The 107,732-nt window shown below is 34.2% G+C and overlaps 2 protein-coding genes across 2 annotated transcripts; one reads left to right on the top strand and one right to left on the bottom strand.

Annotated features, from left to right (window-relative positions):
- Window positions 1-1,709: 1,709 nt before the first annotated feature.
- Window positions 1,710-28,342, top strand: LOC118193185 (potassium channel, subfamily K, member 16-like). Its single transcript, XM_085812030.1, has 6 exons — window positions 1,710-1,847; window positions 1,951-2,091; window positions 6,504-6,671; window positions 20,699-21,034; window positions 27,356-27,603; window positions 27,685-28,342. The coding sequence occupies exons 1-6, from the start codon at window positions 1,826-1,828 to the stop codon at window positions 27,892-27,894; spliced, it is 1,125 nt and encodes a 374-aa protein (XP_085668156.1). The 5' UTR covers window positions 1,710-1,825; the 3' UTR covers window positions 27,895-28,342.
- A 4,232-nt stretch (window positions 28,343-32,574) lies between these two features.
- On the bottom strand, window positions 32,575-99,304 carry LOC118194050 (nitric oxide synthase, inducible-like). Its single transcript, XM_035365237.2, has 20 exons — window positions 98,977-99,304; window positions 92,396-92,532; window positions 87,014-87,268; window positions 80,059-80,200; window positions 75,853-76,167; window positions 74,421-74,522; window positions 71,935-72,206; window positions 67,237-67,381; window positions 65,732-65,836; window positions 64,821-64,879; window positions 63,376-63,550; window positions 63,036-63,168; window positions 62,248-62,326; window positions 58,936-59,114; window positions 45,918-46,081; window positions 43,570-43,780; window positions 42,076-42,160; window positions 40,832-41,123; window positions 36,946-37,113; window positions 32,575-32,850 (listed from the first exon to the last, which is right to left on the bottom strand). The coding sequence occupies exons 1-20, from the start codon at window positions 99,133-99,135 to the stop codon at window positions 32,800-32,802; spliced, it is 3,228 nt and encodes a 1,075-aa protein (XP_035221128.1). The 5' UTR covers window positions 99,136-99,304; the 3' UTR covers window positions 32,575-32,799.
- Between the last annotated feature and the right edge of the window lie 8,428 nt (window positions 99,305-107,732).

Here is a 107,732-nt window from a genome sequence, read left to right as displayed (position 1 = left end):
TAAAGTCTGTGTCATTTAATTTAAGATCTAATGTCATTTAATAAACTACATCAAAATCAATAGCCATTAAACGCATATGAATTAACCCGAGATTCCTTTAATTAGTTCTAAAGGGAGGAGACTTGAAAATAAGAATGGGACTGGAGTAGTCCAATATTCTGCCACATTCGGGATTATATAGGTTTGTTGATATGTTTTGTATTTTCACAATTATATCTTTCGCATTTTTGCTGCTCTAATGCTTTTTCTGCCACCGTGCTCACCCCTTTTGAAGGGGGGAAATATGTAAGATACAACAAAATATGATAGCTGTTTCAAAAAAATAATTGGCAACCTCAAAATTCACATTCTAAATTTGATATTCTGCCCCTAAATTCATCTCTTCTCACAGGTTCCAGATTTTTCTATCTTACGTAACGTTTTAATGCAGATGCCTCTTTTTCCAATCTAATTAATTGTAAACCAAAACTCTGAACTGAAACTTTCCAAATCCCACCCTTCTTCCTCTGAAGTTCTATGATACTCTGCTCTTTTCCGCATAGCTCTGCTGCTACAAGACACTTTTAAACCATGCTGCTACTTACTTACTTAAGGGGACTCATACACCTTAAACCCCTCATGATCTTCGAATGTGTGACTGTTGCAAGAATTGGGATATTTTATTTATTTTAAAAGCAATCACTTCCAACTTTTTACAGCTGACTACAAAATATAGCTGCTTTGGAAACTAGTAGTACAGTGTACAGTATTTTTGCTTGCAGGAAAAGTTTGTGTTGCCACAAATATTTTTGTAATTTAATCCTCTTTGTGGTAAAATATTTCGCCATGTTTCCACCTTGCGCGCATGATATTTTGCTAATGGTACATACTTGAAATTAGATGGAATTCTTTATATGGGCACTATTTTCTAACTGAACCATCAATCTGATGAATATTTTAATATTGGAAAATTTTATGGACGAAAACATTACAAATTTTTTAAATAAAATGCATTTTATAAACTCAACTCAAAATAAAATAAAAATTTAACATGGAATTTTTAGAATTTTAGGTTCACAGTAGTTTCCAAATGTTATAAAAGCTATATATTAAATATGGAATTAAATTATGAAACAGAATGTTTTAAACTGTGCGCGCAAGTTGGAAACAGGACGAAAAATGTTGTCACAAAGCGGATTAAATTATAAAAATATTTGTGGCAACACAAACTTTCTGATTACTATTTCAGAAAGCTGCTATATTATGTTGTCAGCTATGTAAAAAGTTGGTAGTAATTGCTTTTAAAATAAATAAGTTATCCCAATTCTTGCAACAGTCACCTATTTGAACATCTTATGGGTTTTAAGGTGTATGAGTCCCCTTAAAATGACGTTCTACTTGAAAATGCAACTTACTCTATTCAAATATAATTAGGAAACATCTTGTCTGAAAAAGGATGATTTGATATGCGTGGAAAAAATAAAGAAAACGCTATTTGAATGGGCGCTTTTTATTTACATAACAAAAAGTCAATGAAATCGAGCGTATGATATTTTGCATTTATGATTCCATAAGAACTTTAAGCAATAACATTTAATAAATTCACGTGCAATAATGTTTATAATAAAAAGACAATCAGAGTTTTAAAAGTGAAATATTATACACTACCATAAACTGTGCATGATGAATCTGGCAATTATTTTATTGCTCTAAAATTACGGAAATTAAAATACACATACTGAATTTACTGAATTTGATATTAATTTGCCCTTAAAAATCATTTTCCGTTTTTCTGAATTCAGCATTCTTAATTTTTTCTAAAATAACTATAGAAGATTATGTTAAGATGTTTAAGCTATTTCTAATCGGTACGAAATATTTTCCTGAAATAATAAAAAAAAAAAAAAAAAAAATTGTTGTATTATGCTCTGAATTTGTTAAGTTTTGAAAAAAATTCATCTTGTTTTACAGGCTGGAGAAGAGAAGTCTATGCGATGTTTTCAATATATCTAATCTATTTACTTGCTGGTGCTGCATTATTTGTGCTTCTTGAGAAGGGAAATGAGATTTTAGTCAGAAAACATATCATAGAAGATTTAGAGTCAGCTAAAAGTAAGTCATTTAAACTTCGGTTAATTCCATGTTAATAACTTTCGGTCTGATCCTAGTATACGGTACATGGGATTTGACAACTTTTGGCGACTGGTGATATATCGGATGGGTCATACGCTTCATTTTTGTGTGGACGATAATTTTAAAACTCGCGCCAAACCCGTACCGAACACTAGGATTTTACCAAACAATCTTAAAGGTTAAGCGCATACATGCAGCATAGCATTTGATTGTTTGTAATTCTGGCAATTAACTTAAAAAATTAAAGGGTACAATTCGGTTTCGGAGACCGTAAAAAATTGCAGCGAAAATGCATGTGCAAAAGCGCTAAATCTAGCAAACTCGCCCATTAAACAGCACGCCAAATCTTGCGAACGCGCTGATTTCAAATTGCGGAAGTTTTAGATAATTCTATATTTGTAAGTCGCCATTGAAATACTAGTTTAATTTTTTAATTCTCTTTTTGATGAAGCTATGGATTTTACAATTTGGGAATTGCCGAATGAAGAAAAGTCTGCAATAGAATTTTTTCAAAAAAAAAAAAAGGCATCATTCATGATAGAAAATTATGTTTGAACAATCATGATATAAAATTATGCTTTATCGATAACTCGGTAGCAAAATGGCGGTGCAGGAAAGAAAACTGTAATGAGAAGAAAGGATTGAGAATTCAAAATTGGTTTGAAGGATCGAAAATTCCCTTCCTTACAGCCGTTAGGTTCATCTATTTTTGGTGTCAGGAAATGACATCTGTTGAATTTTGTGAACTTCAGCTCAAGATGAACCACAGTACAGTTGTAGACTGGAACAGTTACATGCGTGAGGTGTTCTTCCGCCACAATTGGTTTTTGGCGGATTATGCAGAGAATCAAATGAATGTTTCTTAGTCGCTGTTCCAGATCGATCGGCGAAAACCTTATTGAGCATCATAAAGAATAATATCGCAGAAGGAAGCGTTATTTATACTGACTGCTGGAAATCATACAAGTCAGATGAACTGCAAGATGCCGGTTTTGAACACTTTACTGTCAACCACAACTACAATTTTGTGGACCCGGAAAGTGGGTGTCATACACAAACAGTAGAACGGCTGTGGGGCAATGCTAAATGGCGTAATAAACGCCATCGGGGCACTTCTCGCAGTGGCGTAGCTAGGGTGGGGCAAGGGGGGACACTTGTTCCCGGGCGCAGCATCCAGGGGGGCGCCAAATTGATGCTACGAAATTTTTTAATGAAATGTTTTCCATTCTTGGCACACAGAAAGGGTCGCAAATTCTTCAGTTGTCCCCGGGCGCTGGAATCCTAGCTACGTCACTGACTGCTCGACAGCATTTTGATTCTTACTTGTCCGAGTTTATGTGCAGACGTTTGCACAAAAAAACTGAAATTTTTTCTGCTATGTTGGAAGACATAAAAAATTTTATGCCACCCGTTTAATTGCAAGTATATTTAGCCTTTTTTTCATAAAGTAATACAAAATTGTATTATATGAAATTAACGTCTCATCTAAATTAAAATAAAAATCTGAAATAGGTATTTACTATTATGTTTCTATTCAGTTATTTTAGCCTTTTTTATATAAATAAAAATAATAAAAAATTGTATGATGTGAAATTAACCTTTTATCTAAATTAAAATAATAATCTGAAACAGTTATTTACTTTTATGCTTCCATGCAGTCATGTTTAGCTTTTTGATATAAATTATAATAATAAAAATGTACTATATGAAAGTAAGTTTTCATCTAAATTAAAACATAAATCTTAAATAGTTATTTACTATTACACTTCCTTTCTTGCGTTAGGGTTGCCGCAATTATTTTTGGCAGCACTGGCATCAACAATAGTTTGGCGATTTTTTACGGTCCTCAAAACCGAATAGTACCAATTAAAGTAATTACCAGAGTGTCCCAATAACCATTAATTTGTGATGAAAGTTTTCGCGGTGCATCGGTCGAGAAGCTCAACGTGGCATTCAAGAAGACAAAATAGTTTTAACTATTGGTAACTCAGTTGAAGAATCACAAAATTCTTCAACTGAGTCATGTTTTCTTTTCTTACCATTTCTACTATCAACAGATATAAATCTAATTTTACTTTAACAAGGCCATGAATAGCTCCTTCATCTACTGATTTCATCAACAGGAGGAAAATTATTATGAAATAATTTAAGAAATTTCAGTACTTTACAAATTCACCGGTTGAAAAGATACATCCAGCCATTTATGGACGTCTTTTACATATGGAATGTCAGGACAAGAAATAAATCCACTTTAAAGTCCTTCTGCATTGAGTTCTATAGCTACATCCGGGAATGAGTAAATAGTCTAGTAACGCTGAAACCTGAAATATGCAAATCAGCATACTTTAAAATTATTTAAAAAGCTAATTTATAATGTTATGATAACTTAAGTAACTTATTATAAAAAACTTGGTAGAAAACGGCAAGTAATGATTAATATATGAAGAACTATCGTATTCTCCCATGCGTGCATTCGTGATGTAAGTGATTAGCACCTGCAGCTGACAAACCGAAAGCTCCATTTTCGTATCTGAGGACCGAGTTGATTTCTTCACCCTTTTTGATTCAAAAATTCGAAGTATTTATTTGGTGTTGCTCCAAATAAAATGTGGTAAACGGTACTTTATTGCCACCTATTTGGTCACGTGGGCATCTTTTCTCTTTTTAGTCGCCCTTTAAGTGAAGGGAAATATACGACAGTGTCCCATTTCTGCGTATGTGCTTTCGTAGGTAAGTGGTAGCACATCCTGCTAAACGTGGGCGGCGTATTTTTGTATTTCGTGTTCTGAAGACAGGTAATGTCTCTACAGTGACGGAACGAAAGGAGTATGGGACATAATTTAATATAAACTTAAACTTGCTAATTAAAATAAACCTCACAAAGGATCCATGATTTATTTTTTGAGCCAAGTTTTCGAAATGAAAATAGTCATACGAAAATCAGGATTTCCTAATTTAACAGAATTAATTAAATCTCCGTTACGTCTCCCTCATTCAACAGCTGCAACTGAAGGCATATTTCATAAAAGTTGATGAATGAAAATGAAATAGTAGATGTTCTACAAATTCCTTGGTGAACGGATTTTTGTTATCGAAAGAAAAACCAAAACAAACATCAGCTACTGATTTTACTGCATTAGGAATTAATTTGACAAAAATCTACTAAAAATTAAAAGTTATGAAAAGAGCGTTTCCCTTAAAAGTAAGCATTTATGCGAACAACATATTAAATAACTGATAATATAACGTTATATTAGACCAGTCCGTAAGTTCGTGCGCATTAAGTGTATGCGTGGAATTGACTATGACGCATTTACTAAAACAATACAATTTGAACGTGTTGAAACTTGTCATCTTTTGACTAACATATTATTCAATTCATCACCAACTTTCGTAAATATCGAACGCATTTGAGTACCCATAGAAAATGAATGTAGATCATCAGTACAAACGTGCTGTGCTACATTTTTTATTTTCGTGTAGTGAATCTGACAGGTTTGCAGCGATAAAAATTAATAGTGTACATGGTGAATACACTATTAGTGTAAGGACTGCCCAGAAATGGTTTAAAAAATTTTAAATTGGAAAAATCAGCATGGATGATGAACACCGTTCAGGACGTTTTGAACTGTTAGAACCAAATCAAACGATTCATTTAGAAGTTTATAGTGAAAACTTTGCCGTCTAAACTCAGAATTGATCAAAAAACTCCAACGATGGGTGAAAATCAAGAAAATGTTGTCTCATCATGATAACGCCAGACCGCATACGGCTCCAACAACGCTGCAAAAAATTAGTCAATTTATTAGGGAGCTTTTGCCACATCCTGCTTACTCCCCAGATATTGCCCCGAGTGATTTTCACTTATTTCGTGCCTTACAAAATTTTTTACTGGGAAAAAATTCTAAACAGGATATACACAATGAACTCTCAAGTTTTTTTGCATGAAAACCAGAGTCTTTCTACAGCAATGGCATAAAAAGCTGCATGTAAGATGGTGAGACATTGTAGATAATGGAGGAAAATATATAATCGATTAAAATGCTAAATTGTGTATTTTTATATTATTTAAAAATTTACCAAAAAATGCGCATGAATTTATGGACTGACCAAATATTTTAAACAGCAAAATAAGGTTACATGATAAATTAGCATACATATTAAGTCCCAGGAATTTTCTTTATGATGGTTAATTGCAACACTTGGCTTCAGAGATCATTAGAGACAGGTAAGTTTTCGAATTGTTTCTGCCACTTTTGTCTAATTTATTAATTTAAATTGTATTTTCGCGCTTAAATTATTTGCAGTGTATTATTTACTTTTTCGCTTATTTTTTAAATTAAGATGGGCGCTTATTCATACTATATTTAGTTTATTTCTCAAAATGATAGATATGATTGATGGTCTGCGTGAGAAGAATATCAGTGATGCCGAAATTTTCGAATCGTTCCATCAGGAACACGTGGTGAGAAAACGGGAAAACATTGAACAGGATATCACTTGGAAACAATTTTATGGGGAGCAGGTTTTCTTCTCTTTGATCCTCATCACAACTGTAGGTAAGCATGTAATTTGCATTCGTGTTACATTATATAGTCAGATATACATGTTCACAAATGTCTTCTTGAGATAGTCTGAAGATGTTGCTTACAGGATCATCTCATACCTTTACAAGGTATTTTCTTCCTCCTTTTCGCATGCCTTCGGGGTGTAACTGGAAGCATACTCAACGAATAATTAAGGTAAAATAACACGCCGAACAAATATTAATTTAGAAGTTCAACAACAAAAATCAGCGTTATATTTGCATATTTGCAAATATATCGCTGATTTTTGTTATTTGACTTCTAAATTAATAACCAACGACTATTCGAGAGGTCCAGTGTTTGAGTTCCGGCGAGGGCCTTGCATATTTTTACGTCTCCTGGTTTAAAAAAAATATATATATAATTACTCTGCATATTTAAAGTATTCTGGAATATCTCCTTAACCTTCTCGATACAACCTCTCAAGTGTCTAATATCACATCCCACTATTTACACATGACATTCAAGCTAGGTACCCTCAACATTGTTCGGAATACCATCAGGATAGTTAATACAACCTGGGGATATCCCGAAATATCTCTTCAACACATCCTCCGGCATGTTTAATATCACATCTCGTATACCTCCAGGATCTCCTCGAAAGACTTCGGATCTAAATCGCTCGAGTTTGACGATGGAAGACCTCCGGAAAATGCAATCGTGTTGGCAAAAGAATATCTTGATCTCTTTTGCCTAAGGAAAAGATTTCTGGAGTCGCGTTTGACGATGGAAGATCTTCGGAAAATGCAATACGAATATTTCCAGAATTTTAAACAACGAAGATCTCAAGGTATTTTAAAATCAGCATCTTCGCGGCATCTTCACATATACCAGGACGCATCATAACCATGCTATCCTTGGTTTTTAAATCACAAAGTCCTCAGAACACTTGAAAACCAAGATTTTCGGGATACCCTCAATATGTTCTGGCATGTTGCCACTTAAAGATAGCATCCTGAGGATATTCTGTGCTATCTTCACACATGATGCGCCTTCACATCAAAATTTTTACTATACATACGGCGTATATTTATTTATTTCATTTGCAGTCGTGTATGCGTTTAATGTCTCTTAAAACGACAAAATTGGCATGAAAACTGAAATCTATGATTTTTGGATGGCATTATAAGAGATGAGAAATGACTCAAAAATTCCAAAGCTAATTTTCTAAATCATACTGAATTTTATAATGATGCCACCAGTATGAATTCAGTTCTAATAGTTAGTGTTATGATCTAATTCGTTAAAAGCTGTATAGTGGATGATAAAAACTAGAATATAATTAATAATCTAAACTGTTCAAAAACTTTATTGAATATATTTTAATGAATAAGTGACACCTTTTTTTTTTTAAATCCTTTTTTGATAGAAGAATAAATTAAAAATTTTCTTTTCTAACTGCAGCAGTTATGTTTGCAGTAAATAAAATATGATATTCACGGAAGGGGAAATGAAGGATATTCGGGAGACTTTGGACTTCTTCCAAATGTTTTATATTTGTTGTTAATAGTGAAGAAACCATCCTGGTGTTCGCGTGGTTGACAGCTATGATTAAAGCCATGAAATATGATCGTTTAAGCGATGAGATTTCTAGAAAAAATACACGTGTGTTTGAATAGAGAAGACTAACCGTTTATTTTCGAAAAAGCCAGGCTATCTCCATTGCATCGCAACGTATTTTCCTTGTTTAACTAAAGATGAAATACTCTGGATACTTCTACCGATGAAATACTGCTACCGTTGTATATTATGTTTTTACAAATCCTTGCTTTCAATATGAAAACAACAATAGCAACTGTATAAAAAATCAAATTATAATCTGTAACTCTACAGAAATATTAAAAAACACACACAAAAAAGGCGAATACAAAACCAATAATTTTTAGAAGTATGAAGCATTAATAGTGCTGTTATTGTGAGCACCTTACAGATGACAGCACGACTTTGTTCAGTACCGCCCCCAATTTTGATAGAGAGCACCCTGGGGAGGGGCGGGCACGAGGGTCTTCCACCCTTCTTTTCTTACCATCAACCCCTCGACAGGACTTTTGGTTCGCCGTATATTTGGAGTGCCCCCCATGCCGCGCAGACATTAATCATTTCCATACATCCATGCCTACTCTGGGATTCGAACCCGGGCCCTTCGGTACGACAGTCAGATTCATTAACAACTATCCCGGTTGGGCGGCGTGAAATACTGTTTATTAATCTTCTTCTTCTTAGTAACGCGATTCTTTAATGCGTATGTTTATAAGGTATTTTCTCCTTTCTTTCCATATGCCTTCATGGTATAATTATAAGCATACCGTATTCGAGCGATTCATGGTTCGAGTTTCGGCGAAGGCATTGCACATTTTTCACGTCCTCTGCATCAAAAATCCTAATGACTCTACAAGTGACGCTCGAGCTAAAAGGTGGTGGACAATAATTCGGATTTGGTGATTGGGTCTCCCCATTCCCCAGTCGCCTTTTATAAGGTGGTTTCTCTCTCCTTCCAGCATGCCTTCGTGGTGTAACGGTAGTCGCTCGGTGCATATTCTAGACGTTCAGGTTCGAGTCCCGGCGAGAGCATAGCACAGTTTTCGTGTCTCCTGCTTCAAAATAACCTAATCAGTCTGGAACAGTAATTATTTTCAAATTGCTTTTTTTGTAAGATTTTAGTATTAACGTTATCTGAAGAAATTAGATATAATTTTTTAATTTGGAATATAGAAGATTGTTATCGTGTGCATTTTATTCTTATCAGAAACATTACGGCAAAATAAAGATTGGAAAACTAGTGGATGTTTTACTTGGTTGAGTTTATGTTTTCTGTTATAAAGGTTCGGTGGAAGATCCAGTCATTTATCTGCGACCAAACAGCATCACCAAATTCTGCAAAAACCTGCGCAAATTTACTAAACATTTATTTTTTAAAGTGGACAGTTTTTCAAATTTGCTGCTTTATTCTTATTTGTTACAATTATTAATTTTCCTCTTAATTAGGTTTCTTTATTAAGGAAAGGTTTCCGAATTTTGCACGCAAGAAAGAAAGAACCATTGCACCAACTGCAAGCTTTATTCCTGAAAATTTGTTCTATTGACCTATTAGACAACCTAAGAAGTAAATCATGGCTGGTTTCAAGAATACGCCTGTCGTTGGTGGAACACTCGGAGTCTGTGATAACAGAATGACTTTGGCTAGTTCCACGGTAATTTTTATCCCTGAGGATAGGAAACCTAAGGTTTTCTATTTCCCTTTCCTTTCTAAGAAGTTATCTGTAGCGAAACATCTACCGCCAGTCCGCTGATATATAATGCAATACGCATTAATTATGTCTCATAAATACCGCTGCCCATGTCGTTGTTGCACCATATAGTGCTATTCTTCCTACGAAAGTGTTATAGATCAGCTTTTGTATCTTGGGGGTACATGCCCCATCCGATGCCTTGCATTCTTTTCAGGTTGTTAGCTATACTGGAGGTTTTTCCTCTTAATTTGCTATACGTACTCAACGAAGTTATGTTTATTATAATCCTCAGATATCTTAGGGATTTGATTATTTTGATTTTGCTATTGTCAAGGTGGAAATTTAGTGATATAGTTATTTTTTAAGAGGGCTTATGAATATAATAGCCTGGGTTTTCCCTGGAATATTGTTACTTTCGTTGAATGTTTCCAGATTGCTATTAATGTTGACCTCCGATACTTCTCTAGAACGCTCTCTGATTACATAGGCTGCATCATCAACAATTACAATGCACTTATTTGTGTGATCCAGCCATCGAAATGAGCGCTGAGGCAAGAAAGCCCTATTTCTTCATTTCTTTCCATTGTTGACTATTATTATGCTCTTTTTGTTGGAAAAGCAGCTCTAGAATTCTATTTTAAATAGGTTTTTCGGGCAGCCAAGGGCCCGAATTCTTTCAATAATCATTCTTTCAATACTCATTATTCTTTCAATACCTCAGGCCACCAGAGTGAGTCGAAGGCACCAGAGTGAGTCGAAGTCTGAAGTCTAGGCACAGTAGAGCAGAATGTAGGTTCTGATCTTTGTTGTTAAATATTTGGACTATTGCTTCGTTGATTGCATTTATTGTACTTCTGTTTGGTGTAATTTAAATTGCAAGTTTCTGATACTATTTTCTTTTTCATGTGGTGCTTGAAGCGATCACAAAGGCTCTTTCAAGAACTTTTCCCAGCCCTCGGTGGAGGCTTATTGACTCATATCAGCTCGGATTAGACTGATCTTGACCTTTCTTGTTTAACAGAACTATCAATCCTATCGTGAAGCAAGAAGAGAAAATACCATATTGTGGGCATTTGTTCATTAGTACCTGGATGAGCGAAGAGAAGTACTTGATTATTATATTACGTTGTTTACATCTGGAAAAATAGCTTTTTTTATTGGGTGATTTTTAGTACCTTAATTTAGAATTATGTAAAGGAAAAGTCGTCTTATGTGCAACGTGGCCGAATATTTTCTCTTCTCATATTTTGGATTGTTGTATGATCTTCTGCACGATCTTTTGGAAATAGGGCGTCCATAATTTTTTCTTTGCTGTGGCGTCCTCTGACCTTGGGGGACTATTCTCTGTAAAGGTTTCAAAACTTCGTTTACATAAATAGGACTACAGGGATCTTTGCTGTTTGATACATATTTTTTTCAGTTTATTTTTGCTGAACTAAATATCTTTTTTTATAAAGTTCTGTCTATTTGGCGTAAACAATGTATGCTGCTGCTATATCTGCTTTTGTTTTTGCTTGCTTTTGCTGAGAGCGCTAGGTTTATTGCGTTCACATCGAAGTGAAGTTGTTCACCAATTTACTTTCTTGATATCATTGGGACTTTTAATTTTAAAAGGTTCGTCACACTGGGGTTGAATTGTTTTGGTTAGTTTCGTTGTTAAGTCGTCTATTTATACTTTGTGGAATCATTGAGCTCATTTGTTATCAAGGATACGTCCTTTGATATTAAATTTACAAATATTTTGATCCTCTTATTTGTAGTTCTAAATGTTTTAGTTTTGTAGTAGTTAAAGTCTGGAAATCAAATTTAATACGTTATTGATTTGTGATCTGAAATAACTTCATCTCGTTCAGTTCATTATTCGGTGGTCCAGAGCAATATTTGCAAGCTTTAGGTCCTTGCCACTGTTTTCCAGAAATTGTTTCGCATGTCGTTGTAATTATTGATGAAATCTTCCACTTTTATTACTCTTCGATCAGTGTGAGAGCGTCTAAATATTTGAATATAAGCTTAAAAATTGTCTCCAATGATATGGAACAAATTGGGGAATCTGTTGATGACGCTATCTAGTTGATTAAGGCCTGTAGATATTTCTCCTGGAGAGCCATAGATGGAAGTGATGTGCTGTCCTTTCTTTGGGGTGGGTTCAAGGCTATTGTTACTATAGCTTTAGAGGTAAATGTAGTTGATGGGAGCCAGTTCCTCTTGTAGCATATGATAGCTGTTCTTATGTGATTATCATTTTCGTTTTGGTTTTGGATTAAATTCCAACCTGACGGGATAACGCCGAAATTACCTCTTACGCAATATGGCTCCAGTACGAGTATATCGTAGTGATGTTTTGCCAATAAGAGTTCGAGTTTTGCAGATGACGCTTGGGCTATTTGCAAAAATTTGGAGAATCTTTATTTTAGGTGCACTGTTTCGTTTCATTAATGTCACTGAAAAGGGAGAGATCATTGTCTTTTGCTGACTCTTTACTTTGCTTTCTCAGATGGGTGTACCGTAGTCCGTTCTTTCCTTGATCTTTTGTATTTCGAGGTGGTACACTGCGAAAAAAAAAAAAAAAAAAAAAAATGGGACAGTTCTATATCTCCCGTTCTACCGGGCCGATTGACAAAATTCAAATTGCGTTTTTCGTGTCTCGAAAGCGCGACTTAGGATATATATTAGATTTATATATAGCATTGTTCTAACATCTGTATTGTGACACAAAATAGGACTTTTTCTGAAACAGAATAGCAATTTTTTCCACATTTCGATTCTACGACTCGAACTTTGCTTAGATATTAAATTTTGTAAAATTTGGTGCGAAATTTACAGAGAAATTCAAAAATTTATCTTGGCCCAATTTTTTTTCACTTTGCCCCAAGAATAATTCACTTGGCGAACTTCTTAATATATGGCAACCAATTTTCCTTTCCCTTCCATTATGCCGGAGCGAAAAGAAAGGCACCTCGTTCCTACCTTTTTACATTGTGCATGAGTGGAAAAAAAGTGACATCATTGCTATTTCAAAGCAACGTATTCTAAACCACATTTGATGTTTAATCGCTTTCAACATATATGCCAAATTTCAAAACGCGCCCATATATAAATTCACGTATAGCTTTGGAAATTTTGAATAAAAAATTGTAATTTTTTATAGGTATGTTTAGGAATGAATATGTATACTTTAAGATGACGGTAAAAATTTTATAGATTATAATTCAAAATTTTTTTGAGAAATTAATAAAAATTATTTAAAAATACAAATTTTAAAAATAAATCATAAAAAACTGAATTAATTTTATTTGGAATGAATCTGAATTTCTAAATATGAAAGGAAGAATCAAATAAGTTTAATAGAAAAGAGAGATTAATAAATATATACCAAACTAAATTAACATTCAGAAGCTAAAATTTTGAGAGCTAATTTTTCAAAAACTACTCTTTACAAAGCTTGGTAGTTTGGCGTAATTTGAGTCGTAGAATTGAAATATGGTGTTCATGCGATGCGTGCGTTGTTATACAACAATTTCAAATTAACTAGAAGTGGACTGTACTAAATATTTTATTCGACAACTTTAATCAAATGCGTGCCATCTTTCAAGCGATGACTTACTACTAATAACAACAGCAATAAAAAATAAAACTGAGTAAGCGTTTACAGGGTTGCTGTAATGAACATCTGCGCCATGCAAGGCGCCAAGAAGAGAAAAAATGACGTAATCTTAAAGTTAAATAGTCTTAATGACTTAACATACCCCCCGGCATTGAAGGGTTACTTCAATAATTTCGTGAGATAATACTCATAATAACCTACAAAATTGTACAATTACTACCTTATACAATAAAGCAATACGAATAACATCTCTTAATTCAATATAATAATATTCAATTTTCAATACAAAATTTATACACAATACAACTTACAATACAAGTATTATAATAATAAGCTAACACTTAACTAACTTAGGAAGCTTCTTCTTGGGGTAAAATTGCAATTTTTGTAATTCCACGCTTAATGATGCCCTTTGCTGTCTGTATTTCTACTACTCTAACCTTACCGTCAACTTCAGGAAAAATTCTTGTAATGCGCCCTAACACCCATCTACAAACAGGAAGCTCATCCTCCTTAACTAGTACTAGCATACCTATTTTAATATTCGTTTGTTCTACCTTCCATTTTGAACGCTGTTGTAGTGTGTTTAAATAGTCCCTATGCCAACGATTCCATATCAACTGGACAAATCTGGTAGTTCGTTTCCATCTTGAGAGTCTGTTTTCAGGTATATCAATTAATTCGGGTTCTACTATAGCATTCAAGGGTCTTCCAATGAGAAAATGACCTGGTGTTAATGCCTCTAAATCATTTACATCGGAAGATAAGGGAGTAATAGGGCGAGAATTTAAAACAGACTCTATCTGAGTTACTACAGTTAATAACTCCTCGAAAGTCAACCTTGCATTACCTACAATCCGCTTTAAGTGATATTTCACGGATTTTATTCCAGATTCCCATAGTCCACCAAAATTAGGTGTCCGTGGGGGAATAAACTTCCATACTATTCCTTCTTCACCTAAATAATCTGCTAATTTTTTGTCAGGATTTCTAATTAAATTGTTAATTCTTTGCAATTCGGCATTTGCGCCAACGAAGTTTTTTTCGTTGTCTGAGAAAATGATTGAGCATTTTCCGCGCCTAGCAATAAATCTCTTTAAGGTGGCAATAAATGCGTCAGCGGTGAGATCACTCACTAGTTCGAGATGCACTGCCTTTGTTATAAGGCAAATGAAAAGAACTAAATATACCTTATGAAGAGTTCCTTTCCTCTGTCCCTTGTACCTAATAAAAAATGGACCGCAAAAATCTGTGCCGACATGATTAAAGGGTGAGCTTGGATTTACGCGCTCTGAAGGTAATGACCCCATAATTTGTTCGATAGTGACTGGTTTATTTTTACTACAAATTATACATTCATGGGTAATCTTTCTAGTTAAATTCCTACCTTGTAATGGCCAAAATTTCTGTCTCATAAAACACAATAATGCTTGCGAACCTACGTGTAAATATTTCTGATGATAATGCTCAGCAATCAGCTTAGTTAGTTTGCATTTAACAGGCAAAATTATTTGATGTTTTTGTGAAAACATTACATTGGCCCCTTGTAATCGGCCTCCTACTCTCATTACATTATTTGCATCCAAAAAAGGGTTCAAAGAAAGTAAATTACTTTTATTATTAATGGGTTTACCTTGTGCGAGGGAGTTGTAATCTGAATAAAAACTACATTTTTGAACCTCTCTTACTAAAAAGGATTCTGCCTCATTTAACTCCCTTGAACTTACTCCTCCTGTTTTTCTCTGTGCTCCTTTCTGTTTTGAACACCTAGAGTTCCAAATGATCCTGAAAATATAACTAACAATACGTAATAATTTTAAATAATTGTTAGTGATATCTAGGACATTATCAATAAATTTTGATGGCAAAGTGCATAAACAAGCAATGTCAGTTCTTTTTCTCAGTTCATTAGAAAATGTCTCTGTTTTTTTTTTAATTGTTCAAAGTCAATGTTCTTGTTAGGTATGATACCCTCACTCAAGAATGGAGGACCTTTCCACCACAGATCAGCATCATGCAGCTTGTCAAAATTCAGTCCTCGGGAAATAAGGTCTACCGGGTTCTCCTCTGAACGCACATAATTCCACTGGCGTGTATGTGTTAGCTCTTGGATCTGCAACACTCGATTAGCAACAAAAGTTTTTAGTACATGCGGGGGATTCTGAAGCCATGCTAACATTATGGTTGAGTCACACCACAGACATATTTTACTGATGTCCAATTTCAATAAAGGCACCACCTTTGCAACAAGCTGTGCTAGCAGTACAGCTGCGCAGAGTTCCAGTCGAGGTACTGTCAGCGGTTTTAGTGGAGCTACTCTGGACTTGCTGCAAAGCAAATGTGAAGATAAATTATTGTCACTTCTACAGCGTAAATAGATGGCTACTCCGTATGCGTGTTCTGATGCATCTGAAAATCCATGAATTTGTATATCAGAAAAACTATCCTGTAAAACATATCTACTGACTTTCAAATTGTTGATAGATTGCATTGAATCAATAAAAAGTTGCCAATCCTTAATTATCCTTTCGGGTAGCGGATCGTTCCAATCAAGCTTCAATAACCAAAGTCTTTGGATGAAGATTTTTGCTTTTGTTATCCCTGGACCAAGCAGTCCTAATGGATCATAAATGCGAGCAATATCAGACAACACTGTTCTCTTTGTGTAAGTAGTTGGTTTCTTGATGGTTGATTTGTACGAAAAACAATCTATCTTTGGATTCCATAATAATCCTAAAGTTTTGATGCTCTGATCGTCATCGAAATTGCTGAAAGAATATTCCTCTTGTCCATCCGGAAACTGCAAAAGATCAGGATGATTAGCACACCATCTGTGCAGACGCATTCCTCCACGTGATAATAGGTTAATCAATTGCGACTGTAATTCTTTAGCCTCTATTAGAGTATGGGCTCCTGTGAGTACGTCATCGACATAAAAATCCCTTTGTACTATTGGCGCTGCTAACGAAAAATTATTTTTCTCGTCTTCTGCTAATTGATTAAGTGTGCGTGTTGCTAGATATGGTGCGTTGGAAGTACCGTAAGTTATAGTCTTCAGTCTATAGACCTTAACTGGTTCTTCTTCACTACTCTTCCATAAGATGCGTAATAAATCTCTTTGATGTTCTTTAATCAAAATCTGACGATACATTTTTACAATGTCTGCTGTGAAGGCAATTTTATGCGTTCGAAATCTGCAAATAATATCAAATAGTTCGTCTTGAACTAACCCTCCTTTCAGCAGAATATCGTTTAACGAAATTCCAGTAGTCGTAGGAGCAGTGGCATCGAACACTACCCTAAGTTTAGTGCTAGGTTTCTCGGGCCTGAAAACCCCATGGTGAGGAAGATAATATGAGAAACTAGAGCTATCCCCTTCATCAATTTCTTCGGAATGGCCTAATTTATTGTATTCCTTAATGAAATCTTCGTATAAGTGTTTCATTGCGGGATTGCGAGTGAAGCGTTTAAGTAGATAATTCAGTCTTTTGCTAGCGTTTTCTCTCGATTCCCCTAAAAGGCTAAGTCCTTCCTCCTTAATTGGCATTTCCACTACATATCTGCCATCACCTTGCCTCGCGTGTGTACGAAGAAAGTGCTGTTCACAAAATTCCTCTTCCTGACTTTTCACTTTTTTTTGCTTCATTAATACCTTCAATCTCCCAAAACCTTCTCATGTTGTCAGATAAATTATCCCCATTTTCCACAAACCCACAAAAATTATCAACACTGCCTTGCTGCGGCATGCGCACTGACCCGCTAACGATGTATCCAAAAACTGACTGATGGAGAATCAGGTCTTGCATATTTATTCTATTTGTTCCCAGTAAATCAAAAAATATTTCGTTAGATAATAAAACATGTATTTGATCAGGTTTATAAAACTCTGGATCAGCTAAACCAATAAGTTGCAACTGCTTAACATCAGGAATGTTTATATATCTAGCAGGCGTTACGCGAGTTATTTTTGGAACAACAAAAAATTGTAAGGTACGAATAAAATCTCTAGTAGCGTTAGCGATGGTTGCTATAGCTTTTTCCTTAACACTAACTGTACCATTGATACCTGAAATAGAAGCGTTTATTTTTCTTTTCTTCAAATTCAATAACTCAGCACCTTCTTTAGTAATGAAATTATTTTGAGAACCGGAATCCAGCAAGGCTCTCAGCGAGATAAATTTTCCATCATTACCCTTAACGAAAATAATTGCAGTTGAAAGTAGAACTTGTTTATTAAAAGAACTGGAAATATTCAGCGTAGTACCGTTAATGGACTTTGCTTGGTTGGTTTCATTAGTGTCACTAACCTTTTGGCTGCTTGCCATTGGAGTAAATGTATCAGCATTTGAAGAAAGATTACTGCTTAATTTATTAGTCTTGTTTGTGATTTAATTCGATGTGCCGTTTGCTCTATCGAAATTTTCTTCATTTCGATCAAAATGTAAGAGCGAATTGTGAAATTTCTGACATTTTCTGCATGTATTAGAACTTTTACAGTCCTTGATTGTGTGGACCGAAGATAAACAATTGAAACATAGTTTTTTTGTCTTTACAAATTCCAATCGTTTCTTGACTGTTAGATTTAAGAATTGCGCACATTTCAACAATAAATGATTAGCTTTACAATAAGGACAACTTTTTGAATTTTCCGAAAGTGATGTAAGAGCTTTGGTATTAAATGAACGTTTCGATTCCCCATGCGGAGGTTTGTAATGTGATAGGGTGCGAGCGTGTTCCTTCAAAAAACATGTCAGTTGTTTAACCGTTCCTATCTCGTCTTTTTTAAGTGACCTTTCCCACCAACACCGAGTATTTCTATCCAACTTTTCAACTAATAAATAAACAATTAACGTGTCTGAAAATTCTTCCACCTTTTGCTCCAATGCTTCCAAGGATCGTAAACATTCATGCACCTTATCGATAAATTTTAAAAGTGACGAAGTAGAATATCTCGTTTGAGGTATAGAAATTAATTTCTTTATGATAGAATTGATCAAATCTTTTTTGTTGCAATAGCGATCAACCAACAGATTCCATGCTATGTCATAATTCGAATCTGAAATTGGAATGGACTGAATAATATTTAAAGCGTCTGCCTTACACGAACTCTTTAAATATTGCAATTTTTGCGCATTAGTTAATTTGCTATTTTTATGCACAGCTGCGGAAAATAAATCCTCAAATTCAATCCATTCTTCGATTTTCCCACTAAATATTGGAAGAGACAATTTAGGCAATTTTATATCCGAAACAATTATGTCTTTACTCGAACTGTTTTCATTTGAGCAGCTATTCCTTTGAGAACGGATCTCAGAAATTTTTCTTTTAATTTTCAAATGAATTTCATCGAGATTATCTACTACATTTTCCTTTTCCTTAATGAATTCGTCAGTGTCCTTTTTTCACAATGTGAAAATAAAGAATCGAAAATGTTACTTAATTCCTTTTTAAATTCTAATATTTTTGATTCGTATAACTCCAATAAGGAAATATCTGCTTCATCCACTATAGAATTTACCTTATTTTCAAACTTTCTAATACTGCATTTTAAACTCTTTTTGTTAGCTTTAATTGCTTTCAATTCACTCATCATGAACAAATAAATAATTTATCACTTACCGTGATTGCAGATTTCTCGACAGCAACACCGGAAATGAACGATGACACAGTATTCAATCTTAATTGCGTAATCCACACGAAAACGAAAGCATTCCAAACACTCTATATGAAGCTATGCGTAATACAACCAAACGAAAGTATTCCAAATGTTCTAAAAAGTTAATTTTAGCAACGATATCTTTTACCTCCGGCTCGACGGACCATAAAGTGTTCATGCGATGCGTGCGTTGTTATACAACAATTTCAAATTAACTAGAAGTGGACTGTACTAAATATTTTATTCGACAACTTTAATCAAATGCGTGCCATCTTTCAAGCGATGACTTACTACTAATAACAACAGCAATAAAAAATAAAACTGAGTAAGCGTTTACAGGGTTGCTGTAATGAACATCTGCGCCATGCAAGGCGCCAAGAAGAGAAAAAATGACGTAATCTTACAGTTAAATAGTCTTAATGACTTAACATATGGAAAAAAAGGTGGTATGTTATTTCAGAAAAAGTCCGATTTTGTGTCAAAATACCTATATTAGAACAATGCTATATATAAATCGAATACATAGCTTAAGTCGCACTTTCGGGACGTGAAAAAGGTAATTTGAATTTCGTCAATAGGCCCTGTAGAACGGGAGATATAGAACTGTCCCTTTTTTTCGCAGTATACATCAGGCAGTTTGACGCATATGCAGCTTGATTTGTATTGAGATCATTGTCAATGTCATTGAAAAGTTTGCTGTTGATACAAGATAGGATCTAAGGTTTGCATTTCTTAATATCATGCTGTTCACTTCAAACGGCACAATAGTGTCTGTGTGGACAATCTCGTGCAAAGTTGTGTAAATCTTCACATGTAAAGCACCTTCTGGCCCCAAAATATTCAGTGATTCGGTGCTCCCTCCAATCACTGAAGATGTGTGAGGAGTTAATTAAACTCAACTAAGGCAACTCAACTAACTATATTCGATTATAAGGCAGGGTAAGGTTAATGAAATTAAACTAAAGCTATATTTTTATTCATGTGAAATAATATAATTATAAATCTAATGTACACTATTAATCTTTTTAATATCTCTAATTACTAACTATATTGCTGTTGATGTATTTGATAGTGGCAAGGCGCTCGAAGGCTATCTGCCTAAGGGGAGGGATGTCTTCTTGGAGGACTTTCTAGGGGAAACTGGCTGGTATACACGTTAAACATGGGAAAAATCCACGAAAACATCCAAGCAGCCAGCCCGTTCGCAGGATTCGAATCTCGGACCGAACTACCAGTGTTAAGCGACTTACTACCGCTGGTGGGCTCAGTAACTAAATTAATTTCATAGCTTCTTAAGCGCACGTACATTTTAGTGCATCATCATTTAAGAATATTTAGTCAACGAAAAATTTAAAAGCATGTAAATTAATAAATGAAAATTTTAATTTTACTTGCCCTCTACATAAGAACTAAGGGTTCGAGTAGCTGGAGTCATGAAATAAAGATAACTGAAGCACTTTTGCATTTCACGTTTCCCTAATAATAGTTCTTTTGGTGTTATTTACTCCAGGTTATGGAAATGTAGCTCCCAAGTCCATGTGGGGCAAAGTTTTCTGCATCATCTACACATTTTTTGGACTGCCTCTCAACCTGGTCATGATGCGACTTCTCAGCCTGAAACTCAGACGCGGATTGAGGAGAACTCTTAAATTCGTCCAGCAACGTTATCCCCTGAAAATTTGGCTTTTGTGGCTGTCCGGGATGCTCTTCTATTTAGTCTTCATCATAGTATTCTTCCTCGTGCCAGCGGGTATATTTACTTATGCAGAAATGTGGACTTATGCTCAAGGAATTTATTTTAGCTTCGTTTCTCTAGCAACAATTGGCCTCGGCGATTATGTGGCAGGTAAAGACACATTTTAATTCATTAATTATATCACCATGCAGGTTATTTAATAATATTATGTTTTCTGGTAAAGAAACATAGTGGAACCTTGAGATACCGCACCTGTATATACGAGGAAAGTATGAGCGAAAAATTCGTCTCTAAATACGAGCATTCACTCGAGTAACGAGCAACGAGCCAGGCTGTTGGTATGCGCGGCGCGTGTCCCGATCCGGCTCTACTCGGGGAATAGCCTCATCAGATCACTCAGTGTTCTTTGATCTACATGTGTATGCGCTTGTTAATTGTTATTTTACATTTAACGCGAAAATAATTATTCCACGATGCTTTTCAAGAAGATTGTTGCCTCAGATAGTACTGAAAAGAAAACGAAGGAAGCCATAATCCGTTGAAATTAAGAAAGAAATCATAGATAAACATGAGCGTGGTTGTAAGAGTGCTGGAATTGGCAAAGACTTACGACCGTTCGACATCGACGATCTGCACTATTCTCAAGAAGAAGGACGAAATTAAGAAACTTGATGTGGCCAAAGGAGTTACCGTTATTTCCAAGCACAGTCCAAAATTCCTAGAAGATGTTGAGAAGGCGTTGTTGGTGTGGATTAACGAGAAGCAGTTAAAAGGCGATTCGGTAACAGAAGTTATCATTCGCGCTAAGAATTTTCACGTACTTCGACCTTCTACCCAAAACATCAGGAACGTCAACTGAAGATGAGATGGCAATGAGATCTTTGGGGGTGAGGAACGGATTGACTGGATTTCCATTATTTTCAATGGGGAAGTTTGTTTTAGATACGAGAAATTCGCTATACGAGCTCAGTGCTGGAACGAATTAAACTCTTATCTCGAGGTTCCACTGTATACTATGTTGCCAATAATGACTAGATACCAGTAAGAAAATGTTTATCTGAAGCTTAAATGGGGGAATAGTAATGTAGGCCCACCATTCGCAGCTATCACAGCCTTTCCCTTTTGAGAAACTTTTGAATATGTTTCAATATCAATACAGCAAACCCGACTGCAGCATTCAGCAGAACTGCCAGATTTTGGGCGCAATTTGAATGTATATGTGACAATAGGCAACTCCTACGTACGACTGCCATAAACTTGATTGAACCTGAATTTATACACTTTAGCTCCAGTTTTCTTCTTATTGCGTTTATTTTATCTCAAATTGTAAACAAATTAATACTTTGGTTTTGTAATTCGAAATTAAATTCATTGAACTTTTCAAAAGTATCAGCTAAATACGCTAAATGCTCCAACCATAATTCATTAGATAAACATTTTTGCAATTCAAATTTTGAATCACAGAGATAAATTTGAATTTCTGAATTTAAATTTTCTTTATTTGAGAAATAATACCGGAATATTTTTCTGTTGAGCCCCGTCACTGCATACAACAGTGCACTTATTTCAAGGAATGTCATTATGAATCTAACATGAAGAGGTTCACAAAATAAATACTCTTTGGTAATTCGCTTGTCTTCGTCGAAACGTATGTAAACTAATAATTGAACAAAGTTCGTTATATCAATACTTTCATCTAATTGTTATTCGAAATAATCACGGTGTTTTATTTTTTGAATGAATGTATCTTTTATTGAATTTGCCATTTCATAATTTCGTCGACTTACTGTATCATTTGATAACGAAATATTATTAAGTTCATTATGAAGTAACAAAAACTTTCGTTACTTGTTTACTGTTTTTGAACTCCAATAATTTCCTCTTAAACTATTCTTCAGATTTATCCTTTAAATTTGCATGTGCTTAGATTCAAGATGTCTTTTTAAGAAACGGTGCGTTCATATTTTGATTGGATAATAGTCCCTCAGAGACAATACATTGAGGTTGAGGGTCCATTGCATCTCCATTACAAATAAACCCAAATGATAAAATAACTTTCATTACTTTTCTATAAACAATTTTCATTTCTTTTCGATATTCTTAGTGCTAATAGATCGTCCTGGACCATCCTTTTTACGCTTAAGCATTCCTAGCCAATTTTACATTTCGAAAAATCTAGGTTTTTTTTTTATTATTTTTTTACATATATTTAAATGCACAGTATGTTAGGAGTTCTTCCAAAGCAAATGACGATATTCTCAAATCGTGTAGAAAAGGGAGGAATACAAAGCAACAAGAAGACAAATTACCTGCTCTTAGAAACAGCAAATCGAAGTAAGAAAATGGTTCTAATTGAAAATAAAGCAACATCAGCCCATAAATGGTGACGAATAAAGTGCAAACATAGTAATTAATCGTTAAAATCTGAAAGAATTAATGAGATACCATTAATCTTATTTTTATTTCCTATTAAATACAGCATGCATGTCTATTACTTCTATTAAAAACATCAATTACGTCAAAAGTTTGACCTACTGTTCACTACTTTGCCGATTAAAACAAGTAATATAATAAAAAAAAATTTAAAGTCAATTCTTAGGTCAACAAAGAAAAATGTTATTTTAGATACGTTTTATTAACATTATTAACAATTTTTCGTTTCTAATTTATGAAGCTGATGGTGGTCTATAATTTCTCATTCTATCCATCCCTTGTAATGCTTCATTATTGCAAGGAACCTTTCCAGTGAGTTTCGAGCAGTTCAGTTCTTCAATTAATATTCCATCTCATGATTTCACACGACTCAAGGCGACATATGCTTGACCTGCTACGAAGAGTTTTTGTCCTAGATATATTACTATTGAATGTTCGCTACATAATGGGACATTACATCCGCTTCATCCAACTTTATAAAACTACAATTCTTTAACTCCATACACTTTAAAAATCTTTAGAACTCTGCTTTACTGTTGCCATTTATTTTTATTAAATATGACAATCCCATTGATCACAGTCATGTACTATTATTTATAAGTTATTATAAAATTAATTTTTTCAGCACGTAAGAATTCCTAATAAACGGTCGTTATTTGTAAATCTTATAATATATTTAATAAAAACAGCCTATCTTTAGTTTCGATAAACAGGAATGAATAATTAGGAATTGACTTTAAATATGTCAAAACACTGTATAAATATCAAGTGTCATCCACTACAAGTTTAAAAAAATGTATTTGAACTTGAGTGGTTGAATAAAAAGTATTTTATTAACAATTGAAAGTTTGAACAAGATATAGGGAGAGTGTGAGCTAATAGTAGGAATTTAATAAAGTCTGTTGGCAATTCCAGTTCTGTGAAGATTGAAAACTGAGATTAGATTCCGTTTTGATAAGCGTATGTTTGAAGGCGAAGCTTATAAGTCTGTTGTGAAGATATATTTAAATTGTTGAATTTATACCAGTGTGAAAGAAAGCTTTGAGCTTTCGAACGGGTTGACTGCATGGGAATTATTCAGTGTCACGTGAATACAAGCCAGTTTCCTTTAAGAAGGCATCCTTATTTCATCATTATTTCCGAAATTCACATAATTTAGAATCTAAATTAATCATCGTTAAACTTAAGTGTTTTGTTAATACTCTCATTTAAAAACGAAATAAATGAACTGAAAGGGAAGAGGAAAAAAATAAGTAAATGAATTCATTAGGTTCTTTACACGATCTTTCTGCTAGCATAGAATATTAAGTAGTAGCAACCTGAAGAGAAATATATCACTTTGAAATTTATATTTAGGCAGCTTTTTCTAACGTAGATTGAGGTAGGCTTTGTAAAGATCTGTATGGATTTCAAGGACAACTGACGCGAGGCTCTCTTCTTTAAGGACCAAAAATATTAAGCTAATCTCTTATTATATTTGGTAAAACTATTTGTTTGTTCAGGGAAAGAAAAAAGAAAAAAAAGTTTAGGATTAACCGTAAACGGTTACACTATTTTAAAATACGTTTGCTTTTTGAAAAAGAAAAGGTTTTGCTTTCCTTTTGCTACAATCATCCTCGAAATGCATAGAACATTTTTTTAAGCAAAATTATCCCGAATTTAATATGTTGTTGTTCTTTCAAATGGCTGTACATTTGCAAATTAATTCATTCATCGAGAATGGACAGTATTAATTCTTCATTTAGCCATCTCATCATCGAGAAAGCTACCCAGGAAGCACCACAGGGGATACCGAATTACACCTGTGGGAAAGGTAAGTTCTGTCCAATTTTAATGGCGAAAACCGTCCTAGAGGAACGGATCTCAAGATCTCTTACTCCTTATCACCGAGCCTGTCGAAGCACTTCCGGCTGGCCAGTATTTTAATTGCCCCCATGCCACATCCGTGCTATACACTTCCAACACCCAAGCCTTTTCCGGGATCCTACAGTCAACATAACAACCACTATAACCATCAGGGAGTTCACCAATTTTTTTAAATGCAGGATTTTTCTTAAGTGTAAACATTAAAGTACTTTTAAAAACATTTTTACAAGGCTTGAGCTTCCTTTAATAATTCAATGAACGTTAATTAGCTGATGCTACTACTAAATGACCTTGAACTTCAATAGGCAGGCTAAATGGAACAATTTAAATTTTGTTTTAAGAGCAATAATTTTAAATGCACGGCAACCGAATCTTGCAAAATCGCAAACTGCCTTATAGGAAGGGCGGAGGAAAAATTTTTGATCAGTGAGTTAAGAAACTTGTCATCTCGATTTAAAAAAATTATTTTCATTGGCTTCATGCAAATGCGGATTTTAATGAAAACTAATGGTCTTGGTATATTGCATGCAAAATAAAGGTATGTGGAATCTTTCATCAGTAGGTGTTTTGGGTAAAACCTGTCATGCTGGGAGAGATAGATTTCCTTGTATATTATGGTTCGAAAAAATTCCTGATGAGAATCGTATCCAAAGCTGTATAGAGATTCAGAGGTATGGTGCTGCCATCTATTGTCAACTTTGCTATCTGAACGCAGAAACCCAAAAAGCATTTCAATAATCTTTTTATTATTATAGTACTGCCATCTGCTGACAAAAAAAGAAATATTACTATTATTCATTTTATTTGTCCAAGCTTCTCCTGAAAAATAAGAATGAGAAGCTTCTTTATATCACACAAAATATATTAAAAAGTAAATTAAAATCAGCCGCTTTCTAGTGTACTAAAGTTAATGTTTCTCAATATAATCAATCGTATTTGAAAGGCAGAATTTTTTAAAAATTTTCTTTTATTAAAAGGTTATGTGTTCAATGGCACTTCATTCGTATAAGTAATTAAATTAATAAATTATGAATCTTTTATGATGGTTTGAAATTGACATTCCAGTAATTTATTGTCTTCTAATACCTTAATAACAGATAGTCTTATTCCACAGGTGAAAATTAAAATTTCCTTAACTAAATAATCCTCTTAAGCATTTTTGAAAAATTTTCCTTAAATTCAGTTCAACAGCAATATCGCAAAATAATACATTATAAGCATTATTTTCTTCACATTTACGTCATATGCTATATTACGGCAAAATTACAAAAATTTTAAAAGCAGCTTACCAGTATACTTTTAGAATTCCCGACGCAGTGCTGCGAGCAAGTGTTTGCATACATCTTTTTGCTGTTTCAGTCTTTTCTCAATTCGTCGTCTATATCAATGTTCCGTTTCCTTACTTAGATGGCTTTACAAAATTTTCTTTTGTCATTTTATTATTAACGTTTTTTATGTTAAAAAGTATTTTCTCCCTCCTTCGTGGTGTAACAGTAGCACACTTGGCGCGTATTTGATAAGTCTCGGTTCGAGTTGCGACGAGGGCATTTTTTTTTTATTAAATATCTCCTTCTTGGTTCTTAAGCCACATAAAATTTGATTCAACAGCAAAATCACAAAATATTTAAAAGCAGCATCTCTTTAGAGTTTCCGATCGACATTTCGGGCGCTGGAAATAAAAATGTTTTTATCTGTACAGTATTGCCACTGCTGGCTTTGAAATCGCTGAGTTTATTAGTAAAAAATTCGGTAAAGATTTCCGGAATATGAAATAGATAATAAAAGAAATTCAAAATTCGGGCTTCCAGGTTCCCATTTCGGGTGGAGGACTATGTTATTCAAAATTTGGTAGCTATAGGTACCGAAGGTTTCAGCATTTCCACAATGAGAGAATGCATTCATTCACAATGCATACATTCATGTTGATTCTTCATTATTTAATTTCTTTAAATATAATACAGGGCGACAATATTTGGTAGCAACGTTTTGAAAAGTGATACGTTTTTTACAGTGATTCAATGGAAAATGCCATCTCGAGACTAATATCCCATAGGGTACTAATGCCGCTTATTGGCTAAAAAGGTGGGCTAAAACATTAAGTGCAAATTTTTTTTTTTTTTTTTTTTTTTTTTTTTTAGAAATCGTGGTCTTATGCTATAAATCTACTTGCAGATGTGTCTTCAAGTCGTTCAGAACAAACTTTTTATCCAATTTATGTGGTCCTCATGTTGATCTGGCTGGTATTTGGCATCGCATTCCTTTCAATGACCGTGAATTTGCTTTCTTATATACTTGGAAGCAATCTTCTGGATAAGCTGGATTGCAAGTGCAGGGTCAGATACTCAGCGAAGAGTACATTGAGACCTGTCATTTCCAACGTCGCTGAACTAAACTGGCAGTTAGCCAAGTATACACCCTTGGTGAGGATTCAATATTATAATATTGTTTTTATTTAATTCATTTCGAATTTGACAAATATAACGTATGATTTCTTTTCCCAGGGATTTAGAAATTCCAGAAATGTTCAAGAATTCGAAGAACTTTGCATTTCGAATCCGCAAAATGTCACACCACACAATTTGAAAAGCATGTTAAATTTAATTTATGACTTGAGGGAAGTATGCTATGATCAGCTTGAAATCTTGGACTTAGACGAATCTGATGCTATTGAAAGTCAAATTGAAATCGTCACTGACACTGAAGATGACTAATTAAGGGCAGCAAAGGGCGACTAACGGCAGCAAAGTTGTAAAGCTAAACAATCAAGGAATATTTACAGATTTGCATAAAAACCGCTAAAGTAAAAGTCGTAGAAAAGTATGTTCATCCTATAGTGCAGAACATAGTATACAGGGCGATTCACTACCAGATCGACAAACTTGCAGGATGTGTAGAGGGTACAAAGACGACTCGGAATCACGTAGGAATGCAGGGTCGCAAATGCCGTAGTTTCGAGCTATGGTGCAAAAAAGCAGAAAAAAAGATCAAAAGCAGCAACACATTAATGGGACAGAAAATATTTTATTGAAAGTTTGTACTCCAACAGGTGTTCGAAAGTACTACCAGAAGTCGTCTGGCAGACCTGACAACGGCGCTGCATGGAATTCCTTACGTTCTGGAAGATTCCTGGCATGTTACGTATCCTCTCGGCAGCAACAGATATTCGAGCGACTAGGTTTTTAAACTTAAGGAACGGGCATCTCGTACACCAAACTCCTCATGTGATTCCAGAAGAAGTCCATACATGATAGGTCCAGCGATCTAGCAGGCCATTGAACCTGACCACAACGACCTATCCACCGCTGTCCAAAGGTTATGTCGAGGTGTCGGCGGACGTTAATCGTGTAATGTGGAGGAGCCCCGTCATTCTGGTACCACATGAACCTGCAGCAGACCTATCATCTGGGACTTCTTCATCCAGAACTTCTTCATCTGGAGAAGGACTGCATGGATTTCTTCATCTGGGGTCACATGAAGAGCTTGGTGTACGAGACGCCCGTTCCTTCAGTTGAAGACCTCGTCTCTAGAATATCTGTAGTTGCCGGGAGGATGCGTGACATGCCAGGAATATTCCAGAACATAAGGAATTCCATGCAGCGTCGCTTTCAGGCCTACCAGACGACTTCTGGTCGCAATTTCGAGCACCAGTTGTGGTACAACTATTCAATAAAATGTTTTCTGTCCCATTAATATGTTGCTTCTTCTGTTCTTTTTCTCTGCTTCTGTGCACCATAGTTCGCAACTACGGCATTTGCGACTTTGCATTCCTATATGATTCCCAATCGTCTGTGTACCCCCTACACACCCTGCAATGTCGGTCTGGTAGCGAATTACCCTCTATATAACATTCGAAAATAAATGATAATGGTAATAATAATAATTTCTCAATTCTTGATAAACTATTACTATGAAAAGGAAAAAATAATCCCTATTTTACAATCAGATTAAATTTTAAAAATATTCAAAATATTGTACAATATTAGAAAAAATTATCATTTGTCCCTGAATGGCTATCCACATAGATTTAAGAGTGGTGGGAAAAACCCTGAGAAGTGTATATATAGAGAGACAGAATAAGTTTCTAGATGAAAGATAAAACTATTAAGGAAAAGAAGATAAACTATTAAGTATCAGTGAAATCCTTTAAAATGTTCATCACTGTTTTGAAATAATTGCTAAAATATTTTGCTGCAGGAAACACAATGATTCCAGCACGCAAAGCAGTATTTTAAGATCATGTAATTTTCGCAGAAATTCTATAAAACTGTCTTAAATTATTTGTCTAGAAAAGACCTTGTCTAGAAAGAACTCATTGTGACTAACATTAAATCTGAGTTTATAGTAATGTGTGTTGAAAGAGTTGATGTAGAACTAAATAAATCATTAACATACAAATGGTCTAGTTTCATTCTTTTGTATCACGTTTCTGAAAAATGTCTAATTCTGCTATGTTGCTATAGATGCACTTCATTTTGTGTAAACGTTTAAAAGAAATAGCCTTAGGTATATTTTGACCGTCTTAAACGCAACCTTCGCTGGCATTCTGCCAAAACACGTAGACTCTTTCAAAAGGGGAGGTTATTACTTGCTGCGGCGTGGAAGGTCACGTGAAAGTCGTCTCTTCTCCGGAAAGAGAGAATTTATACTCCTCGATTTGAAAAAATACCCACCCTTTTATCCTATTTTGTGAATAATTCGGTCCGAAGGCGCATGTGTGTTTGCGCTCATGGTCACGGATGAGGTAGTCGAACTATGTTAAGAAATACGCACCTTTTTATTGAAAAAGATATGTACTTACGTCAATACAGTCTGATAACATCACACACACCATTAAAAAAATCTGAAAGGTTTCAGATTTTAAATTACATCCAAAGGGGCGTTTTTTTAACGTTTTGTGTGGTACCTTTATTTATTAAATATCATGTTCTTTGCACTTAAACCATAAATTCAGTTCAACAGCAACGTCGCAAAATAATTTAAAAATGAGCCTATCTTTAGAATTTCCGATACACAGTTCCGCGCGCTGGAGATGAAAAAGTTTTTTTGCCCCGTAGAGTGTTGCTATTGCTCGCTTTTAAATCGTTGAGTTCGTTAAAGTTTTAAAAAATATGAAATCGATAATAAAACAAATTCCAAATTCCAAATTTGGTCTTCCACATGCCCATATTCGCAGGGGATTACGTCTTTCAAAATTCGATGGCTCTATGTACCGTTGTTTTATCACAATGCGAGAAATATACATACATTTATGCAGATTTTTCATTATTTAATTTCTTTAAATATAACTCGATAATATCGATAATACTTTGTGGCAACAGTCTGAAAAGTGATTCGCTATTTATAGTGAATCGCTACAAAATCGCAAAACCTGGATCTTCAAAGCTCTGATTATTTATTGCTAGTGTAAAATGTTTTTCACCATTTGCCACTTCGCTCAAATACCGCCGTCCCAATATGTACTACATAGTGTATAGTTACAGTAACTCATGGGCCTCAGTGTTGTACAAGAACTTTAGTGTTTAATTTCTCAGACCAAGACTTCACTGAATTGTGATATCTACTATTTCAAGATGCATTGGGCTGTGGACAGTTCACGGGAGGGTGACTCCCACGTGACTACCACTGTCCAATCTGTGTTTTACAGAAAGGATGAATTTGAATATTTTGTTTAGCTAATCTGTTGCACTTAGTTGTGCCATTTGTCTTCATTTAGATCGCGATATTAGTTTAATTATTCCAATCTAGATAACCTGTTTCTAAACTTGATAATTATTAATATTTCCAATATTTCTCATTGTACGCGTAAGCTGGTGACCACCCACGTGACAGGCTCCTGCCAATCATCTCCCTTACTCCACCTACATTTCACAAAATTTGACAAGTTTCGCCTAGTTGGCGCGGCGTAAATCGCCTTAATTAAAAACTTAAGTACCAACGCCTTAGGGCAATTTACCAACAGAGACGGTTAAAGTAGCGGTTGGCTACTAATTTCCGCCTAGCCATTGACTCGATTTCGATTTCGAAATCGCAAAACGGAAACAATAGTCCTTCAGGGACAAAATCCCTTTGAACTAAAAAAAAAAAAAAAAAAAAAAAAAAAAAATAATAAAAAAAAAAACACGAAAGCCAAATTGTCACACAATGATAGCAAGCTACGAGATTTGAGATTATGTGCGAGTTTGTATGAACCGAAAGCAAATACCTTTTTAACTAAAACTTTAAATATATCTGAAATTAAAGTTTAACAGACGTTACAGTACAGTGCAACGTCGCAATCTGTAGCTGTGCACCGTTACATTTCCGAAAAGTGAATATGCAGAGTTGAATCGTCGCGTATTAATTGCGAACACCTTTGGGTATACAGGCGGCAATTTATCTTATACGTGTGAACGAAATGTCATTTCGTACTAATTAATTGATGCCTTAAAACTTTCTAATTGGAAAATTTGTTATATGTCTTTTCGTTTTCGATTTGCAATATCTATCTTCCAAACTTTGCCACTAGGGGCGCTGCTGTCGTTCGCATTAGTCGGGCGTAGTCGCCTTACTATACCGTTTCCTCACATGCATAACTGTAGCTCTCTCCGTTTGGTTTAGGTACTTAAGTATTAACACAAATACCTTAGTAGAAATCGCCAAATTTTCAGAATGTGCCAAACTCTAGCAACCATGCGCATAACCGTTCATCCGGCAACCATACTCATAACAATTCTTCAATCAAGCAAACACCGCCATTTTCGTTTGCGTTCTTTTTTGTTTGTTTTCCCAAGTTCGAATACTTTTTATGAACAATTGGGGATATTTTTTGCCTTAAGTTTTAAAATATGCCTTTGTTGAATTTGCCAGCCTTGGAAGAAACTGTGGTAAAAAATTTCCAGAAATACAGCATTTTGCTGAAAACTTTTTAAAGGGTAGAACGCCACTGTTACCCGAGGATTGCACGAAGACGAGTCTCTGCAAATCTGTGATTTTTTTAAAGCGAAAACAGACCGTTGTGTACTTCAGGAGAAGAATCCCACGAAATAATTGAGAAAGATATGAAGAAGCTTGTAAGTATTTTATTTTTTAAATGTATCTCATAGTTGCAAGTGTTTTATTTTCAAATGTATTACATATTTGTAATTGTTTTATTTTTTTAATGTATCACATCCTTATTTAATAATTCAAATTTATATTTTAAATTGCTAAAGTATGTTTTCTTTTCATATGCTGATAATGGTTACCGAATTACGATACATACCGATATCTAAAAAAAGGGCGAGGAAACTGCCAGCTTCCACCCGAGAAGTAATTTTGACCTTTTCATCTGTAAAAAATCGCCAAAATGCGCCAAGAGAATTGCGTTAATGCTTTAAGTACCCAGATTTATACCTAATTAAACAAAACTCTCGTACAAAATTAAAAATTTATTCAAAAATACAGATGTATTTGCTATGCATCGCATTCTACATGATGCGTATCACACATATAAAAATCCACATTATATTTAAAACGGGAAATACCTAGAAACGTGAAATATAACCTAAGTCTAAAATTCATCACAGTTTGTGCTGCACGTTTAAAAAACAAGTAATATCACAACAGATGTGATCTAAATTATATTTTTATATCTTTGCTTATTTTCTGTGCAGAATTCCAAAGACATCTTCATGATAACGTCCGTTTTCCTGAAAAAATGAAATTTTCAGTCAGGTTTTGAAGTACATTTGAAGTATATTACATTAACTGAAAAAATCGAAAATCTTGGAATTAACAATTAAAAGAAATGTTATGATAAAAAAAATCAAAACCAATTATTTAAATACAAGCTATGCTAATTTGGATACCAAAGATTTAACAAAAACTGAAAAAAAAAAAAAAAAAAAAAAAAAAAAAAAAAAAAATCTGAAAGCTTTCATATTTTACATTACGCCCAAAGTTGCGTTTTTTTAACGTTTTGTGTGTTACTTAACTATAAAATTCAATTCAACAGCAATATCTGAAAATAATTTTAAAATTAGCGTATCTTTAGAATTTCCGATTCACAGTCTCGCGTGCTGGAGATAAAATGTTTTTGTTTTTCTGTACAGTGTTGCCATTGATCGCTTTAAAATCGTTGAGTTTGTTAATCAAAAATTCGTTAAAGTGTTACAAAACATGGAGTAGATAATAAAAAAATTTCAAATTCAAAATTAGGGTGTCCAGGTGTCCATATACGGTGGAGGATTACGTTATTCGAAATTGGATGATTCTAGGTATCGTTGTTTAATCACAATGTGAGAAATATATATACATTATGCAGATTCTTCATTATTTAATTTCTTTAAATATAATACAGTGTGATAATATTTGATGGCAACAATTTGAAAAGTGATTCGCCGTGATTCGTTTTCAACGCAAAATGCCAAAACGAAATGAAAAGTCCTTCTGAGCCAATTGCCCCTTTAGACTGAAAATAAGACGAAAAAAAACTTTCATTACTAGTAAGCGTGACGTAAACGCTATTGCTTATGAATTTTTTTTCGTTGATAAATAGTACCATTTAACTACGATTTGATAAATTTTATTCATTCTTTATTTGAGGAATAATATTCTTAAATATTTGAACAAATACCAGACATCAATGAAAGGCAAAACATAAGTTTTCCTCACAAGAGAAAATAAATTAGACGATGCTTTTAACTTTGTAACCTTGACAGAGAAGTGCTATGAAGAAGTAAACACATTTTCTTCAGCAAATGTAACAAGATTTCTTACGCAACAAGACAGAATTTAATTACAGAGTTGTTTATCATTGCGACAAACGTTATATAGAAGCAATATATAAAAGAAAATAATGCCTGCTTGGAAGTTGTAAGGAGGGAAAATTTAGGCTTAGAGTTCTTCTAGTGGTTTTGTTTGGTTTGGTTTATTCGATTACGGCAAAGCACTCGAGGGCCTAAGTGGAGGAATGCTTCGTGGAGAATTTTCTATGAGAAACTGGCTCGTCTAGGTGTTATACATGGGGAAAGCCTACAGCCGATTGGCGTCGTTGACTGCCGTGCCGAAGGGCCCGGATCCGAATCTCGGAGGAAGCATGGATGTTTGTAAATGTATAGTGTCCGTGCGAGATGGGGCGTTCTAAATATGCGGCGAGCCGAAAGTCCTCTCGAGAGATTGGTGGTAGGGAACGAGGGGTGGAAGACCCTCGGAAACGTCCCCCCGGGGTGCTCTCCATCAAAAATGGCGGACGGAACTGAGCTAAATCGCACTGTAACCTGTAAGATGCTCAAAGCTGTTGCCAACGACAGACGTATCTGCTTGGCTGATTATAGGTTAGACAAGCGAGCATTAGTCGACAACAACACGGAGAAACCCCCGAAAACGCTCATGCAGCCAGCTCGTTAGCGGAATTCTAACTTCCGACCGACCGAACTACCATTGTTAAGCGAATCTACCGTTCTGCCATTGGTGGGATAGATTTTCTTCTATTAAAAAAGCTTCAGTCTAAGATTCAGTTTCGTCTAAATTTTACAAAGGTCTGAATTTGACCACAATAATTTATTATAAACTTGTGACGAATTATGGCATTTCCTGTACGTGTTCTCGAGTCGTAAGTGGTTAGTACGCCCGGGAGGACTCCTGGTTTGAGTCCCAGGGAGGCACAATTGATTTTTATGTTTCCTGCTTCAAAACGTGTAATTGCTTTTACAATGGCGCTCGATCTATGATGTGGTGAACTATAATTCATCTGTATTTAGTCGACAGAAGCGAATGCACTAATAACTAATCTTGAGTCCACTAATCTTAAGTGCAATAATAACTGTAATGTACTGATTATCTATTACAGTTTTAAGTTAAACCGATTTTCGTCAATAGCATTATTCGATAGATTTCGCACTGTAGATTGATTTTCATTTCTTTCTGTAATCTATATATATATATATATATATATATAAAGAAGAATGTCTGCGTGTTTGTTTGCGTTATTGATTTCTGATTAATTATGATCCATTTTTTTTGCCACATTTAATCGACTAAAATTGAATATAGGTGAAATATTGCTTATAGCTTTTAGACCATCTAATTAGAAAGACAAAAATCACTAACAACTGCGTGCCATTGTTGCTGATGTAATGAGAGAGAACTAGTATATTTTTGTATCGAAATTTTTTATGTGGGTTCCATATCGCATCAGGCTGGAAAATGTATGACTCTGAATCGTATTTTTTCATCGTTTTTAGAGAAGGATTACAGCGGTATCGCTCCCTCTCTGTTGTTGGACACATTACTGTTAGTCTAACTTAACTGGCCTCGGGTACTTCTACTAGTTTTACCTAAATTGAGAACATTACAAAAATTTAGAAAAACGCGTGGATTGAATTTAAAGACTATTCCAGCAAATAATTTTTACTAAGGCATTCTTTCTAATAATATGTTAAAATCTGAACACCGTTAAAAGAATATACTACATATATATTACTTAAACGGACAGAAAGAAACTTAAAATTGAGATAAATACTATGTATGAAATATTTATTGCAAAGCTATTTTATAATTACGTGTAAATATTTCTACGATTTCGATATTTTTTACATGGACCTTTTTAAAACACAGATACAAATGCAACATTCTTAGTTGTATTTAATAATGAAGCAGCCCAAATGTTGATTCATGTAACTGTTGCCAAATATGCCAAATATTATACTCAAATATTCAAAATTATTTGTTTTCAGATTCTATAACATTTATCAATTTACGTTTGAAAAATAATAAATCAGAATTTTCAGCCGCTTAACTGTGATAAATTACGTTAGTGATGTAGTTGATGCATTCAAAGTTGTACTTGGTTTAAGACATAACAATAATAATAATAATAAAAGAAAAAGATGAGAGCATCAAAATCTTTTTAAAAATATGATGTGGACATCACATGACTTCCTTGTACGGTATATTAAATTATACACACATTTTGTTGCACTTCATTTAAAGTTATTTCCACGAGTATTTTTAACTTGAATAACCGATCCGTCAAAGCGAGTCGAAAATGACATTTAAAATTGCAAATGTTGAAATTAAATACTACTATTATTTACGTGTTTCGCCCTAAGGCACTATTCGAAAGGGAGGGATACCTTCTTGGAGGACATTCTAAGGGAAACTGGCTCGTATTAACACGTTACACACGGAGAAAACCACGAATAGGCTCATGCCGTTCGTGGGATTCGAACCTCGGACCGAACTACCAGTGTTAGGGACTTTACCGCTCGGACGCTGGTAAACCGAAATTAAATATCTCTGTCAATTTGTGTCATACGGGAATCAAACTTGAGCTTAGGATATCGTTGTAACAAAACCGGAATTTCAACATAAAACCAAAAAGCCAACAAGTTTGAGAAGTGCTCGTTTGAGTTTGTTATCATGTTAAGTTTTGTAACATCTGTCAAAAGTGTTTTAAGTTCCGTTTAAGTTTTTACATTTAAGTCTAATCTTGTTTTAATAGTTAACCTTACCATAGGCGACTCGATAAGCATTAGATTAACTTCTGTCGAAGCCGTTAGATGGTAAGGGAAAGTTATACCGCATTTACTGGCGTAATAGTCGCACTTTATTTGCCAATTTTTCATCGTGGAAAATCTAGGTGCGACTATTATGTACACTTTGACGATTTTTTCTGCTTCAAAACGGGGATGCGACTATTACGTGAGGGCGACTATTACGCGAGTAAATACGGTACATTATAGTTCACTATAGTAGAAGTTGTAATCTGATCTTACATTTTATAATTTATTTAAAACACAAACCTGGAGTTTATCGATGGTTATAGCATTTCCTGCAAGCAGGATACTTTCAAATGCAGACCGGACATCTGCCGCCATTACGGCGTCACCACATACGTATATATGACCTCCTTCAGATACAGAATCCAAAACCAGCTTAGACTCCTTTTTAAGTCTGTCTTGGACATACACCTGAAATTGAAAAAAATTAATAACTGTCTAAATTTGTAAAATATTTGGAAACTATTGTGTTTTGATTAAGGTTTCTTTCAGATGTCTGACTCATTATTATTTCAGGATATTTCAGGTATCTGAGACGGGAGGTTTACTTAGCTAATTATGGCAAAATATTAAAAGGCTTAAAATTGGCAAAGCAGCAATCTTGTGTTTGGCGTAGATTTAGTTAATAAAACAATCAATTTCGAGGGAAACCAGGTACAGGTTCCTCTTCTTCAGGAGTAAAGAAATCTGTAAGACTCAGTCTTGCAGGTTTCTTTGCTGCTTATGAATAAGGACCTGTGCATGTTTGCCGTCGAAATCGTTTGAGTTCTTGACTAATCTTGATCTACGCCAACTTAATCTACGCTACTAGCTCGTATACACATTACACATGGAGAAGACCACGAAAACGCCCACGCAGCCATCCCGTTCGCGAAATTCTAACTCCGGAAGCAGCTAGGCGAAGAACTAGTGAGCTAAGCGAAGAACATTGGTAGTTGCAGAACAGACAAATGAATGGATATGTATTCAAAATCTAGAAGCGGCAGCAGAGAAAGATAAGTATGATACTAATTTCAAAACGGAATCATTCTATAAAGATAAATTTATTTTACATAAACTATAATATTTGATATATTTAGAGAACATACTTCAAATCCTACTAAATAAATAGCAGAATAAGTTAAAAAAAAACATTGAAGTTTGTGTTAAAAAAAACATTCTGAGGAAAGAAACCGATTTACTTTTGATTTATTGGCTAAATTATTCGATGAAGTTTTTTTCTAAAAAAAAAAAAAAAAAAAAAAAAAAAAATGTGAAGAAATTATTTCTATGAAGTTATTTCCATTCTGTTAGGTACTTTATACTTTTTCGAAAACAAAATCAACTATGATGAAATGTTTACATGTTCGAAAACAAAATCAACTTTGATGAAAGAACTTATTAGTATAATAATAATAATAATAATAATAATAATAAAAATTTTGAAAAGATTCGTTTCGCAACATTTTTTCTCACTCGAACTTGAAACATCTCCGTATAAGAAAAAAATTCGTTATTGGTATATAAATATGGCAGTTCTATATCTCCCGTTTTACTGCTCCGATTGACGAAATTCAAATTGCGTTTTTCATGTCTCGAAAGCGTGATTTAGGATATATATTAGTTTTATATATAGCATTGTTCTAAAATAGGTATTTTGACGCAAAATCGGACTTTTTTTTTTAAATGACGAGCCAAGGTTTTTCCATAATTCGATTCTACGACTCAAATTATGCCTAAATATTAAATTTATTAACATTTGGTGCGAAGTTTACGGAAAAATTCAAGCATTTATCTTGGCGCATTTTTTTCAGTTTGCTCCAAGAATAATTCACTGGGCGAACTTCTTAATTTATAGCAATCTATTTATTTGCCTTTCCTTTTTTTCATTGTACACGAGCAGAAAAATGGCCGTCCTTCATTACTTTCAAATAATTTTAACAAAGTGCGTAAACCACAGTTGGCGCTGCTACCGTTTATAACAAACATGCATAACTTCAAAACGCTCCACTATGTAAATTAAAGTATATCGTAGGAAATTTTAAATAAAAAAAACTCTAAATTTTGCAGATATGCTTAGAAATACATCCGTTTTAAGATCATGGTAAAAATGTTGTAGGCTATGATTCAAAACCTTTTCGAAAACTTTATAAATATATTTCAAAATACAAATTTTAAAAATAAATCATAAAAAATAGGCGAATTTTATTTAGAATGAACCTCAATTTCGAGATGGGAAAGGAAGAATCAAATAAGTTTAATAAAAAAATAGATATTAATAAATATGTACCAAATTCAAGTACCATGGAGGTGCTAAAATTTTGAGAGCTCATGTTTCAAAAACTACTCGTGCGATTTTTACAAAACTTGGCAGTTTGGCATAATGTGAGCCTTAGAATCGAAATATGGAAAGCAATTGGCGTGTGTTTTCAGAAAAAGTCCGATTTTGTATTAAAATACCTATATGAGAACAATGCTGTGTATAAATCTAATACATATCCTAAGTCGCGTTTTCGGGACAAGAAAAACGCAAGTTAAATTTCGCCAATCGACCCAGTAGAACGGGAGATGTAGAACTGTCCCATTTTTATTTTTGCTCAGTGTACATTTTCCTTTTGATAGCAAGCTATTGAATAGTGTTCGCTGTAGTTACGATGGCCTCATTTCTGTGGAGCAACCAGACACCAGCCTGCTTTTATATAAAAGTTCTTATGCTTCAGACAGAACCAAGTTTACCTTTAAATGATGTCCAAGTCGAAAGAAATTTCATGTAGATGCATTTTTAAATAGGAACACAAAGATTCTCATAAGTCAGAGTTATAAAAAGGATGCCCGTCTGTCAGTTTAAGATCTATGATTTGAGGCTAATGAGTGCTAACAAAAGTGTCTGAGAATTTCACAGTTTCAATATCATTGATGGATTTGCGAGCAGTAAGATTATTTTGAATAAACTCTTCAGCTTGAGAACAGTCATTTTCAGCGTGTTCCATTTAAAATGCGTGCATCGTGTTGCACTTTCATACTTTTTAAGAAAACGCTGACGTCATGGTTTAATCTTGCAACCAAATTCTACTTCAAGAAAAGACTTACGCTACATTTTTGATGTTGCTTAATTTTCCACACTGACAGAAGTAATTCTTTCGCAATTTCTCCTTCAGCCACAAGAACTTTATTGTATTGTTGTTGCTAATGCTCGCTTGTGTAATCTATAGTCAGCCCAAGCCCACGAAATTCCTCGTGGCAAGAAACGTAAGTTTACTCCTGCCGTTGGCAACAGCCTTGAGCACCTTATAGGTAACAGTGTGATTTAGCTCAGTTCTGTTCCCAATTTTGCTGAAGAGCACCCCGGGGGAGGGGGGAATGGGTCCGAGGGTCTCCCATCCCTCTTCCCCTAGCACCAAATTTTCGAGAAAACTTTCGATTCGCCGTATATTTAGAGTATCACATGCCGCACGGACACTATACATTTACAAAAATCCATGCCAACTTCCGGATTCGAACCCGTGTCCTTCGGCACGGGTTCAGTCAGCGACGCTAACCACTATACCGGTTGGGAGGCCTATACTGTGGTCATGTGTGTAGGTTAATCAGTTTTGGAATACAAAACTTTCAAACTCTTCAGCTGTTGGCTGTTAATTGTCTTTTCCTTTTTTCTACTTTGGCCCATTTCCTGTGCGATAGTACTATCATAGCATCACACATTTTAAAATATTCTGAAATACTTTTTACATGTGACCATGGAACAAGATGACATTCTGCGTTTCCAAATCCTAAATGGGCCCACCAGCGGCCGAGCGGTAAAGTCGCTGAACACTGGTAGTTCGGTCCGAGGTTCGAATCCCGCGAACGGGCTGGCTGCATGGGCGTTTTCGTGGTTTTCCCCATGTGTAACGTGTATATGAGACAGTTTTCCTTAGAAAGTCCTCCGCGAAGGCATCCCTCCCTTTAGGCAGATAGCTCTCGAGGCTTTGCCATAATCAAATAACGTAACGTAACCAAATCCTAAATAAGAAAACAGTGTAATTGGAGACATATTCATTTCTAATGGTTTTGTAAATAACTGCTTAACACAAGTGGTATATATTGAAATTTACATTTAAGAAACATATCTGTCATCCGCTGTTTGTAAATTCAAATTTTGTCTGCTCACCTTCGGTTGACCAGGTTCTCTAGAAAATACCGTGAAGACACCTGCAATTACTCCTTCCTTGACCAGAGTTGCCAGTTCTTCGTTATAAAGATTGTCAACTGTAGACTGCCGACAACCGAAAAACAAATACATGGCACCAAAGCATTGTTTTGAAGATTTGTTTTCTGACGGTTGTTTCTTTATCATGGCCTCCCTTTCTTGCCAGAAACTTCTGAAAGGAGCGATGCCACTTCCGGCACCCACCATGATAACAGGTGCCATCGGATCCTCTGGAAGTCGAAATCTTGTGGCACTGTAATCAAAAGTTTCAATCTGAGATTAGAATAAAATTGAACTACAATATGAAGCAACATTTTTTTTTTTTAAATTAACATCAGTGAACATATATATTTTATTTTCAAGTATTGAATTAATGAGTAAGCAGAAAACTTTCTGGTATAAAAAATCTGATGGGTAAACCAAATGACTTCCTTGTACGGAATATCACGTTATACGCATTTTTTGCTGCAATTCATTTAAATTTATTTCCTCGAATTTCATTAGAGATATATTTATCATTCAATTAATTCATTTCTCATTTCGCGGCAAGGCGAAAATACATATAACCTCAAAATATCTTTATTGAAAATTGAAATATACAAAAAAATGTTAAACATTAAATGCAGTTGAAAAGATTTTTACAATTAAAATACTCTTTCTACGGAAAACAAGCAATTCGCCCAGCGGGCGAGAAGGCAGATTTTTCGGTGCACAATACTGATAATTCTGTTATTTATTGCGGATTCCTTTACCTTACCGATCCATTCCAGGACCTTAAAATGGCCAACAAGAAAAAAATTGTCTTTGCATTTAGAAACATTTCTCATAATAATGATGCAGAAATAAAAATGGGAATTGAAGTCTATCAGATGATCTGCAAAAGGATCCTCTCAGCGTTACGGCGGGAAAATTCCGTATAGAAGGCTGCCTTCTATATTTATTACAAATAAAAATTTCTGCTAGCTTTTAATGTATTTGATTTCGGTTTGGATGTATATTGGAAGAAAAGGAATCAAGATACAAAATAAGAGATTCATTTTTTAATTAAAATAAAAAAAAATACCACTTATTCATGACATTTTAAGGAACTTTGAAATTTCAGGTCAAAACTCGTAACGCTCGGAGGGTCCGATATATGAAAATGTAGTAGCTACTTGAAGCACTGAATGTTCATTTTTAAAACAATAACGATAACGTTTACTAACCTTCTAATACAGCAAGGTATTTCTTCGGTTGGGAAATTATTCAGGTAAGAAGTGCAAACACCCTGATGTACTGGCCCTTTGTTGTCTAGAAAAAGAGTACACAATAATCATATTCAAATCTTCCAGTGCAGCATCTTTAAGATTTTATGAAATAATAAGTATAATTAGAAGTTGAGTATAGATGCTTTATTTCAGAATTCATGCAACTGCTTTATTACGAAAACTAACACCGCAAATCATGTTATCAAAAAACTTGTAAATAAGAACTTTGACTATTTTGTTTAATCAATAAAATCAATAATATTCTACAAATAAACAAAGTATCCCAAATGAAAGTATACTCACACGCTTTAAGAATGTTCTCTTTAGATTACTACAAAGGATGCGAAGGCTATATGCTTCAGGAAAAAGACGCCTTCACAGAGGGTGTTTGAAAGAAAAGTGGCTAATATTCTCGTTACATATAAGAACAAGTCTCGATTAACTCCCAAGCAAGCCAGCCCGTTCGTTCTCCGGGACTTGATGGCGGGTTGGGTTTAGGAGTTCAGCAGTTTTGCAGCTAGGCCACTGGTGGATCGGAAGTTCAGTAAGAACAATCTCACTAGAAGGTACTGAAATTGACCTTCTGCAGCCTGCAGATACAATTCAGTTCTTTTTAGAATTGTCCAATGCCAGTTTTAGATGAGTTTATTTCACGTGAAATTTTGTTTAAAACTCATCTTGAGAAATGAAAAGTTAGGCTTTGCATACGACTCAATGACCAAATTCTTTACGTCAATGTAAATACCATCTTTATATACTGTATGTCTTCAACACTAATTTGGTGTCATGTTCAGGGGGGAAAGTGTAAATCAGTAACAAGATTTCCTATAGTCTGACTATTATAAAATTATCATTCTTCCTGTTCAGTATAGCTGCAGAGGAGGCATCTTGCAAACGCAATCGGTTCGAGTTCGAATCCCGGAGAAGGCATTGTTGTTTATAAATGTAGATTATCCTTGCTGCATGGGCAGCACTTACCTATTGAGCTGAAAGTCCTTTCGAGAGGATGGTGACATGCAAAGAGGGTAAAAGACCGTTAGACTCTTCCCCTAGGTGTTCAACATCAAAACTGGAACGGAACTGGGCAAATTCACACTATCATCTATAAAATGTGCAACCAGAAGCGAATTTTTTTCTGCCTTGGCTACAGTGAATTAGCGGATCTCATCTAGGCCATTTTCAAACCAGGAAGAGCAGTCACAAGAATAACACGGAGTTATCAAAACACAATTACAATAACAAGATGCCCTTAACACTATGAACGAAAATCAAAATAACACGGTTTTAGTGATTTGATTTGAATATACTTTTATTTGGGTGACAACTGATACTGAAGATTCATTACCATTTATTTTCTTCACTTACAAATGTTAATTTTTGCATATCTTCATTAATTCGTCGGCTAACTTATTTCGTTATGAAAACGGGATAAATTTAAAATGTATGTCATACCTTGCATCCTATAGGATACCAAAGTCACTGTGATATGAACTTCATTCGAATTTGCCAGTTTGGATGAGCTGATACTATAGTACCGTGGCTGAAGCAGAGGTAATTCGGAAACCAAAAGAGTAGGGTCTAAGTGGATGGACGGAAATTCTTCTAATACCTCTGCGAGGTGGGGGTATTTGTAGGCCTTCCACTCCTGATAATCATCAGTAACCTAAAAATAAGAATAAATTATGATTCTTTTATTCAATTGTGTCTTCAGTCAGCTTGTGCAGGTGAACAAAAGAGGGATATTTAAGATTTCTAGATATTAAGCTAACTAGTGGGCGTAATTTCAATTAAAAATCTGCATAAAATTGGTACTTACCTAATTTTTATGGGCCGTGTAAGTTGGCGGAAATTCCTCCAAATTTACGGCAACAATTCTACCGAAAGTGTGAATGAGCAGATCGTTCTTTATTTAGTTAAATAATCACAGATCGTTCTAATTAGGCAACCAGCAGATAAAGTACACTAGGTAGAAGGGAGTCATAGATCTGGGCTATTTGTAACCCTTAACAAGGTTATTTATGCCCCAACTCGTAGAGACGATCCAAGAAAACATAACCACCAGTCAACCCGGGAGGACAAAATTGCACACAGTCAAAGTTTATGGCGCACAAGTCAGTGGTGACCGGCAATAGCAGTCGCATACAAAGAGAGCGAAGTCAGGTCAAAGACTATCCCCCAATGTTTACAAAGATGAGCCAAACCCACAAAGATAACCTTCAATACCAAACAATGCAAGCAACGTACCCCCAAGAGGCAGACAAAATAGTAAGGGGCAGACAAAATAGTAACAGTACAGTCCCTGCCGAGAATGACTTACCACCGAAGAATCAATGGTACCAGTCACTGTGAAGTTTGATTTTGTACCCCAGGAGGCGATTCTGTCAAAGTACAGGTCTTAGCCAGAACACCAGGGTATGCCCTGCAATCGACCCCTGGTAGAAAATCAACAGATACAGATAACTTGCGAATACAGCATCCAAAATTTCTTAAAGGCATTTGAAATAGCAACCACACATCCATCTTCTTTGTGAATACCGAGCCGCATAAAATCGTTCAAATACGAATCTAAATGGTGACCTGTGATAAACAACCGGCTGTTTCGCGGTATCCTACATTGCGATATTTTCCCGAACTTCAGAGTCTATAATTTTTTGAATATGCGCACCAATATAACTAATCACGTAATTTTGTAAACACTCCACTACTTGTTGCTCTGTAGGAAAAAGGTCCAAAATTGTAATTTTTTTCTCGGTCAGATAAAATCAAAGTGACGATTTTATGAATGTGTTGTAAAATCACGTTCATCCATTACTGGTACTAAATCGCCAATTTGACGATAGTATTTTTTTTGTTGAAAATGATCGATAGGAAGATATATAAGTACCATTAAATTTAAGCCTTCCCGCAAATTCACGCATTTGTGTATTAATTGCATTACAGTACAATGCAAATTCGTTCAAACACAAATTTATGAAATATTTATTGACTTAAAGATCACAATATTTATTACACACACACATATATAAGGAGTGTTCAAATAAAAAGGTACGAAACGATGCTGTGGATATATTGAAGTCTATTCACAAGCAACCACCAGAGGCCTGAGCACAACTATCCCACTGTTTCACGAACCGAAGAATTCCCTCGTCCCAGAATTTCTGTAGTTGTGACAGGAGCCAGTTCTCCACTGTGTCCTTCAATTCGTTGTCCGAATTGAAGCGTTTTCGTTTGAGATGCTATTCCTCACCAAGTCGTTTATCTTGTCGATGAGTTCGGATGCGATTACCGTGTTTGCCTGGCCTGGTCTCGGGTCATCACACAAATACTATAGAACTTCACGAAAACTGGCATTCCACTTTCTGACTGACTTGTCAGACACAGTCTCTCTCGTATACGATCACCATCCGGCGATGAATATCGCCGGTTTAAACTCTTCTATAGTCAGAAATCTGATAGCACCTTGCTGCTCCTCCATTGTCGAATTTGGTCATGTGAACGACATGATGTCCTCACACTCACTGCCCCATTAATTGGACGGAACACACAGTTGCCTATTTCTCTCCTGCGCCATGTACGTGCGCCTGCACATGCGCAAAACCACGCTGGACACTACATTCGAGTTTTTAAATAGCTCACTACTTCATGCCAAAGCGGCATATTCAGATTTCAACCGGTTTATTTGTTACGACGTTTCGTACCTTTTCATTTGAACACTCTTTATATTTTTGATAAAGTCTCAGAAAATATGCAGCAAAAAACAAATTTTAGTTAATTCATTAAAAAATCAAACTTTATCTTGCCTCTGATAATCTTTTCAACCTGTATTTATCCCATGGATTACTTGCCATCTCTGCCAAATGGTAAAGTAAACTACTTGTCGGAGGAGTTGTGATGTCTAGATAATTTTTCAAGTATGTTCTTAGACTTGCAGGAGGAAGACGATCAAATAGTTTCCACATACCACCTATAAAAATTTTTGATTATTGATAGATGAGAAAATTTATTTAGGATGAACAGAACTTCCTTCAGACAGTTTTTCCTAATTACCTCTTAAAACGGGACCTTAGTGGTCAAGAATTTTTCTAATTGAGCTGCAAAATTTTTTAATTTAATAAGCAAGAGGAATGTTTAAAAGCTAATGCTAAAAAAGAATCATTTCACACTATAGTTCCTTAGCAGAATTGTAAAATCATGTCGCAATTAGAAGCAATATTAAAGTAATAAAAGCTATCTCGTAAGAACTAAATGTAAAATTTATAAATCGAGATGACTTCAAAATCAAAAATGGGTGATAAAAAATAAAGAAATTTTAACGTACAAAGAATTAAAAAAAAAAAAAAAAACCTCTTGTAAAAATTAAATGCGTTTCAAATACACAGTAAATATGTACACAAAAATATTTGCAATAAATGGTAAATAGCTTAACTCGAGGTTTGAGCCGGATTTATCAAGGGAAAAGCGGCTCAAAACTCGAATCAAATTAATACCTACAACGCGTTTCGTCAAACGATAATAATTGAGCCTCTAAACGTAATTTCACTAACAGAATAATCCAGCTCAATAATCTAAAAAAAAATTAGCAAGTCTCAATTATATCGCTTCTTTTCCCAACGCGCGGTAATATGTCATATATATATTCTCATACATATATATATATGAGAAATGAAAATAAACTAATTTGGAGCTTGAAAATATTTTGGAAAACTTTACTAATTCATTCATTCATTTAATAACTCGCCGGATTTCAGATGATATTTAAGTTCTCAAAACTTAGGTGCAGTTTGCAGTAAAGTTTAGTAATTTTATATTTAAGAGTTAAATTATATCACACAATTAGCTCTCTAAAAATAAGGTAGTCTGGCAGATTACCGTTAGAGCTGCTTGTAGTATGAAATATGAAACGGAGAAAACGTTTTGGCATTTTGTGGCGTTTCATTTAATAACTAACTTTACTAATTCATTCATTCATTTAATAACTCGTCAGATTTCAGATGATATTTAAGTTCACAAAATTTAGGTGCAGTTTGCAGTAAAGTTTAGTAATTTTATATTTAAGAGTTAAATTATATCACACAATTAGCTCTCTAAAAATAAGGTAGTCTGGCAGATAACTGTTAGAGCTGCTTGTAGTATGAAATATGAAACGGAGAAAACGTTTTGGCATTTTGTGGCGTTTCACTATAAACGGCGTTTTACTTTTCAAATTGTTGCCACCAAATATTACAGCCCACATTATATTAAAAAATAACTAATGAAGAATCTGCATGAATGTGCGTATGTTTCTCGCACTGTGAGAAAAAAATGGTACTTAGAGACATAAAATTTTGAGTAAGGCATTATTTCACTCGAACATAGGCATCTGAAGACAAAATTTGAAATTTGGAATTTGTTAAGAAATTCAACGATTTCAAAGCGAGCAATGGCAACACTGTACGAAATAAAAAACATTTTTATCTCCAGCCCGCGAGACTGTGTATCAGAAATTCTAAAGATATGTTCTTTTAAATTATTTTGCGATATTGGAGTTGAATTGAATTTTATGGTTTAAGTGCGAAGAACATGGTATTTAATATATAAAGGTAACACACAAAACATTAAAAAAGCGCCCCTTTGGGCGTAATATTAAATCTGACAAGCTTTCAGATTCTTTTTTTATTTATTTTTTCCTGTTCTATTTTATTTTGCTAGTATTTGCATTCACTGCCATTTGCTAAGTTGTTTTATAAGAATAACATTATGTCTTGATCTGGCCATATATATTTACTACATAAAACTAGTTGTTGGACACATCCATAAGCAACTCTTATTCCTACCTTATCTGCTTTGGCTTTAGCCTGAGATTTTGCATTTGGATGAATCGTCTATTCCTGGGATGTTAGTTGTAATCTCAGACGCTTCCAGTAGAGTAAATGAGTGTTCTTCGTCAAATTTGGGGATGGTGCGGCTATACCTTATGTGCCTCCGGTAATGCACATTGTGCCAGCTTTGCTTCAAAGCTGTATCTATACTTCTGCTTACGGTTACCGAATGAAGGTTTTTCTGTGCTGACGTTTGACCGGTTCCCAAACAACTCCCTATATCGCGTTGTGATCACGTTTCCGACTTTGCATTACTATATAAGGTATATCTCCCGCCTTCTTAGCAAGCCTTCGTGGTGTAGTGGTTTGCACGCGTAATTGAGAGGTCCCCGGTTCGTTTCCCGGCGAAGGCGTTGTTAATTTTTCGCCTTTCCCGCTTCCAAAATACCTAATGTCTCTACAACTATCTGATTCAAATTCGTTCTTTGAGTATCCTACCACTCCCAAGAGTTTGTACACGAGGTAATGAATCACCTTGTATATCCATATGTATTCTTGTGTATTTATATGTATGTATGTGCAGCCGATGGGTTGCTAACACCAGGACAAGGCCTTGAGTCGGTGACATTTTATCATACTGCTACAAATTTATTTCAGTAGTGTCTGAGAGGACAACATCTTTGAATTCCGATGATTTATTTCTGGCAAAAAAGACGATAAAGCAATTTTCCTAACGTGAAAATGACTCAGTTTATGTTCTTCACGAAGACTTATCTTCTTGCACAGTTAGCTCTCATGTGCTTTGCCATGTTCAATTAGCGAAACTACCCAAAAGACATTTAATATTATATTTGAATTCAAAACAAAGAATTTCGGTTTCATTATATTTGAATTAAAGACAAAAAATTTCACTTTCATTATCGATTCGGTATTCCAAAATCATAATATGTCTTCAATTTTATGAAGAAAAGTCAAAGAAAATATGAAAAAAAAAAAAAAAAAAAAAAAAAAAAAACTTTAATTCAACATAACAAATAAAAAATAAACATTCTGTTTCATAGTGCATTCCGATTTAATGGAATACAAAAGCTGAGGAAAATTGTGTAATTCTTTAATCATACATATATACATTGAGCGGACAGAATATTAGAAGGCTCTCTAATTAGCATTAGTTTCGATTGCAAACGATATTCTTTCAGCATAGACTCAACAAGATGCTGATGTGGTTCTTGTAGGCATAATATATTTTCATATATTCTTGAGGACATTGTAGGGTTTATATTTATTTTAACTAACATTTATTTTAAGTTTAAACTATCTTTCCTGTCAAGCCTTACTTTCCCCTGGAACTGCCAATGCCAGAATATGTAAATTTTAGTAGAACGCGCAAGCATTCAAACTATCAGCGGAAGTATTATGATTTAAATAGAGAGGAAACAAGTTCGGTGTGTGTTATTCTTACTTAGCGAGCGCGGAGGTAGTTAGCGAGAATTGAAGAACCCCGCGTTGCGGCCTATGTGCTTGGCGGGAAGTAGTGGTAATCGTTCCAGTGAGCTTCAAGTCTGCTGAATTAGCAGCGGTATTATAAAACGCGGTGAGTTAGTTATTTTAGAGAGCCTCGTAGTTAGAATCTTGTCTTTACTTTCTTTTCAGGTTATTATTTTTATTTGACTGCCAAGTTGGCACAGTCTGTAAGCGTCAAGAGGACGCAATTGTAATTTATTACGTTGAATAAAAAGTGACTTAAACCCTTCACAAGGCTCTATCTTTTATACAAGTTTTCACAGTCACCTCTTGGTTGCGTGCAAGTTGGAGGCGCGCAACGTTATATTGGCGCCCGAACACTTATCGAACTGAAATGGCCGAAAACTGGATGGAAGCCGCTGGACAACACCAAGAAATGACAACTCAGTTAGAAGGATTTGGATTCCTGGTCCAGACTTTGAGAGCATCAATCAAGCCAAACGTCCATTTCGACGGAAAAATTTCGGTGGCGGTATTTCTCGAAGGTCTAGAAAACCACTTTCAGCTCTACCCTGTGCCTGAAAGACAAAAAGTGGCCATCGCCACATCAGCACTAAGAGGACAGGCCGCGCTATGGTGGAAAAACATAGGAAAATTTCTACTAGGTGAATTTGGAAGCCCGACATATACATTTGAAAATTTCAAAAAATCGTTAGTAAAGGCCTTCCCCATAGTGAAAGATCGCGCACGGCTGGAAGCCGAGCTATATAGTTTCTATCAACGGGATACAGCAGAATTGACGGACTTTATTTTACGAAAAATCAAGCTAACGGATATGCTGTACGGAAAAAAACCCGATGCGGAGATAATTGAAATAATATTACCAAGATTGTTACCCGCTGTCCAAGACTACTTTGAAATTAGAAACCCAAGCACATTGCAGGAACTTTTCGAATTGGCGGTGAAGTTTCAAAATCGCAGAATAGCGGAAAAAGCGAGAGGGGAAACATATTCTCAACATACCCGAAGGAAGGAGGAAACCAGAAATGGAAATCGCTCATATGGGGGAAAGAACTATCAAGCTAACGCATCGAAACTCGAAGGTCAAGGCCCAAAAAGAAAATTTGAAAATAAACATCCGCCTACCCAGAAGACACAGATTGAAAGGAAAGCTTTAAACGACTAGAGGGGCCTGTGAAAGGGAGGGTCCAGACCCCGGAAGTTTAAAAAAAACCCTCAAATAGACATTTAAACACGGTCATCGTAAAAAACTCACAGCTACCAATTATACAAGTCCTGGTTGGCGATGTACCAGTAGAAGCCCTCCAGGAGCAGAAGGAAATTTTATGAGTGAAAAGTTCTTCAAAAAAATTTTTTATAGGATACGACTATTTAAAACCAGAAATATGGAAATTATAGCGGCGCAAGGAAAAACATGTCACTGCATCGGGAAATTATCATTAAACTTACAGGTAAAAGAGGAAAATCTCAAAGTATTAATTTTTGTGGTGAAACACCTGCAACACTCTCTTATTTTAGGTATGGACTTTCTAAGGGCCGCGAGGGCCAAATTAAATTTTCAAGATAGTTCCGTGGTGTTGGAGATGGACCAGAGGGTGGTGGAACCTGTGGAGACACCTGAATTGGACCTTAGCCATCTGAATGACCAGGAAAGTAAAGCAATACAGCAAGTGGTGAGTAATTTTTCTCATTTGTTTTCAGAAAAACCAGGAAACTGCCAGATCGTGACTCACAAGATTCAATTAAATGCCGAAAAACCTTGTAGGACTATCGTTATGATAAACAAAAAGACCTAATCATCGAAGAACATATTCAGGAGATGTTAAAGAATAAAATAATAACGCCCATAAATAATGAGTACGCGAGTCCAGTCGTACTATGTAGGAAAAAGAACGAGTTTCCTCCTTCGGATAAAAAGGGCTTGGAGGTTTGCTATCGATTACAGAAAATTAAATAGCATTACTAAATTTCCAGTTTACCCTTTGCCGGTTATAGACGAGATCATTAGACAGATCAAATCGACAAGATATATGTCTACTTTGGACTTAACGTCTGGCTACTATCAAATAGCTATGAGACCCGAAGATATACACAAAACCGCGTTTATAACAAAATCGGGCACTTATGCATTTTTACGCATGCCCTTTGGGTTGTGTGGGGCCCCATCAACATTCCAGAGAGCTATGGACATTGTTCTAAAGCCTGTCCTAGGAAAATCAACTTTAATTTATCTAGATGATATAATTATAACGAGTAGTACGTTGGAACAACACATTAATGACCTCGAACAAGTTTTTAAATTATTAAAAGAGGCCGGTCTTACAATTAACGCCTCAAAATGCAAGTTCGCAACTAAAGAACTTAAATATCTCGGTTATAAAATTTCGCAAAAGGGTATAGAAACGCAAGATTCAAAAATAAAAGCTATTAAGAATTTCCCACCGCCCAACACCGCCAAGAAACTTTCATCTTTCCTTGGATTATGTTCTTACTATCGATCTTTCATAAAAGATTTCGCTAATATTGTTGAACCACTCTTAGTAATCAAAAGAAAAAAGAGTAAATTTACGTGGACAGCGGAAGCTAACACAGCTTTTGAAAGATTAAAAGAAGCGCTTATTAATGCCCCTGTTTTAAAATTCCCTGAGGGGGACGAAAACCTGGAAATTGCAGCAGATGCGTCAGACTATGCGGTGGGTGCGGTTCTTATGCAAAATAACCATCCGCTGGCATTTTTTAGTAAAACGTTGAATCAGACACAAAGGAATTATACAGCTACAGAAAGAGAAACATTAGCCGTATTAATGGCTGTACACAAATTTCGAGTTTATTTCGGCAAATCGCCAGTAACAGTCTTTTCGGATCATGCGGCTGTTGGTCGACTTTACTCGGGAAAAAACCTAACGCCCAGGTTAATAAGATGGGCTTTAAAACTCCAAGAATATAATATCACAATAAAATATAAACCGGGTAAGGAAAACAATGCAGCTGACGCACTTTCTCGTATAAAACTGGACGACGAAGGAAATGAACTTAAATGCGCTGTGTTGACTTCAAAAATTTTAGATTCTAGAGATACGGTTATTACTGAACTGAAAGCTGATCCTGAATTTGGAAATATCTATGCTTATTTGAAAGACCCCGAAAGCTTTGAGCATACAGATATCGATGCGATAAGAAATAGAGCAAAAAACTATGAAATAATAGATAATTTATTATTCTATACGAAAACAACAAACGAAAATCTTGAGTATAAGCCAGTCATCCCAGCCTCGCTTCGATTAAGCATTTTGAAGGAGTTGCACGAAAAAAAAAAAAAAAAACAGCGGGCCACCTAGGGGTCAGAAAGACTTTAAAAAGGGTACGCGAGGCGGTATATTTCCCGCAATTATACAAAATAGTAACGGCGTATGTCAGGTCCTGCAATCAATGTCAGTTAATAAATGATATTAATTACAGCCCGGCCGGGTACTTAAATAGCATTCGCGCTACATTTCCGAATGAAATTTTAGGCATAGATCTCCTTGGTCCCTTCCCCCAGAGCGAGTTAAATAAAAATCGTTTTCTTTTAGTAATAGTAGATCATTTTTCAAAATGGATAGAAATTGTTCCACTTAAACGCGCGTCAGCCAAAACAGTCGCAGATGCATTCTTACACAGATACATTTTAAAATACGGTGCACCGATAAAAGTCATTAGCGATAACGGAAAACAATTCATTAGTCAAATATTCGAAAACATATGCAATGGACTTGGCATACGCCATATCAAAATGGTTCCGTATAGACCACAGGCTAACATAGCAGAAAGAGTTAATAAAAACATAGTAAAAATAATTCGCAGTTACGTGAGCACACATCACAAGCGCTGGGATAACATAAATGAATTAGCTTATGCTACATAAATGAATTAGCTTATGCTTTAAGAACGGCACATCATGATACTACGGGAAAAACTCCAGCATAATTATTTTTAGGCAGAAAGTTAATTACGCCTTTAGATCTTTAGATAAATTATTCTTTGTGCAACAAAGAGAGCAGGAGTTTAAACAACAAGATGTGCAAAAGTTGATTGATCAGGCGCTTAAAACCTCGGATACGGCAAGAAATAGGCAGAAACTTTATTATGATAGAAAACGCCGGGAAGCAGATTTTAAAGTTGGGGATAAAGTATTGAAGCGGAAATTTTCTTTATCAAGTGCCCCAGACAATTTTATGGCAAAGCTAGCTCCAAAGTTTGAAGGCCCCTATGTAATTCAGGAAATCAAAGGGGTAGTATTATATCTTAAGAACGACAGAGGGGAAATCTATAAAGCAAGTCCCGACCTGGTGAAAAAATACTATAATCCAAATGATTTTGAAATCCTTAAAAGTTTCTTGCAGGACTCAAGTCTAAACGAAATAGAAGGGCCAGAGACTACAACAACTATTCCACCACCCAAGAAACAGAGAACTGAAGAGAGACCTAGCACTTATACAACCCGGACGTCGGTATCAAAAAGAAAAAATGATTTTCAAACTCCGGCGTTTAAGAAAAACAAAAATACAGATGAACCGGGTAAAGAAACCGTGGTAAAGAGAAAAACACCACCTACAAAGGATGGCAGGAGAAATTACACATCAAGGAGAACGCGCACACGGCCACAGAGTCAGGTGCCAGCAAGGCCGCCGTTCCGGAAACTGAAACGCCAACAGGAGGCACAAAAATACGAGGAACAGAAGAAATTCAAGAAGGACTCCAGACCGGAGGACGTCAAGACCAGCCGTCCCAGGCAGAAACGGAAAGGCCAACAACCAGACGATTACTCCGTCAAGAGGCCAGCATGTAGAGGACGCAAAAGAAAGAGCAACGTGGACGACACTCGGAGATCAATAAGGAGAAGATTGACATCCATGAAACTTGGGATCAATTTTGCCAAAAACGGATGACGGAGTTTCAAGCATCGAAAACTCAAAGATAAGTTAAAACCTTCTATAAATATTTTTTCTCTTTTGTTCCGAAATGTTATGCATAAGTACGAAGTTCTATGTTTTGACGAAAGTCAATATGTCTCGGTTGAGACTTAGTTTTGTTTTACTTTATTTAGCTAAGGCAAAAGTATTATTTTCTTTAAGTGTAAAAGCTAAAAACAAGCATTTTCTGTTGGTCGAAAGACTAATTCTGTTATGTTAAAGCCAAAATTTGGCCGAAGAAGATAAAAATAACTTCGTATTCTCGTATTAATAAGAATTTTACTTTCAGTGCCGCCAGCTTGGCGAAGAATGAGTAAAGTAAAAATTTATTTTCTCTTATTCATTTTATGGTAAATTGTAAAAAGCATATGTATTAAACTTTTGTAAATGTATGTAAATACTTGAATGGTATGTAAAAGTAGAATTTAGTCTAGAAGCATAAAATTGTAGATGCTAAAAGTGAATGCTTAAAAGCAATGAAGTCAAAATTTAAGTAGTAAATTGTAGATAAAGTCATGCTTTAGAGCGAAAGCCTGCATGTTTAAAGATGAATGAAGGGGAAGTTAGAATGAATGTGTTTTGTAGGGTTCTCCACCTACATTTGAATTTTTAAGACTATTAAAGTAGCTCATTGAGTTGTAGAATGTCGAGTAAGGTGTGTCTATTTGGTCGTTGAATTCTAACAAATCATGGTGGTTAGGGGAAGTGTTGTAAGACTAAAACACGAATATTCCCGTTTGACACCACACACGGTGGAGAGCCAGGGTAAAGTTAAATTAATGCTTGAAAAATTGAATGAATGTGAAGTAAGCAATAACTAAGAAAAACGAATCGTTTAAAAACAAAAATTTATTGCGTCAAGAAAGTGTAAATTATAATGTATGTAGAAAGATACTGATACTTATTCCTTCCAGATGCTGGAAGGAAAGACCAAGATTGATTGATGAAGTCCAGGAAAGGTTGCTGTAAGAAGACAGCTTTGTAACGATCAACAGAATTTTAGGATACAAATGGTTACATAAGATATTTTTTTTTTGTGTAAACGAGGTTCTCGCCAATTAGTTCAGAATTAGATAAACTTACAACAGGTCGTTTGTAGGACCTGCTTCCAAGTTTTCCAAATTCTGGCAGCGGCAAATGTAGGGTTTATATTTATTTTAACTAACATTTATTTTAAGTTTAAACTATCTTTCCTGTCAAGCCTTACTTTCCCCTGGAACTGCCAATGCCAGAATATGTAAATTTTAGTAGAACGCGCAAGCATTCAAATTATCAGCGGAAGTATTATGATTTAAATAGAGAGGAAACAAGTTCGGTGTGTGTTATTCTTACTTAGCGAGCGCGGAGGTAGTTAGCGAGAATTGAAGAACCCCGCGTTGCGGCCTATGTGCTTGGCGGGAAGTAGCGGTAATCGTTCCAGTGAGCTTCAAGTCTGCTGAATTAGCAGCGGTATTATAAAACGCGGTGAGTTAGTTATTTTAGAGAGCCTCGTAGTTAGAATCTTGTCTTTACTTTCTTTTCAGGTTATTATTTTTATTTGACTGCCAAGTTGGCACAGTCTGTAAGCGTCAAGAGGACGCAATTGTAATTTATTACGTTGAATAAAAAGGGACTTAAACCCTTCACAAGGCTCTATCTTTTATACAAGTTTTCACAGTCACCTCTTGGTTGCGTGCAAGTTGGAGGCGCGCAACGTTATAACATGATGACAGTTCTAATTTTGTTCAGCTTGGATAGTGGCATTTCCAATCTTTAAAGCGATCTTTTTCTGTATAGTTTCTCGAATTTTGAATAGGACTCAAGTTAGAGGATTGAGCTGACCAAGGAAATGATTTGTACGGAGAATCATGCTTCCCAAACAAACCTGAATCTTTCAGTAGAACAAAGCATGCCTTGTTCTACTGAAAATCAGCATTTGTATCAGGGAACATCCCAACCATAAATTAGTGGACGTGATTGACAACAATATTGGCTTAATCTATGGTTCTAAATGTTGTCTTCCAACACATCAAGGGAGGCATTGTATTCCAGGAAAATATTTCCTTAAATCCAAAGATACCAACCTGAAGAATTGTCATTAGGCAAGAGGTGTTGTAAGAATTATGTTAATTTTATTAATTTACCCCTTCCGGCCAGACCGTAGTTTTAGAATCACAGCTGAATACATAATGAGGAAGAGCGGTATTTAACCGGAAGTTCTTCGGTCTTAGTGAGAGAGATACCAAGTATTCTGGTATCTCTCTCACTAAGACCGAAGGCTGCAAGCGTCCGCCGTTTTAGACTACTCTCGTAAGTAGTAAGCTATTATTACGCTCGGCCGTAATTTAGGCCCTTGATAGCTTCATAGTTTATTAACGTTAAGGGACCAACTCTGTTAGAATCTTGATAGCTTCGGCTGTATCTCTTTAGTTAAGGTTAGTTTTGTTTAATTCTTAGTCTCTTAAGTTCAAGCCCAAGTGTCGCTTTATTGTACACTCCAAGACGGAGTTTTGTTAAACTTTAGTTGGAATAATAAAGGGTTAGTTTACTCTTCCATCTTGTTGTTTCCTGTCACACGAACTCAGGCGATTATTTGCTTATCAGTGCTTAAGATTCTTCACTTCCAACAGTGACTTAGAATTACAAAGTGAGGAACTCTACAGTGTCTATAAATCTATATCTATATGTCTATTCGTTCTATGTGCACCGTACTCTGATACTGCCAATAGCATAATGGAGTCCTGAGATTCATCGGAGCAAGCAATTTTTTTAATCATCAGGGGTGCAATTTCGGTGCTTCTGGAGCGCACAGTAATCGTGATTTCTGCTTATCAATGACGACACAGGCATACTTGGCGATCTCTCGTTATTGAAACCTTTTCTTTGCAAAGTCCATTGTGTTGTGCGTTCGGATATGTTTTGTGATAAACCTGAATTGCATTGAACTGCAATAGGACGTGTTTTTGGTCTTCTATTGCCGCGAATTGTTCCTGCCAGGCATTCATCAGCATTTATTAGTATTGTCTTTACTGCCTGAAATGTTTTTGTTCTACTTCCACAACCAAGATACTGTTGCACAAGAAAAGCCTAGAGGATTAGCCCTTTCAAAGATGTTGAAAGCGAGTATTCTTGCATCCACAGTCATGCCTCGTTCGAGACCATTTAAATCTCTCGATTTGACCGTTTTCACGCTAAATATAGTAATAACGTTTTCTTTTCAAAAATACCATGACTTGACTATTATATCACCGTATATCAATAGCAGGCTGGTATACTGTAAATGCTTTATTTTATTCTAACCGGTTATTTTTAGTTTGACTTTCCTTTCCCTCCTGATTTCAGTTTCTTACCGAAATGTAAATTTTGTATGCAAAATCTAAGTATGTTCAGAAGCAGTATTTAAGCTGCGGTTTCAAAACTTCGTTAGGAGTAGAAGCGGAGTTAGTTCTGAGTCTATGCTGTGAATTTGAAATAGCTCTCGGGTTAGTATTAGTCACCCTCTTCAGATTATATTGAGATTCTAGACTCCGCTTTGCTCTGTGCAGTCGATTTAGGCGTAATGGCAAACAGCACATTGAGTTGATCAATGTTAACGAATTTCGCTTAGTGCGCATGCTCAGTGGTGTACCGTTGCCGTGAGAGGAAATACTGGCGACTAAGGGAGGAAACCCTACACAAGCCTGTTAGTCATGCTGGTTTTACTGTTTTACAATTGCAGTACTACGGAAATATGTGTGTGCTTATTGCATGTGCTGCTGTTTCATTTCGCTCTGTTTTAATTCGTTCATAAACATTTAATTTAACATCAGTTATTTGACTTTAATTCAGTAATTTAAACTGGATTTATTCCTTAATTTTTGACAGTATATATGAAAGGAACGTATAGTAAATGCTCAGTTGCTTTTATTCCTCAGAAGTATAATCAATAAGCATTCAGCTAATATATCTTGTAATGTTTCCTGTTTTGAAATCCTTCTTAAACGAAAATGTGCATAGTTTGCAGTCGATAATTATAATCAAAGTAACTACGCAACTTACAATCTAACAAATTTTAAACCCCCGAACTGTTTACGCGTAGATAAGACAATATCAACCATATATCGTGTTTACCGTCTTTTAAAATTGCGCTAAAGTTGTAATTGCGCCAAATTCTATTCTGGGCATGCGCAGTTAGCGAAATTCTTTTAACATTTATCAACTCAATGTGCGGTTTGCCATTTCGTGTCGATTTAGCGGTTGAGATAAATAAGGAGCCAGTCGTTTAAGTTATCTCAATTCATTGTGATTTTACATTTTTATTTTCTGTGCAAATTATTTATTCACAAGTGGTGGTGAATTGTGAGCCCCGAGTGAGTTCATCTTGTTACGTTAGTTCAATTAAAAAGGTTATTTAAACTTTCTTCTGTAGTATCTGTTCTTCAAATACAGAGCGAGTATTCGCTACTTCGTCTTCAGTATAGAGTCTATAATTTATGCTCTCAAAAGGACATAGATTCTATAATACTATGTTAAAAAAGTGGGTGTCTAATATTTTGGCCACTCAGTGTATGTTTCATAATCTCATCAGAGAAATACAAGGTTGTAGAGAAAGTATCTGGTCTCACCTTGGAAAGATTCAAGCTGTATTACATCATCACAGTTTATTTCGGATTTTTTAATCCTTCTCAGAACAGCATTTACTACAGCCGATGGGTTGGTTGGAAATATCGCTATGTGATCTCCGGGTTCATAATTTAGCATCGTAGGATCGCTAGCTTCAAGACGGATTAGCAACGTCTGCCGGCTGAAATAGCAACAATAATAATAATAAAAACAGTGTTATTTGCTTTTATTGAATGAATGCTAAATATTGCTCTACAAATTCCAATAATTAACGGAAGAATGTATGAATAATTATTGAAATTTGCTTATACGATTCTACTTTAAGAAAGAAATACTTAATAATTTACTAGCCCAAAGGGACAATTTTCCCAGAAGGGTTACTAATTTCGTTTTAACATTTTGTTTTGGTTCACTATAAACGGCTTTTCACTTTTCAGATTGTTGCCGCCAAATATTAGAACTTATATTTAAAGAAACATTATATTTAAATAAATTAAATAATGAAGAAGCTGCATGAATGTATGTATGTTTTGTGCATTGTGAAAAAACAACGGTATCTAGAAACATAAAATTTTGAATAACGTAGTCCTACACCGAATATGGGCATCTGGAAGCCCGAATTTGGAATTTGTTTTATTATCTATTTCATATTTTGTAAAACTGTAACGAATTCTTGATTAGGAAACTCAACGATTTTCAAAACAAGCAATGGCAACACTGTACAGGAAAAAAAAAAAAAAAAAAAAAAAAAAAAAAGATTTGCAGCGTGCGAGACTGTGTATCGGAAATTCTAAAGATATGCTCAATTTATAATTATTTTGCGGTATTGCTGTTGAACTGAATTTTATGGTTTAAGTGCGAAGAACATGATATTTAATAAATAAAGGTAACAAACAAAACGTTAAAAAACGCCCCTTTGAGAGTACTGTAAAATCTGAAAGATTTCAGATTTTTTTTTAAATTTTAGAGGCAATCGTACTTATTTACTTCAAGTTAAGTAGATAAAAATTACTAAGTTTTATACTGTACAATAAACGAACAACGTACCAAAATTCCAGTGAACGAATGAAAATTTTCCTGTCGTTTACAGTGTTGCCACACATATAAAAACAAAAGTAGAGAAATTATGAAGTACAATTTTTGAACTAAATATTATGTCTTTGCGGAAAGTGCATTTACGCCTCCACCACTTTCAAAGAAATTACATTTGCAATTTCATTGCTTATGTAAATCTGTATTGACAAAATAATGAAAATTCTGAAGGATTTTTTGGGGAGCTATTTATAGACAAAAAGCTCATAGCAGACTGCATTAATTATTATCCTTAACTAAAATTTCTCAAAAATTAACTTCTCCATTTAAAAAAAGCTTATATCTAGGTATATGATGTCAAAAATCACAAATGTTCGCATTCTCATACAATGATTATTTACACGACGAATGATTGTTTGATGAAAAACTGATGTCAACAACAACACACCAAAGCCTTAGAGTAAGAACTGAAAATTTGTTCGATAGATGTTATTTGCTTTTTTATTGATTAGAGCTCATGTGAAAATAAATTCCGAAAAAAAAAAAAAAAAAAAAAAAAAAAAAAAAAAAAAAAAAAACAGTCTAAGTCTTACAATCGCATTTAAAATCTAAAGGAAATTTTAAATGCGATCTTCGCGGCAAGGCAAAAATGCATAAAATCCTTCAAATATCTTCATTAAAAATTGAAAAATATAGTAAAACGTAAAACACCAAAATGCAGTCAATACAGTTAAAAAACACTTTTTACATTTAAAATGAGAGTTTTTATGCATAAGGAAGCAATTCGGCCAGCGGGCAAGAGGCAGATTTTTTGGCGCAAAATACTGAAAGTTTACTTTTGGTCCCACTTGGCATAAAGACATTGAAGGTGCAGAAATTGACTTAATTCACTTTCCTGCTAAGTTTCAAATGTAAACAAATATGGGTGTTAGGGTAAAAAAAATTAGGCTTAGCCGCACTTAAAGAACATTTAAATTGTTGATAATTTGATAATTTTACAACTATTGTATGCATATTAAATAAGGCGTAAAATCCTTAACCGGAAGATAAGAAAAACACAATTCAATCATTTTGAAAGCAAAAAATGCACAATTTACCAACATAATATAAGAATGGAGAAAAAAAAAAAAAAAAAAAAAAAAAAACCCAGCTCACGGAGCTGAGTAACAGAGTGGGTACAAATATATATATATATATATATATATATATATATATATTTGCATACCTTTGGGTGGCCATTTGCTACCAAAAACGGAGGTGCATTAACTACATGTTATAGCAGTCCTATGTGCAAAATTTCGTTCTGAGGTTTTAATTATGCGAAATACATACATATGTACGTACAGACGTCACAAAAACTCTCTTCTGAATCCATTTTAAATCAATTTCAGAATCCGTTTGAAAAATGAGTCCTTTATCCTGTCTTTACGTACAGATGTCACGCAAAAATATCGTTAAATTGCATTCGATAGCGGTCAAAATGGATATTTTCGCTAAAATATGATACCCGGAATTTTTTGTGATTACAATACATTCTTTACTTCGCACAAGAACGTAAAAATCGTCTTAAACTTTTGAAAAATATACTTTGGAAAACATTGACATTTGAATTTCGTTACATACTTACAGAAATTTATTTAATGATTTTATTTACCTTTCACAGTTATTTATTTTTTAGTATTGTCAATTCAATATCACAGCTATTAATGCACAATCATCTTTAATTTTATATAATATAAATATTAAAATAAATTCGATGATTTTATTTAATTGTTGACTATTTAAGGAATAATACTGTACAAAAAACTAAATTTATAATTAGTGTGCATGTGAAACACATTTTAAAGCATCTCCACATTTTTCGATTTATAATCAATTAATTGAATCATTATTAAGTAATTCAATTGATTAAATATCAAAATCATGATGTTCTATAATGCTTTAAACATTTTTAAGGGCAGATTGAGTCGTGTGTTTATTCTTAACAGTTTATATATTTAATTAAAATATTATATTCTAATTCCAAGAAGAAGACGCGCGCTTGAAATTGTGGCATTTTATCAAAACAAGTTAACGGAAGATTTACTACAAACAAGAATTAAGTTGAAATTCATTACCTGCATTTATTACATTTTAGCATTATAAGAATAAACTTTCGAAATCTCTCGAATTTAGAATTTGCTGAAGGCTTTAGATATCTAGTATAAGATTTTGTAATTAATATTATTAAACTTTTATTCTATGAGGCGTAAAACATACAAAATATTATTAAAAACACTTACTCAGAATAGGATGCTTGAAGTTTCGTTTTTGACAAGATTTTCATCGGAAACACTTTCTTATTATGCAGTTTGGCCAGTTCTGCAGAGAAAAATGTAATACTAAGTTCAAAATTATAGCTCGAAAGTAAATTTAATGTTTTTTTACTCAGAAAATGGAAGATAGTTTTAATTATATAACAATTTCAATAATGAAAGTTTTCAAATGAATTCAGTATTGAAATTCTTGAATAACCTAAAAAGAAAAGATAAATACCGAATAAATAATTAAATACAAAAATCAGTTTCAGTAATTTAAAATAATTCGGCATTTCAAGTGGTAACTTATTTAGAATATACTGGATTTAACAAAATTTATGTTTTTAAGGGAATTATAATTTAAAAAAATCTGTAGTGTTTCGATAAATTTTTATGAAGTCAGGCGCTGCGTTTTTGAACTTTATTTTTCATGAATGATTAGTTAACTTGAATTCTTAATTACATATTCCTTAAAATACTTCTTACGATATTGTGAAGTGTCTCGTGGTTTAACTAAATTTTTATTATTAAAACATTTCTGAAAAATGTACTTTTTTTGTTTTGCAAAATGTGCAGTAAGATTTATAGAATGGTTTAAATTTAGCTTTGAATTTTGCCAAAAAGCTTTTAATCTGTTGAAAAGAGTCAAAAAGGGATAAAGATGTTGGGGCAACCCTGCTTTATATTTATTCTGCTTTATATTACAACTTTTCCAGTAATTTTTCATATAATTTCACTTCCGTTCTTACAATCTCATCTTCCTGTTTCCTTACCTGCTATTATGTTCCGCTCTTTATTTTCCGCATTCTCGAAGCGGAAATGGTCTTTCTTCCACGTACTGCTAACATTCATGTCTGGGATCAATAGTTCATCAACTGATTCCAAACGGAAATCCTGGCACGAAGTCTGAAAGTAAAATATATTTACATTAAAATTTAGTTAATCCTTATTCACACACTGAAGTTTTAATTGTGACTTGTTAAATATAAAATTTTACGATGATAATACGTATGTTTGAAAAGTCAAGTTCTGAAATGTCATTTGGTCATTTAATTAAAGTAACTCTGATTAATTAAACCACATGGTATGAAAAAGTAAAACGATAAATCATACTTTATAAAGGTCTGGTAGCCATTTGTTGAAAGTATGTTCTTGACCTCGAAGTTCATCACTTAATTCGATTGGCATTAGCCTCTCCCCACCAATTTCAGCTAAAATTTGATCAACATCCTTTCCAAATTTACAGAAATGTGGGTAGTGACTTGATCCCAAGGCAAACACGGCATACCTAATAATATAACGAATTATTCAATATTAATATATAAATAACTACGTACCCTGTAACAAAACTGTGATAATTAAGTTATAAAAGTGGAAACATGTGTTGCCGAGAAAGCAGTTATTGGGTGCAAAAGGAGGATAAAAATTAAAAGGGAAATATTTATGAAATAATTCATCGTAGGATGCAAGTGTGACAAGTAATTTCCAAATGGATTTCGGAAATCTTTGAAGTATTTTTTAAGAAACCACATATATCTGTATAAAATTATTAAGTATTATATATTTATTACGAAATAAATATAAAATATTTATTGTTATTTTTGTTACTATTTCTAAGTTTTTTTTTCCGTTTTTTTTTCTTCTTTCTCTCTCTCTTTTTCTCCTCCACAGTGATAGTGTATGTACACTGGCAGGGTACATACACTAAATTTGAAATCGTTTTGAAAACATTCGTTTTGCTTTAACTTTGGTGTATTCTTTGCCATGTAACAAGCAATATGATTATCAAACAATTGAAATGTCATAAATTGGGTCAATAAATATGCATATAATTTCTTTGGCGATATATGAAAATCTTATATCTAGGCCTAGGCCCTATGCCAGTGGCATTATGCGATAAGTAAGTAAGTAAGTGAAACGTTCCAGAACAGACTAAACATTTACTTAAATTACATAATATCATTTTTTTTTTCGATTATGGAAGAAAGTAATATTGTAGTCGCGTGCCGGCTGATGAGTCTCAGCATGCTGACTGTGGCACGCGTGCCATAGGTTCGCCATCATTGGCATAAGCAGAACTTGGTTGCTAGGCAAGTAGATCTTGCTACGTCACAAAAACCGGTATAAAGATTTTGATCAAATGTTGTAAATTTACGTCAAGATGATATAAGAACCTACGCAGTAAATAGCGTGCTGAAGATTTATTGACGCATTCAAATGCATGCGCAAATTTACCTTTCTCGACTGACTGTTCGACAGTTCAGTTCAGTTGACGATGAATGAGGGCACTTAGTCTTGAGCTAATGATTTTTACGCCTTATGACTGTGACAATTGTGGTTTTTAAGTCTTTGTGTGAACCCTGCCTAAGCGGCTGAAATAAAAAGTTGTATTGTATCCTACAGTATTTAACATAATATGCCTTTTCGACGAACAAGCAGTTTACATATAGTTTATTGATATGAAATGCGAAATATTTAAAGACTCTCAAGTTCTATAATTTCATTGTTTAGTTTACTGTCTGTCTGATTTATCAAAGAGGAAAAGAATAAAACCTTACTTTAGATTTTTAAACTTTATTTTTCTTTCTTTCAGTTTCTTCAGTGTATCCCAAAATACCTAAAAAAATTATTTATGAAATTCACTAATATACTTAAATATATACCATACGTCAAATGTCAAATATAGTTAAACAAACATAAACAACAAAATTTTTAATTGTTACAATGAAAAATCATAACAATATTTTATGTAATCTATCTATCTATCTATCTATATATATAAAGAAAAAATGTTTGTTTGTTCTCTAATAACTCAGTCACTACTATAGCTGTCGTCACCACATTTTCTACAATTCTTTTCTGGGTCCTGGAAAAGGTCAACGGCCACTTTTTCCCAAACAAAATAGCTAAAATCAGAGCTATTAATTAAAAACTCGGAAAAACGATTATTTCCGCACTCATTTTCCTGAGTGGCAACAGTCTCGCAAGCTGGAGATAAAAATCTGCTTTATTTCGAAAGTTGTTGCCACTACTCGCTTTCAAATCCTAGAGTCTGTTAATAAAAATGTCTAAGTTTTACGATGAAATAAAAATAGCATTGCAAACATTAAACACATTTCTCCCGATTCCAAAAATTCGTGGGAAGCCATCTCGACTTTTCCCATCTTCGTACGACTTTAAGCAGCTGAAATATTAATTAAAACTAAGTTAATTAAAAAATATGCGGGATTATTAAGTAAAAATTAAATATACAGTAATAAATTGGAAATATTTTTATAAAAGTTTATCGAATATAAAAATTAAATTCTCTAATAGTTTTAAATACGACTTGTTAGGATATGTATAAATTTAATGTTTAAAATTATTCTTTTAGAGTTAGTTAAATGATAAAAAACTAAATAACAAAACTAGCAATATATTCTTGATGCGTTAATAATCGCATGCTATTAATAAAACACTTGATGCTTACTTTTCCATTATCTGGTGGTTCACCACTTCCAAATGTACTTGCAACAATAATAAGAAAAGTTTCGTTTAACAGTTCCTTGCAGTCATAATCATTCATACATGTCACCTAAAAATTGTTTCCTGTTAGAGCTATCAACAATCAAATAATTTTTGTAATGTAACTATTTAAAAAACAATTACTATAAAACATTTCTTTACGCAACTTTATATTGAATACTGTAAAAATGAAACAGCCTTCTTTGTAAAAGTCAGGAAAATATTTGTATGTTTTTGCAATAATATTACAGAATGATCATTTACGACTGGTTGATGGGAAATAAGGCATACTGAATTGTTATTACATATAGGAAGGCAAGCGGTAAGCAGGGAAAATATAGGGTCATGGTAACAAAATGTCTTCAGACGAATTTAAATGAAATTAACGGAAATTGAACATTAAACAAATTATTTTAAAACATTTTAAACATTGATACGTTGAACTATTAATAACTATTAATCAACAACAGAGTAAATAATTTTTCTTGTGGATTATTTTAAATAAAAAACACCGAATAATTTTTTAAATGATAGTTGAGTGTTGAATATATGTTGAAATTAAAGAGTTAGAAGCTAAATTAGAATTAAATCTATGCGAATAACTATAGAGTAACGAAAGAAAAGAAATTTTGACAATATCCAAGTAATCATATTTATATGTACTATTAAAATCTGTGTGCGTCTGTTTCTTTGTTTGCTTGTGGCATTATCTCCTCCGGAACGGCGGGGAGTTCAGTTTCGAGAGAGGCAGCTCCAGGATTCCAAAAATTCGATAAAAGCCATTTCGACCATTCTCATCTTCGTACGACGTCAATCACCCGAGATATTAATTCAAAACTATGAAAATGCTAATTTTCGCACTTTTTTTCCGAGTGGCAACACTCGCATGCTGGAGATAAAAATCTGCTTAATTTCGAAGGGTTGCCACTGTCTTTTATTGATACTGAGAAAAAGTTGTTATATTAAATTAAATTTAAATCATGAGGTCATACGTATTAACCTGCAATATCAAAAGTTTTTGCTTATTTGGCAAGAAAAAATTTATTTACGAATTGGATGCTGCTTGGAAAGATTGAGCTAATTTCCTTTATAATAAAATGTTTTATACATTTTCTTTTCAGGCGTACATAGAATATATAAGTTTTGCTTTGGCCGCAGCCCGCTAGTGTGTAATAATAAAAAAGGAATAGTGCTTTTTAAAAGTATTTTTAATACCTGATAGTGCTATGTACTAGACAGTGTAATATATTTTAAATTTTAATAAAAAAGAAGTCCCGAAATAAAACATTTTCAGCATTCTGTTATACTTTTTAAAATTTCCACCTCATTTTCATGTTGTACATTAGAAATAAAAAATATAGTTACTGAAAACTTTAATTTTCCAAATGCTCAGTCAAATTAAAAACAATTCCATAAAATTGGTAAATAATATGCATTTAAATTTAAAACAGAAATAAATATTTTGCTTACTTTTGTATTAAACGAAGACTGTAAAACTTTTCCCAGTTTGTTGGCGAATGTTTTGGATTTGCCAGTTTCTGTTGCAAAAAGAATGGTTGCTTGAACTCGATCACCGATAACCTTGGATATTAAGCATACGCATGTATGGACAACCCTGAAAATATTCAGTTTGAAATACCAGTAAATATCGCTAGTTTTGAAAAGAAGATTTGATTTGCTATTAATATATGAAGAGTAGTAAATAAAAATCTCAATTTGAAGGTGTATGGTTCGATAAGTCCAATCTATTTAGAAGAAAACACCTCCAGGGTTAGATGACGATATTGTTAAGAAACTAAATTAAAGATGTCTATCTGGTAGAAATTTGTTGCCTACTGCATAAAGATATCTGTCACAAGAGAATCACAACATAATTTATTCATGGCACGAAGATAATTTAATCATAATTTTGAATTTATATCTGCAAAAATTACGCCAAAAGCTTCTTCCATTGGTGAATTGGATTTTCTTGAAGCTCTTCACATTTGAAAAGACTTATCTTGTTTAGTTAATAATTTTTATTCAGATCTAGTTCTTCCTAACGTTTTTAAAATTTTATTAATTTAATTTTTCAATTTTCATTAATATTTCTGCCGAAAGACGGCGCTACCTTCTCTTTCGCTTTGCTCCTGGTGAGTGCAAATACGACCGTGGCTTCCTCTTCGTTGCAGATTTCTTTGCTTCTGACGAAGAAGGACCAGTATCTGTTTGCCCTCGAAATTGATAGCGACTTGACTAAAATCTACGCCAAACACAAGGTTATTGCTTTGCTAATTTTATCTGACACAATTTTTTTTTTCATGACATCACCCGATTGATATTCCCAGAAGAACGATCGTAGAAATTCATACATTCATAGAAAAAACCCGTATTGTGTATGTAGTGGGATCAAGTTGGTGTGATGTATTATAAAGTTTTTATTGATCTTATAAACACAAGGTTATTGCTTTGCTAATTTTATCTGACACAATTTTTTTTTTTCATGACATCACCCGATTGATATTCCCAGAAGAACGATCGTAGAAATTCATACATTCATAGAAAAAACCCGTATTGTGTATGTAGTGGGATCAAGTTGGTGTGATGTATTATAAAGTTTTTATTGATCTTATAAACACAAGGTTATTGCTTTGCTAATTTTATCTGACACAATTTTTTTTTTTCATGACATCACCCGATTGATATTCCCAGAAGAACGATCGTAGAAATTCATACATTCATAGAAAAAACCCGTATTGTGTATGTAGTGGGATCAAGTTGGTGTGATGTATTATAAAGTTTTTATTGATCTTATAAACACAAGGTTATTGCTTTGCTAATTTTATCTGACACAATTTTTTTTTTTCATGACATCACCCGATTGATATTCCCAGAAGAACGATCGTAGAAATTCATACATTCATAGAAAAAACCCGTATTGTGTATGTAGTGGGATCAAGTTGGTGTGATGTATTATAAAGTTTTTATTGATCTTATAAACACAAGGTTATTGCTTTGCTAATTTTATCTGACACAATTTTTTTTTTTCATGACATCACCCGATTGATATTCCCAGAAGAACGATCGTAGAAATTCATACATTCATAGAAAAAACCCGTATTGTGTATGTAGTGGGATCAAGTTGGTGTGATGTATTATAAAGTTTTTATTGATCTTATAAACACAAGGTTATTGCTTTGCTAATTTTATCTGACACAATTTTTTTTTTTCATGACATCACCCGATTGATATTCCCAGAAGAACGATCGTAGAAATTCATACATTCATAGAAAAAACCCGTATTGTGTATGTAGTGGGATCAAGTTGGTGTGATGTATTATAAAGTTTTTATTGATCTTATAAACACAAGGTTATTGCTTTGCTAATTTTATCTGACACAATTTTTTTTTTTCATGACATCACCCGATTGATATTCCCAGAAGAACGATCGTAGAAATTCATACATTCATAGAAAAAACCCGTATTGTGTATGTAGTGGGATCAAGTTGGTGTGATGTATTATAAAGTTTTTATTGATCTTATAAACACAAGGTTATTGCTTTGCTAATTTTATCTGACACAATTTTTTTTTTTCATGACATCACCCGATTGATATTCCCAGAAGAACGATCGTAGAAATTCATACATTCATAGAAAAAACCCGTATTGTGTATGTAGTGGGATCAAGTTGGTGTGATGTATTATAAAGTTGCTCGAACCATTATCGAACAAAGATCATGAAGATTGAGCCGAGCACTCAAAGAAAAATGCTCCAGACATAACAAAATTATTCTGCTCCATGTAACGTTCATCCACATGTTGCTGCATCCGTCAGACTCCACTCGGAAACACCCAAATGTCAAGTTTTCCCTTCAGACATTGCGTGATTATTACTCGTTTCGAATGATGATGCATGGCTTGTCTAAGCAGCGCTTCACATCGTGGGAAAATACAAAAAATTGGGTTGATTTGTGAATAACCTCGAAAGATGAAGCTTTCTTGGGACGCTGTATTCGTGTGCTACCAGAGAGATGGGAAAAAGTAGTGACTAGTGATGGACAATACTTTGAATAATCTTCTTTATCTCACAATAAATGCTCTGTTTTTGATAAAAAGCAGCGGAGACTTTATTTGCACTATAGAACTAATCCTGTAGGCACAGTGATAATGATGCCTTTTAAGCGATAAACACCGCTGGAAGATGAGAACCAAAACTCTTGTAGAGTGTGAGATTAAAAGTTAATACCATTACCCACTGGGTTAATTTGTTGATTATGATTCCTGACGTCCCATCTGTTACAAAGCCAGGCCATATTAAAAAAAATCAAAGTTTATCAATTAATTTCGAGAGAAATGGTTTTATATTTGGTAAACCTTTATATTTGCAGTCCAACACTGGATCGTAAAAGATATAGTTTCTTAATATGGCGGGGTACCTGATCTTTCAAAGAAGATGTGCGAATTTATAATTATTTTGGTCAATAGAATCAAATTTTAGATCGTGGTAGTTTGTACGTTAGAAATGTATTACAGCAGAACAGATCTTCGAATCTTGTTCCGAACAATTTTAATCTTCTTTCCGTGACCGGCGGTTACAACAGTCCATTTCAAAAAATCTCGATTTTCCTGCCGATCCTTGTACTTAGTGTCAGACCTTATTGTTCTTGAAGTAAGGTTTTCGTATATGGTTATGCAGATATTTATTTCAGAATTTGCTATTTGTTTGGGGCTTGGAGACTGTAGTACTAATTTCATTAAAAATCTACTTTTTAACCCTTTCCGGCGTAGTGTGTTCGGTGCGAACAGACCAAAAATATTCTCTCTTTAGACGCTGAAAAAATTCGATAAATATCACGAAAACTACACTAATGATTACTTTTAATCTCTTTTATGAATAATAGATGGCAGCACCACACAAGCAAATCATTAACGTTGAGATGTATTCTATTTTTAAAGACACTGATTTTTCAAAGAAATATTTCAGATATTTTTTTAAATATAAAGAATATCAATGAAAAAAAAAAACTTTATATCATTTTATTGTTCGTATGCTAATCTGCGTATTCTGTATTACTTTTAATTTTAATTTTTGAAATATTGAAATATTTTAATTTTTGAAATATAGTGAAGCCTTCAGTGTATGGTGTGTTCGGACTGAACACACTGTACAGGTTAGCGCCTGTCACGTGCAAGTGAGTCACAGAATCTAGTCTCGCGCTTCAAACACGGGGGAGGCTGAAAGCACAGATTCATTTATATTTGTTTTTATTCTTTTCTGTTTTTGATTTTGAAGACCTCGGTGTTTTGTTTTCACTTAGCTATTTGATTTTCAGCGAGAGCAGGCTCCTTTTTTCTCTTGCTTTCATCGTGCGTAGTTTGCTTAGTTTTGATTTCTGTAGATTTTTATTTGTATACATATCTTTAATAATTATTTTTTTTTAGTAAATAATTAATTGCAAATATTATAGTATTTTAATTCTTTTTCTTATAAATTTTAAAATTATGTAAATGGCTCGGAGAGACCTCAGCATTGCCGAAGCAAGGACAATTTTTTACCCGTTTTTTTGGGGGGTGTGTGTGTGGAGTAGCAGGCCTCCCCGTGGTGCACCCTGGGTTATGCTAAATCTGCAGCAGAGATCAGATTCTACTGTTCTTAAATCATAGACAAAGCATTTTACTGTAATACGTGCTTCACAGCAATGCTCACCTATCGCAGCTCGTGTGGCTCAGTGTGTTCGCTTTTGACACACTCACAAAATGAAAACGGTTTGTGAAATCTTTGTAAAATTATACCTGCCTACTCTCCTAGGCCTAAATAGACGGCCTACAAATTTTTTTGGTAAAATTCCAACTTTAAAGAGTAGCGTGCCGGAAAGGGTTAATGCAACTCAAAAACAACATTACGTTATGTTGCTTACATTCCTGCTAAATAAATAATTACAGTTTAATAATGGGCATATTCTGTTCTTCAAATGCTTTCCCTTTTCAAATAATTTTAGAAAATAAATTACTATGTGTTATAGATGCTGTATAATACTATAATCTCAAATAACAAAAAATATGTATTTTAATAAATAATCTCGAATATTATGCATTATGTTATATCGAATAAACATTGGGAAACTAGCAATAAAAATAAATATGTAAAACCTGATTACTCAAAGAATATGCGAAATACGTGACATATACCTAGAAATACTTGCAAGCTTGTATTTTAGTTGGATGTTGTTATTTTGGGGCCATTTGTATGTGATCCATGCTTTCTCCTGGTATTCATAGCTCGGTTTTAGGTTATAAGTTATCATTTCTTGGTGAAATACTGGCGTAGCAGATCCGCTAATAGGAGGAACAATCCATACCCAATCAGCGGGGCAGCCACCACGGAGCTTTTGCTCTGTTTCCATGTGAGTCATGAAAGTTTCTGCTGCAGTGTGATGGTCCATTATGGTCACTTTGTTTTTCTGAAAGTAGAAAGTATTTCGTGTTTCAATGCTATGTTATATTAAAGGAAATTTACACAAAAATGTGAAATGCCATAATTATAATTGTTGACTGTAAAGTTTTAAGAGTGACTGTCTTTCTCTATCTAGATGATAGGCATCATAAACCTAAGTTTTGTGAGTACATTAGAACTCCAGTTATCCGAATCAATTGGGACCAGACCCCATTTGGATAATCTAAAAATCCGAATAAGTGGATTTTTTTTTTGATGAAAGGGTTTTCGTATACTTTAATTAATTGCTGTACGTACTGTATATTGAAAATGGGAGGGGAAAAACTGTTTTTTTTAAAAAAGAGGTTTTAATTAATTAAAAAGAAAAGGCAGCACTTTTTACGTACATGTTATACAGTTTACTGTACAGTACTTACGAGTGCTAAAAGTCATTGCTTGCTGAACTTCGTTGTCAAAGTAAGCTGCTTGACTGTCTCCATCTGTTTTCGGGCAGCCAAGTTGCGTATCCGCTTGACAATGAGAAGTTGCATGTGGTCACACGTGGGTTGACGCTCCATCCACTTCGACGCAGTTTCAAGGCCGGCAAACGCTTCACTAACTGATGGCCCCCTGTTTGCTTCAACTTCGACATTAAGGTCATCTTCTTCTTCGACACTTTCTTCTCTCACACTTTCAATAAGTCCATCATCATTTAGAATTTGATACCCGGGATCTGACCATTTGCTCCTTTTAATATCTGAGATCGTCGATTGTCTAACACCGCACATCTCAGCTAACTGTTTACCCGTAACTCCTTTATCGGATTGCCCTATAATATTTAGTTTATCCACTAACGATCCACTAACACACACGTTTTCTTTTATAAGCAGTGGAAAACGTGCTGACGTTTCTGACTGCCAACGAAACGCACTCACAAATCAAACAACGCACCTACGCGAAAGAGTACAGTCACAGTACTGTAGCAGGTCAACGACACACTGAATGACTACGAATCAAAACGAACAGTAACAAGTGGGTCAGGCCGGCAACCTGGTGATGGATGACAGTAGTGTAGCCAATAACTGCACTGTGAGATGGTGACTTCGTCATCCCAATAATGTTCTGTTCATTGCCACTGAAACAGACAGTTGCGTAGACTGTTCTACTCAACTACGACAATGAAACTTAACAATTCAATTCGGTATTACTCTAGTAAACTATTTATAATCAATTATTATATTAGCTTAAATGATATTGATATATTTCAGGGCTATATGATACTAAAATAAAACTCTATAAATCAGTGCTATATTGCAGAAGGTGCGCTATATTGCATTATAAAGAAAATGCCGTTGTTAAATGCTATACGAAAGTTGCGATAAAAGGAGAACATCATATTTCAAATTGTATTGCACTAAAATGAAAATTGTTGTAAAATATTATAATCTGATGCTTTATTACCCTAAGAATGCTAAAAACTAATACTATATTATACTTGAAAGAAAAAACTGTAGTTCAGTTTTATGTTATAATAAAACGTGGCCACTGTAATTTAATCACTTTACCTGATCTAAATTATTTCTTATTCATATCAGCATATATATCCCACCAATAAAGTTTTATAAAAAAATTGTTTGAAAACATTTTGCCCAACTTTTACAGTTAAGTCGGAAATATTCTTTTCTAGACATTCTGCGCTTTTATAGGAACAGTATTGAATTCAGTTCAAAATGCAAATTCAACAAAATTCATTTTTTTATTCTAAATAAGATTTTCAGTTTCACGATTCTACATTCATAAATCGAATTTTGAATCTGATGTGGAAATTATTTAAAAATTACATTTAATACTTAAAATCTGTAACACAAGCTATTTATTTTGATGAATACAATGTCATAGTTTACATTTCATTTAAAGAATTTTCTGCTGTTCATAATGTAAAAACATTATAAAATGGAGTTAAACAAATTAATAAGAAGTGCTTGTACTATCGTTAACTTATTTTTTCCTAGATTCAGTAACATGAAAAAATAGTAGGAATGAATAGTAATTTTTCAGGCTCAGAAAACCTAGAAATATTAAGATTAAAAATATCACCTATTGTAAATCTTGCTGATGAAGTTTCAAAGTTGCGAACCATAAAAGTGTATGGTGGAATTATTTGCTCGAGAGTATATCTTCTTAATGTTAATAAGAAAATAAATGAAGTAAAAAGAGAAAGGGTATTGCAGGGAAAACTCACTTGGTAGGAATACAGAACCGCAATTGTGGTTTCAATAAGTGCCTTGTCCTTCCAAAGAGTTGCAGGAGTTGTCGTATCTAATCCCATTCTTTGAGCTACTTCCTAAAAAAAAAAAAAAAAATGTACTCACATTTGTAAGTTCATATGAAGTATAATAATAAATATTCGTAATAATGTAACACAATAACGCTGTCTAAAATCGCATTTACAGTTCGTGGTTATTATCTTCCACAAACAATTATATCTTCATTATGAGTTATTGCCTTAGACAAGTGGCATTCATTATCGATTTCATTTGTCCAAGGCAGCTTGTTCCATTATATTCTCAAGGATACCGATTAACTTTCAGAGGTGGTCTTCTCGAAATGGCTTACTGTATTTAAATTATTGATGTTTTCAAATGAATCCATTCCAATGTAATTTCGATATTTTAGTTCTCTGTTAAATTACACATTATTTTCATTACGGAATTAACTGTTAGATGGTACAGGGTGATTCAGCAAATCGGTTACAAATTTTCAGAAGAGATAGAGATACCTAGACAATTGAAAATCACATAGCAGTGCATGGTCGGAAAGACAGTCCTTGAATGGTAGTGACGACACAAGAAATGAGGAAGACGAACAAAGTCAGGAAACATGTTTATTAGTACAGCAAAAATCAAGAAGTAAGAACAAAAATAGAAAACGATCGCCATCAAAGAAGGTGTTCGAAATTACAATTCCGGACCCTGATGCAGGTCTCATATCTCTGGCACATGGAAGATCTGATGCCCAGACATCCCCAGTAGTTGCCATGATGCGTGCAACAAGTTCCTCAGCACTTCTAACTGAGGTTTCGTAGACCAGTGTCTTGACATATCCTCCATTATAGTCAATGAAAATGAGGTCTGGCGATCTTGCTGGCCAATGCATCGGACCACCCCTGCTGATCCCGTGTTGAGAATACGTTTTGAATGTAATTTCGAACACCTTCTTTGGTGATGATCGTCTATTTTTGTTCTTATTTCTTGGTTTTTGCTGCAAAGCAAAATAAGCATATACTCTCACCCTGTCCGTGTCCTTCCTATCTTGTGTTTTGTGGCGTCACCACCGGGCGAGGAAAGCATTTCATATTATGCTTTGCTATATGTTTTCCATCATCTAGGTGTACTCCATCTCTTCTGAAAGTTTATAACCGATTTGTTGCAACACCCTGTATATGTAAAAAGACCACCTGTTGGTCATTATACATGTAAAACACGTATCATTAAACTGATAAAAACTGGTAACAGATGTACTAGTAAAGATCTTCAAGTAATCCGTATTAGTACAGCGTTGATCCTTTAGTGTATCCCATGACCAACCTCTATACTGATCATTGAATCGCTACTGTGGAACAGGAAGCTTAAATGAGTTACAAATGACAATGTCTATACAACAGATATAATTACCTCGGAAATATTATATCTATGTTGATCACAAAAATTTCTTGCTCCAACTTCTGTAGCCATGTACCATCCATTGAAAGGTGCTGCTGTGTATGCTATACCACCAACGTCTAGCATCATGTCTGCCACTGCTGGAAGAGCATACCACTTTAGTCCTAGTTCTGAAAACCACTCATACTTTGGGTGTTCTAATGGTATCATCAGGATAAGATCCTCTGGAATCTCATAAAATTTTGGCTCTTCTCCTGGTCCTGAAAGAACCCATGGCAAGACATCAAAGCGGCCGCCTTTTCCCTTCCATCCTAAGCGCTGGCAAATCTGCAAATATAAATTGGCCCATTTATAATTATTTGCTGATTGATTTATTAGCTTACGGCAATTGTTATCATCTTAGAAGCGTGTTTCATATTCTTTCTTTATAATTTTTGGAAATAATAAGAACAAAGAAAAACATTTTGTAGGACGACGGAGAAATTTATACTATATAACGTAATGAAATAATAAAGAATCTTTCCTTTTTTTTCAAATTTTACAATAAAATATATTATTATGTGAAAGGTGGTATGCATAGCAATCCATATGGTACTGGAATTATAGCATATGTTAGAGACATTTCTAAATTTTATACACTTTAAGTTACATGATCGCACTGAGTTACGTGTATAATTTAAGGTACAGTCTATTTTCCTGGTTTACTTTGCGCACAAATAATAATTAAAAAGTAAAGTAATAAATTCTTAGATGTTCCAGATTTAAAATCAATTCATCTTGAGGGCATTTCTTAGCTTTCTCATTTTCATGAACGATTCAGTAGTGTTTGATAAAATACTGAGGTATGTTGACAGCATACATCATGCACATAATGTAATTGAGTGAGGTTTTCTTACTTTTACTATCTACCTAAGAGATAAATTTCCGAGATTATACACTAGTTTCCAAACATTAAGGAAAATCACAGAAATAGCGGTAACCTGTCCAAAAATAAGACAATTCGTTATAAGGTATATATCCCACTTTCCTAGTGTGCCTTCATGGTGTAGTGGTTCTGCACACTGGGCCGGTATTCCAGAGGTCCGAGGTTCAATTCCCGGTGAACGCTTTGTTAATTTTTCATCTTTTCTGCTTCCAAAAAATTTCTAATATCTCTATAGTGGCGCCCGAAGTAAAGGGGTTGTGGATGATGACTATCCACACCCAAAATTTGGCGACTAGGTCCCCTAAAACCCTAGTCGCTCTTTAAAAAGGGGGGTATATAAGGCATATCTCCCTAGCGTGCCTTCGTGGTGTAGTGGTTCTGCACACTGGGCCGTTATTCCAAAGGTCCGCCGTTCGATTCCCGGAGAAGGCTTTGTTATTTTTTTATCTTTCCTACTTCCAAAATAATTGTAATGTCTCTACATCGCATAAAATTTGAATATGTTGTCAAATAAGAGTTGTTGAGTAAAACTGCAGTATGCGAATTAGCGGCGCTGCAATCGGAATATGCCATTTGCGAGGAACATAAAATTGCACATTCGAGAGAAAGCCTGTTAATTTCGCTGTGATACTGAGATAGGAAATTTGGGATAGCGAAATTGTAACAATGACCTCCAGACATCATTTGCCGGAAGAACTGCGATTGAGTTATTGGGAGACTAGAAGCAGGATAAAGTTAGACAGAAGTTGCCAAATGGCTAAATCTGACTCTACTGTGGTTCTGCTAACAATTTCTAATCACAGATTCGGCATCCAAGAGGTCGGCCAAGGACGGCCAGCCGCTACGAGGAGAGCCGATGACTAATATTTATTGTTATGCGCACGAAGGAGTAGAACCGCATCTCCAACTCGGCTCAGATCCTCCCTTACTGCAGCCACCAGAGGTTTGATGTCAACGTCAACTGTGCGTAAAAGGCTTCATGAAGGAGACCTGTACGTGAGGGGACCAGCCATTTGAGTGCTTCTCACGTCACGTCGTAGAAGGAAACGTTTGATGTGGACAAGTCAAAATATGCGATGGACTGCTGATCAGTGGAGGGTTGTTCTCTTCATGGATTAGTACAGGATTAGCCTCCAGAGCGATAGTAGGCGTTATTTGATTTGGAGAGAACATGGGACCCGCTACCATCCATCAAACATTCGTGAAAGAGACGCATACGGAGGCATCTCTTTCACGAATGATGTTTGAGGTGATGTTTGTGTTTGGGGTAGTATCTTTTTGGGTGGACGCACAGACTTCCATGTCTTTCCACGAGGAGCTCTGAATGTTCAGGCCTATAGAGATGATACCTTTGATGCTTATGTGCGGTCTTATGCTAGGGCAACAGGTGATGACTTCCTGCCACAGGACGACAAAGTTAAACCGCAAAGGTCGTGAATGATTATTTTCAGCAGCAAATAATTCATCACATGGAGTGGCCAACTCGATCACCGGGAGCTGAATCCTATCGAGCACGTTTGGGATGCTTTAGGAAAACTTATAGCTGCTCTCAGTCCTCCTCTTCAGACCTTTGACACGCTTGCAAGTGCTTTGAAAGAGCAATGGCTCTCCCTTCTTACGGAACAGATAGACCGTATAATTGATAGATTGAAAGTAATTTTCCTACACCAAATTGACACAGCCGATTTATTCATTTTATAGATATTCTAATTTCTATAACACCATAATTGTCTCGAATTTCTTCTCATGTAATTTTATACCTTACTATGCGTTGTATACTAGTTTTAGTTTCATTATATTATTATACTCATTATATTATTATATTATTATATATTTCATTATTTCATTATAGTTTCATTATATTATTATATATTATTATACTAGTTTTAGTTTCATTTCTTTGTTTAGTTTCATTAAATTCTACATGTAACTTTTCGAGTAATCGTCATTTTCGTGATTTTTCCTCAATTAATGATAACCAGTGTAATTTAATGTCAGTATATGCACAGATGAGAAGAAACTCTGCATTATATATCTATTGTCTATGCCTCGTTGTTTTACACACTGGGTCTACATTGTGTTAGGATATAATTTTTAAAACAAATTGCGTATTGCTGGTGTTGTTCACATTTATTACCATCCATTTACGTGCTATTATAGTTTGAAATGAAAAGTAGAGATAATGAGTTAAAGGAATCATTCTTAACTTCTTTTTACTTCAGGAAATTCCAACAGAATTCCACCAGTCTCATTTTTAAATTTTGAATGACCTGAACCAGATGCTAAAGATCAGCGGTCGTCAACCCTTACAACTTCAAGAACCACTACATATATAATTTTATATTTGCCGGACCACTAATATGAGTAAAAAAAAAAAAAAAAAAAAAAAAAAAAAAAAAAAAAAAAACCCTTAAATCAATGAAACATATTAATACACAAAAACAATATTCAACTTTCCAATACATGCAATTCTAATTTTCATTTGTTAATATAATTTTCGAAACATTTGATGTTCAGAAGCATGCCTTTATGCAAATTCAGGCTACGGCCCTGATTATGAGTAATAGCTGAAAAACTATTAACATCTCACTGATACACATATTTCGTTCACATTGAAAAATTATATGAAAAGTACAAAAATCTTACCTTCCTGTACAGAAAGCCTCACATTTCCATATCACTGAGAAGGAACTTCACGAAAAGCAAGAACGAACCAGCAAACGCAAAGTAATATCAATAAACTGAAAGTACTAATAAACTGAAAGCCGCCAAATTTTAATTATTGTATACACAATAATCATCGGTTACTCAGCAATGGCGCCATCGATCAACAGTTATACAAAACAAAAGCGAAAACTTCCACTGTGCAATTATAAACAAGAACGCAGATGGTTCTCATAAAAATCAAGTTGCCTGTTGAGAAAAACTGTGTTATTAACGACCACAATAGCATATGTTTGTAATTCAAAAGGAAAGAGAATTCCAGTTCGCGCTATTATTGATAACAGCAGCATATCCACGGATGCCAACTCTCACTTTCAAATGCCGCTAGATACACCTGCAAAAGTAGCTAAAGTCGCTAAATTCAAAGGAATTTCGCTAAAAGTAGTAGCTAAAATTAAAAAAAAAAAGTATAATTCATATTCCATGATAGGTTTTGCTACCCGTCATTTTTTAGTCACAATTTTTCTGCGGGCCATCAAAACGATTTCACGGACCACCGGTTGGCGACCGCTGCTATAGATGGTAAAGTTATAAATTAAAAAGCAAAACTGATTTTGATAATTACTCACTCTCGTGAAGTGTAGTCTTCCGGGATCTCCAACGACGGTTCCGTCAGACTGCAAGTATCCAGCGAAATTAACTAATTGAGGATTCCACAAACGAAAATCTTCCCTGCCCGGCATTCGTGGAGGAAATACAGTGATCATAGACCTATATACAAATGAGTACATAAAGTTATACCCATTATAAAAGTAATTTTATATTTAAATAATTTGCCATTAAAAATAGTGACAGTAATAACTCTCACTAAATTATTATATTAAATCTTTGGAGGGCTCTGTATAGGAGAGAATGAGTTGTAAGACATCCAACTGGGAAAAGACTCTCATTTGTGTGACTTATGCGAAGGCTAAGAAAAAGTCCATTCAACTAATCTCCTTGAGTTGAATGGACGCTTTCTTAGAGTGCCTTCGTGGTGCAGTGGTCTGTACGCTGGGCGTGTATTCCAGAGGTCTGTGGTTTGATTCCCGGCGAGGCGTTGCTCTGTTTTCATCTTGCCTGCTTCCAAAAATTGCCTAATGTCTCTACAGTGGCGCCCGAACTAAAAAGGGTGGTGGATTATGATTCTCCACACCTAGGATTGGCGACTGGGTCTCCTAAAAATCCCAGTCGCCCTTTAAAAGGGGGAGTATATAGGGTATTTATTCCTCTTTCTTAGCATGTCTTCGTGGTGTGGTGGTCTGCACGCTCGGGGCGTATTCCAGATGTCCGCGGTTCGATTCCCGTCGAAGGCGTTGCTCATTTTTCATCTTTCATGCTTAAAAAAAATCCTAATTTCTCTACAAGACATATGGATTTATTTGTTTCTTTTGACAAATTCACTGAAAGGCTGAAACTAAACCACAGCTGTAATTTCAAATAAAAATTATTAATGCTTGTAGCATCAGGGGAAATTGTCATTCTTATCCTTCGTCTTGCATTATTTTAAATCATTTATAAATACATATCTTCGGTTTTGAAGTAATTCGTACTTGCATAATATACTTCTTACATCTGCTTCCCTGTTGACATGATAGGAGGGTGGGTAGTTGCCATAGCCTTAGGCTGGGCTTAAATTTCGGAGAGAGAAATGGTACTTGTAAATGAATACTTTCTTCGCGGTATGGGGACACTTAAAATACCGAAGAACAGAAAATCTTTAGAGAAGTTAGTGGTAAGAGACTAGAGATGGAACATCCTCAGATGTGTATCTTAGAGGCGTTTCATCATATTGTGGCGGAGGGTGTCAAACTTATACTTTCACCTGAAATGAGATTAAGACGGCCAAGACCGAAGCCCTTCTCTTCTTGGCTGTGATGAATTCGCACACCTGAATCAGACTATGTTTAAATTTGATTAAGACAGGATTAAGACAAAGTAGAGTGCAATGAGGAAAACCACTGGCGGTACATTTCCTAAGAGCCATCGTTAGTTCAATAAATAAAGGTGATTTAAATAATAAAATGTTAATTCACATGTCAAAGATCTCTTTGTCACAACATTTCTTGTGTAGATCTTTCCATCATTTTTAAGCTCGCCTTGAAGAGGACCATCCATTATTTTTAATTTTACACCGTTCTTTCGCGAACTCTTGAACAGGCAGCATAAAGTTGACTCTGTCCAAATGCAGGCTCAGGTAAAAAAATGCCAACACGCTTAAGCGTTTGGCCGTGAGATTTATGGATGGTCATAGCAAAGGCAAGTTTTACAGGAAATTGTCTACGTCTCAGTTGAAACGGCAACCCTGTGCCGTGGCAACTTCACCCCATTGGCTAGTACAGTTACGCAAGCAACCAATAAACTATCGGCGACAAACAGACACTTAGGCCGCATATAATAAAGATATTTATTTATTTCATTTCATTTGTTTTTTCATTTTATTTGTTTATTTGTTGCCGGTTTTTGCCGGTTGCATATTTTCGAATTCTATTATATACAGATGTTAAATTTATTTATTAAATGTTAAATGCACGTGCTCTTGTATTTTTAATTTTTCCGGCTTTGGTTTCTCATAATATTCGTCCCGCGCTGCACTGCACGCGGAATAAAACAATTCACAGCTACGCAAGCAACCAATAAACTATCGGCGACAAACACTTAAGCCGCTTATATATATATAAATAGAATTGTTTTATTTTACCTTGCAATGCAGCGCGTGTTAAATTTTAAGTGAAAGTTACGCTGAAAAAGTAAAAATGTAAGAGTACGTGCATTTAACACTGAGCAAATGGATATCTCTTTAATTTGTATTGAAACTGAATAAATGTAATTGACTACTGTGTTAGCTGTAACCGTGATTCCATCCTCTTGTTGGTTTCCAGAAATCTCGAGAAACAAAGAAAATTACTAGAACTCCCTCGCGACCTATTGAGAGCTTTAAAAAGCCGGAGAGAGACATCTCAGTTCAGTTGCTCAGTTACTGTTATTGCGAGTAGTTGTTTAGTTAGCTGTTGTGATTTTTTAGAGATCGGATTAGCTTTCTCTTTGCATTCCGTTGTATTTTAACATTTTTAGTAGTTTAAAGTATAGCTACTGAATATATTGCGTGATATTGTACGAATATCTGTAGAGAAAATTCCAGCGTTCCAGAAATATTTCTTGTGATAAGAATGAATTTTATTAACCTTTTATCGGATTTGTGCATTCAATCTATTACGAAACCGTACGCAAGCAACAATATATATAACAAGAATATTTAAAGATGATTTTAGTAAACTCTTAGAAACACAGGATATTATAGTTGAAACTAATTCAGAAGTTTAAAATTAACTTTCGAAAACATTTAATGACTTATTCGAAACTTCCTTTTTATTAAAGAGTGAACGTCAGGATATATATATATATATATATATATATATATATATATGTAATAATAAAATTCCATAGTCAAGAATACACTTAAAATTCTAACCGTATGTTCTTTTCATTTTTTAATGGCGACGGTCTCTATTTTGAAAGTACGTGGAATTAAATGCACAGCCCCGTAGTCAAGTTGTTTTTCCCGCCTTTTCTACACGTACAGTTATGGAATGTTCTGGAAATATTTAAAGCGAAGTGGAATGGCTGACGAGGCTGATGTCATTTCTTGGAAGCTCCGCCTTTCCAGAGGCTATAAAAGGACTCGCAAAGGAATATCGGGGTCTTTTCTTTAATATAACGATGCAGTAAACTTAATACAAAAAGTTATTAGTAGTTCTTTTTTATTTACTCCGGAGATCTTAATTTTTGTAATTTCTCCTGAATAATAATAAATGGATCCTTGTTTTTTAAACTTATCGTCTGATAATTTCAGCTACGACTACATCTGTGATTCTTCACCAATCTATTTATTCCGGGCAAAAGCTGGTACATCACATATATATATAATTAAAGAAAGGAGAACAAACTAAAAAAGAGCTTTGTGATCAAGTTTCAATTTTATGTTTTGATGAAACGCGATATAGCTGTATTCGAAAATCATTATGTATTTCCCCTGAAGAGTCATTAATGAGATTCGAATTGGGCTAATTTACCATTTACCGCTTTTTTGTTTTTTGTATTTTTGCTTATTTCTTATATCATAATTGTATTTTTATTCAAATGTTTAAAACTTGTCTTAACTTTAATCAACATATTACTTCCAATTTGTTTTGAGTTTTAAATACGCTTTTTATTTGTAGGTATTCTAGTGATAATTTCGTTTATTTTGTGTTTACACTTTTAATTGTACTTTATTTTACTTATATTAAAAAATTTTTCACCGGAGCCACAGTATCACAGCAATTTTTAAGCGGAAGCATTAAGAATATATATATATATATAAGGTAAAAAGAAAATTCTTATATTCTTCTAATATATATATATATATATATATATATAATCTGAAAGGTTTCAGATTTTAAATTAAGTCCAAAGGGCTGTTTTTTTTTAACATTTCGTCTGTTTATTTATTAAATATCACGTTCTTCGCATTTAAACCATAAAATTCAGTTCAACAGCAATATCCCAAAATAGTTTTAAATTGAGCATATCCGTTAGAATTTCCGATACGCAGTCTCACGCGTTGGAGACAAAAATGTTTTTTCTCTACAATGTTGCCATTACTCGCTTTGAAATCCTTGAGTTTGTTAATCAAAAATTCATTAAAAATATACAAAATAGGAAATCGACAATAAAACAAATTCCAAATTTCAAATTTGGGCTTCCACATGCCCATGTTCTCAGCAGGATTACGTCATTCAAAATTGGATGGCTCTGTGTACCGTTGTTTTATCACAATGCAAGAAATATGCATAAATTTTTTCAGATTTTTCATTGTTTAATTTCTTCAAATATAATGCAGGACTCTAACATTGGGTGGCAACAGTTTGAAAAGTGAAACGGACATTTATAGTGAACCAACGCAAAATCGCAAAGCGAAAACAATAGTCCTTCAGGGACAAAAAGCCCCTTTGGACTAAAATAAAATTCAAGCGTAATAAAAGCAAAGTTTCAGTTTTCTCCAAACGAAAGCCAAAAGTATTTTCATTACCGGAGATAAAAAAAGAAAATGCGTTTGAAGGTTCTATTTACGAAAAAGCCCTGCTAATCTACAGTTAATCTCAAACATAACAGCATAAATCGTTGCGGTGGGGAGAAGGCCACATTTCGAAGAATAAAAACTGTGTCACTATGACAGCTCAGCATGATATAAAGCCTCGTCGTGGGTATATTTGCTTAATATATAGGACAAGCTCAATGCGAAGGGAGAGTGGTGATTGAATGTTGAATTCATATCATAACTAGCCGTAGATCGTTTCATGATGAACGTTCTTGGAAAACCTGCGTGATGTTACAATAGAGGCAACCTACTTTTACCTCATGTATGAGGAATTCCATTTTGGAATATCTTTTGAAAGCTGAGCAAATTACTAAGACAACGTCTTCGTGATAATTTGGGTTGTATAGTAAACATACGAGGCTGTTAAATGGACAAAAATAGTTTTGACGAATTGTTTTATTACTTATAAACTATTTAAATAATTTAGTGACAGCATTCAATTACGTATATGTATAGTAATGAAAAATATTTGTTTTTATCATCAGAATGAAAACCTGGAAAAAGGAAGTTCATTGTTTAGCGTATTTTCTGAAAGCGTATAGTAATCCGAATTCCATTTTTTAAATGGTTCAGGTACTTAAATGAAGCTTCAACAAAGGACTTTCCTGTACGAGTAAGAAATAATCTAAGAACTGCGGGAATAACTGCATGGTATGTTTTAATTTTTTTGCATTAATTATTGTATTATTTTTTAATGTACTATTATACTACTATGTCATAAATTTTATTTTATAAAGGATTTATATTATTTAATATATATTTATTATGCGTTAAATAGTATAAACACATAATAAATATGTTAACATTATTTTAACACAGAATTTTATTTTTGTAAGAAGTTTATTGGTACTCTAATTCCCAGGCATTCATATGTGTTATATATTTTATCATTTCACTGAGAATACGTAAGTTACGACGTAATTTCTGTTTCAATATAAAACTTCATTGTCTTTTCCAACTGCGTACTCGAATGATCTGACATTTGCAATATAATACTTAACATATTATTTCTTCCTACAAGTGCTATTTTTACTGTGTGAAATGGCAACAAAACAAAGTAGCTTTTAAAAAAATTAATTAAGAAAACATGTATTAAAATGTTATAATTCCATTACACAAATGGAAGACTGTTATCAAATAAATTACGTCAAAATATTTTGCATTAAAGTTTGTAGAGACATTAGGTTTTTCTTTTTTTTATGCGGCATACGTGAAAAATGAGCAATTACCTCGCCGAGACTCGAACCTAGGACTTCTGGAATACGCGCCGAGCGTGCTGACCATTACGCCACGAAGGCATACTAAGAAGGCGGGAGAAATACTTTATATACTCCCCCTTTTAAAGGGCGACTGGGGATTAGGAGACCCAACTGCCAAATCCTGGTGTTGGAGAATCATCATCCACCACCTTTTTTAGTTCGGGCACCACTGTAGAGACATTAGGTTTTTTTATGCGAGAGATGTGAAAAATGAGCAATGCCCTCGCCGGGACTCAAACCTCGGACCTCTCGAAGGTGCGCCGAGTGTGCTGACCACTACACCACGAAGGCATACTAAGAAGACAGGAGAAATACCTTATACGTTTTAAATTTATATTTAAAACTCTAAATTGATTGCCCTGATCAAAATAGAATTCATTTTTACACTCTAATGAAATGCAGGAGATATTTTTATCATTTTGCTTACTTAATATTAAAGTTGAATTAAAATGCTGAGTTTTTATTTTTTTAAGGAATAAGGAATTTATTTACTTATTTTTTAAATTTTATAATAAAAACATTGGAAGACATAAGATTTCTACGATTTAAAGACATATCTTTCTCATGCAATATACAAACGGAATTAATTATAAGAATTATAAAATGATTTTATTTTAGAAATTAAATAAGCATTTACGGAAAAAGTGTAATTTAAAAAAAAATGCCGGCCAGCCGATATATTGGTTAGTGACCCTTACTGCCGTAGCGATGGGCCCGGGTTCAAATCCCGGAGAAAGCATGGTTATAACTAACTGTCCATCCCTTCACAGAAGGCAACGGTAGCCACCTCTTAGGTGTTTCCATATGAACGAAATTGCACCACTTCCGGCCCTTGTAGTGGCGCAAGGCTAATGGCTATTAAATAAAGCACACGGCTGTTAAATAAACAAATAAATAAAAAATAAGTCTATAATTACTGTAAGAAATTTTCAAGCACTTATTAAGTAGCAGTTGATAAAAATGAATAAATCAAACAGTTAAAAAGCGAAAACTTTTCACCAAGAGGACAAAAAGGATTTTCGCTTGAAGAAATACTTCCTTTGGCCTTTCTGGATGAATAACCAACAGAATTTTGAGGAATTTATTGAGATAATTAGTGTCAGAAATCATTGTAAGATCAACTGAAATCAATATCCTTTGACTTACTTAAGATTACCGTCATTTGTGGCGTGCTTCATGTGTCTGCACAGAGCTTCGAACATTTCTGCCGTAGACGTGATATTCCTACAGTCTTGAACTTCCAGCTTATTCCATTGGATTCTTCCGATGCATCTTGAAGCATTTCTCCAGGCCAGCTTAGCTCCAAAAACCAGTTCTTCATAACTCAAAAAGTAAGTACCAGTTTTGGCTACCTCGTGTTTTATTTCATTCATTCGATTTTGAAAATCATCATCTGAGGAGCTGTTGGAATAAAGCGTTCGTCGTATGAAATAGTACTAAAATTATAATATATTAAATAAATATAACATACACTAGGATAATAAATTGAGATATAAATATACATTATAAAAAATTCTGAAAGTTTTTATACTTTATATAACACCCAAAGGTTTTTTTTTTTTAACGTTTTGTGTGTTACTTATTATATATCATGTTCTTCGCACTTAAACCATAAAATTCAATTCAGCAGCAATATCACAAAGTAATTTAAAAAGAGCATATCTTTGGAATTTCCGATGCACATTCTCTCACGCTGGAGATCAAAATGTTTTTTGGTCCAAAGGGACTTTGTCCCTGAGGGACTATTGTTTTAATCTTGTGATTTTGCGTTGAATCACTCTGAATGTCCGTTTCACTTTTCAAACTGTTGCCACTCAATATTATCGTCCTGTATTATATTTGAAGAAATTAAAAAAATGAGAGCCTGATAAATGTATTTATGTTCCTCGCATTATGATAAAACAACGGTACCTACAGTCATCCAATTTTGGATTAATACTACTGCGAATTCAATTTTGAATTAATCTTTCTACACATATCCGTAATCCTGCTGTGAATATGGGCATCTGGAAACCCAAATTTGAAATTCGGAATTTGTTTTATTATCGATTTCATATTTTGTAACACTTCAACGAATTTTGATTAAAAAACTAAACGATTTCAAAGCAAGGAATGGCTATGTGGTACAGAAAAAAACATTTTTATCTCCAGCTCGTGAGACTGCCTATCGGAAGTGCTAAAAATATGCTCAATTTAAAATTACTTGCGATATTGCTCTTGAACTGAATTTTGTGGTTTAAGTGCTAAAAACATGATATTTAGATACCGTTGTTTTATCACAACGCGAAAAATATATATACATTTATGCGGATTATTCATTTTTAAATTTCTTTAAATATAACGCAGGGCTCTAACATTTGGTGGCAACAGTTTGAAAAGTGATACGTCGTTTATAGTGATTCGACACAAAATGCCCAAACGAAATTTAATACCCCTTCTGGGCTAATAAATATTAATAATTAGGATATAATATTAATATTAATAATTAAGAGATAAATATACATTAGGATTTTTGAAATTCTGTTTCTTAAAAGTCTTCTCCCTTTTATCAATTTTCGTTACACATGTGTTTAGTGTTTTTATAATTTGCATGTATATTTTTTCTATATAGTACTCTATGAACTTAAGACATAGAAATAATTTAAATATTTATTTTCCTTTGCAAACTTATTCAATCCTTTTCACCACAAACAATAAGAATCTCTATACATAAATCCACAGCGCATTTCCAGGCATCAAGGACTACTGTTTTTAGCAAATTTCAGCAAACTTGCAAAATCATAACTGATTAGTATAACATCGGAACTTTCTTTTCTTGAAACATCAGTTGCTTAAGGGAAGAATTTTGTATATCGTTCGCCTTGATAGCGTTAACTTGTATTTTCATGAATCTGAAAGTTGAGCAGACTAGCAATAAAGTTTCATTACAAAGCAGAAAGAACAGCAAAATATTTGAATAGACTGCTAGTCGAGGTGGAACTCGATGCTTTGATTATAATCCTGTGACAAAGGACAATGATCTGTTCCGGTTAGAGAAATTTCACCTCCGCCATAGACGGTGGCAGAAATCTTGATTAAACCCAATGCTGGCAATTATTTTTTATTAGACTGGGATAATTTACGAAGAGTTTGTTCCTGAGGAACAGACGGTGAACTGCATATTTTATAAAACCATAATCTGAAAATTTTCAACGCGTTCAGAAGAACGTAATCGGAAGACATTTCAATGCGTTAGGTTTGAAAAGCTTAACCAAATTGCTAGTTGCTGCTTTACTGCAAATGCGCAATTCAGAAGATTTCGTTTTTGTTGAACAGTTTTTAGCAAAGAAAAAGAAAAAAAAAAAAAAAAAAAAAAACATTCTTAATGCAATCGTTCTTAAAGTGACTTATCAGTGAGTTAGAAAAATGCTTTTAATGAGTAAATTATGAAATAATGTTTTTCTGACTCTACAACTACGCGTATTTACGAATTTATTTATGATTACAAATTGTAAAAAATTATATATGTTTATTTATGACTGCTTCAGGGCGAAGTTATTTTAATCTAGGAATCTTCTTTTTTTCCCGCGTTTTTTTCTGAATAAGTTTATGTATGTTATGTTATTAGGTATCTCTTTCGCCTTCCTAGTGTGCCATCGTGGTGTAGTGGTCAGCACACTGAGCCGGTATTTCAGAGGTCCATGGTTCGATTCCCGGCGAAGGCGATTGCTCATTTTTCATCTTGCCTGCTTCCAAAAAATCCTAAAGTTTCTACTGTGGCGTCCTAACTAAAAGGGTGTTGGATGAGGTTTCTTCACACCCAGGATTTGGAGATTGGGTGCCCTGAAACCCCAGTCGCCTCTTAAAAAGGAGAGTATATAAGGTATTTCTCCCACTTTCCTAGCGTGCCTTCGTGGTGTAGTGGTCCTGCACGCTGGGTTGGTATTCCAGAGGTCCGTGGTTCTATTCCTGGCAAAGGCGTTGCTAATTTTACATCTGTCCTGCTTCCAAAGGTAAACCTAATGTCTCTACAATGTAAAGTATTTCCAAAGCAGCTATCCAGTCTGTAGTTATAAGTCTCCCCCCGGAGATTGACTCAGGAGAATTCCTGGGAAGTACTGGTTAGGATCTGTACCTAGGCAGTCTCAACCACGAGGGCATAATAACAGACTTCGCGGAAGGCTTGAGGGCTCTCGGGACAGAATAAGGCTCGGCAGGAGCCATACTGGTACTGCCCTTGCTCTGTGGGTAGACTGTTTTATGTGCGGTACGGCAATCAATTCTGAAAGGTAACATAGCTAGGTCGGAAGTGGTCCTGTCACGCAGAGTTGTAGTTATAAGTCATACCACAGATTCCCAGATTATTTCAGAAATAAGATAAACCTTGAACCTTTCTTTATCAATACAACAAGACAATCGTTTTTCAATGGATCCCTTCACATGTAGGTATCGACTGTAACGAAAAGGCAGACTCACTAGCCAAGAGAGGAACACTTGAGCCACAAGACAGCAAATGTGTTGACAGTCCCTCTGGAAGAAAATCTCGTCCGAAACGCCGATCGGCTTCGGTCTCTTTCAATGAATCATACGTCATATTTCATGAATTTCAAGAGAATTATAGTTCCCGTTTTCTCTTTCGCGCGACAAAAAATTTTAATACTTACCGGTATACGTTACAACGGAGCACGTGAACAAAATCCCAAAATTTTACGATATGCATTAAAGAATGCAAAAGCGGACGGAAACTTCCATACCCTTGCTGTATCGTATATAAGCAAAGTTTAAAACCTGTGAAAGGTTTTAATAACTTTTAAAGCTTTTAAATAACTCCTCCAGAGTTATTTAAAAAGCATAATTGTGAGAAATTAATAGATACTCTTATATCCGACCAGGCAGCAAAATCAACAGGCAAATTCTGGGTTAACATTCAATACAGATTGGAAAACGTTCTGTCAAAGACCCTGTAAAGAGGCTGAGGGAAAATTCAGACTGCAAACAGGTCACGATTGCATGGGACATCATCTTAATAAAATTTGAATCCTCCCATCTAGTTATGTGCCAAATTTGCAAATCGGACATCATAAAAGCAGAGTATCTTGTTATATGCCCAGAACTAGATAAAGAGTCTCAGAAATGTGGTGAGATAAAAGCAAACCATATTGGAATGCCAGAACGTTCATGAACTCTCTGTAAAGACTTTATCTCTCATGTTTCTTTCCTTGTTTCTTAAATTTTGATCTTTTTATTTTTATTCCCATGTTCATTTGTTCGATTCTTACTTTAAATGTTTTCTTTTTATTTTATATCATTGTTCTTGTCTGACTGAGCTATTTTATATGTATGAATTTATTATTCCAATAAAGACGTATGTAACAACAACAATTTATGCATGTGGATCGAGACAAATCACAACTATAAGCATGTTTGTTCACGAAATTAAAATTTTTGATAAACACTGACTAAATGGCGTGATTTGCCGATTTCTTTGTCTTATGGTTCTTTTTGTTAAGTATAATGACAATGAATTGAAAATTCTATAAATTCGTGTTCAATATTAAGGATAGATAATAGATGGAAAGACATTTAAAACTGCGGACCAAAAAATTAAATTTTTCTCCATATGGCTTTCTTAAATTTACAATGGCTATTGATACGAGAATAATAACCAATTTTACTTTTTATGGTGCTATATTTAGAGTTATACTTTGAGTGCACAGATATTAAATTTATGTATGAGTTTTCATAGATAAATTTAAAATTGCAAAAATCATAACACTATAAAATTTTAAAAGATAACGAGTGGGTTTCAGAAATAATCCGAAATCTAAACTCATGCTAATAGAAATTTGATTTCGACAAACCACATCCAAATACAGCTGAACAGAAGGAAACTCCCTTTGTTGTTATTAACGTTAAATCATTTCCACTTATCACATACTTTAAAAAAAAATCAAAGTTTTATAGCTTATAAAGAAACCGAAATGCTGTTAAGATTTAAATTACTTCCTTTTTCTATGCTTTTCGTTAATCATAACGATTAATAATTTCAATAATTATAACAATATTATCCGTACTATTTGGTTAATTAAAGCTTCGTACTCTTTCGTTAATTATAACGATATTATTCGTGTTCTTTCGTTAATTATAGCGATATTATTCGTGTTCTTTCGTTAATTAAAGTTTCGTAATATTTCGTTAATTATCGTAATTCGTAATCTTTCTTTAATTAATTTCGTAGTCTTTCGTTAATCATCGTAATTTAATTTCGTATATTAGTTATATTTCGTTAATAATACTCGTTATTCGTATTCTTTTTTAACACGTTATTTCGTACCTTCCGTTAATTTCGCACTCTTTCGATAATTTCTTTGATTCGTTATTACATTTCAATATAGTTGAAGATATATTTTATGACAAAAATGCATGAATTATTATTTTGCGTTTTAACACTAATTATACTATTATAATGCTAATTATACTATGAAAGCACGCATTATTACACTTTATATACCATCCGAAATAGTAAACTGATTTTAAATAAAAACTCACTTTTTCAAAAATGCAAAGTATTGCTTTTGGAAGTTGAAGGCTTCTTCTAGAACTTCCTCTTCTGGCCTGTAACCAGGTGCTTGCGATTGACCACTCATCAGTGCCCCTTTGCACGACTTTTCGGAACATTTGATAGGCTGTAAAAATGCAATTATTATTAGAAATAACTACTGATATTCTAAAGCATATCTGATGTCTTTTAATGTACGGCAATATAAAACTCAAAAATAGTAAGTCATGTTGACTATGCGTTATCCTTCATGAGCTAGTTTTAAATTTTGATAAAAATACAACTAATGTTACCAAGTAGTGACGAAAATGTATTAAAAAAATACTTTTTATTTATTTTTTGATGAAAAGGACTTTTACTTAGGATATATATTAGATTTATATATAGCATTGTTCTATCATAGGTATTTTGACACAAAATCGGACTTTTTCTGAAATAATTCAAATTATGCCTAAATATTAAAGTTTGAAATTTTTGGTGAGAAATTTATGTAGAAATTAAAAAAAATTATCTCGGCACATTTATTTCAACTTATTTGACTTTGCAAAATTCTTAATTTACAGGAACCTATTTTACTTTCCTTTTTTTCATTGTACACGAGCAGAAAAAAGGTCATTGTTCATAATTTCAAATAAATTTAACAAAGTTGAGTAAACCGCATTTGGATTTATTATCGCTTATAACGAATATGCCAAATTTCAAAACACGCCAATATGTAAATTCACGTATACCTTAGGAAATTTTGAATAAAATACTTTAATTTTTTGTATGTATACCTAGAAATACATCTACTTTAAGATGATGGTAAAATGTTTATAGTTTATAATTCAAAATGTTTTTCGAAAAATTTATAAAAATTATTTAAAAATAAATCATAAAAATGGACGAATTTTATTTGGGATGAATCTAAATTTCGAAATGTGAAAGGAAGAATCAAATGAGTTTAATAAATATATACCAAATTCAATTAACATGGAGGAGCTAAAATTTGAGAGCTAATTTTTTAAAAACTACTCGTGCCATTTTTACAAAGCTTGGCAGTTTGTCATAATGTGAGCCATAGGATGGAATCGAAATATGGAAAAAAATTTGGTATGTTATTTCAGAAAAAGTCCAATTTTGTGTCAAAATACGTATGTTAGAACAATGCTATATATAAATCTAACATATATCCTAAGTTGCGCTTTCGAGATATGGAAAACGCAAGCTTAATTTCGACCATCGGTCCAGTAGAACGGCAGATGTAGAACTGTCCCCCATTTTTTTGGTGCAAAGTGTCCGTGTTTTTCTATTTTTTTACATAGTGAAATTTTAAAACATTCACATATTTAAATAAATTTTGAAAACAAATACTGTGCTTTATTAGAACTAAAATCACTGAGGTTTCAAAGTTTTAATAGAAATAATTCGTAAAATTTTGCTATATAGTGTTGTCTTTTGAGTTTATTCATATTAGGGCACATTTACTCATAGCTTTCATTATGAAAACCATAATAAAAACTGTCATTGAATGGTTGATGAAGACATCGAATGTGTTTCAGAGATGTTCAAAACATTAAACTCATAATACTGAAAATTTTCATAATTGTCGGAATACTTCATTTTTATTAAGGCAATAGACGGAATAAAAATATACATAGAAAAAATGGCAAAAAAGGGCAATAGAAGGAATAAAAATATACATTATAGATAGAAAAATAACTCCTGTAGTTAAGAAAAAAATATAATCAATAATGCAACTGAAAGGGAGTTTATTTTACTTAAAAATGGGCCACCGAGTTAGAATCATTAAATTTTCTTCTGGATTTAATATCAGGAAAAAGAGAGCTATGAATTGATATAAGATTTTATTTACTTAATTTCTTAGAAATACATCTAGACGGTTTTTATTATAATTATCACCAGTTATTATGTAAATACAGGTTGGTTGGCAACGTATAATGCATTCAGGTCTTGACTTCTGGTCACAAAATTAGCATAAATTCGAAATCTGTACGTATAATAAAGTTATTGCTATGGGTCTCATATTTCAACGAAAGCACCCGTTTTGACCGGTATCGAATGCAATTTAATGAAAGTTTTTGAGTGATATCTGTATTCAAGGAGAGAATAAAAGACTTTTTTCCGAAAACGAGTTGCAGAAAAGATTTAAAAGGGATTCAGAAGAGATTTTTTTCGTGACGTCTGTACGTACGTATGTATGTATCTCGCATAACTCAAACACGAGTAGCCTCAGAGCGTTGAAATTTTTTATATAGGACTACTATTACATGTAGTTATGTACTTGCTTTTTGGTTGCAATCGGCCGCGCCAAAAGTGTATCTCTCTCTCTCTCTCTCTATATATATATATATACCAACTCTGTTACTCGGCTCCGTGAGCTCTGTTTTTTTTTTTTTTTTCATTTTTTTTCATTTTTATATGTTGGTAAATTGCCCATCTTTGTTTTAAACATGATTGAATTCTGTTGTTCTTATGTACCGGTTATAGCTTTTAGTTAATCTGCTTGCAGCGGTTGTAGAATTATCAGCAATTTAAAAGTTGTTTAAGTGCGGCTAAGCATAATTTCTTTTACCATAGCAGCAATATTTGTTTACATTTGAAACTTAGAAGAACAATGAATTAAGTCTTTCTACATCGTCAATGTCTTTTTGCCGAGTGGAACCAAAAGCAGACTTTCCGTTTTGTGCACCAAAAAATCTGCCTTCTTGTCCACTGTTTTTGCGTTGAAACTGTAATTTTGATTATAAAAATTGTTTTTATAATTGTTTTAACTGTATTTAGTGGTTTATGCTTTTCTATATCTTTCAATTTTTTAATCAAAATATTTTACCTCTCATGTCCTTTTGCTTTGAAGCGAAGTGAGAACTAAATTACTTGAACGAGAAATATATCTCTAATGAAATTCGAGGAAATAAGTTTAAATGAAGAGCAAAAAATGCGAATAATTTAGCAGACCATACAAGGAAGTCATGTGATGTCCACATCAGATTTTTTTAAATCGGAAATCAGGATATTAAATTACTCAGAGCAATTAACTGAAGAATAATGTTTTGAGAAAAAAAAATTATCGGTTACAAAAAGCTTATATGTAAACCACTTTGAGTCCGTTAAGTAAACTTAACTTGAACCAAGTTTGTTAATAATTTACTTTTCCAAAAAAACTGAAAAAATATGAGAATAATTTGCACGAAATACAAAGGAAAGTTTCATTTTGTAAAGATTAATTTTGGATTTCCACGTTTTAAATTTTATCTAGGTAATCCTTTATTATAGAAATTAATGAAAATGTAAACGTAAATTACAATGTAAATGTAAAATGTAAACGAACACACATTTACATTACATTTACACTGTAATGTAAATGTAAAGGTAAACTTGCACACACACAGAAAAGGGGGGGGAGTTCTCTATCTCCTGTTTAACTCGGTCGACTAACAAAATTTAATTTGCTTTATTCATGTCTCGAAAGCGCGACTCAGGGTATATATTAGATTTGTATATGGCTTTGTCTGGAATGAGAAACCGATGGTTTTTCAATATTTCGATTCTACGACTCAAATTATGTCTTAATAATAAATTTTGTAAACTTTTGGTGAGAAATTTACCGAGATTTAAAAAACAATTATTTTGGCGCACTTTTCCAGTTAGCGCCAAGAATAATTTACTTGACGAAATTATTAATTTATGGTAACGTATTTTTCTTTCTCTTTCATTGTGCTCGAACGGAAAAAAAGGTGCATCGTTCATTCTACATCAATAAACCACATTTGGTCTTATTATAGCTTATACAAATGTGTCCATGTATATCTATTGTTTTTGCACTTTTGAATGTAATATTTTAAAAACTTTGCACTTCGGCATAATTTGAGTCGTAGAATAGAAATATAGGAAAAAAAAATAAATAAAACACACCACTAAAAAAATTGTTTTTGGTTTTCAGATTTTAAATTACATTCAAAGGGGCATTTTTTTAACGTTTTGTGTGTTACCTTTATATATTAAATATAAATAATAATAATTATATATTAAATATCATGTTCTTTGTACTTAAACCATAAAATTTAGTTCAATAGCAATGTCGCAAAATAATTTTAAAATGAGCATATCTTTAGAAGTTTCGATACATAGTTCGACGCACTGGAGATAAAAAGGCAAAACCCCGTAGAGTGCTGCCATTGCTCGCTTTTAGATCGTGAGTTTGTTACTCAAAAAGTCGTTAAAATTTTACAAAATATGAAATCGATATTAAAACAAATTTCAAATTTGGGATTTCAGATGCCCATATTCGCTACGTCATTCAAAATTGGATGGCTCTAGATACCGTTGTTTTATCCCAATGCGAGAAAGATACATACATTTATGCAGATTTTTCATTATTTAATTTCTTCAAATATAATGCAGGACTCTAACATTTTGTGGCAACAGTTTGAAAAGTGAACCGACATTTATAGGAGTCCGCCGTAAAATGCCAAAACAAAAGTAATAGTCCTTCGGGACTCAAATACCTTTGGACTAAAACATGTCTTAAGTCGCTTTCTTGAGACATGAAAAACGCAAATTAAATTTCATGAAATTGGCCCAGCAGAACGGGAGGTATAGAACTGTTCTATTTTTTTGTACAAAGTGTATATAAATTATAAAATTTTTCATAGCGTAACTGAAACGTTCATATAAGCGTAACATTCATGCCCTTTTGCTTTGAAGCGAAGTGAGATCTGAATTAATTAGAGCGTTTAGAGCATAAATAAACTCATTTAATTGATAGCACACCCTTCTGTAGAAGTTTGGCAACAGAAAACTCTCAACGTTTTTTTCTCTTGCAAGTGGTATACCGACAGTACACCATTAGCTTTAAAGAGAGGTCTCCAATACTTTTGAAAGGGCACAATGATGAAAAAAAAGACATTGTTGACAAAATAAACTCGCTTATTGAGATTAAAATTTAAAATATTGATAATAATTAAAAAAATTATAAAAAAATCTGAAAGGTTTCAGCTTTTAAACTACGTCTAAAGGAGCGTTTTTTTAACGTTTTATGTGTTACCTTTATTTACTAAATATCATGTCTTTCGCACTTAAACCATAAAATTCAGTTCAACAGCCATATCGCAAAATAATTTTAAAATGAGCATATTTTTAGAATTTCCGATACATAGTTCCGTGCGCTAGAGATTAAAAGGTTTATTTCCCCGTAGAAAGTTGCCATTGCTCGCTTTAAATCGTTGAGTTTGTTAATCAAAATTTCGTTAAAGTTTTACAAAATATCAAATAGATAATAAAAGAAATTTCAAATTCCAAATCTGGGCTTCGAGATGCCCATATTCGGGTAGAAACGTACGTTATTCGAAATTGGACGGCTCTAGGTACCGTTGTTTTATCACAATGCGAGAAACATACATACATTTATGCAGATTCTTTATTATTTAATTTCTTTAAATATAATACAGATCAATAATATTTGGTGGCAACAATTTGAAAACTGAATCGGACATTTATAGTGAAACAACGCAAAATACCAAAACGAAAATAATAGTTCTTCAGGGCAAATTGCCCTTTCGGACTAAAAAAATCTGAAAGCTTTCAAGTTTTATATTACATCGAAAGCGCCGTTTTTTAACGTTTTGTCTGTTACCTTTATTTATTAAATATCACGCTGTTCCCACTTAAACTATAACATTCAATTCAAGAGCAATATCACAAAATATGAAATCTCATAAATAATCTGTGCCTGAATTGCGCATAAAATATCTGTACCTGAAGGTGCACGGGGTGTTATTGTTAATGGAACGCTTTGAAATCGTTGAGTTCAAAGCGTCAAATCAAAAATTCGTTAATCAGAATCAAACCATTCGTTAATAAAAAAAATCCATAATAAAAAATTCGTTAAAGTTTTACAAAATATGAAACTGATAAAACAAATTCCAAATTCTGACTTCTAGATGCCTATGTTCGAAACATACATACATTCATGCAGATTTTTCTTGATTTAATTTCTTTAAGTATAATGCAGAGTTCTAATATTTAGTGGCAATAATTTGAAAAGTGATTCAGATATTTATTGAACGAACGCAAAATGGCAAAAAATAATAGAACTTCTGGGAAATTAATAGAACTTCTGGACTAACGCCCATTGGGCTAAAAAAGGAATCATGTGGCCGGAGCATTTTGTATGAAGGGGTGACCACCTCTTTTTCAAAGTCTTACTTTATAAAAGTGTAATATACCGGTATTGATTGAAGCAAACATATTTATTTTAAAAATCACTTGAGATAGCAAACTTCTCATTCAACAAAACAATACAACAAAATTCTCAAATTGAATGCGATACTTGAGCTTGGTGGTTATAGACTGACGTGTTTTTTTCTAGTCAGAACAAAATAACGTCAAAAGCTATATAATATATGAATAAAAGATTTCACATTGATACTCGTTTAGTGGGACAGAGAAGATTAAATGAAAAATTATACCTTGGTATTTTAATTCAATGCAGTAGATTAAATAAAAAATTATACATACATATTTTAGAATTAAATCGAGAGTTAGGAATTCCAAGAAAAGTTTAATTTACCTTTGATAAACTGTGAAGTATATCTGTGGTTTTCTTTCCCGATGTGAAGTTCGTTAAATCCACTCCTTCTTGGGCTCTCAAGAATGGACATTTTCTACCCAATTCGATTCCCTTCGGCTGTGTTATCGAAAGATCTTGCTGCGATTTATCGAGCCGCATTCTTGTTTCTAATACTTCCACCCAATTTAAAAGTGAAAATACGTTTCACCGGTTTTAAACTTTGCTTATATACGATACAGCAAGGGTATGGAAGTTTCCGTCCGCTTTTGCATTCTTTTATGCATATCGTAAAATTTTGGGATTTTGTTCACGTGCTCCGTTGTGACGTACGTATACCGGTAAGTATTAAAATTTTTTGTCGCGCGAAAGAGAAAACGGGAACTGTAATTGTCTTGAAATTCATGAAATATGACGTATGATTCATTGAAAGAGACCGAAGTCGGTCGGCGTTTCCGACGAGATTTTCTTCCAGAGGGACTGTCAACACATTACTGTAGAATTTTGAAGTTGCAGTTTTCTTTCCACAATTTGCAAATACTTTTCTTTGAAAGTGACTCGTATCCGTCAGTGTATTGGGTTTTCCTTGATCTGGTAAAAGTTAATCAGTAAAAAACCCCTCACAGACGTGAAGTTAATTATCCTTACGTCCGAAATTAACCGCAGTCAGAGAAAGGTTTAAATAATTTTTTTTTTATTTAAACAGAACGTAGAACATAAACGCACTTTCACAAACATAACGAACATAAACGCTAACAAAATTAACCACACCTCGCGAAGATGTAATTAAAGGCACAGTCAAATTCAATGGTGAACAGTAGTCAAAGATTGTACAATATAAATATAGGGTGAATCTGAACAAGAAGGAAAAACTTTAGGGGGTGATAGAAGGCAGCTATACGAGCAATATTCGTCATAGAATGTATGCTCGGAACGCAAACGGCGAGCAGCTAGGTTGCATTGAAAATGGTATAAAAAGGGTCGGCCTCGCACCCTACGGCACTTTTTCCGTGGATTGCCGAGACGATAGATGGTTATACAAACCCACGAAATTTCCAGGCCGATGGATTCGTCGAGGTGGTTTCATAGCTGGGCCATCAAGATCACCGGATCTGTCGTTTTTGAACTGTCTTCTGTGGGTCATATGGAAAGCCTAATCTACGAATGCCCCATTCAAACAAATATAGATCTAATCGTCAGGTTCGCCGTTGTTGCCTGCGATAGAAGGAAAATGCCGGAAAAGTCTTCTCAAATGTATGTCATTCCCAATCGCACAGGTGTGAAGCCTGCATTACTGCTGGCGGAAGGTCTTTCGGGCAATTTTTTAAGCATGTACATCAATTACATTCCTGTTAATAAAATGTTTCTTGAAGTAACTCCTCTCCTTCTTGTGTTAATTCTTTAAATATGACAGTAGAAAGCTACCCCTTACCCCTTAACTTCTCACAGCTTGCGTTCCGATCATACATTGTATGATGCATATTGCTCGTCTACCTGCCTTCTGTTCCTCCCCCTTAAAGTTTTCACCCTTTGTTCACATTCACCCTGTATACTCTAGGCTGGCTCAGTAACCCTATTGGAGTATCAAATTCAAATGGCCGCAGTGTGATAAAGCAAAGCCGAATAATTACAACTTATCAAAGTTGGCAGGAACTACACGTAGTGTATCCGCGCAGGCCAGAAATACGCTTTGTCTTACAATTCAAACAACTCGGTTTAAATCAGGATAGCCAACCCGCGGCGGAGTTTTAACAGTGGCATGCGAAGATTTATTGAAAAATTAAAAGGTTTGTAATAATAATAATGTCGTCTGTATCAGCTCCGTAGTAGTAAAGTTTTCACCTCTTGTTCACATTCACCCTGTATACTCTTAAGTAGTACACAACGTCCGTTCGTCTCAGCCATTACCAAAGCATATCACACGACAGCAACTGCAGGTGCCACGGTCCTAGCAGGCCTAGTACCTCTCCACATTAGGGCAGTTATGGAGCCAGCAATAACAATTGTTCACAATGTTTAAAAGGCAGGCAACATACGGAGATCTTCACCTCAATCCAGCCGATTATGAGTACAAGAGGTCTCTGCTTAACGTCCATCCAGCGCAACATGGAACAGGTATTCATGTCCACCCAATGATGTTTTTTATAAAGTTTTCGAAAAAGGTTTTGAATTATAACCTATGATATTTTTACCATGATCTTAAAACAGATGTATTTCTAAGCATACCTACACAAAATTAGAGTTATTTTATTTAAAATTTCCTAAGGTATACATGAATTTACATATTGGAGCGTTATGAAATTTAGAATGTTTGTTATAAGCGATCACAGCGCTAAATGTTATTTGAAAGTAACGAACGATGACTTTTTTTCCGCTCGTGTACAACGAAAAAAAAAAAAAAAAAGAAAGAAAAATAGGTTGCTATAAATCAAGACGTTGCACCAGTGAATTATTCTTGGCGCGAACTAGAAAACGCAAGACAAATTTCAACAACGGGAAATATAGAACTGTGTCCTTTTTTGGGTGAGGTGGGTCCAAAATGTACCAATATAGGCTTTAGTGATTTTCTATGTGTTGGCGCGTAGGCTAGCACATACGAAACCAGTCACTAAAACTTAGATTAGTACATTGGTGGTAGGGGATAGTGGCACATCGTAGTACGTGAAGCTGCATCAGTAAGGCGCTGAAAGTTACGTCTCGTGTTGTAGTACATACTACATTTGCGACGCAGACGGGAAAGTGGTTTGTGAATCTGACTGCCGTAACGAAGGGCTCTGTTTGGAATCTCGAAGAAGGCATGGATGTAATTTGTCCGTCCTTCATAGGAGGCAAACATGTCGCACTTATCAGACGCCCTTCTTGCCTCCATAATAAAGAGGCCACCGCTTATGGCCTTCGTAGTGGCCAGTGCCTATAAACGCCTACAGCCCGCACTGGAGCAAAGCAATATTAAAAAAAAAAGTCATTTACAGACACAAACACATTTCGAAAGCATCTGAGCTTAGACCACATTGCGCTAAAAATACTTAAACATAGTATATCTTTGTAATTTTTGATAGACAGTCTCGCGCGCTGAAGATAAAAATATGTTATTTCCTACAACTGCTCGCTTTGAAATGTTTGCGTTTTGTAATCACAAATTCGCTAAAGTTTTAGAAAAATACGAAATAGACAATAAAGCAAATTCCAGATTTGGGCTTTCAAGTGTCCATGTTCGAGTGAAGGACTATGTTATTCAAAATTTGATGACTTTAGGTTTCGTTGTTTTTTCACAATGCGAAAAACATACATACATTCTTGTAGATTGTTCATTATTCAGATACTTTAAATATAATACAAGGCGATAATATTTGGTGGCAACAATTCGAAAAGTGATTCAGACATTTAAAGCGATTCGACGCAATATGCGGATTTAAGACTAATAGTCGCATATTTGGACTAAAAAATACTAGTATATATTTGAATTTCTGAGATACTACAAATAGCATTGGTTAGCTTTTATTAAATTTCAGTCGTATTAGAAGACATAGCTTTTAATAAGCGTTTTGTAAATTTCTACTATTACCTCACGCTCTCCCTATATCTTGTTCAAAATTTCAATCGTTAATAAAATACATTTTATTCACCCACTCAAGTTCAAATACATTTTTTTTAAAGTTGTAGTCGATGACACTTAATGTTAATACAATTTTTTCACATATTAAAATATAAAAATAAAGTCAATTCCTACTTAGGTTAACAAAGAAAAATGTTATTTTAGTTACTTTTTATTAAACATTATTAAAACTTTTTCCTTTCTAATTTATGAAGTTGATAGTAGTCTATAATTTCTCATTCTATCCATCTCTTGTAATGCTTCATTATTGAAAGGAAACTTTCCAGTGATCTTTGAGCAGTCCAGTTCTTCAATTAATATTCTATCTATTACGAAAAAATGTTAATAATGAAAATGAAATAATGTTAATATGAAACGAAAAAATGTTAATAAAAAGTAACTAAAATATAATTTTTCTTTGTTGACCTAAGAATTGACTTAAATGTTTTTATGTTATTTGTTTTTACTTTAACTGTTGTCTGTGCCCAGTTAAGAGTTAGCACAGAAAACATAAAATAATGCAATTTAATAGCTAATTAATTTTAACTTCACGGATGGCAACAGGATGGCTCAGGTAAGAACGTCGGATAGAAATGTTTGGATTATTTAGATTATTATTAAAAGCAGCTGAAGACAGCTTGCTGAGGAGCGTCTTCGTGGAGGACTTTTTAAGGGAATTCCGAGGGGATGATACATTCCTTGTAGCGTGAGGTAAGTAAAATACTTGTGAATCGGAAAGACTCTGTTAAGGATTTGTTGAACTTTCAACAGTAAATTTTTACGTTATATTGAGTAGACAGTTTCCGTACAATTTCAGAGAAACTAAATTTTTAAGAAATCAAAGCTAAGATGGGCTCAATTCATTTGTTTTAGTATATTGCGTCTGTATGTATTATAGCTAAGAATTATGTGTTAAAAGAGGAAAAAATTCGTCAACAGCAGGCAGTTTAAATTTTTTATAGGTGTTAGATCCCTCAGTATAACTACTGCTCCTTTCCTTTATTACGTGAAACGAAACTACGACCTAAAAATTCGCATCTCCTTTGTTTGCCAACAGTTTAAAGCACTTGTTACATCTGTGGCGGAAATTGTCCTCCACGGTTTCCCCTTACCTGTTTCCTTCCACATAAAAGCAAAGTGAAAGAATATTTTGTTTGCTTAACCTTTTTATTAGCAGACTTTTAGAAAATTTCATCTGCTGGCTACAGGATGCAAATATCATGTTTTTCGGCACGTTCGCACATTTTGCGTCGTTGAGTCAACGGCGTTCGTTGCGGCATTTTTGCTTTATTTATTTATTTATATTATAAATTTAATGTCAATTTCAGATTTTTTTAAATTTCTCAATCCCCTTTAGCATGTGTCATTCTGAATGGCGGGAAAACTCAGTTTCGTAAGTATTTCGTTAAACATTAAAAGAAGTTTCGTAAAAAATTCACTTTTATTGAATACATTAGAATTAAGTTGAATACAAATATAGAAATGGCTTACAGATTATGTCAGTTAATGGAGGATAAAATGAATACTGATATTTAAATTGAAAATAAGCGCTATTTTAAAATGTGTACAGTTGTCAAAAATTTTCTGCCGTACATTTTTATCGGTCTCAGAAAATAATTATTATAATCGGGACTCAGAAAATAATTTTATTGGATTTAGAAATATCGGACTCGGAAGATAATTACTATAAATTTTATTTTTCCTTTCAGGATAACTTACAGTTAGAAAAATCGTATTTTAAACGTTTTAAGCTTGTTTTGTGAAATACAGTATAGCAGGTTGTAGAGTTCCTCACAACCTGAGTAGTAGGTTCATTTAGTAGCTCATTTAGTAGAGTTCATTCTACTAAATGAACTTTGAGGTACCTAGTGAACTGTCAGGTGACTTATCGCTGAGTTCAAATAACAGAAACCGTAAACTCAAGAAGGGTTAACTATCCTTTATTTCATTCAAAAGAAGATGAACAGCTGGCCCTTTATTCGGGCTCACAACAAAGCCTTCACTCGGGCTTGAAGTCAAAATAAGAAATAAGAACTACCTATATCTAACTAAGAGACTTAGCCGAAGCTAATACAAATCTAACGTAGTTGGGTCTTAATTTAAACTAGCCGGCAAATATCAAAAGGCACGTAAATAATACGGCTGAGCGTAACGACAGCTGAAGCACACGATATGTGTCCTTAATTTTTGTCCTCTTAACGCATTTCCATTTAGCACGTTTCGCTTCGTGAAAAGAGCGCAAATGAAGGTCGACTTGAACTACAGTCTCGAACGAGTTGAAGAAAATAAGTAATGTGAGGTGGTACCAACACGTGTTATGGCAAATGGGCAGAATTAACGACGTCCTCGAAATGAATATTTTAAAGCAACAAATTATAGCTACATGTTGCTAATGAACATGCGAAATGTAACTGCAATAATAACAGACATTTTTATTTTTAATTAATAAATGTGTAAAGTATTTGTTTATTTTATCTAACCAGTTACTTTATGTAAGTATCTTTACGGTGATTCTCCCTTTCCGTTTTCCTGCTAGAATGCAAATTTTACATCGCCCGTATTCAAATTGGGTAGAAAGAGATAGTGTTTAAAGGGATGTTTTTGACTGCTTTGTCAGAGAATGTTCCTGCTGCTGAAGGCAACGTATCTTGTTGAAATTCTAGTAGTTGAAATTCTAAGATAGTAGTTTCTAAGTATCCTAAGATATGCTTACCAATAAAGTAAGACTCTACAAATGTAAAACGCATTTTTGTTACAAGCATCTGATTTGATGTTTGGGAATTAGTTTTGTCGTAAAACAATTTTACTACATCTGCACGTATAATATCTAAAAATTTTAACTAACAAACACTGCTTGTTATTAATTACAACGGTTTAACTTAACGGAATTAACGGAAGTTAATTTTATAGGTCGGCGATTTATAGCTTTATATGATACACAAGCTAAACGTAAAATCAAATGCAATTTTTTTATCTATTAATTGTGGTACGTATGCTGTCTGACAAATTTCCGACCTAACGAAGAAAAAAAGATATTTTTTCTCCAAATTTACCTTTATTTTTCGACACAGTCTCCTTGTAAGTCTACATATTTCTTCCAGCGATGCTCCCATCCTTTTAACCCGGCCCAATATGTGGAATCTTTCACAGTAAAGTCTCCTCATTTGATGAAAATCTTAGTCCTTCATGCGTTGTTTCTTTAGCTGAAAGAGGCAGAAAAAGTCACTTTGGGCCAGGTCTGGCGAATAGGGCGTCCACTGAGCCTTCGAAGAATCAAGATATTCAGCATTCAGTCAACATCAGTTTTCTCCCAAGCCACATGCGTCCAACGAGTCTTGGGAACGGACAACATTAAAAAAATATCACGATAAGTCGCTTCGTCAACCAAATGCTCGGCTCTTTCATTACCGAGAATATCAATATGACCTTGAAGGTAGGTAAAATGAATATCTGCAGTATGTCCAAACGCATATAATATAGAGTCAATTTCAACCACTAGTTTCTCAGCTGATAAAGTATCACGTAGAAGAGAGAGAGAAGAAAGTGAATCTATGCAAATAAGATAGTTAAACGTCTCATTCTTACAGCAAGGGTTTTATATCCATTTAACGGTAAGATCTAAGCTCAGAAGATTGACTTCAAAAACAGAACATACATCTGGTATCCTATATTGAACAGTTGCATTCTCCCTGCCATCTTCATAAATAACAAATGCAAGGCCAACCTTTCCATTTAGCTTACTACCATCTGTGAAACAAATAATTCTATATTCTTGGAAAATATTATTATCATAACTAACAATTATCACAGATTTTCTCTCTGAAGGATGAGGTAAATTTGAAAAAGAAAGCATCCCATTGAAGGGATTGCAAGGGTTGTTATTAGACAGCCTATCTCTAACATCTCGGGCATTTAAGATTATTAAATGAATAGGCGAAAGACCAAGAACAAAAAGTACTGCCTCATAACTAACAGTCCTAAACCACGCTTAATGCGGAGGAGAAATCTTTAAACCCTTCTAAGAAGCTTACAGTTTATTTTCTTCCCTAGAGAATTCCCCCAAGCCCTTGAGGAATAGGAAATGAGTGGTACAGTGACCTGATTATAAATCAGTTTGAAATTTACAGTAAACCTACCTGTGTGTAGGTTTTGTGCTTCTAGTCCATTTCTAGAAGTGAGGAGAGTATGTGGTTCCTACCTGCGAGGTAATGTTGCTGATTTGAGCATGTTCTTTGACACAATGGTAGGAAAGCTGGTTGTTATAACCCAGGACACTGATTAGAATCCAGGAGAAGGCATGAATTTTCTTATGTAGGCTGTGTTTGTGGCAAGAGGGCACTTAACAATAGAAAACCGAAGCCATCGGCTAACCTTGTAGAGACATTAAATTAATTGGAAAGGCCGGAGAGATGAAAAATTTGCAACGCCTTCGCCAGGAATCGTACCACGGACCTCTGGAATACGCGCCCAGCGTGCAGACCACCACACCACGAAGGCATGCTAGGAAGGTGGGAGAAATACCTTATAACCTGTGCGCTTAAAATACCGAAGCGCCTTTCGAGATTCACAACAATCTACTACCCTCCCCGTTAATTAACGCACAAAGAGGTGTGAAGATTTCAAATGTCGCGCACAACCTAGAGATAAGAAACCATAAGTAAATCCTTTTAGAACAAGCTGTCTGCAATAAACTGATACAATACATTTGGGAAACTGCACCTGCTACTGCATACCTTAGGGGGAAGGAAGAAAACAGCGTCGCAATATCGGTGTGTTTTGGGAGGATAAGGCCAATTTTATAATAGTTACACAGATTAAGACACAATAACCCGCCGAATAAATACTAATTCAGAAGTCAAACAACAATAATGTCATTTCGTTGTTGTTTGACTTCTGAATTAGTTACATAGATATTAATATGTATAATACAGTTTAAAATTTTTATATACAAGTTAGTATTTCAGCTCCACATGATATATATTAAAAAAAGATGCAATAATACTAGGCCTTTTTTCGCAATGAAGTGCAGCAGGATCAGTTTGAAAAACAAGTGAATTTCATTTGAAGTCATAGGCTCCCGACAAGTCATAGGTTCCCGACATTATCTGCGTAGAAGTAGACGTAAGTCATTTCGTTGATATGATTATTTCCTTACGTATAATTA

This window comes from Stegodyphus dumicola, chromosome 1 (genome assembly GCF_044657685.1).
Source record: "Stegodyphus dumicola isolate Sdum_Otavi_A_Nest chromosome 1, ASM4465768v1".
Lineage (NCBI taxonomy): Eukaryota > Metazoa > Arthropoda > Arachnida > Araneae > Eresidae > Stegodyphus > Stegodyphus dumicola.
This window is presented reverse-complemented; position numbering and strand designations above follow the sequence as displayed.

What these genes read in the sequence shown, in the direction of transcription:
- LOC118194050 (XM_035365237.2), bottom strand. Translation starts at nt 99,135, where the DNA reads ATGCGGCTCGATAAATCGCAGCAAGATCTTTCGATAACACAGCCGAAG. An exon ending in CGGTTCTGTATTCCTACCAA is followed by an intron (nt 72,207 to 74,420) that starts GTGAGTTTTCCC and finishes TTCTACTTTCAG; the next exon opens with AAAAACAAAGTGACCATAAT. An exon ending in AAGCTTGCAAGTATTTCTAG is followed by an intron (nt 67,382 to 71,934) that starts GTATATGTCACG and finishes GAATATTTTCAG; the next exon opens with GGTTGTCCATACATGCGTAT.
- LOC118193185 (XM_085812030.1), top strand. Translation starts at nt 1,826, where the DNA reads ATGTTTAAGCTATTTCTAATCG. An exon ending in GTTTAAGCTATTTCTAATCG is followed by an intron (nt 1,848 to 1,950) that starts GTACGAAATATT and finishes CTTGTTTTACAG; the next exon opens with GCTGGAGAAGAGAAGTCTAT. An exon ending in GATCCTCATCACAACTGTAG is followed by an intron (nt 6,672 to 20,698) that starts GTAAGCATGTAA and finishes TATTTACTCCAG; the next exon opens with GTTATGGAAATGTAGCTCCC.